Source organism: Phoenix dactylifera, chromosome 18 (assembly GCF_009389715.1).
Source record: "Phoenix dactylifera cultivar Barhee BC4 chromosome 18, palm_55x_up_171113_PBpolish2nd_filt_p, whole genome shotgun sequence".
Lineage (NCBI taxonomy): Eukaryota > Viridiplantae > Streptophyta > Magnoliopsida > Arecales > Arecaceae > Phoenix > Phoenix dactylifera.
This window is the reverse complement of record NC_052409.1, coordinates 7578377-7721801: the sequence shown is the minus strand read 5'-3', so window position 1 is coordinate 7721801 and position 143425 is coordinate 7578377. Positions and strand designations below refer to the sequence as shown.

General features: G+C 40.7%; 10 protein-coding genes across 14 annotated transcripts; 6 read left to right on the top strand and 4 right to left on the bottom strand.

Moving 5' to 3' along the window:
- The first annotated feature begins 15676 nt into the window (after positions 1 to 15676).
- Positions 15677 to 28818, top strand: LOC103717389 (uncharacterized oxidoreductase SP_1686). 4 transcript variants are annotated; one of them, XR_003387565.2, is made up of 8 exons: positions 15677 to 15892; positions 17784 to 17954; positions 20167 to 20331; positions 20454 to 20618; positions 24293 to 24427; positions 24839 to 24936; positions 25256 to 25376; positions 28419 to 28818. XR_003387565.2 is itself a non-coding variant. In XM_026808553.2 (7 exons), exons 2-7 carry the CDS (start codon positions 17853 to 17855, stop codon positions 28609 to 28611), a joined length of 858 nt encoding a protein of 285 aa, XP_026664354.2. In that variant the 5' UTR covers positions 15677 to 15892; positions 17794 to 17852; the 3' UTR covers positions 28612 to 28818. The 4 variants fall into 4 exon arrangements, 3 of the variants coding, with proteins under 3 accessions (XP_026664354.2, XP_026664353.2, XP_008803977.3); XM_026808553.2 differs by lacking the exon at positions 25256 to 25376 and having other exon boundaries at positions 17794 to 17954; XM_026808552.2 differs by lacking the exon at positions 25256 to 25376 and having other exon boundaries at positions 24330 to 24427; positions 24883 to 24936.
- Positions 28819 to 30563: 1745 nt separating this feature from the next.
- Positions 30564 to 35801, top strand: LOC103717414. The gene is made up of 4 exons (XM_039115584.1): positions 30564 to 30922; positions 32691 to 32955; positions 33482 to 33575; positions 35386 to 35801. The coding sequence occupies exons 1-4, from the start codon at positions 30645 to 30647 to the stop codon at positions 35637 to 35639; spliced, it is 891 nt and encodes a 296-aa protein (XP_038971512.1). The 5' UTR covers positions 30564 to 30644; the 3' UTR covers positions 35640 to 35801.
- A 13112-nt stretch (positions 35802 to 48913) lies between these two features.
- Positions 48914 to 70740, bottom strand: LOC120104428 (peroxisomal acyl-coenzyme A oxidase 1-like). The gene is made up of 14 exons (XM_039115583.1): positions 70499 to 70740; positions 69752 to 69860; positions 65325 to 65386; positions 63091 to 63300; positions 62751 to 62838; positions 62506 to 62668; positions 61076 to 61274; positions 57686 to 57883; positions 54017 to 54148; positions 50995 to 51115; positions 50676 to 50786; positions 50151 to 50220; positions 49490 to 49673; positions 48914 to 49397 (listed from the first exon to the last, which is right to left on the bottom strand). Exons 1-14 carry the CDS (start codon positions 70634 to 70636, stop codon positions 49188 to 49190), a joined length of 1995 nt encoding a protein of 664 aa, XP_038971511.1. The 5' UTR covers positions 70637 to 70740; the 3' UTR covers positions 48914 to 49187.
- A 5564-nt stretch (positions 70741 to 76304) lies between these two features.
- On the bottom strand, positions 76305 to 78049 carry LOC120104427 (trihelix transcription factor GT-3b-like). Its single transcript, XM_039115582.1, has 2 exons — positions 77630 to 78049; positions 76305 to 77116 (listed from the first exon to the last, which is right to left on the bottom strand). The coding sequence occupies exons 1-2, from the start codon at positions 77957 to 77959 to the stop codon at positions 76538 to 76540; spliced, it is 909 nt and encodes a 302-aa protein (XP_038971510.1). The 5' UTR covers positions 77960 to 78049; the 3' UTR covers positions 76305 to 76537.
- A 5978-nt stretch (positions 78050 to 84027) lies between these two features.
- LOC120104426 lies at positions 84028 to 85401 on the top strand. The gene has a single exon (XM_039115581.1). It carries the CDS (start codon positions 84323 to 84325, stop codon positions 85067 to 85069), a length of 747 nt encoding a protein of 248 aa, XP_038971509.1. The 5' UTR covers positions 84028 to 84322; the 3' UTR covers positions 85070 to 85401.
- Positions 85402 to 85415: 14 nt separating this feature from the next.
- LOC103717385 lies at positions 85416 to 90677 on the bottom strand. The gene is made up of 4 exons (XM_039115675.1): positions 90668 to 90677; positions 90304 to 90541; positions 88879 to 89011; positions 85416 to 86014 (listed from the first exon to the last, which is right to left on the bottom strand). The coding sequence occupies exons 1-4, from the start codon at positions 90675 to 90677 to the stop codon at positions 85925 to 85927; spliced, it is 471 nt and encodes a 156-aa protein (XP_038971603.1). The 3' UTR covers positions 85416 to 85924.
- Positions 90678 to 94784: 4107 nt separating this feature from the next.
- On the top strand, positions 94785 to 111525 carry LOC103707460 (beta-amylase 8-like). 2 transcript variants are annotated; one of them, XM_039115579.1, is made up of 9 exons: positions 94787 to 95395; positions 96411 to 96635; positions 97260 to 97334; positions 107836 to 108030; positions 108467 to 108631; positions 109568 to 109828; positions 110335 to 110547; positions 110670 to 110892; positions 111195 to 111525. In XM_039115579.1, exons 1-9 carry the CDS (start codon positions 94970 to 94972, stop codon positions 111221 to 111223), a joined length of 1812 nt encoding a protein of 603 aa, XP_038971507.1. In that variant the 5' UTR covers positions 94787 to 94969; the 3' UTR covers positions 111224 to 111525. The 2 variants fall into 2 exon arrangements, with proteins under 2 accessions (XP_038971508.1, XP_038971507.1); XM_039115580.1 differs by lacking the exon at positions 96411 to 96635 and having other exon boundaries at positions 94785 to 95395.
- Positions 111526 to 112043: 518 nt separating this feature from the next.
- On the top strand, positions 112044 to 113981 carry LOC103699757 (benzyl alcohol O-benzoyltransferase-like). The gene is made up of 2 exons (XM_008781762.3): positions 112044 to 112554; positions 112784 to 113981. Exons 1-2 carry the CDS (start codon positions 112117 to 112119, stop codon positions 113726 to 113728), a joined length of 1383 nt encoding a protein of 460 aa, XP_008779984.2. The 5' UTR covers positions 112044 to 112116; the 3' UTR covers positions 113729 to 113981.
- Positions 113982 to 122706: 8725 nt separating this feature from the next.
- On the top strand, positions 122707 to 124603 carry LOC120104448 (benzyl alcohol O-benzoyltransferase-like). Its single transcript, XM_039115644.1, has 2 exons — positions 122707 to 123217; positions 123447 to 124603. The coding sequence occupies exons 1-2, from the start codon at positions 122780 to 122782 to the stop codon at positions 124389 to 124391; spliced, it is 1383 nt and encodes a 460-aa protein (XP_038971572.1). The 5' UTR covers positions 122707 to 122779; the 3' UTR covers positions 124392 to 124603.
- A 7935-nt stretch (positions 124604 to 132538) lies between these two features.
- On the bottom strand, positions 132539 to 142078 carry LOC103707412 (transcription factor MYBS3-like). Its single transcript, XM_008791888.4, has 3 exons — positions 141646 to 142078; positions 133417 to 133625; positions 132539 to 133108 (listed from the first exon to the last, which is right to left on the bottom strand). Exons 1-3 carry the CDS (start codon positions 141932 to 141934, stop codon positions 132620 to 132622), a joined length of 987 nt encoding a protein of 328 aa, XP_008790110.2. The 5' UTR covers positions 141935 to 142078; the 3' UTR covers positions 132539 to 132619.
- Positions 142079 to 143425: the final 1347 nt, after the last annotated feature.

The window sequence follows — 143425 nt, the reverse complement described above, 5'->3', positions numbered from 1 at the left end:
GGACTAACGGTATTGAAATGGGGCTCTTGCGTGCTGGGGTGACAGCACATTAACGAGTGGACGGAGAAGAGCAGGGAGGGAGGATCATGCCGGGAGTGACGGAAAAAGTAATGACCAAACGGTGGAAAAGGGAAAGTCGTTATGGCCGCTTCCGCCGGATGGTGGGGTACGTTATGATTGCGGAACAGCCTCGCTTTCCTCCCTGCCGGGCCCGCTTTTGCTTTAAGCCTTTAACCGGAGGTGGGCCCCGCGGCCGGTCTCCCCCAGCCCCGTCCACCAACCGCGACGCCTTCCATAACGCCACTCAAGTGGTTCCGTAGGCTCATCGCACCCCCACCTAGGGTAGGGTCACGTTTTCTCCTCCTAGTTTTTTTTTTTTTTTGGGTGTTATCCGGAGCAACGTTGGTGCACGTGTGAGGAGGCCAGTGGCGGGCCGTGCCATTAGGCGTGAAGGAGAGAGGGTCCCACAGGCGTGATCGGCGTGTCACACGCGTGGTGATGACGTGAACACGCGCCTGCAGGTTATGGACCCATGCGGTTGCCGAAGTACTTGGACAAATTTCCATGAAGGCATTTGTAAATATCAAGCAATATCAAGTTTTCTCATTAACAATTTCGTCGATGCTCGATGACGGTACGTAGGGTGGTGTAGACTTTGTTATATGAAGCCCGCATTTCATGATGGTGGCAGCAGATGGCTGCTAGCTGTTTGACACGTCGGTTCCGATAGCAGAGCTGCGAGCTGCCTGGGCGGGTCTGCATCATGCGCGGATGGTGCTGTAGGCCAGTTCGATTATTCTGAAGGGCGACTCGGCCACGGTTATCGGATGGATTCAGATGGGGTCGAGGGGTGACGGCACAGACTACCCCTTGATCTGTAATATAGGGATGATGATGAGAGATGGAAGGACCTTCCAGGCCAAGCATGTATTCAGAGAAGCCAATGGGGCGGCCGACTGGGTGGCTGCCTATGCGGCCCACCACTCAGAGTACATCTTTTGGTCAGGGAAGGAAGAGCTGCCATTAGTACTGTTGGCGACCGACCGCACCGGAACCCACTCACACCGGCACTGCCCACCAACGTTGGAAAACAAAGAGAGAATAACTCTCTCGCTCCCTCGACACCGGACTCAAGGATCACCGCTTCGCTTATCCCTACGAAGGGCAAAAGATTACCCCGTGATATCAATAGGGTAAAACACTTGAGCACCGCAGCGGATTATCAAACCAAAGGAAGAAGAAATAGGAAGAAGATAGCAAAGCAAACACAAAGATGTAACGAGGTTCGGCTACAAATAGCCTACGTCCTCCACCGCTCCAAATCTCAACTAGGATGAATAGATTACAGAGATGGCACACACCCGAACGATCACACGAGATCGCTCTACAAGAGATTCACACAGAATTCCCTTTGCACAAGAAGTAGGATCCCAATCCTCTTCTTCTCTAGAACCCTAGCCTCACAAACAAGAGTCTCTCTCAAATATACGGCCAATCGCTATACCCTAGGGCTCTCATGAGTCCTATATATAGTCTCAAGACCTTCAGATGATCATAGCCGTCGAAACGCCAACAAAACACCAAAAGAAAACTCATCCGTATGATTTCCGCGAGCTCGAGTCGACTCGGCTTTAGTTCGAGTCGACTCGGGCACGTCTGGACAACTTCCAGTATGACTGGCACGATCTCGAGTCGACTCGACTGTGGCTCGAGTCGACTCGACGATGCTTCGAGTCGACTCGACTGTAGCTCGAGTCGACTCTGACAGTCCAGACAGAAACATGGTTTTTCGGCCTTTCTTCTCCCGGGTCGACTCGATGGACCTCGAGTCGACTCGACTGTTCCCGAGTCGACTCGACTGAAGCTCGAGTCGACTCCGACAGTCCGCCAGACAGAAAACTATGCAGAATTGATTTTTCTTCAATTCTCTTCATCACCAAAGGTCTCCACATACCCCAACAATCTCCCACTTGGAGACCTTGGGTATATCCTCTTGTTACTTGGCTCTCCTCTGTGCTCCCACTGAAACTGAATCATCCTAGTGAAATAGGTACGATGCCTCCTCAACGTCTTCAAGCATGAAGACCAGCAGAAGCTGAACAACTCCTCAGCTTCTCCACCGTGACGACCTTTGTCAGCATATCTGCAGGATTCTGACTTGTATGAATCTTCTCCAACTTGACGAGTCCCTGCTCGAGCAATGACCTCACGAAGTGGTACCGTATGTCAATATGCTTCGTCCTCGAATGGAAAGCTGAATTCTTCGCCAGATGAATTGCACTTTGACTATCTGAATATAACATGCAATCCTTCTGCTCCTTCCCAAGCTCCTTCATCAAGCCTTGAAGCCATATTAGTTCCTTGCACGCCTCTGTGGCTGCCACATACTCCGCCTCCGTAGTCGACAATGCAACAACTGGTTGCAACCTGGAAATCCAACTGACGGCTCCACTGCCCAAGGTGAACAAGTACCCTGTCGTGCTTCTCCTGCCGTCCAAGTCCCCTGCCATGTCTGAGTCCACAAAGCCCTGTAACTGGATCTCAGAACCTCCATAGCACAATGACATGTGCTCCGTGCCCTTCAGATACCTCAGTATCCATTTGACCGCGCGCCAATGCTTCAAGCCTGGGCAGCTCATAAAGCGACTCACAACTCCCACTGCTTGAGCAATGTCTGGTCTTGTACACACCATAGCGTACATCAAGCTCCCCACCGCCGATGCATACGGGAATTTTTGACATATTGAGCTCCTCCACCCGCGTCTTTGGACTTTGCCCTTTGGAAAGCTTTAAGTGGGCACCCAGCGGTGTGCCAACAGGTTTGGCACCCTCCATGCAGAATCTCCTGAGTACTCGGCTGATGTACTCCGCCTGAGATAGTCTGAGGATATGTTTAGACCTATCTCTGCTGATCCGCATTCCAAGGATCTGTTTCGCTGCTCCTAGATCCTTCATTGCAAATTTTCTTGACAGCTTCAGCTTCAATTTTGCAATCTCATGCATGCTAGCTCCTGCAACTAACATGTCATCAACATACAATAGCAAGATAATGTAAGATGTACCGAAGTCCCGGAAGTAGCAACAGTGATCCTCCTGACATCTCCTGTATCCTATCTTAAGCATGTAGCTATCGAACTTGAGATACCATTGCCTGGGCGCTTGTTTCAAACCATAGAGGCTTTTCTTTAATTTGCAAACCAAGTCACCCGTGCCAGCTGCAATGTATTCCTCCGGCTGCTGCATATATATCTCCTCATCGAGATCTCCGTGGAGAAAAGCCGTCTTCACATCAAGCTGCTCTAAGTGAAGATCCTCTTCTGCCACCATGCTCAGCACCGCCCGAATAGAACTCATCTTGACTACAGGAGAAAAGATCTCCGTGAAGTCGATACCTGCTCTCTGCTGAAACCCTTTTACAACCAGCCTGGCCTTGTATCGCTTCTTCCCATTCTGCTCTTCCTTCAGCCTGTAAACCCATTTGTTTGATAGTGCTTTCTTCCCCTTGGGCAGATCCACCAAATCCCACGTTTGATTCTGCTCCAATGACTTCATCTCATCATCCATGGCCAACTCCCACTCCTTCCTGGTATCAACCTCCAATGCCTCCGTGAAGCATTCAGGTTCGCCATTATCTGTGAGCAGCAAATAACTAAGAGTCCCATCATACCTTTGAGGAGGCTTTCCATAAGTACTACGAGTGGACTTTCTTAGTTGTGGAGGGGGTGCCAATACTTCAGGTTCTTGCTCTGACTGAGTCTTCTGACCAGAATTTGTAGACTCCTCTTCAGGATCCACAAAACACGGCTCAACAGGTTTTGTTTCTGATTCAGTGCTCTGCTGCATTTTCTCATTGAATACCACATCATTACTACGAATGATCTTCCTGTGTTCGGGATCCCAAAACCGATACCCAAACTGTTGACCTCCGTATCCAACGAAAATGCACTTCTTTGATTTGGCGTCTAGTTTGCTTCTTTGACTGGAATCAACATGGACATAACTGGTACAACCGAATACTCGTAAGTGCGCCAAATCAATCTTCTTTGCTGTCCATGCTTCCTCAGGAATCCCAAATTCAAGTTTCTTTGATGGCCCTCTGTTGATCAAATAGGCAGCAGTGTTAACTGCTTTCGCCCAAAACTGCTGTAGCAATCCAGCATGTATTCTCATACTTCTGGCACGCTCATTAATTGTTCTATTCATCCTTTCAGCAACTCCATTTTGTTGTGGTGTCCCTGGAACTGTCCTCTGCCTGACGATCCCAGCCTCTGCACAGTAGTCCTCAAACTCCCTGCTACAATACTCACCACCGTTGTCTGATCTCAGGCATTTTAACCTCCTTCCTGTCTCGAGTTCTACCATTGCCTGCCATCTCCTGAAGACCCCAAATACCTCTGACTTGTGCTTCAAGAAGAACACCCAAAGCTTCCTGGTAGCATCATCAATAAAAGTAACATAGTACTGAGATCCACCAATGGAAGAAACCGGTGCAGGCCCCCACACGTCCGTGTGCACGAGATCTAGCTTTTCTTGCTTTCGAGGTTTACCTTCTTTGTTGAATGAAACACGCTTCTGCTTTCCGAGAATACAATCCTCACAGAAGTCCATCTCAACACTCCTGAGATCCTGCAGCTTTCCCAACTGGTGCATCACCTCCAGTCCCTGATAACTCATGTGCCCAAGTCTGCAATGCCATAACTTGGCGTCCACATCTGCTGCAGCAACTCCAATAGAGTTTTCTGTGCCATTGGCGACATAAAGTGTCCCAATCTTCTTGCCACTAGCCACCGTCAACGAACCTCTGGATACCTTCCACTGATCAGCTGTGAAAGTAGTCTTGTACCCTTTGCTCACCAACTGTCCAACAGAGATCAGATTTCTCTGCAGTTGAGGCACGTGCCGTACGTCTTCAAGCTCAAGTGAAGATCCAGAAATCAACTTCACTTCCGCGCTTCCCCTTCCTTGTATAGTGCAAGGCTCTCCATCCCCTAGGTAGACTTTGCCGAAGTCTCCCTTCTCATATCCTCCAAGAAGCTTCCGTTGGGATGTAGCATGGAAGGACGCGCCCGAGTCTATCACCCAAGACTCGTCACCGGTAGATAAAGATAGAACGAGGGCATCCATGTCACCGTCTTCAGCAAGATTTGCCAGATCCTTGCTGACTCCTTCGGTGTGGTCGCCTTGCTTCCCTTTAGGAGATTTGCAGTCCCTCCTAAAGTGCCCCATCTTCCTACAGTTCCAGCACTTCGCTCCCTTGTTCTGAGGTGCTCGAGACCTGCTGGATCTCGACTTCGAGTCGCTTCAAAATCGACCGTCCTTCTTTTGTCTTCCCCGGTCAGAGGTGTTTAGTGCACTTCCAGACGACTCCGCAGCTCCAGAAAATTTCCTTCTTGCTTCTTCACTCAGAAGCACTCCCACAACGTCATCAAAGATCAACTTCCCCGTTGCCGAAGAGTTGCTCACCGCCATCACCAGGCCCTCCCAGTTATCAGGTAATCCGGAGAGAATTAGCAATGCCCGAATCTCATCGTCAAAACTAATCTCCACTGACTCCAACTGGGCCGTGAGTCCATTGAACTCGTTGAGGTATTCTGCTACGCTGCCGCCATTTTTCATACGAAGATTAAACAACCTCTTCATGAGAAATACCTTGTTTGATGCTGAGGGTTTCTCGTACATCCGCGACAATGTTGCCATCAACTCCATCGTCGTCTTCTCGTTTTTGATGTTGAATGCCACTTGGGATGCAAGTGACAATCTTATGGTGCCGAGCGTCTTCCGATCGAGGACCTCCCAGTCTTCATCGGACATCTTCTCTGGTTTCTTCGCTCTACCTCCAAGAGGTAAATAGAGATCCTTCTGGTAAAGGTAATCCTCTATTTGCATCTTCCAAAACCCGAAGTTCGTTCCATTGAACTTCTCAATTCGCAACTTCCCTTCATCCGCCATTGCAGAAAACCAATAGCTCTGATACCAATTGTTGGCGACCGACCGCACCGGAACCCACTCACACCGGCACTGCCCACCAACGTCGGAAAACAAAGAGAGAATAACTCTCTCGCTCCCTCGACACCGGACTCAAGGATCACCGCTTCGCTTATCCCTACGAAGGGCAAAAGATTACCCCGTGATATCAATAGGGTAAAACACTTGAGCACCGCAGCGGATTATCAAACCAAAGGAAGAAGAAATAGGAAGAAGATAGCAAAGCAAACACAAAGATGTAACGAGGTTCGGCTACAAATAGCCTATGTCCTCCACCGCTCCAAATCTCAACTAGGATGAATAGATTACAGAGATGGCACACACCCGAACGATCACACGAGATCGCTCTACAAGAGATTCACACAGAATTCCCTTTGCACAAGAAGTAGGATCCCAATCCTCTTCTTCTCTAGAACCCTAGCCTCACAAACAAGAGTCTCTCTCAAATATACGGCCAATCGCTATACCCTAGGGCTCTCATGAGTCCTATATATAGTCTCAAGACCTTCAGATGATCATAGCCGTCGAAACGCCAACAAAACACCAAAAGAAAACTCATCCGTATGATTTCCGCGAGCTCGAGTCGACTCGGCTTTAGTTCGAGTCGACTCGGGCACGTCTGGACAACTTCCAGTATGACTGGCACGATCTCGAGTCGACTCGACTGTGGCTCGAGTCGACTCGACGATGCTTCGAGTCGACTCGACTGTAGCTCGAGTCGACTCTGACAGTCCAGACAGAAACATGGTTTTTCGGCCTTTCTTCTCCCGGGTCGACTCGATGGACCTCGAGTCGACTCGACTGTTCCCGAGTCGACTCGACTGAAGCTCGAGTCGACTCCGACAGTCCGCCAGACAGAAAACTATGCAGAATTGATTTTTCTTCAATTCTCTTCATCACCAAAGGTCTCCACATACCCCAACAAGTACTTCGCGAGCTGTTGTATTTTGACTTTTTTGGATGTATTCGTACACGCATTGTACCAAGCACTCGCTTTAAGCAAAAAAAAAAAAAAAAAAAAAACACCAACCACATAAATGTGGCATTGTGTGATCTATCTAATTACAAAGTAGGCGCGCGTGTAAAGTATTGTTCATTTACACGAGTAATTAGAAACGGGGAATGCTAAATATTTTAATTTTTATTTGAAGTTAGAAATATTTATTTTATTTATTAGCAAAAGCAGAGCTTATGATTAAGAGTTCGCTCGTATGACATAGTCGACACTGTAGTGGGAATAGTTTTTTAGTCTCTCATCCTCTTCCCCTTCTTTGCTCTACTTCTTTCTTCTCACTTGTACAGGAGGCATGTGTGCAACCCTAGTTTTGTCGAATGGATGAGCATGCCAATCGTCTATTTGTATGCATGTGAGCAAAAGCTTAGACAAATATTTGGGTTTTTTTTTTCCTTCTTCAACTTGTCTTGCTGCATGCCTTCTCTATATGATAACCATTGAATGTCTAACGATGGTTATCTGAATGAGAAATTAGTTTTACACATAGCACAAGATTGTCGGCCATGTATGATGTACATGAGATGTTGCTCATCAATCCAATAAGATAATGAAAAGGTTTTGTTTTAAAAAATAAAGCTTCATAGTATTTTATGATTATAGGGTTTTCAAGATCGATCAACTGCTATTTTTTCGTCTATTGTTTCTAACCGGAAAAGTACTTTAGATATCACAAAATAGTATAGTTCCTGTTGGGGGAATAAGATTTTTCTCCCCAAGTGACACAAATGCCCCCAAGAAGCCGCACAATCGCCGACCCTGAACAGCCGAAGTCGGCGTCCGACCTCGGAACGCCCGACCTCAAGACATCCGACCTCGAGACCTCCGACCTAGGAAAATCCTGATGCTCAAGGTCTACCCTTGTCAGCCATCTACTAAGGCCGTATTCCTCTGAGGTCCAACTAAGGACCATACCCTGCCACTGCTTCAGCATTTATTGCGCATGGCCGCTGTAACCCTCCGGTTCACTCTACAATTAATGCGGATCTCCAGCTTACTCCACCATTAATGCGGATCTCCGGCTTACTCTACAATTAATGTGGATCTCCGGCTTACTCCACCATTAATGCGCATGGCTCCTGACATCTACGGATCCTCGGCTCTCCACGGCAAGTTAGCCCAGCAGAGTCTGGTCAACCATGATAAGTCTCTGATCTCGGCCATACCTCCGACACCAATGCAATGATTCGCCTGATAGCGTACTGGTTCGGGTCGTACGACGCCCTCACCGCCGACATCAGTACAATGATTCGCCTGACCGTGCGCTGACCTGAGCCACATGCCGAGCCGTACTATGGCCTCGCCCTGTTACATCACAGGTAAACCGACCCCCACCTATAAAAGGGAGCCTTGGCCTCTCAGGAGGGGGTTGGGAAATTCCGCGCCTTACAAGCACTGTTCATCTCCTCCTTACACTATCTGCCCCCTCCCTGACTTGAGCGTCGGAGGGCCGGCGCCGGAAAATCCGGCCACCGGTTTGTCTGCAGGCACCCAGACGGAGGACGCCGCCCGCTGACGGATTGCTGCCCCGCCGTGAGGACCCCCAGCTCCCTCTCTCCGGCCACCCCAGACGGAGGACGCCGCCCGCCGACTGGTCGCCGCCCCGCCGTGGTGACCCGCAGCTCCCTCTCCCTCGACCGAAGATTGCCCCCGGGTCCAATTTCCAGCAACAATTGCAACCACTTGTGAATGTGTGTAGTAATTCAACACGCGCACACGTACGCACAAAATTTCTGATGGATCTTCATGCATTAGGATATGTAAATATACAAGCCTACGCATGATTGATCTAATAGACAAATACATGTAGTTGATAAATGTGCCATAAAGAGTCGTTAACTCCATTTGCTTCCTATTTTCAAGCGAAAATACACTAATAGACACGCTTTATAGTGGCAAATCCAAATTTTAGAAAAAAGAGGTGGATTTTTTAAAGACTCTACATAGTAGTTTGTCATCATGGATCCTATTCTAGTGCTGTCAGTGCTTCATCCGTTATCATCGATGATGAAAGATGAAAGCAGATGTTTTTTGGATGATTTTTTTATTAAAAAAAACATGTGTATGAGAAGGGAAGAAATAAGGAACTTAATCTTTTCTCGCCATCATCGGTATCAAAGTGCGGGTATCAAATCGGCGGTGCTGAACATAGATGATGGTATTTACATACAAAAAGAGATGTGATACAATAAAAAAAAAAAAAATAGACCCTCACCAAATATGAGCACAGATCCTCTCTAGTGCATGAGCGGCGTGTTGTGCAGCTATAGATGGCAATCATCAAAAGATAGGCGGTCATTAAACATGACACATACAAAGTCATACGCAATACATATTATTTGATGGCCGTCCATTTTCCGATGGTAGCTATCTAGAGATGCATGGTATTCTACGGTGCAGTCTCGTGCACCCTCGAACATCTTGGTTGGCTAAATATTCTCATTGTTGATGATGGCAATGCAACCTGGGCGGTGTGATGAACGGCTCCGAGATATACCTAACTTATGCTTTTCCTTGACATTCTTATCATTTAATTCAAGTATAAAATACATTGTGCTTTGACATATAGAACGTGAAGATCTGCCCCTTGTTAACACCTAATTAATAAAAGCGTTCGGCTCCTAATCGTCTAGCACCATGGAAATATTTTGGATTCCATGATCATTACCTCACATTATTTTTCTTGTTGTCAATACTAATTTGATTGTCAGTTTTGCTGAATTACATGTAAAATCTAAACTTTGGTGAATACTATAAACACTTATGCTCCAATTCTTATAATTCTGATTGATATACTGTTAGGTGTATGGATTGATGGTACAAGTGTCTTCACTCTCCAAACTCAATCCACTTGGACTTGCCCCGGCCAACCTTTAATTAGGAAACACAGCGAGAGATCTTCATCGACTAGTTTTATAATCATTTTCCTAACCACTACTTCGTTTTTCCTGCTTGCATACTGTTTGCTGCATATTCCTTTGCAGTGGCAACCATGGGAGCTTGTACTCATTCCCATGCCAGATAGCCACTAATTTTGAAGGCCGACCACCGTAACTAGCTTTTTTTCTAACCCAAAAAACTGGAACCTGGAAAGGGAATTATGCAATGTTTCAGTATTAGTACTATGAAGAATTACAACAATGGTAGGACCTATAAGGTATATTTCATGATCGGCTAACCATTTTAAAATGCCTGGTTTTTGGGACGTCCTGAGCCGTATCGGCGGCGGACTGAGTTGGTTCCAACAATGAAACCGAGACCGGCGATAGAGAGGAGAGGAGAAGAAAAAAGGGAAATAGAGAGAGAGAGAAAGCGGGGGAGGAAGGAAGAGAGAGACCAACCTCGCCCTACCGACGGAGACCGAGGAGCCGCCACACAGAGGAGATAGAGGCAAGAGAGCTGTGGAGGAGGGGCTCCGCTTCTGGTCCCATGTTTCGTTCGAAACAAGGTCCCAAAAGATGCCCATTTTAGTTTTTTTACGAATTTTAAGTAAAAGTTGGCGAACCCCAGAGGCGGAGCCCCTCCTCTGCGGCTCTTCGACCTCCACCTCCTCCGCGCGGTGTCTTTCTGGTCCTTTGTTGGCTCTCCGCCAACCTTCCTCGGCATCCTTCTTCTCTCTCTCTTTTTCTCTCTCATGTTCTCCCTCTCTTTCGCCGCTTCTATTGTGTCTATACAAGGCCAGCACAGCACGACATGAGGCCGTACCAACCCATGCTGTCGAGCAATCGGTTTGGAGTCTAGTATCGGCACAGCATATATTGGCATATTTGATTCATTGCACGCCATCATTTTTGGTTTTTCATCACCTAATTCACAAGCAAACCTTGGCATTATTATATATTGAGCTCTTCCATCAAACTTTCTCATATTGGATAGGATACCCTTGGAAAGTAAACATGCTAATGATGCACCATGCTCATCTTTTCCTCTTTTTGTCACCACGCTGGTAATTGGAGCCTCCTCTCACGTCAAGGTCATGGAGAACAACTCATGGCTCATAAACCCACGCATGGTTCAAATGATAGACAGTCATTGTGGCTGGAAAATTACAGTCCACTTTCTTCCTTTTGGTCTCCTCTCCGCCCTCCCTCGAATAGTAGGAACATGATTTGGTGCACTTCAAGCGTGTCCATCTTTATCCATGTGCAAATGAAAAGCCGAGCAAGTGTTGTTTTGTCCTGCGGCATTAAACTTTTTTGTTACTCATCTAGGGTAACTTTTTTGTTACTCATCTAGGGTAAATTATATCCTGTGCACACCAATATAGCCGTGCACCATGCCAGGCAGCTCATCTCTTTTCTGTGGTTCAATCACTGAGATGAGTACACGATGAATGAAGACTATGAAAAGAAGATGAGACAATTGGCATGGTGCATGACCTCGTGGTACACGCGGTGTAGGATATAATTTATTTTCATCTAACCGGGATTCAAAGAAGCATATTTCCAAGTGGGGCGAGGCTGTAGCTAAACTAAATGCGTCTGATGTGGCACAAGGGGATTGGTGGGATAATTGTGGGGTCAGTCTAATTTGAAGTGTTATGAAAAGGTTTGTATTGGTTAGGCTGGGTCCTTTGTGTAATTCTGAGCTGAGGTTTAATTATAATAATGTCTCCGCTAGGGTCCCAATTTTGGACCCGGACCCGACCCGGTTGAAGATCGGGTTGGGTCGGGTCGGGTCCGTGTCGGGTTCGGGTCGGGTCCGGGTCTGATTCGGGTCGGGTCCGGGTCCGATCGGGTCCAATTTTTTTGTGCTTTTGGGAAAAAATTTGGACAAATCTAATTTGGTCATACCATAATTATGAGGTGCTGGGTGACCCATGACTTGAAAGACTTTGCAATTGAGCTCCAGTCAAAACAGATGACCCATGACTCACTAACTAAGTCGGTCTACAAGCCAAATTTCATATCACACTATTTTTTATCTATATGACTGATTGGACGGAACTCGGTGTCTCCCAGCTCCCCTCTCACGAGGACAAAAAAAAATCCCAGACCTTCTTCCAAAATCCAATTCCATTACAGAAAACTGGCACATGACCCATATTCAGTTGCAGTGTTCCCTCACTTTCTCCCTTCAAAAGTTAAAAGAAACAAAAACCAAAAAACAGAAGGAAAAAAAAAAAAAAGGCAGCTACACAAGGTCTCCAGTTAATAATCGAAAAATCTGACGACGTTCCTTATTCTGTGAACTATGGTTGCTAACTTGCTATCTACATGACAAATAAAACAAAAAAAAAAAAAAAAAAAAAAAAAAAAAGATTTTTTGCTTTTCTCTTCTCTCTTCGGGTCGTTTGATAAGACCGATGTTCTATTTTAAGATCGAGCTTTTCTTGTCTACGGGTCTTCTACTGACATTTATTACCTATTACATTTGTTTCAAGTTCTCTTTACATTATTTTAAATGGCTTCTATTATCTAGCAGCAAGTACATTGTAGTGGCCATTGCATGCAAAATTTTTTGATAATGACCATAATTTAACATGTTAACTATTATTAAAATGTGTTTTTCTAATTTTTTTTCCATGAATACTCTTCTAAATATCAAATTTTATATAAATACCCTTTCAAAATTGATATTTGTATGTATACCTTCATAAAATACTTGTTTTGTTATTCTAACTTTTTTTTATCTTTATTTTTGCGCATATACCCATGCCTAATGCCGTTAAAAAATTAACGGTTTCAAATTAAAATGACGAAAATATTCTTAATAGATATATGTGCAAAAAAAAAAAATATTTATAAGACGAACACGATGAAAATAAAAAATAATTTCAAATTTTTTTATTAAAATAAATATGGTTTTTATTAACGGTATTAGAAGAACTGCTGTATTAGGGACATTTGTATAAAAATAATATTTTATTAGGGTACATAAATAGATATAAAGTTTAAAAGGGTATTCACGCAAATTTAAATTTTTAGAAGAATATTTATACAAAGAATTCTTTCTAAAATTGAAATCCCCAGCTAGCTTTTAAAAACATCTTCTCTATTCAGCAAACAATAAGGCAGAAAAAATATTAAATAATGATTCGATATTAGTGTATCCCTATCCTTACCCCAAAAAATAGTATATATAAAAATAATAATCGGGTGCTAATATTTATCAATATTTTTTTCTAGATGATTACAAATATGAATAAAAAATTTAGTGATGTACTGAAAATTATTTGAAATAATATAATACAAACTGTTAGTGAAAGATTGATGCAGGATTTGCTGCCCAACATGAGGGGTGGTTCATTATGGAGTTGCTAAATCTGTAGTTACGGGCTCAATAAACATTTTGTTCATGTATTGGGTATCCTGGAGTATTTTCCTACTAATAAATATTTATAGTTGTTTGAAATGCATATATGAATATTTAGGAAAAATGAGACATATGGTTTATTAATGCAATCTATGGAAAGGAACATGCGTAAATATTATTCAATATATTTTGAGGCTAAGTGAATAATAATTCGAGCAGAAAAGCTGTTATCTCTCTGTTATTATCCACTGTAATGACTCTTACTTTATCCCCAGGTAAGATCAGTTTAGAGTCCAGAGATTAAACTGGACAAATAACAGTTGATCGATTAATGAGGATATCGTCGTGGCTATCAGAAACTCTCTCCTGGCTGCATTGATTCAAGCAGAGGTGGCTGGATTGTTTCTTTCTTTCTTTCTTTTTTTATTTTTGGTGAAGAAGGAATGAAATCAGTTCCGTACACATACAATGCCCATATCATCAGCCAATATAAGATTTGAAAACTTAGCAGATAGTTTCCAAACCAAATTAAGTCATGCTCATCTGACATTCTCCAAATGCCCTGGAAAATCGGATGGTAGGAGACTTGCCCTCTAGAAAAACTGTCATTGAATCCAGGAAATATAGTGCGGAAGTCTCCTTCCAACCAAACTCTAGGAGCTTGGAAGCATTGTCAAGAGATCATTACACTGGTTAAGGTCTGCCTTAGAACATGATAAGCAATCATCAGCATAAAAAAAGTGTGGCGAAGCAGGGCTATCAGGTCCTAAACTCATTCCGCCCTTTGACATCTTTGTGTGACGGACTTGTGAAAGAATATCTGACCCATAATGGACAAGTATGGAGATAAAGGACAACCTCGACGAAGTCCAAGCTATCTATTAACAAGGACCTTGAAAATTAGGGCTGGATGTGCATCGGATGACCCATGATATCCATTGTGGATGGAACCCTAAGATGAGTAGACACTTCAAACAAAATCCCTCTTCATGCGGTCATAGGCACGTGCCATGTCTAACTTAATCACTATCTGAGCCTCAAATGCAGGGGCTTTACGAAGAAGCTGAGTGAATGAGCTCATGAGAAAGCCAAATATTGTTCCATATTGATCTAGAGGAAAGAACCTAGCCTGGTCTTGAGCAATAATTAATCTTAAATAAAAGAGACTCGAGCCTATTCACAAATTCTTCTAAGAGTTTCTGTATAGCGTGGTGTAAAGACTGATGAGTTGAAAATTTGCAGATCTTCACTATAGTTTGCAACCGTTGAAATCTAGCAAATGAGTGGGGTCTTGCAAGAGATGGCATACACCCAGGGTCAAAGAAGTGAAGGATAGGCTTACATATATTATCCTTGATTATGCTCCAATTAGTAGTGACAAAACCAGTTGGGAATGCATGTAATCCAATTAGTTTGCTTTTGCTATCAAAGATAATTCCACAAGCCACCTCTCCAGACATAGAGAGAGAATCAACATCACCTAAATCCTTCTTCCATATGATAACAATTCCACCAAACAAACCGATGGCAGGAATCGACAACATATTCCAACTTGACCGGCCATCCTAGTTTCCGAGAAACAACATGAAGAAGCCTTTTAGCATTATTCGTAAAAGTGGGCTTACCGCTCCTCGACAGTTCCATGAAATGACAATCATTAAGCTCGGAGGTGGCCAGCTCCATTAACACATTCTCATCAGGCAGCAATTAAGAAGAAAAAAACTCCTAGATATGCCACCCCCTCACTTCATCAAACACTACCATGTAGCACAACATTAACCTGAACTTAACCTCCATGTCAGGTTAGACCCTTTTTTTTTTTTTTTTTTTTTTTTTTTTTTTTGGGGGGGGGGGGTATAACAGCAGTTTACATCCTGCAGGTGTGGATGCGGCCAACAAAATTAGAAAACAACAAATCAGATAAAGAACTCGGCACTCTGTCACGCTCTATCCATACAAAGCCTCCGAAGTGGTGGGCTGCATAGGAGGCAATCCAATCAGTTGCACCATTCGCTTCTCTATAGATGCGTGTGGCCTAATGGGCGCCACACTCCTGCAGTAATATGCAAATATCGAGAAGTAGCGGACTATCCTCGCCCACACGACTTCTACCCCAGACCCAATCGATCACCGTGGCCGAGTCGCCCTCGAAGATGAGCCGGTCTGCATCTAGTATTTGTCAGGCAAAGGAGATGCTCTTTCAGGTGACTCTGAGCTCAGCACATACCATCGAGGCATCGAAAATTTGTTGACATCTGCCGCCACTAATGTAGACTCATGATCTCTGATGACAGAGCCTATGCCACCTTTTGAGCCCCAAGCCAAGCTCAACGTCAGAGGCCAGTCCCAGCCCATTCAAGTCGCCTTAATTACATCGTGTCATCAGATTAGACATCTGAGCCCCATCTTCTTCTATCCGAGAGAGAGAGAGAGAGAGAGAGAGAGAGAGGCATGATGATGGGGAAGGAAGAGATTCGGTACGGAATTGTAGGGGCGGGGATGATGGGGAGGGAGCACATGGTGAACCTCTCCCACATCCGCGGCGACGGCGCCGCCCTCACGTGCGTCGCCGACCCACACCCTCCCTCCCTCGACCTCGCCCTCGACCTCGCCCGTTCCCTCCATTTGCCCCCCCTCACGGTATGCCAACTTCTTGCTCTCTTACATGCATATCAACCTTGTGTCCGCTCTATCCATATTATTCCACTGAGTTGGAGAATTGGGAATAGTTGTACAAGTTATCCTGGAATTGCTTGCCCGGTGCATGCGATTTATTCCAGGCGGAGCACTTTGATCGGATAAATTCTCTCCCCAGTTTACTTTTATACACCATTTGATAGTTTTCCAGTTTGAGACCTTATGGTGAGGGTATGTTCTGTAGTTGGAGTGTACTTATAATGGGATTCAAGGACTAGTTGCTATTAGCTTTTTATAATGGGAATTTCATTTTTGAATTTTTTGAATTAATATGGGAATTTCATCTCACAGACTTGATCAAAGATAAAAGCTTTGCCATGTATTTGCAAGTGTTATTTGAATTGGATGAATCACAAACTTTTGCATGAGCATTATTGGTAAATGTTTCCTAAGCTGGGTCTAACTCGTACTCGTAAAAGAGTATTTGATCAAATTTGAGTCCCTAAAAGTTGGTTAGTTATTACTAGTGATAAGCAAATCCTTTCACGTTTTTTCAAATGGGATATTACTAGAATATTGTATCACAAGGAGTCCTTGTTGCATATATTTATATATGTATATACTCCAATTATGTTGATGTCACATGTGAACTATAGGAATTCCATTTTAAGCTTCATGGTGTGATCTTTGCAGCTTAAGAGTTGAACTTGGGCAGTAGGACTTGGTCCATTAGCAAATTGATTGATATTAGATCTCCTTCAACCCTCTAAATCCATCCTATCTGCAAAGTTGCATCCCCTACAGAGGCTGCATTCTGACCTTGAGGTGGGCAAAGAGGGCAGGAGGGGGTCTCATGGACATGGGCATATTGCGGCTCGATTTCTTGGTGTTCATGATCTTGTTTGGTCTCTCCTAAGATATTTCTGCATCCTTAAAAAGTTATTAGCCCCAAGCTTGTAGTTAATTGCCTTGGATTTCGTGAATTAGCATGTCAAGAAGATGGTACCTTGTTTTTTTAAAGGAAAACTTGGTTCCATCAGTGCATGCCAAACTTCATGCAGCATGACAAAACAGGCTAATTTTAAGAGCATGCTGCATATGGCACTTTGCTATACATAATCATGCTCGTGCCTGCCTACCCCAAAATTTTGAACTGATACAGAGAACTGGAGATGGTGACTTTGGAGGTTATCCACAAGAGTAAGAAGATATTCTTGCTTCATGGCGCATGAACATATGCTTAATGGGTTTTTTAAGAGCCTCATCATGGTTGAAGAGTTTTTCAGTTATGGCCTACAAATCTGCTAACCAATTCTAACTTTTAGTTACCTTGCAGCAACTTGTTGTCAGACCATGTTGATGTGTTTGGCCCATGAGTTGTCAGAGTTTTCTTCTCATTATTAAACTACCATATACTGTAATTATTTCATTCATAAGGGGCTTTTCAGGTTGTTGGGATGGATGGAAAATCATGCAGCACTAATACTCCTATATTTATCTATGTTTTAGCACCTCTAGTCCCATTTTCAATTATGAGACTTTGTATTAGTTTGATCTCTTGAACTTGATGGTTAGTGCTGTCACCATGCAATTTTGTTAGATTGTTTTTTGAATCTAAGTAGTAAGTATATATATATGAAGTCGAGTAAATTGTATTTGTGACTAAGCATGGGCTTCTATTATAAAATAACAGTGTTCCCCTTGTGCGATGCATATGTATGGAGACGTGCACACTCCTGAAAAAAGCCTCATGCACCACTTGAGAGTTTGCTTTTAATAATAGAATAGATTTTAGGGTCATCACATGCCAAGGGAAATCTGTGATGCTGGAATTTTTCTTACAAGATTGTTATTTTTGATTTGCAATTTTTAATAATTTTAGAAACCAATATAGACATTCTCAGGACACCGTGAGCTGCTAGACAGTGGACTCTGTGATGTGGTGGTTGTGTCATCTCCAAACATGACTCACTTTGAGATTCTCATGGATATAATTAGCCATCCCAGACCTCATCACGTACTTGTGGAAAAGCCTCTTTGTACTACCATTCAGGACTGCAGAAAGGTCAGCTATAAATTTTATGTCTATGAATTGCTTACATTATACACATAATGTTGGCAGCCCTTTCTATGTTGTTTGTTGTTCATATTGCCTTAAATTTTCCACTGGTGTATATTTTAGCTTATAATATATTTAATTCAGGGATCTCTTTCTATGTTACTCCTTAGGTCATTGTTTAGACATGTTGCCTGATTGTTGGGTCTGTTGCGCAAAGATATGAAGTAAATTAGTAGATTGAAGGATGCATCATGTTGTTCAGCATTAACTAAGAGTCTTGAAGCCACTGAGCTTTATGTTTATATCAATTTGTTGGAATCAACAGAAGCATAATCATAAAATAATAATTTTCATAAAGTTCCTGAAAACTAATTCTGTGCTTTTTTCTTTGAAAAGATATAAGGCCCCCTGTCTCATGTTTTTTCATGAATTTTAGAAGTTTAAAAATATTTGGAATACTATTAAGAAAATTGATATTGATCTATTCAAAAAGCAATCTTCATCAGAAAAATAATACTGACTCCGGAAGACTTTTTTGAAGTAAAAATCCCCACCTACTCAAATATCATGCTCTGCAGGAAAATTTATATGGTGTCTTACAGTCTGTGCAACTTTATGTTGAGAGAGTTTTCAACTCTTGTACCATGTAATATAAATACTATAATCTGTGATAAATCTGGACATTAGTTGAGGCTGTAGAAATGTTCATACCAGAAGTGTAAATATTCTAGTTTTGTAGTTTTATCATGGGGGGAATGCTTTAAAAGGATGCATCCAGCTCTTAGCAGCAGGGAAGTTTAATCCATAATACCGCATCCATTTTGGGATTTCTCAGGGAATTCACTTTGGCACCTGCTTCCTTAGAGCTTCCTTTTTTCCTTTTTTCGGAGAGATCTTCTTCTCCTTACACTGGCACCTTAACTTGCCCTGCATATGCTCATACTTCAGGTAACTAAGATCCAGCTTATGATAAAATTTCTTTTACTGAAGAGATATCACGAAAATGAAGAACACAGTGAGTTTGGTGCACAGTAAAAGAATAGAAAATGATGGCTCTTTTTTATATCATATGTAATCATATGCAATCCTATATCCATATGTCACATGTTTTCTCAGTTTATATACACTATGCATCAGGATGGAGATGCTACATGTGATATGTCTCTGCATGATTAGGTCAAAACCCTGAAACATGGAAATTATTCATATATCCATAAAAGGACTATGCTAGATTCAACGTGTATACCATAATTAGTTTTGAAGGAGGACGAATGTGATGTGATGAACAACCACTTATAGCCTTCTTAGACTGCAAACTCTGCTGTAGTCAATTCACAATCCTCAAAGCATTACTGTCTTCACACCTGTGTTTCTCTTGTTCTTACCTCTATTTATTACTAATGCACATAAGGAGAAAAAGGGATTGGACAAATGATGGTGATAATCTGGCCTTGTGGCTTGGCAATACTTAATAGAGAGGAGGGTGTGTCATTGTCAGCTTGAGACTCCTAGAAGGATGTACCCTTACTGGTCAGAACTTAGATATGGAAAATTGATCATAAAAGACACCCCATGTTCTCTTTTTATCTAGTCCACTGGAAAAAGAAGTTCTTTAAAGAGCTCCTTTATGCTCGACATTTTAGCTTTCCATTATAACTTTATCCATAAATTGTCCACGAGATAATTTAATGACATGAACTGACATCCGTAAACTTAAACCATGAGAAATCAATTTCATGAATCATATATATAAACATATATACCCGTGGATCCAAGCTCTCATGAAAAACAGTTAAAACTTTTTGATCCAAGATTTTACATCTGATTTTGACAGGATAACATAGAAAAGTGTCATTGATGGCTTTCTTACTGGTAATCCTACTTCCACTTAAAGCTAAACACTGGGTGTGCTCCATCAGTTGTACTTCAAGCATTATGGAGGTTGGCCCTAAAGTGAGTAGACTAGAACAAAAATACATAGTAGCTTCCTCAAGTTAAAAGACCACAAATAAAATCACTCATGGAAAATCAGCACTTATCTTTTGATAATGTTGTTTTGTGATGTGTATTCTCAGTGTTGATCATCATTATTGTTAAATACTATGGCATTTACATGTATATACTCCATATTTTGTTTGCTTATATTTGTCCTCGTGTTCTATGAACAAGAAATTTTTTTGGGCTACTACTGATAATGTCCTCGTGTTGATCATCATAGGTCGTAGATGCAGCTAAACAGAGACCTGAGATACTGGTGCATGTTGGGCTGGAGTACAGGTATATGCCTCCTGTGGCTAAATTAATTGAGATAGTTAAAAGTGGAACACTTGGGCAAGTTAGGATGGTGGCAATCCGTGAACATCGTTTTCCTTTTCTGGTTAAGGTACGATAAGGTTGTTTGTATGTGTTAATCTGTGCTTGGCTAATTCTGAGAAAAGAAATGGTGTCTTCAGTACATCTTGTTTTCTTAAAAATCTAAATACTCTAACAGCTATATTCATATAGGTCAACAACTGGAATCGGTTTAATGTTAATTCTGGGGGGACTCTGGTTGAGAAGTGCTGCCACTTTTTTGATTTAATGAGGCTGATTGCAGCTGCAAATCCAGTTCGTGTGATGGCTTCTGGGTCTATGGATGTTAACCATAAGGATGAAATCTATGATGGAAAGGTCAGCTTTGTTTTTAAATATTTTCCTGTGGTTGACTATTGTTCCAATAATTCGCTTAGTTTGACAAGTATTTGATTTATGTATATACAGAATATATATATATATTTCACTTAGAGAACATTTGACATTGATTAAGAGTTTTGTAAAGAAGCATTTGATGTATTGTATAGATTAAATAATGCTGCATACAAGCATACTAGGTCAATGACATGTATGCAGTTACTCCTTTTTTCTCATAAAAAAGGTAAGATAAAGAGGGAGGGTTGATTTCTGTATCTCTTTTCTCAATCTTTATTTCAATCCTTTTAGTTCCTCTCACCTTCACTAATGAAATAGGAACATTGTTGGAGATCAGAAATTCGTCTGTCTTGTTATTATCTATCCTGAATACAGAGCTTGGGGATCTAATAGGTTGTCTGAGATATGTTCTTGATTTCTGGATCAATCGAGGAATTGGTAGTGATCTAGCTAATTGTAGGCATCGATTGCATTGGGCATTATTACATCAAATCCTTAGGTCAAATTATTTCAATTAAGTATGTGTTGTTGATTGATTCCATGTTCTTTAGTCAAGAGAAACATCATTATTTACATCCTCTTTAGTGAAGAGAAACATCATTATTCATAGTTTATACTAGATATCAATGAATATTTTCATTAATGATTTTCGTAACTTTCCCCCTGATGTACATCTTGTGTGTAAAATGTTATCGGTAGTAGTAGTGATCATACATCTGGAATAAGCTTCTTGTATGGTCATATTGGTGCCTCGCACAGGTTCCTCAAATAAAACGTTGCAGACAAGGAGTGGAAATTGAAGTATGTTTCTTAAAGAATAAAAAGTGCCTAAATTGAACTGATTTCTTTATAAGGTTGCATGTAGTCTACCTCTAATTAGTTTGGATCTTTTCTATCACTTTACATTGGTTGCTTGCGGGGCTAGGTTGAGGATGATTATATGAAGAGTATGGCTGCTCTCATAAGTGTACTTAGCTTCACTAGACTACATACCCAAGATTGTTGTTGGAAGACCAAATACGAGGAGTAAGAAAAGTAAGTTGGAGGAGCAATTGAGTACTCAGAACTTTATTAGTCAAAGATTACAAGGGGCTAAGTTGGAGACAGTTTACGCATTATATACTTACTAGGTTATAGTTGGTAAACTCTCTGAAGGAATTTCACCTTGTCAGAAAACTTTTGTGCACAAATAAAAATTTAAAATTAAAGTTTGAGATTTTTGTAAAATAGTATGGAGGGAGCTCCTCTCTTTCTAGCTTTTCTAGAGAGAGAAGCTCTGGGAAAAGGGGTGGTTTCTTTTGTGCCCAAGGAAGGGAACTAAATCCCTACGCAGCTATTCCCTTTTGGCTGGCCAGTCATCTATGGACCTTTCACCTCTCTCCTCTCCTCGCATATTTCCTTTTTCTTGACCTCTCTTTCTGTTTTACTTGGATTTTCAAATGGGTTTAGTTTGGGTTTTAGCAACGGAGCGGGGTTGTGCTTCATGCAGCAGCATCGGTGATGGTAGAAGCCATGGCGTTTGGAGTGGCTCTGGTAGGAGCAACCATCCTGACCTTCCTCTTCCCATAGTCTCGATCATCAATCTTCGTTCCTGATCCACTTCATTTGATACTCTCAATGATATTGATGGTCACAATATCCTTCCCTTAGACTGATCTCACTAGTGGTATGGATGCTGGTGCCTGGCGGCACTAAGTGCAGTGGGGTGTGCTTGCGGAAGGAGCCACAATTGACGTTGGTACTGGAAATAATCATTAGGAAGTGGGTGGCAGTGACACCAGCGGTGATGTAGGGGAAGGGGCAGATGATGATGCCTATAGACTTGGTATGGTGTTGTTTGGGGAGGGATTACATCTCTATAGAATACTTTAGTTGATCTTAGGAGGATCTCTACTTGAAGTTGATGGCATGTATCTCTAGAAATCCTGAAGGCCTATGAGAGTTCTTAGGAATCTAATTCGTTGTTGTTGCAGTCAGCACACAAGGGGCACAATTGTGTGTGCAGCTTGAGAAGTTCTTCGTTGAGTTGGAATTTTGAATGTTTGAGCTTGGCCCATGTTGTTGCTGATGAGTGTTGTGTCGATGTCTCAAGTTGCTGTGGAGCCTAGCCAACTTGTTTTCCATGTTGGGGCCTGGCTGTGTGGTTGCCCATTGTGTTGTAGCCTATTGTGGCATCTAGTTTGGGACCAACCCATGTTGTTGCCCTTCATGGCATGGATGTTCTAGTTGAATCCTTGTTGTTAGGTGCCCACTATTTTACAGCCCTTTGCGGCATCTGAGTTTTGGCTTGGCCCTTGTTGTGCCCTCCTATGGCTTGGGTGTCTGAGTCAGTCACGTGTTTGTGTTGTTGTGTTGTTGTCTGCTATGTTGTTGCCCTCCATGGCTTTCTGATCCATCCGAACTAGATGCTCAACCTTTAATTGAGATGGTGCTGGGTTGGTCGTCCTCTTTTGAGGTTTTGGGCTCAGTTCTTATATTTCATTTTGACAGAGTAGAAGGCTTCATCCATTTTTCTTAAGAAAAGAAAAAAGTTTTTGACATATCTGTATGTTTATATACATTAAGGTTTTTCCTAATGAAAATATCATGAATTGTAAGCAAGATCTACATAGTTTGTATGTATTTTGAACCCATAAAGCATGATTAGACATATGTGATGGTCACTACTAGCAATTGCTGCCAGTTAGGAGCAATTTTATCAACTTGACCGCTCAGAGTGCATCAAATTTGCATGTGTATTTAGACATCAAGTGTGCTCGATCAAATTATCGAGGTGGAAGCCTTTGTTTTTAATAAAATGTAAGATCTATACAGAACTAATGTTCTTTGGTATTTCTAAATAAATGAACCCCAAGAAGGCAAGTACAAAATGAAGATTAGGGTTTTCTAATCCAGGAAATCAAATCTGTACTTAGGCTTGGCGGAATCATTGTTGTAAGAGTTTGCACCCTTTGTCTTTGACTCGCTAACTCAAATCTTCTTAGGGTTTAACACTGATGATTCCTGAGAGTTGCTGGATTACCACCTCCAATCAGAACCAAATTCCTTTCTTGCGGTCATAGAGTTGGTACCTTTAGGTTTATAGAGTGAGCATCGTATGAGAAGAATCACTAAAGAATAAACTTAAAAATAATTCTTATTCATCAAATCATAGGCTGTAATCCTAGGTTTCGAAGGCTTACACTACCCCTAGGACTAGGATTTCTATTGGTGCATTAGGAATCCACATGACACTCCGAGTAGATTTAAATAATGAAAGCTGCGAATTGGCAAGGAACTGATATGCTAGTCCTCTGCAGGCGGTAAAGTTGTCACATATGATTGGATATGCTTGATATTTCACAGAATTCTTTTTTCCTTTTCATGCGTGGAATTCTTTTGACTGCAGGAATAACATCAAAGAATCTCTAAATGTAATTCTGAAGCAAAAGAAATTATCAGTTTAATACTGGAGACTTCCTATGTGCAGGGTCTTAGTGGTTTACTACTCTTTCAGGACCACTCTTTGATATTTACTATTTCATAGAAACATGCCTGCTTCATAATGCAGTATGTTCGGCAACCTTTTTTTCTCCTGCTCACAATCTAACATGTTCAAAATGATATTTCTTTATCCTCAGGCATCATTATATCTTACAATTCAACTCTTCAAATAGGTACCAGATATCATTGATAATGCATATGTGATTGTAGAATTTGATAATGGCTCTCGGGGCATGCTTGACCTTTGCATGTTTGCTGAAGGCAGTAAAAATGAGCAAGAAATTTCTGTTGTTGGTGACATTGGAAAGGTAATTTTACTCAAAAGACTTTAAGATATTGATCTTGAATTTTCATAAGAATCCTTTAGCACATATTCTTATCAGCTGCCAATTTATGCACTAGTTGAGTGGTCTTAGTTTGGTCACAGCATTTAGTTGATAAACTAGTTCCCTTTGTCCTGGCATTGCATTTTTAATCCTCAATGTAATGATGTTTGATAATCCAGTTCCCCTTTTTGATTTTCTTTTATTTTTCCTTCCCAGTGTTTTTTTCTTCTTGTTTCTCTCCTTTTCTATCCATTTCATTTCTCATGGAATGTGTGCTGGTATTTCCTACCATTTCTCTCAAACACACAAAAAAAACGATACGCATAAAAAAGAGTGGGATTTGTACTATTATATATTGCTTCTACTGAGGAGCAACTCAGAATTTGCTTACAGGGTGAGGCCTTTGTTCCTGAGAGTGTTGTGCGTGTTGGCAACAGAGCAGCAGGGAGGGCTGGAGTCATGACAATAAAAGCAGAGGATGAACGAATCAAGTATGTATTATCATTTATTATTATATACATAAATTATGCTCACATTTTCTGTTTGATTTGTAAATTTGTTTGAAGTGCAATAGTATTTTTTTCTCGATAGTTCTGCATGTTGAGAAGTTAAAATTTGGCTCGATAGCAAGCGAACCATTAGAATAAGGCTTAATAATGATGTAAATTAGCCTCTTAAAGTATATATAAAGGAGAATCCATACCACAGAATCAATGGTTTGATTCATCTGGAAAGTCTAATCTAGCTGGTCACAGTCTAGAGCCAATAAATTTCTAATATAAGTTTGTAAGTACTTTATTTTGCTTTTAGGTAACGTTTTAATTGCATATTCAAATCAAAGAAGGAGCCCTTCATTTGGTTGACAAGGTGGCCGCACACTAGTGGCAATACAGCAAAGTCTAGTGCAGTAAACTTACTGGCTGCTCAGCAGGTTTGTTCACGCTGGTTATTATGTAGGCTTATGCTAGCTGTTTTCTTAGGTGCCCCATTTGGACCTTCATGCTATTATTCTTATCCAAAGAAGGGCCTCTATATGTAAGTGCGGCTAACTAAGTCCAATTATACTTTACAACAGAACCCAGCTAACTTTTCTTTATCTTTTCTTGGGCTATTACTTCAGCTTTTCCCCCTATCTGCATTGTCGTAGTCAAATGGGTAGTCAAGTGGTATATCAGTGGATTGATTTGTACAACTGCAGAATTAGGGAAAGTAAGAAACCGATATATTGTTTTTCTCCATGATTGTGGGAGAAGCAGTGAATCGTTGTAACAGAGTTGTTCTCTTACCTTCATAATCTTGTGAGAGGGACTGAAAATTGAGACTTGTGTGTGTCGATGGCTTAAGACCTTCCTCTACAGCAAGATGATTTGCTTAACAAGGATTCGCACGTTCGAGATGGATGCTTACAGCCCATACTCTAAAGAGGGTTCAGATTGAGGGACACCTTGATGTGGTGGTGCTGCTGTCATCCTTTTTCTTTCTTTCTTTCTTTCGTTTTTTTCTTACCGAGCACATGAAAATTTCCAGAAATTAACAAAATTCGTCACTGTCAATTTCAAGAAATATTATTTTATATGACGGGAGCAATTGTGAATGGAGCAGATGTTGAAAGGAAGCGGGATTTGTTTGTGGCACTAAGAAGTGCATGTGATAGAGTAATTAGAGAGGTACTTTGGCAGGCATTAAAGAAGAAGGTATTTTGAAATTGTTAGAGGCATATTTTGGGGTGTCAACAACCATTAGGAGTAATTTTGGTGAGACTAGTAAATTTTCAGTTAGTTATGCTTTATGGGGACTTACACGGGGTCCATATTTCTTACACTAATCATAGGTGGATTTGCTGCTGCTGCTTAGGAAGATGTGGATGTTAGTTTTAGATGATAGAGTGCTGATTGATGAGAAGAGGATTATTTATTTCTCAAATTTATGATGTCAAACCATTGTAAGATAGTAACCCAAGAACATAACATGATATCTTATGTGGAGCTTCATGCGCTGTCATGTTTACTAAGAAAATGAAACACAAAAGAGGGGGATGGGGGCCTGGAATTAGTTGTTAACTGGACAGAGCTATGCAGCCCAACTGATCAAGAGATCCAGGCCAAAATTTGTTATAATCTAAGTACTTGGTATATAATTGGTGATATGTTTTCTTTTCATGGTATAATATTTTGGCCTGTCCATGAGGCTGCCTCATGATTTGTGATGGGTAATGGTGAAGACTATCTGGTAACCAGAAAAATTGATGGATGGGCTGTCAAACCTTTATAGTTCTTTTTGATATACTAGGTTGCCATGAGTGTGGTGTATTTAGTAGAACAGCGCAAGATAAAGACTGGTCAAAGGTTGTAACTGTAAACAAGGAAGAAGTAGGGATCAGTAAACAACTCTAGTGCATATTGAGTGATGTGGCCTAAATCTAATCCACCCATCACAGGTCGACATATAGCGAGCATTTTGAAAAAAATTGGATTTCAAATCTTTTCGAATCCTTGGCGGGGTCCACAGATAAGAAAGGAAGATACAATAATCTATTGATTTTTGTTCCCAAATCATGACGGATCCATGCTCCCTCCTCTTTATAAACAAAGCCAGAGGGAGGAGCATAGGGAGGGAGAAAGGGGGAGAAAACGAGCAGCCAGAGGCTTCCAAGCACAAGTTCTCAATGAGAGGCTCTCAAGGTCTCATGGCGACAAGCTCTCATGGTGACAAGCTCTTGTAGCTATCTCTGCACCCAGCTCCTCTTCCATAGCCATTCTTGCACACTATCTCCTCTGTAGACGGGATGCACGTCTCTATAGACCGGGATGTGACTCTTTGGAGGTTTCCCAGTCCGCGCACCCTTGTTGATCAGGATGCGAGTCCCTAGGACCGGGACTCGCGACATTCGACCAGAGCCATGGGAGCTTCCAAGCAGAGCTCCCAGTCTGCACTTGTAATCCGCGTATCCTTGGTGATCAGGATGCGAGTCTCTGGAGACCGGGACCTGCGGCATCTGACTAGAGCCAGGCCGAGCTCTCAGGCTGTGCTCTAATGCTGAGCACTCCAGGCCGAGCTCCCATTACGAGCTCCTAGGATGCACTCCAATGCTGAGCTCCCATGCTGAGCACTCCGGGCCAAGTACTCCAGGTTATATACTCAAGGCCTAACGATCTAGGAAGATCACTATACTCTGATAGTTTTTATTCTCTTGCTATTTCACGTTGTTGTTACAAAGCATTGCTTGACTTAAGCATCGGAGGAGGCTCGGCCGGAGCCACCCCAGCGGACCTTTCTCTTCTCTTTGTGTGCACACCCGCGACACTCCACAGTAGTTGGTGTTCCGTCTTCTACCACCATGGACCGAGCGGGTTGATCTTTGTCATCCACGCCTCCAGATCATTAGAGCATGGTTAGGCAGGATTTGATCATCAACATTGAGAAAAGTTTAGGGGATCAGCTGAATGGTTATGATATCAAGACGTGTTACATGAGATTTCAGGCAGATATTGATTTGTATCATATGCTAGATCTTCAGGTAGATGGATGAGAATCTGGGAACATGTAAGAAAGAACCAGTGGCACCGGGTGTTGCTTTTAAAGTTCTTCCCTGTAGGATGATGTGGATCTCAAGCTTTTCTGCAATAAGAGTTGTTAAAGCCAGTAACAATAGCAGTTGTTGCACTGCAGATGTGGAGGTTAACTATTGATATTGATAGAACACCCACTTGCAATATAAAATTATCTTTGAACCAGGTGAAAGCACACTCATGCCAGCTATATCAGACTAAATTTATAAAATTTAAACATGTCAAGATGTAAAAAATTTATAAGATTCATTGCCTTCCATTCTGCAACAACCTATCATTCTCATATCCTAACATGACTTTGATTCTGAATGGCTTGATGTGGTTCATTTATTCTTATTTTTTTTTCTCTTCTTTTCCTTTTTTTTTTATAGCCTCCAATGATTTAAATAGTTTGTGTTCTCCAGATATGACGGACTGCATCATGGATCGAGCTATTTAGAACACCTAAACTTCCTGTCTGCAGTCAAAGCTCAAGGTGGTGGTGCCCCTGCTGTTGACTTGAATGACGGGTTTCTCGCAGTTGCCATTGGTGTTGCAGGTCAACTTTCAATTGAGAAAGGCCGTTTTGTTACCATGGAAGAGGTCTTGTCAATCTAGTTAACATTCAAAATCTGTCTCTCACTATTCTCTCCAACAGAAAGGGAACAGTTGTCCCAAATGATGATGCTTTCATGTATTTTGTTCTCGAGGGTAGTCCGGTTATGCTGCTTCTTCCACTCTATGACATATAAATGTGTCTTTCTTTTCCAGATTCCAGTTCATCACTTCAACTAAGCGTATCAACTTTAAGGATATTTTTCATCACCTGGTTTTCTTTCACTGTATCAGGATATCAGTGCATGTAATTCAAACATCAATCCTTATAGCTGCGAGTAAACATCCATGCAAAAGTATACCTTTTAAGATATATGGCTAGGGAATATGGTATAAAGTCTCGCAGAGCCATGATAGCAAGGATGATTTGCTGTTAAAAGGTTGGAAATGGTGAGGCTGGCTTCAGCCACAGAAAGTTGCAGGCTTTGATGCTTCAACAGGGATTTATATGGCATAAAACAACCAGAGCAGAATATAGGAGATGCAAATGGTTGCACATGTATCTGAGGATGCTCGAGGATCTGGAGGAGTGTTATTAGATGTTAAATTTTGCAGAGCTCAGTGTGGGCCATGCTTTGGTAGTAAATGTAAATATTAAATTTATTATGGGATCATTTGCTCACTGAATTATCATACAACTAGAGAGGATTCAATCTTGGAGTAAAGTCGTTTGTTGATAATATGATGGTAGATACTTCAGATGATAGAATGATGAACTGTCTCCAAAGATGCAAGTTAACTAGATCTTCGAATTCTAGATAACAGATAATCCTCTAGTAAATGATCCTAAGGAAACCCACCATCAGACTGGCTCTAGGATTGTTAAATACTGTCAGCATAACTAACCCTCAAGAACATCAATAAGACTGAGTTTTAAATATCCCAAATTTGAAATCCATACAGAATAGCATCCATAACTATAACATGTATGAACATTATGGAATTTCCAGCCCCTGACTGTGGTTGTTTTCTTCCTAAGAACAAGCAACATCTTGTAAAGCGCCGGATTATCATCGCAAATTCTGAGCTCGGAATGAAGAGGCTTCAACCTACAAAAATGATACCGTCAAATCCCTTCTCAGGCTTAGCACAACAAGTGCACAAGCATAGGAACAAGAAAACTCATAGCAGGATGGCAAAATAAAAGTCTTGGACCATCAATGGTGTAAAGATATTGTTATTTGGGTCGCTTTTCCTCCCAACCTCAATAGACCCAGTATGAGTTCAGAACCCTCAGACCTCCCAACTTCCATCCTGCTCTCTCCTCAGCTACAGACCTCTTGTTTGCTTGGAACTTGAGTTGAGTGATACACGAACACGATAGATGACATATCCTTATATTAGAAGCAAAAATGAATGATTCGAAACTTGCCAAAAGTGTATACTTACAAAAAGGGTGCAGAAAGAAGAATCAGTGAGTAAACTTTCGAGACAGGCCAGAGAGCCATAAACTAATCATAAATTCCACGATCAACCTTTATGAAGGTAATTAAAAGTTAAACCAATTACCTTCTTAGTAGCAGCTTGCCTATCAGTTCACATGTGTGAAACTGGAGGCTTAACATATCTCTGAATAACAATTTTATCACAATTGAGAATAGCATGCAGCACTGCATACCATATCTGCTGATAAAGGAATCACTTCCCCCCCCCCACCCCCCCCTGCATAATAGCCTCCCAACAGAAATTTAAAAAATAGCTCCAAAAGTCACAATCTAAACAATCTAGTTTCAAACAGATTCACTAATCAAATTGATGTGTTGTGTTTGCATGATCAAAGTTTCTGAATTTGGTCTGGAACACAACTCTGGATTTGGCTGAGAAGCGAGGAATGATGGGCTGTATTTGTTCCTCAAAGTTTTGAGTACTATGGGCCTTATTTGTTCAACTTAGAGCTCAAAGGCTTTGGGCTACGCCACTGTTTTGCGCTATTAAATCAGCAGAAGGAAGCCTCCTATCCACAAACCCCATCCAAAACCATGTCAAGATAAATCGAACCACCGTGGAGTAACGCAGGGAGAGGGACGAGACCCGGAATGGGCGGAGGCAGCGCGCTCCGTCCCATGGGCCGCGCGGTCGGGGTGGGCGCCGCAAAGGGCGTGCTCTCGGCCGCGGCCGGCGCCGCGACGCCCGCCACGCCCGCGCGCATCCTCCCCATCTCCTCCGCCTCTCCTCCTCCCCCCTCCGTCGCCACCTCCTCGTCGGCGGCGAGCTGGCACTCCCACCCTCGGGAGCTGGCCGTCGCCGGGCACCTTGTCTTCGAGCCGGCTCCATCCAGGGAGGAGGCCGAGGCGGCCGTCTCTGCTCTCAATCAGTAGACTCTTCTTCTTTTTGTCCCCCCCCCTCTTCACGCTCTATTTGGATATGCAGATAGTTCGTTTTTGATGTTCGAATTCTGTTATCTGTGACGATCGTTTAATGATTGCTGGAACCATTTTTTGTTGTTAATTGGCGCTGTTATAATTTGTCACAGCATGTCTGTCCCGATGGTTACATACTCTAACTTCTATCATAGATACAATATTCTCCGAATTTTTAAAAAAATTCTCAAGCTATTCTCAGTTTTCTTCTTGGCTTAGCGATTCTCTGAAGTATCTCCGAAAAGGAACCAATCTACAACTGAATTATTATAGGATTATACATGAATTTTATGATTTATTCACGAGTGATTTAAGAGGCTCTTATGTGTTACAAACTAGTGATACCATAAAGTGTTGGTAGGCGGGGATGTTTTTGCTATCATTTGTTATTCTTGTCTCTCCTATACTCTCCTATACTTATTTTTAAGCAAGTAAATATAGAAATGTTTTAGCAAACTTAATTGTGTTAGTTTTATTATTTTATGTCTAAGTTTGGTTTTCCGAACTGTTTCCCAACTTCTGGCAAAATTTGCTAGATTTTTTTTCTCTGAATTCGGAATCATTATGTCACACCAAATTGTTCCCGAATAAAAACTCTTGTGACTATGATTTTTGCATCGATCACTACTTACAAAATGTTTTGCAAATGTTTATGGTGGGGCTTGATATGATAATTTGGAGGACTAAACAAGGTATGGTAGTTACATAAGGTTGATTAGCCCCAAGTAACTACAGGAATATTTCGACAAATGTCTTCTGCATATAAATAGAATTTAGGAGCAACTTGCTGCATTTCTTAACAGAGCTGACTCCTCAAAGCTGCCTACAGATGACCATTAAACTTAAATATATTGGATATCACAAGTATTTGGTTTGATTTCTTTATCTGATTAATGATTGGGCTGTTATGCTAAGTTGAGAAAATTGACATGTCAGACTGTCAGTGGCACAACTGCAACATGGTCACGCTTCAGTCGTTATGATAAGTCGACGAAGATTGTTGCTTTAGTTACCATACGTCCTTTCATTTACATCATCTTTATGCCTGTCTTTTTTTTCTTTCTTGTAATGCTCATGTTTAGATGAATCTAATGGAGCATGTTTTAAGTCTATTTGCAGTTAGAGTTTGTGATCCTTGATTGCTGCCTTGATGGTTAATTCCCTCAAGTTTCTTTACTCTTTGGCATTGAACTCCCATTTTAGTCATCTTTAGATCTTAGGTACAGAATCCAATCTAAAGGGACTTAACATGTGTGCCAAAAACTAAGCATATGTTGTAATTTATCAATTTATTCAGGTAATTACATGCAGTAAATGGGCAAGTTTTAACAGATAATGACAACTGCTGTTAATAAACATGCATGAAATGTACAAATGGATGAGGACAGTATCTGAGAAGTCATTTAGATGGAGGAGTGCCATCTTGTCTGTATCTTACCACTTCTTACTACGATAGAATTAAACTACAGAATGATTCGGTTATTTTTATGGAAAATAAACAGCAGATCTCACTATAGCTCATCACATGCATGGTTCATTTCAAATGAGAATAGAACTGGATAATTTTCTCTTACATATTTGGTCATTTGTTTGAAGATTTCTTATGCTAGCGTAACTACCTCATACTGATCCGCGAATCATTACCTATCAAAATTTTTTGCATGCTGATGACTTCTGTTATTCTACAATAGCTATATTTGTGGAATAATTTGTTTCTTGTAGGTTATTTGTTCAAGCCACACATTGCCATACTTTTAAAGATGGAATTTGTTGTTGTCTGGAGGATGCTGTTGGTGAAATGCCTATTTCATCTGACATAATGCAGAAAGATTGTTCAGCTGAACCAGAATCAGTGAGGATTGAGCAAGCACCACATCTTCATATGGAGCATGCGCTGCATTTTAATAGCTTAAAAGCTTTTAAATCTCAAGGAGGAGAAAAAATTATCAATGCATTTGACCTATTGCAGTCAAATCCATCTGTTCAGGTAACACTAGGAGTTCATACTCTTTTCTTTTCATTTTCTCTCTTTATGGTAGTGTTTGGATGCTTTTTTTTTGCCATTCATGCTTGTCTTCCCTTTTCTTTAGTTATCCTGCAGAATATTATTATATTTTTATGTTAGAGCTTATTCTTTATAATACATCATCTATAGTTGCGCCTTCAAATTCTTCAATTAAATTACATCATCTGAAACGTATTAATATATCAAATGTAATGCAGTTCTTCATACTGTTAGAGAGAAAATCATTTATTTGTATAGTTTCTGCTCTTTTACATCATTCTATGTCAAGTTACCATAAATTACCGTAATTCTATGCAAAACATAGTTATTAGTGTCTTGTGTACTACTCAATATTATAACTGCTGCAAATGGTGAATTAAATTTGCCAAGCTTACCCTGAAGCATGAGTGAAGATTTTTGTCTAGGATAACATTTTTTTATTTACTTCTTGAGTTATGCAGTTGTATGCATGAATTAGTTTCATTCTCTGGTTTCTTTTTCTTTACAGAGGATGGTTGTTTCTTTGTCATCTGATAAAGCTGTGTGGGATGCAGTTATGAGAAATAGGGCTGTACAAGAACTCAAGAAATCATTCTCTGCAGGTTTGTGGAAGCACTTTCTTATTAGCTAGTATAGTTAACTTGCCAGATCATGCTGCATAACAATGATATTCTATACTGAAATTTTTTCATTTCTACTTTCCATAACAAGAAAGCAAAAGATCATGTGTTCTTTTTTTGCCAATTTTTCTATGTTTAGATAAAATGGCATTTGTCAAGAATACCTATTGAGTTTAATTTATCACGAGTTCCATAACTTCATTAAGATAATGCCAAAGAACTAAATCGTGTTTATTCTTTCACTAATTAATTTCTCAACTTTTTTCTTGACTTACTTTCCAGTACTAGGTTTCCTTCTCTCTTTTATTCTGGAATGGTTGGGGGTGGGATCTCAGTATTAACGACTATTTGCCAAGCAATATTAGTACTTTCTTCACAGTATCTCCCTTTGACTAATAACTGCTTGGCTTATATGTCATGTTTTCTCTGAGAAAATTCTTATGCATTGTCATAGCCAATTCAGTTTTTACATGTTGAGATAGGTGAAAGAATTGATGTTTGTCTCGAAAGAAGTAAATTAAAGAAACTGCCTAATTAAATGGAGAGAAGTGAATGTCTTCTTTAAAATAGCAGGTCTGGACTTTGTAGAAATCACCCAGTAGATGGAATCAGAACTGCAACAAAGTCACGAAAAAATATAAGATGCCTTCTTTGCTATCCCTAATTAATATTTCACTAAAATCTGTTTCTGGAGTTTTATGGTCTGTGATATGTAGTCCTCAATCAGTTCTCTTTGAGGTTCAAATGTGATGTGCGCTTATACTGGCATTATAGTTATGCATTTTAAATTGAATCATCAACATCGGATACATGAATGTAAGAAGAAAATATCCTGTCAATTTCTGGGATGACTGAGTCAGTATTATTCTTTCTTGCTGTGAGTTCTCTTGGAATGCTTTGAAGGCAAAGGCCCAGGTACTTTAACATGGGCTGAACCAGGTGGCAATGGTTAGCAGAAAGAGATCCTAGGACAAGGGTTAAACGTAATGGGAATTGAACTCGATCAAAGATCAGTTCTTCATTTATTAATGATAACATGACATATTTGGACTCCCATATTTACAGTTACAGGATTATTAAGTGACTTTACAAATTTAATATAACCTAATGAAATGCTACATATTTAGTTAACTTGCAATTTCACACCTAGAAAATCTATTTAATTACATAGGAAGGAAAATCATATTCACTTTAATTGCGGAGTTGCAAGTTTTCCTGCACATAGTAAGGACTTGTGATGCATATTTCTTTTGAAGTCTAGTACTACTTAGACAGAGCAGTTCCTGTGCTCAGATAATGGCATTATGCAATTAACTAGTTGACATAAAATTGTGCATTAATATTGATCTCTAAAGCTATGATCTTGATTATATCGTAGGTTTTCATTTTACCATGTTTCATGATATGCTCCTGGGAATTGGTTCTTCTCTGGGTTTAGGTGTTCGGTCGGATGCACATCTGGTGCAGTATGCAAGGGAGCATTCTGCACTGGTGTCGTAATAAATTCGAAATTTAAGATTCAAACCTACTGCATTACACTGTTGATTTTGTAGCTTGGTGAGTCATGTATTCTTCTCTTTCAAAGAGCTTTCAAAGACTCGATTTTTCACCACTGTTGCTACATTGCATGATAGAGGTATATTGCACTTAATTTTAGTAAGTACAACACAAATATGTTGGCCACCTTCTTGTTAGTCTTCTACTTGTGAGTATATATATATATATATATATATATATATATATATATATATATATATATAGCAAAATTTTAAACATGGGTTTTGATATGCAGTTGGAAGCACTGAACCGCAGAGCTCTAGTGGAGGCCCTGACATTAATACCAGAATTCTAAGGTGGATCTTGGAGAATACCATGATCAAGATAATGGAATGCATCGACAAGATCACAATGCTGGTGAATGAGCTCTTTCACCCAGGAGAAAGAGAAAAAGATATGGGTGTTTTTGACGATTTGCTAAGATCCTCATTTATGCTATCTGTCATGGTGTTAATTGTTGTTGTCGCGACACGACTCCAGAGAACCTGATTGTCCATTGAGTTGATGCTTGAACTCTAGTCTGTACTTATGTTTATAAGAATGTATCAGAACCCTTTGTCTGTGTGTGTATTGCTTTTGTAGCCTTCAAAACAACCAGTGTTCTTGTTCAAAGTCTGAAATAAAAAATACATATTTTGTTGAGGGTGTCAACCAATGCAATTCTGGGTTGGTATTGAAAATATCATCCTGGTTTCAGCTGATATTTCTCCCATCCTAGTTCAGAAAAAAGAGTATTGATTTTGCCCATGAAAGCCAAGAATGTTCTCAACTTGCAATGGATTCATAACGGGGCACTCGGTTAACATCAGTAATTATCTGTGGGATACATGGGTGGATTGTCAAAAAAAAAAAAAAAATTGTCCAAGTTTTGTATTTTGGTGATTTCTCTTTGAAGAACTAGTAAAGTCATCAAATTTTTTTAGTTATTTCGGTTATGTGGAGACATGTTTAAATTTACAATTATAACAGGAACTATGCTTTGGTCAACATGTAGTCAGGATCTGGTGGCTATTCATCAGATCCGGGATATGATAAAGTTTTAAAGGATGAACTAGATATGGACAGTTCTAATAAAATTTTATTCTCGAAAAAAAAGATTACATTGAAACAGCTATGAATTGGATATTAGATCATTTACTGCAAGAAATATGGGAGCATATTTTCATTTGATTCTCCCAGCTTCCTCGTGTATATAGTATTGATCAAAATGAAATACCTCCATCCAAACATGAGTTGCATAACAATGATGCTCCATTGTTCTGCAGACGGGTTGCAGAATGACATGTTATGCAGCTCTTCTTTATAATTTTGCCTCTGTTTACCGCTTAAATAAAGATGTCATAAAGATAGATAAATGAAATCTGAATATGGGAATATGCTTAATTTACTTGGATAGGGAGACAGATGGTGTGAATTTTCAGAAGAGTGAGTGTAAACATAAAGCCCACTCATTATAAAGCCAAAATTAAGATCTTCGAGATGTAAATGAATGGAAAATGGATGACATTTTCCTAGAGCAAGGAGTGACAGTTGACAAGAATGAGATAATGCAACTCATGAAGTATTGTTAATAAAGAAGGCGCAATTTCTTAAATATATTTTGCAAAAATAGCTATTTTTTTTGTTTTGTAAGAAGGTCATTTTGATTTTTTTTGACCACAATACCACTGGCCATGTTATCGCAATTAATGGTAGAATAGACAGGGAATGGGATGAAAATAAACAACATAAATGAAATAAAATATGGGGAAAAATAATGGTGGTTTAAGAGAAAAGAAAGGGAAAGAAAATCCTTTTCTCTCTTAATATTTACCACTACCTGCCACGACCCGCCACCTAGAGTTGGGCAACGGGCCGTGCCGGGCCGGCTCGGCCCAGGCCCCCCGGGCCCAAATTCTAAGCGGGCCGTGCCTGGCACGGCCCGCTTATGAAGCGGGCCGTGCCTGGCACGGCCCGTGAGGCACGGAAGGCCAGCCCGGCCCGGCCCCCGGCCCCTCTATTGGTGGGCCGGGCCGGGCACGGCACGGCACGGGCCGTGCCAGGCACGGCCCGTAACGGGCGCAAACGGGCCGTGCCAGGCACGGCCCGCAACGTCTCTAAACGGGCCGTGCCTGGCACGGCCCGTCTGGAGAGGGGGAGGGAAAATAGCCGTTTCCAACGGCTATTTTCGGGAAAAAGTCGATTTTACCCTTCCCAACAGTCCAATAACGGCTGAATGGAGGGGTATTTTGGGGAAAAAAAATTTTGGGCTTCTATAAATAGCCGGGTAGTTCTATATACACCCCCCTATTGCTCAGGACACCCCCCAAAAACCAAAAAAAAAATACCCAAACTAACCTTTAGTGTAATTACCATATTGCCCTTGAAATTTTCTCATACACCCCCCTTCCTCCTCCTCCGTTTCGTTTTGAAAAGAAAAAAAAAAACACCCCTCAAACCCCCCTTAAACCCCTCCTCCCCCGTTCCCCCTTCTCCCTCTCGTCGCCGGCATTCTCCCGATCTCCGACCACCTCGCCGGCTTCTCCTGGAACCACCTCGCCGGCTTCTCCCGAATTTTTTTTTTTCACGGTTCGTGCTCCGTTCGGCACTGGATCGCCGAACAAAAGGCTTCTGTTCGGCTGAACAGTGCCGAACAGAAGCTTTCTGTTCGGCAACCCTCAACCGAACAGATCTGTTCGGCTGCACAGTGCCGAACAGAAGGCTTCTGTCCGGCACTGTTCAGCCGAACAGAAGCCTTTTGTTCGGCGATCCAGTGCCGAACGGAGCACGAACCGTGAAAAAAAAAATTTCGGGAGAAGCCGGCGAGGTGGTTCCGGGAGAAGCCGGCGAGGTGGTCGGAGATCGGGAGAATGCCGGCGACGAGAGGGAGAAGGGGGAACGGGGGGGTTTTGGGCGTTGGCGAGGTGTTTTGGAGGGGAAGAGCGGGGTGGGGGGGGGTTTGGGGGGTGTAGAGAGCAATTTAGGTGAGGGGGTGGGGAGGGTGGGGGGTAATTTAGGAATTTTTAATTTTTTAGGGGTGTCCTTAGCAAATGGGGGGTGTAGAGAGTATTTAATTTTTTTTTTAATTTTTGGGGGGTGTCCTGAGCAATAGGGGGGGTGTATATAGAACCACCCTAAATAGCCCATTCCTCCCTCATTCTCACCACACCAAACCTCTCATTCTCTCCTTCTCTACTGCTATTATTTCTCTCCTCTAAAGTGCTCTTCTAGCAATTTAATTTTTAGTTTGTTCAAGTGCTACACAAGAGGAGGTTCCTGTTGAGAAGAGAAGGTCGCTTCTGTTGAGAGCACAAGAGGAAGCTCGGAATCTCAGCTCTGCCTCTGCCCTCCGACCCTCTACTCAATTCCTCCTTGCGGTTAGTTTTTATTTTTTGAATTAATCATAGATATGTCATCTTTTGAGGAAAGTCAGTTTGGCATTCCTGTTTCTGAGGGAGAAGAAACTAATCCCCAACCCCCTGTTCCTAGTTCCTCTAGAACTGGTGAACCGAGTGAAGGTCAAACCTCTTCTCGTAAGAGGACTAGTACTGTATGGAATGAATTTGATAGAGTTATGGTTGAGGGAGTCTGGAAAGCTAAATGTAAAAAATGTGCCAAACTTTATAGTTGTAGTAGTAGTGGGGGAACAGGGCATTTAAAAAGACATCAAGAGAGTCATAGGATGCATGATTCTCATGCTCAAACTCAAAGTAGCCTTAATATACAAGGGGGATTACTTGTAGGTAATTTTGCATATAATCATGAAAATCAAAGAAAAGCACTTGTAAAATGGATAGTTAAGGATGAATTACCTTTTAGTTTATGTGAATCTTTTTAATTTTGAAGAATATGTTCAATTAAACCTACAACCTGCTTACAAAAGAACTAGTAGGCGTACATTTAGAAGAGTAGCTATGACCAATTTTTTAGCAATGAAACAAAATTTAATTGAAACACTTTCTACTTTAAATGTAAAAATTTCATTAACTTCTGATATTTGGTCAGCATCTGTAGGTAGTAATTGTTTTATTGCCATTACTGCTCATTATATTGATAATGATTGGCAATTAAATAAACGTATTCTTGCTTTTCGTGCTTTTGATTTTCCACATTCTGGGCAACAAATTTCAAATATAATTTATCAAACTGCATGTTCATATAATATTAATGATAAAATTATGTCTATTACTTTTGATAATGCATCTAATAATAATTCTGCTGTTGTATTATTAAAAGACTCATTGCATCCCATATTAGATGGAAATTTACTGCATATTAGATGTGCATGTCATATCTTAAATCTTTCTGTTCAAGCTGGCATGGGCATGATTCAAGATGTGATTTCAAAAATTAGAAATGCAGTTTCTTTTATTCATGCTTCTAGATCAAGACTTCAAGAATTTAAGAAATTATGCATAAATCATGGTAAACGTTTTAAAAAATTTAAACTTGATGTAATTACTCGTTGGAACTCCACATATAGCATGATACATGATGCATACCCATAAAAAAATTTATTAAGTGCATATATTAATGATCGTGGATTAGGATTTACATTGACTGAAACTAATTGGAATAAAGAAAAAATTTTGGAAGATTTTTTGCTTAGTTTTTATAATGCTACCAATGTTCTTTCTGGTATTTATTACCCTACTTCATGTTCATTTTTACAACAAGCATATATAATTAGTCAAAAATTTGCAGAACATAGATATGATGATGTTTTAATGCCTATTATTCACCTAATGGAATCTAAATGGAATGAGTATTGGGACAGGATATGTCCTATGCATAACTTAGCTGCTGTATTTGATCCTAGAGTTAAATTAAATGGCGTGCTAATTTTACTTGATGCATACGCTGAAAATATGAATCAAGATGCTGAATCTGCTAAAGATGAGGTAAGACAACTTCTTTATGATATTTATGCTATATATGATGAAAAAATTCGTGGATCTAGAACATAAATACAAACCTCTATTTCTCCTTCTAGTAGTTCTCGTTCGTCATCTATTTTTTCATTCATTGCACAGAGAAGACACACACATGCTTCAAGTTCCTCTTCATCTTCTTCATCTTTAAGTAGTGAACTAGAATTTTATTTACGAAATGATCTTCAGTCTGCATATGATGAAAATCAAATAGAGAATCTAGATGTATTATCTTGGTGGAAGAGTGTTAGAAATCAATATCCTGTTATGTCTGCAATTGCACGCGATATTTTAGCTGTGCCGATGTCCACGGTAGCATCGGAATCCGCTTTTAGTGCAGGTCGGCGTGTTCTTGACGAAAAGAGAAGTAGGATGACGGGCGAAACGGTGGAGATGCTTTTCTGCTTCAAGGATTGGCTGGATGCTGAGGCAAGACTTCAAGATAAAGGTGGACATAATACAATATCCTCTGATGATGATGATACAAACACTACTGAAGACTGAAGACTGAAGACTGAAGACTGAAGACTGAAGAGTGAATACTGATTCACTGAATCACTGATGATTAGTAAGAATTCTTAATTTTTTATAATTGTACATTTTTATTGTATTCTGGAGGTCAGACCAAGGTCCAAACCTCGGCCCTTTCTTAGTTTCTTATTGTATTCTAGAATCTAGAGGTCAGACCAAGGTCCAAACCTCCCTTCATGTACCATTTTGATTTAAATTAATAAACTGGTAGGGGTCTATGCCAAACCCCCCACCATTAAGGTGGCTTTATATTCATAAATCAAGATTTCTTAGTGTTCAATATTTATTAATTTATTAAAAAAATTTTATCGGGCCGAGCCGGGCCCAGGCCCGGACCGTGCCAGGCTCGCGTGCTAGCCCGGCCCAGGTCCTTATGGGCCGTGCCGTGCTGGCCCGCGGGCCGTGCCGTGCTTGGCCCGCGGGCCTAGACCGGGCCGTGCCGGCCCAGGCCCGAAGCGGGCCGTGCCTGGCACGGCCCGCTGGCCAGGAACCTCTAGCCCAACACGGCCCTATCAAAGGGGCCGTGCCAGGCACGGCCCGGCACTGTAGCTGGCGGGCCGTGCCAGGAACGGCCCGCTTCATGCCGTGCCGTGCCGGGCCGTGGGCGGCCCGGCCCAGTGCCCATCTCTACCGCCACCTCACCACCATTGTCTACCACTACTAGTGATCCTCATCATTGGTGATCAACATAGTTGTCCACATTATTATTGTTCTCCACTACCGCTCACCACCGCTCTTATTTTGACCATCATTCACCATCTCTGATAATCTCCATCACTATCCATGACTATTAATGATCTCTTCCACGATCTACTTCCATCGACGACCTTTACCATCAACTATCATCGCCGAAGATCTCCACTACTACCTATTATTACCGATGATTTCTACTACCATCGATGATCTTTACAGCCACCTACTGCTAATGATCTCCATCACCATCCACTATTATGTACAGTCTTCATCACTACCATCACCATCAACAATCTTTACCACTGCTTATTATCATTGTCTATGATCTCCACCACCATTGCTCACCACCTACAACGATCTCTACCATTCCATAAGGCTATTAATGACGAGTGGTGGATATTACTAACGCACATATATATTTAAAAATAATGCATGTATTATGAACTATGGATGCACACATACAAAACTGAAAAACTTTTTTAAAGATTCATTTTAATAAGATATCTTGGCACGATGACATTTTGATACTAGAAATAAAAAAAATCTAAAAAATAAAAAAATGGATTATATGGATGTGAAAAGTAGACTGTTATCACAGCAGTAATGAGTCAATCTTGTATTTATTGTGAATCTCAATTTGGAACGACTGATCTACATTCAACTTTGCAATTAGATTTATTATTATGATTAGAATTTTGCAAGTGACCTTGTTCCTATTAAAATGTATGCATGGTAATTGAGTAGTTTGTAAGAAATGCATTGCTTTTCTAAAAGGTGAAGCATTACTTTCATGTGCATCAATTATCGTTCCACTTATTTTTAAAAAATGATGCATGTATCATAAATTACTAATGCGTATATGTTGGACTGAAAATCTTTTTATGGACATTTATTTTTTTCTGAAAAAATAGATAAGATATCCAAATACAGTGGCATTTCATATTGCTAGAAATGAAAAGGAGTCAAATAAAAAAAAGAAAACTTGTATATGATGGATGTGAAGTGAACCAACGCTCTCTTTATTCCTACACTAGTTATGTGTTGCAATTCAGTCTCCCATTATTTCTGTCTTTGCCTGACCATAGAGAACATATGCACTGTCATCCTCTAAGTCATGCTATATCATGACCAATTAATTAGGACTCCAATGTCAAATACATTTAGGTTAAACTATTAGCATAGAACCTTTTCCAGAATAATTGATTACTAAATGTAATGATTTTGACAAGAAAAGTTAATTAGTTTTTAAAATTATAAACAACTGTTTGGGCTCCAAGTCTTCTGAATTTGAACATGTCTATCCTGATATAAAGCTAATTGCAATGGAATGATTTTCTTATTGGACAACATGACCCTCCACTTACATCTGAGACAGATAAGCTTGTGTGCTCCATGTCAAGGACATGATGTAAGGTATCATGGTCGATGCACAGGTTTCATCTCAAATTTACTGATTCTCAAAATACAACAAAGTGCCTTATTTTTTGGATCAAGGGATCCTTCATAGTAATTTTTGAGGTGAATTGTTAATATTGACTGTTTAATGTAATTGCATACTTGAGCGTAAGTGCAAGAGCATCACCTTGGCAAAGGAGAAATTCCATGTAGTTACTATACACTTCAACATTCAGGGGGTGCAGCATACAAAGTTCGAACTCAACCCCTAGTTGCTAAGAAAAAAAGGTAATGACCATTGAGGTAATCCCAGTTCATCCTTTTACGTTATTTTAAGGGTGGTTGTTGCAGTTAATTTTAACATTTTAAACTGTGAGGACCCGTGCGGACATATGTTTAGTCCTATATCGGTTATTCGCTGGATAGATCTTGGATACTTATATAAGATCAATGAACCCAAATAATACCTTCTGGCTAGTCATTTTAGGTAAAGTCTTGAGTTATTACAAATGGTATCAGAGCGGACCCAACCCATAACCTATGTAGACTAGAAGATACTGCAGTATGGATCCATTGGAGGGACACTGCAGCACAAATCTATTGGGGCTGACCACGAGTTGATCGTGATATTTGTGATTAGATTTGAACGGATTTGAATCCTTAGCCTGACGAAGACGTCAGAGCTTAAATGGAGGAAGTATGTGAGAACCCGTGCGGGAGTGTGTTTACTCCCACATCGGTTATTCATTGAGTAGATCTTGGGTATTTATATAGGATTAAGGAACCTAAATAATATCTTCCAGCTAGTCATTTTGGGTGAGGTCCTAAGTTGTTACAAATACCAATGCATTATTTAACAGTATAGCAAACTGGAGCATTTCATAGACAACATATCCACAACATGTCATAAAGCAATGCATGTCCAATCATGCAAGTTCATAAATATGGATGTGCATCATAAAACGTTGCATTATTCTAAGCTTTGAAAACTGTACTCTTGGATTGTAGTACAACTATGGTTACTATTATTATCCATGACAGGGCCATATGCTGAGCTATTATAACCTACTAACGAGGGTCATTTGCCGAGCTATTATAATCCGCTGGTGAGGGTCGTATGCTGAGCTACTATAACCCTGGCGAGGGTCGTACGTCGAGCTACTATAACCCGCTGGCGAGGATCGTATGCCGAGCTACTATAACTCGCTGGCGAGGGCCGCATGCGGTGCTACTATAACCCGCTGGAGAGGAAGAGGGTCGTATGCCGAGCTACTATAATCCGCTGGAGAGGAAGAGGGTCGTATGCCGAGCTACTATAATCCGCTGACGAGGGTCGTACATGGCAATCTCAGAGTTCATAAACCTGATGTGGGGTCGGAACCCCGACACCAGCCCGCACACCGGGCGAGCAGGGAAAGCATCTGTGTCCTCCCCGAGGTATTGTCCGCTCTGGGATTGCCGCTTCGGGTCTGCGGGAGGTCGCCCAGGGCCGTGGCCCAATGACAGTCCCGAGCCCTGATGGCGCGGGGGTCCGCGGAGGTTGCCCCCTACCCTCACGATTTTGTCCCAAAAGGCGCCTCGATGAGAAGAGGTGTTTGCACCCCCCATTTAAGGCACAGACCTTTCCGCTGATTACCCGATGTGGGACTAAACTGGGAACCCCATCCCACAACACAGCCCCCCCAGCGGGAAGGTCTGTGCGTGGCCGGGGCCCTTCCTCTAGCGCCATCTGATGTGGGGTCGGAACCCCGACACCAGCCCGCACACCGGGCGAGCAGGGAAAGCATCTGCGTCCTCCCCGAGGTATTGTCCGCTCTTGGATTGCCGCTTCGGGTCTGCGGGAGGTCGCCCAGGGCCGTGGCCCAATGACAGTCCCGAGCCCTGACGGCGCGGGGGTCCGCGGAGGTTGCCCCCTACCCTCACGGTTTTGTCCCAAAAGGCGCCTCGATGAGAAGAGGTGTTTGCACCCCCCATTTAAGGCACAGACCTTTCCGCTGATTACCCGATGTGGGACTAAACTGGGAACCCCATCCCACAACACAGCCCCCCCAGCGGGAAGGTCTGTGCATGGCCGGGGCCCTTCCTCTAGCGCCATCTGATGTGGGGTCGGAACCCCGACACCAGCCCGCACACCGGGCGAGCAGGGAAAGCATCTGCGTCCTCCCCGAGGTATTATCCGCTCTGGGATTGGCTGGCGGCAAAATTACCAGCAAATTGTCTGCCGAGCTGCTCAAAAGAGGAGACAGTGCTCGGCTTCAGCCCGGTAAACCAAAGCCGGGCTGGTCCTCGGAGTGTCGCTGGGAAAGCCTTGCACATCATGGCCTCCGAGGCTCCTTGTAGGGCCATTAAGACCCGATAACTTTCCAGGTGGTGAAGTGGATCAGCCTTGCCGTTGTAAGGCTCCACCTGGGGCATCTTGAACCGTAGTGGAACCGGTTCATCTTCAATCTCCGGGGAGAAGGGCGACTTCGTGGTGAACTCGAAGTCGCCATCGCATCCCGATTTCCTCCCGTGGAGTGCCTGGATTTGGCGCTCCAGTTTCTCGACCTTTTTGTCGAGTTCATCATTCTGGAGGATCGCTGCAGCGGTTCGCTCGGGTGCAGGTTGCCCTGGAACCGACTCAGCTTCTGAAGGTTGTGGCCATCTTCCATGGCCCCTGACTGGATGCTCTCTCCAGAGGGAGGCCTGGACTTGAGAGTCCTGACCTCGAAAGGAAAGTCCGCTTGTAGGGGGCTCCGGTTGAACTGGAGCCGGAGGAGGCGGTGCCGTTGGGATGCCCCTGGGTTGCAAGCTTTGGACAGCGGTAGCCAAGGCTTGCACCTATTGCACCAGGGCATCAAACTGCTCCGGCCGAACTTGAGGTGTTGACTCGGCCGGAGGCGGCGAGTTTCGGACAGAATGTTCGGGACTAGGTGGAGGACGTCGAGAGGCATTGGAAGCCCCTTTACTTCTTAGTTTCATGGCAGCAACTCGGGCCCTTCCTCTAGCGCCAACTGTGTTGTGGGATGGGGTTCCCAGTTTAGTCCCACATCGGGTAATCAGCAGAAAGGTCTGTGCCTTAAATGGGGGGTGCAAACACCTCTTCTCATCGAGGCGCCTTTTGGGACAAAACCGTGAGGGTAGGGGGCAACCTCCGCGGACCTCCGCGCCGTCAGGGCTCGGGACTGTCATTGGGCCACGGCCCTGGGCGACCTCCCGCAGACCCGAAGCGGCAATCCCAGAGCGGACAATACCTCGGGGAGGACGCAGATGCTTTTCCTACTCGCCCGGTGTGCGGGCTGGTGTCGGGGTTCCGACCCCACATCAGATGGCGCTAGAGAAAGGGCCCCGGCCACGCACAGACCTTCCCGCTGGGGGGGCTGTGTTGTGGGATGGGGTTCCCAGTTTAGTCCCACATCGGGTAATCAGCGGAAAGGTCTGTGCCTTAAATGGGGGGTGCAAACACCTCTTCTCATCGAGGCGCCTTTTGGGACAAAACCGTGAGGGTAGGGGGCAACCTCCGCGGACCCCCACGCTCAGGGTTCGGGACTGTCATTGGGCCACGGCCCTGGGCGACCTCCCGCAGACCCGAAGCGGCAATCCCAGAGCGGACAATACCTCGAGGAGGACGCAGATGCTTTCCCTGCTCGCCCGGTGTGCGGGCTGGTGTCGGGGTTCCGACCCCACATCAGATGGCGCTAGAGGAAGGGCCCCGGCCATGCACAGACCTTCCCGCTGGGGGGGCTGTGTTGTGGGATGGGGTTCCCAGTTTAGTCCCACATCGGGTAATCAGCGGAAAGGTCTGTGCCTTAAATGGGGGGTGCAAACACCTCTTCTCATCGAGGCACCTTTTGGGACAAAACCGTGAGGGTAGGGGGCAACCTCCGCGGACCCCCGCGCCGTCAGGGCTCGGGACTGCCATTGGGCCACGACCCTGGGCGACCTCCCGCAGACCCGAAGCGGCAATCCCAGAGCGGACAATACCTCGGGGAGGACGCAGATGCTTTCCCTGCTCGCCCGGTGTGCGGGCTGGTGTCGGGGTTCCGACCCCACATCACATATCATGCTTTTCATAAATCTTCCTTCATAAATAGATTGAAAGATGAATAATAGCATCATAATGTATAAGTTCATGATCATGCTACAAACTTCATTTTCTTTTATGGAACATTCTATATCATCATAAATCGAGTGTACATAATATAGTAAACATGATGAATGTCATTTAGTCAAAATCATGTATCACTTGCTACATATGCTTGATCCTAATTTTTGAGAAACATAATTAGTAATATACAACTTCGTATTCAAATAGTTCATGTATTTGAAAGTAATAAGCTTGTGTCAGGATCACTTACCTCAGTTTGCTCACCAATTTCTAGGTTTAGATGATAATTCTTTAACATCAAGCAATATCATAAACAATCATATTATTTGTTACTTGCTCATTCAATTTTTTATTAATTTATTAACCTTTATTCTTCTTTTTTCTACTATTTTTCCACTTCTAATTATTATATCTTATTTCTATATAATCACCCCCTTTCCTTAATTCAAATTCTTTAATATTCTTTTAATTTTTCATCTTACAACCCATTCAAAGTCATATTTCATTGTCAGGCCCATGGCCCAACTAATCATGGCCTGGTTAAATTTTTGATTAGTTACTGGGCTTATTTTTATTCAGGCCCATGGCTTGATTTAATTGCTGGATCAAGCCCATGGCCCAATATAGTTTCTAAAAATAGTTTTGCCTATGTTTTGTTCTAATCTACAAGGCCCTACTTAGTTTCGAAAAGACCTTAGCTCCGCCCATGCACAGTTACATAGTTAATTATTATTTTATTTTATTTATATTTATTTATTATCTTATTTATTTATATATTTTTTTCTTCTTTTTCTTTTTCTTTTTTTCCTTTTCTTTCTTTCCTTCTTTCCTTCTTCTTCTTTTCTTTCTATCTCCGATCTTCCCTTCACCGAGGCCCTTTGCCCCACCGAAGAGAAAGAAGGGGACAGGACTTTGGCCTGACTGCAGCCCCCGTCCGAGAGCTGGCAGCGGCTGCGGCCGAGAGCCGTGGAGTCCCTCCGTTGTTTCATTTCAGAAACAGGGAAGAGGAAAGTAGGAAAAATAACATGATCAAGGGCTTACCTAGCTCCGGAGAAGCTGCGAGCACCATCTCCGGCGACACCAACGTGGGTTCAGGAAACCCTAACCCTGAAGGAAGAAGGGGAAAGAGAAACCGTGAGGGGAGGGGTCCCGGACTGGTGATCCTTTCGGGTTCTTTCTTTCTTTTTTTAAATTAATAATAGGCGGTCTTTGAATTGGCCGTGGCTCGCTCACCATCGTAATGCTCGCGACGGTTGAGCGGGATCGGAGGCCATTCAAGAGGCCGCGGCGTCTCTGCCTCCGTAACGCACGAGCAGAGATCACGATCCTCTGTTCTATATTTTATTTTATTTTATTTTATTTTTTGGAAGAGAGGGGGGGGGGGGAGTTGAGGCCGGCAGGACTAGTCCGGCCGGCTTCAGCTTTTTTTGGGGCCTGTTCTCACATAAACAACCTTTCTTGCTTGTGATAAAAAGCTTAAGAGCTTCTCTCAGTAGTTAACATAATGCTGAAAAGTTAAATTTCAGAGACTCCTCTGCATGAACAGACAATTCCCACTTGTAGCATTCTACCAAGATTGACAGCAGATTATCCAGACTTACAGAAGAACGAGTCATTAAGTTTGCCATCATGAACAAGACTCACAGTGAAAAACATCCTTGATCTTACTTTCCCCTCTTATTTGCTCATAGGAACAAACTTTCTGATTCTATTCATTTGAAAGAACCTTCAATGAACTCCGTCATTACCATTTAAATTGCAGGATTCACAAAAAGTGAAGATGTTGACCTCAACTTATTGTTCTAGCTTTGGAACCTAACTAGGCAATTTTAGAGATGAACAAGTATTGCCTACAATTCTTAACGTTCTTATGACGAGACTTCCAACCATCCAGTCATTTAATGGAATGACCACGTATCAACATAAGCATCAAACAGAAAATATCACAAGCCACAAGAGCACTGCTTAGGGTGGTCGTGCTGATGATACTGGTATGCAATAATAGACTACCGGGAAGCTTAAAGTTGACTCATTTTAGATTTCCTTCCTGACAATAATAGTAGTCAGCGACATCGCATTCAAACTATGCCTCATTTAGACTACAGTTGAAGATGAACCAGAAGCATCTAATATGATGCACGAGGAACTGATCTCATAAAAAACTTGCTAATCCAATGAAAATTTCGACTTACCTAACCAACCACAAACCTCCTGTAATTTGTAATGAAAATGGTTCAACCAATGTGTGCCATCATGGCTCCAAACAGATATCATATCAATACCAATATCAGCTATATTTTCATCCAAGGACTCATTCCTGAACTTTATTGATTTCCCAAGTTGGCCACCAGGAGTATTTATAATTAGTCACTATTGCTGACTCTTAGACATGACAAACTTCAGTTGATTGAGAATGCACCTTCACAGCCTTGATGCCCTAAACTTTTGCTTAAGCACAGGCTGAATGTATTCACGGTATCCATCAGGCACAACTGAGTCATTGAGCGGGTCCTTCCAAGCCTCTTCATAGAGGTTCGGATACACATTCCCATCATAGCGACCAAGAACAGACCCCAAGTAGTGATTGGTGTAGTTGAATGCATCAACAAGTGCAACAGCATTAGGCCGGATCTGCAAGGCACCATGACTTGGTATTTAATATATTTCTCAAGGAAAAATTCCAAGAACAATTTGGAAAACTTTTGCAAAATTACTAAGCTGACCTGGGAATAAAGAGACCGGAGCTGATCATTGGCCAGGGAAGCTTGCTTGGATGTGATGCACCCAGTTGCAAGGAAATCACCGAGATGCTTGTGAAGCACAGAGAGTGCATAGATGTTGCAGAGAATCTGTAGTTGTCCTTTGACTCCATGTCCTGGTATGTCTTGTTGGACCTTCTCAATGAACCTGAAATAGATATATAGCCATGAAATAACAGGCATTATGACCTGATGATTACAGCAAGATAGAAGAACCAGTAGAGGCACAGTTTTCTTTAATGCTTAAGGTACGAGTTTGGCGGTGCTTGCTAACACTATGTATAGCATTAAGCCCAAGCCACTCAATTATTGGGGCTTTTGAAGGCCCTTATTACCAAATCATGCCCATCTTGATCTTGTCGAAAAAAGATTTCCACACTATATCTATACTATTTGTATTAAGCAAGGCTCGCCATACTGGTAAATACTGACCTGCATCGGGCATACTATACCATACTGGTACCGAACCAAGACTTGCTATAGGGGATATACTGAGTCTCCGTATGTTGAACTAACCGTTGTACCGAACATACTGATGCTGTATCAGCATGGTACCGATATGGGGTTTGGTATTGAGATTGTGAATTTTGGTATTAGGTCCTTAGAAAGGTAGAGGAACACTTACTTTGATACAATAATCAATTGGCAGTGTGCAACCGCAGCTTCCAATAAATCAGCAGAGAGTTCAGAAAAACCTGCATATATTAATGATGTCAATAAAAGAATGTGAAATTGTAGCATGGACAAGTTGAAAAAGAAGAGCCATGGAACTATTGCATGTGCTCATATTTGGGATTTTCTTTTGTAGATGTTAGTTGAGACACTGGGGAAAGAAGCAACATTCGACACAGAAGTAGGAAACTAGCTATTTATTTCTCCAGTGGAGAAAATGATATAAGGGAAATTTTTAAATTCTAGTTATCCCTGTCTTTCTAGATTCTGCTACCCTGCATCAAGCAACTTCACCAAAAATGCTGGGAACACCACATGCATCTGCAATAAACAAAATCCAATATCTTGTACTGTTTTTTGACACCATTATTCATTATTAATTCTAGGACCTATGTGATGGCATAAAATATTAAAGAAAGAAAACTGACTGAAACGTAGATTTGACCAGAAAATTCAAAAGCATAGAGAATGTAAAGACCTTCTTCTGGGCTTGCTGCCTTGCTTATATTTTGGGCACAATTTACAGCAAGCCTAACAGCTCTAGCTTCAAATGCTTCCAGTATGACGGAAGGCTTCAGCCAGTCCTCAGCTGCACAACAAGACAGCAAAATTAAAGGTTAAAAGTGCTACTAGGTGTAACTTATAAAATCTGGACATAAAGTAGTCATCTACAATGTAAAAGTAAGCTAAGTTTCACAAGCAATCGACATCTCAAACTCCCAATGCACTTATATTTACCAATAAATTTCTGAGTTTTAAGTATATCAGAATATGTTAAATTTTGCAGTAAGATCTACCTCCACGAACATCACACTTGCACTGCATTAAGTGCTGTGCTCTCCCCATATATGCTGTGGTTCCGACAGGCTGTGTTCCTGACCCAAGCTGAGAAACAGTCTTCATAAGAAACCTTGCAACCTGCAAATCATCAAAAGGATCAGTTTGGATTGTATTGGCTGACAGCTAAGGAGAAAACATGAATTGTAAACCAACAAAGTGTTTGTAGCTCAGAAGCTCTGAGAGAGAAAGAGGGATCACTAAACATCCATAATTTTCTAAGGACTTGATTGTGCATCATTTTTATAAAGGAGGTAGCCCACTTGTGCAGTCATTTGCAAATGTGGGGCATGCTGTTATTAAATTCATATGATTCATGATATGAATCTTACCATCTGCAACAAAATGGCCATAGACTAGCTGGATCTCATCCTTTGATCAGGACCTGTTACTATCATGAGGTCTAGATTTGTATTATAATTTGTGCAATCCTTTGGGTCATAAGATCCAACTAATGCTCATGTTATTTAAGTATTAAACCACACAGAAATCCATTTTTTATACTTGACTGCATGGCTTTGGAGTTACTTATTTATCACTAATAAGCCTCAAACTTAAGCATGTAAAATTAGCAAGTCCATTAGAGTTTTAACTTTTAAAAAGTAAAGTAATTTTTGAGTTCATCGAGCAAAAAAAAAGGCAAATTTTCTTAGTTTTATGTCATTGTGTTAGTTTTTTTAATTAAAAGTTCCACCTAAAATATAACTGAATAGATAGGTTGTTGAAAATATCTTGAATAACATATGTGATGTTTATTTCATAAGATATGATAGATATGGGCTTGTGATGGTGGAAACAAAATTTTTATATGTATGCCCTTTATTCTTAATTCACATTTCTTTTTTATTCCAAAAAATTTTCAAAAGAAATCAGATAATATCTTATGATCCGTAATTCAACCTATCTAAACCTCTTTATGATTTATGATTTCAACCCTAATTTTGACAACATAATGAGGCACTCCTTGTGTAAATTCAACTGATTGGTGGTAGACCAAAATTTTCTACAGAGAACACCATATAAATGTTCCAATAACATTTGACTAAAAAATTACATGAAGAATATATCTTATATGGATGATCTGATCCATAAGGACCATGACTGGAAATTGTTTGATTGCCTTTCTCCTAGGAAGAAACGAAATATAAACAACTTGAATTTGGGACAGCTATTCGAAATCTTAGGAAAAAACTTGATTCACTATCTCACATCTGCTTTTTGTGAAAAAAGGCCAATTGAAGGGGAGGTTTTCTTTAAACTAGGAGCTGAGGCAACCATTCAATCAAATGATATTAAGCATGTTTCCCATCTCCTCTCAAGAAACAAGTAGGGCGGTTCTTTGCAAAACTATGCTCAATTTCATATGTGGCAGTCCCTCTAAGATCTCTTCATTAGTTGGGGGTAGAATCAGCATGGATTGCATTTTTTAAGGAATGTATCAAGATGGAAATTTGATCTGGTCAAATAATGTGTGGTGCGTAAACAAGGATCAGTTTTTTTAGCAACGTACGGAATGTATTGTTAAATATTCCACAACATTTATTTTCATTCAAATAAGGGATTCTGGCCAATTGAAAGGATCTTCTGATCATAGACTAAGTTAGTATGGAGTTTGTTTATTAGCAAATATGTTGCAACAAGAATATAGGTCTCAAGGATGGGCAAAATTTTAGTTTCTTTTTTTCTGTGTGCTCGTGTGTGTTTAAGTCTTCAACACTACAAAAATATACATTTCTAGAGTGGCTACAAGAATATGCATGCATATTAAAGTTAAGGATTTGAGAAAGCTGCTGATCGCAAGGGATATGGTTCTTGAAAAGACATCAATCAAAACATATTTTTCATGTGAGCCTTCAATCGATGGGAAAAGGCATTGATGTCAATGAAAACAAGACCTCAACAATTTTTAGGTAACTGTCCCACATCATATTTTCATAGGTGAAAATAAATGCAAATGCTATACTGGTCATCAAGTATGAGTAGATAAATGATGTAATTTAAGTTGAAAAAACAAGAAGAACATATGTAATCCCAGAAAATCAAAGTCAGTCTTGTTTGATTAATTGAAAATGAGCCATAATCACCTTGGTTATCAGCCAAGAAGATTAATTTTCATCTACATCATCTAGGAATAGTATTTCATAAATTAACGCGTTCTTCACTATCATCTACCTAGCTAACAACAATCCTCCGCCTTTAATCAGGCTTATGACTAGCATTGACAATGAAGTTGGGTTTTGTCGAAACAATAGGCAAAGACAAGTTTTGACTTGCCAGTTGAAGGGTCATGATTATTTTGAAAAATATACGGAATCAAAGTATCATCAATGAAACAATTTATGTTACTTAAAAACTTAGTAACCCTATCACAATATCTTCTATCCTTTTTTTGCTAAGTCAGTTGCACTCAACAATAAAAGATCAACTTCTCCTAGTGCATAATATTGTGATAACAAGGTTTCAAGTATTGGTGCTGGTGGGAGTGTCGGTCACTGGTCAACATGGCACATGTCGAGCCATTCCACTACACAACGAATATTAAAGACTCAAAAATTTAAAAAATCCTTTTTAACTTAGAATAAAAAAATAAAGGGTGTCATGCCAACCCTGCATTAATGCCAATATTGGTCTGGCATATTATGTGCTGGCCAGCACCAGACCAGCACAGTCCACTACTTGAAGACGTGATCATGGTCATTTGATAAGATAGTCACATAATTGGACTATTATCTATAAAATAAACATCAGTACCAAGATTGCAAAGGATCAACTCTTTATGTAGCATAAAATTAAGAAGGTTGATCTTTACCCCTTTTATGTCTCAGAGAAAGCAAAAAATCAGAAAGTTTAGGGTAGAGAATCTTAGCTGACTACTATCTTATAAAAATCATGTAACCTTTTAAAACAGAGTAAAGAAATCACACCAAGTATATGAATTGTTCAAATATGAAAACTCTAAAAAAAAGGAAATAATACCCTGACCTGCAAAAGTAAAACAACATTATCTCCTTCATACGTGCAGGCAGGAACATATACTGCAAACAACTCAGGAAGCCCACTGCTACACAAATAACCATGACCACCACATAGTTTTCGGCATTCTTCGATGCCATCCTGCAATAAAAATAAAAAGGTTAAGATACATATCTAGGGCCAAGAAAATACATAAAACCAGAGAGAAATTAAGCAGATAAATACAGCACAGAGAGCAGAGGATGAATGAGAATAAGCAAAGAGGTTCTAACTTCATCAAGTGTGCATATAACAATACTCTGATAGAAGATGTAACAATGGTAATTGCTGTTTTACTTTGGTTTTTTAGCTTGGAGAAAATAAAGTTTCTATATGCAACTTGACTTTTTTCCTCTTCATTAAATCTCTTTCCAACTCTAAAGGAACCATGTAGTAGAACTTGCTCCCCTCTTGTGTGAGCAACTCAGGCCCTTTTGTTAAAATAGATTGACAACAATATGTGTTTTATGTCTCATGACAAGCTCCTCTTGTTCAATGCTGCCTTGGTCAAGAATGCAATACCATTTGATAGTCTTGATATCAAGTTGACCGATTGTAAAAAAGAAATCTGAAACTCTAATGGCACATATCTTTAACCAGAGTTGAACCCTCTATATTCAGAGTGATTAGTGGGACCCCTAAATTTTAACAAACCACTTTAGACTAACATGCATGCCACCATTGTCCTTCACCAGTCTGTGGTTGTTCCTATATCTTATTTTTTAGTATTTGAATATAAAATTTATGTAGATCATCTTCACTGATGAACTTGCTCCATGTATGCAGTACAACCATCATTGATGCAATGAAACATCATTTAATCTGCACATACACACAAGAGACCCATGACAGGAGACAATTGTAACCTCCCATTTCGCGGTCCTTGCAGAATGTTCATAGGAAAGCTATATACTTGTTCTTCCTTGTAATTGAATGTCAATGAGCTTACTACCTGTGTAACTATTGTCTTGTAACACATATATATTTCATTCTTAACACACAAATCCACAAGACAAGACAGTAGTAAGCTCATTGACAAAGTGATAATATATATATTATCAGTGTTGTGGTTTTGCATTCGATGGTGGACATCTTTCTATGGCATCTATTATGCATCAGATAGCAAGAATCAGTGAACTGGAGCTTTTGTATCCAAAGCAGGTACTGTGGAGATTATGGAATTCTGTGTAACTGTGTTGGAGGTCAGTTTGTTAGGACTTTAGTGTACAGCATACTATATGTTCAGCACATGGTGGTGGTCACATTACGCTTCAAGATTTCACCAGTATCAAATTTTTCATATTTTTTAAAATGTTAACATGCAGCAAGCTTTGTAGACTACTTTTATAAAAAGGACAAACACAGTGTTGCATGGCATGAATATAAGAATCGAATCTGGATATTTATCCATGAACATACATACATATATACATATAAATATATATATATAGATAAAAACATATATACACAGACATACATACATACACCGTATATATATATGTAGATACATATAAAAGTATATATATACGTATATATATACACATATATAGATACATATACATATATATATATATGTGTGTGTGTGTGTGCATATGTATATATATACATATATATGTATATATATAAATCCACATTTTGATTTATTTCATCTATTGCATGACTGGAACAAAGGGGGATACACACTACACAACTATATATATGTGTGTGTGTGTGTGTGTGTGTGTGTGTGGCTACAAAAGAGCTCAACTTTCTTGCAATCTTTAAATGTGGCTACAAAAGAACTTCATAAGTATCCAAGTGTCCAATATGTATCCAACTGATTGCGTATTCGACAGAGAATTTTGTAGCTGGATGCAGGTGTCAAAGTAACACAAGACAAAACACATTTTCCTATTTACTTGTTCATGTTATTGAGAAAACAATCTAACCATAGATCTGAGCACAATATAATTTTAGTTGGAAACATCTTTAATAAGAAAAAATGAAAGGCCTAAAAAGCTAAAAGAAAAAGAGAAAATTTGAAGCATGACAGTTTAACCATGTTCTCATCCATCATAACCTGATACCAAATATTTTTATGCCTCAGAATTCAAATCCCATTATAGGCCCTTGATTTTGTGGACTATCTAAAAGTGTAAATTGCTTCAAGCATCACCATATGGATTATAATTAATCTCATCCATTAGAGACTTCATGGCACATTCAGTTTGCATGTAAGAGGCCCTCATATTTTTGTTGAGTTTTTGAAGACAAAGGCGAAGCGATATGTTTTTTCCCCACTTCAACCATCTAGGTGAATACACTGGTAAATTGAGTAGAAATTAATTATGGGGCCGAGGGTTGAGAAAGTAAAACTTATAATCAAGATTCCGACATATAACGAACCTGAATTAAACAATCAATATCACAGTGGGACTATTGAAACAAGTTGCAGGATTTAGTAGAAAACTAATTAAGGAGATCAGGTCAACACTTTCTATCATGACAAGTAACAAGATATACCTAATCTGAGTCAAGGTTCTATGCTTATAAACCTAGAGCAGTCTAATGAAGAAGCAAGATGATTCGAAATTTTGAATGGATAACCAATTAAGTAACTCATGGCCAAACACGTTGCTGATAGCTCCCTCCCCAGCCCCAACACCAGCGTAGGGCCAAAGATGTCATCAAGGAATTATATATTTCTTGCAAACAACAAATAATTCAATAAATTAACAGTTTTTCCATCACATTGAGGAATTATATATTAATAATAGATTTCTTGCAAAAAAAATGTAACAGTTGTTATTCAAAAAGGGTTGATTTTTCTACCAAAAAAAAAGGGCTGATTTTTACCTCATATGTTCGAAAACCTGCACCCTCTTAAAAATTTAAGTTTTACCATAGCAATTATCAACTCCATTCAATTCCATGATAACAACTAACAATGCCATCATAGTATTGACTTCTACATTTTACAGCTTCTAGAGCAAAACATAAAGCCTTTCAAAAGTCATGAAGTTTTCTGGTCTTCAAATAATTTTGTTCTTTGCACAGCTGGAAATGTTAACCAACAGCAGGCAATAAGACCGAACTCATGAAAAAAGCTTATATGATTGCTGGAAGATTCGATGGACTTCACAACATTTAAATACTAGGGAAATAAAGCTGATTCAGGCTGCTCAATTAGTAAAACACGCCAAGAATAACCCTCAGAGTTCAGACTAAAAATGATGGACCATCGGATGCATTTTATTGACCTAGATAGACTAGTATAAAGCTATACCCTTTTGCTAGATTGCTAAGGGTAAAGGATAAATGAATTTATCTCTTCATAAAAAAGAAAATATCTTGTTGATCTTCATAAGTTATTTAAATATATGAAGAAATATATCTAATCAACTATTCCACAAACCTTAAGGCTAGCCAGTCAAAAGAACCATATGCAAAGGGTTGTACATTTCCCAACAAACTAAATGTTCTTAAATTTTTTAAAACAAGATCAGAAACCCATAGATTAACTAATGGTGTAAATTATAAATAATCTCTGGCAAATCTTGAAAGGGTTTGAGACTGAAACCGCAAAAGAGGTGGGAATCAAAAGCAGCTTGAATCAAAGCAGCCTGAATGTTAGCTACATATAGTAAATGAGTTACGCACAGCTGTAGCAGAGGTCGTTAAGGATTTCAAACCAGCAGTGCATGCATGCGCCTCGGGCAATGTTGAAAAATCATTAGCTTGTAGTCTCTGAGTGACATCTGCATATAGCCATTTCAACCACTCACCCACAAATCTAAAAGCATAAGCTGAAGCCAGCAATGGGAAGAGCCTGCTTTGCTGAGTTTTGTAATCAATGACCTGTGATAAAGAAAGTCTCGATATAAAAGCCAAATAATATGATGCTTGTACTAGAAAGTTAATGCAGATTACCAACAACAACATCAAGTGCCATCTCTTAGTAGCTCAAAATGTAAAATGGAAAAGAAAAGTACCAATCAGCAACAAGAATCTAACAAGAATTAAATAGATTAGGTCCAAATTTTCCTTTCTTTGCCTTTTGGATTATAGTTACTTGGCATTCATCTAGTTGGTCCTCTCTCTTATAATTTGTCTACTGAAAACCAATGAGTATTTACATAAATTACACCCAACATTTATGATTAAGTACCTTATATCACCTCATACTTACCAATTTACTTAAAGCAAAGATTTATATTCATAAAGATTATAATTGTTTATTCTAAATTGAAGTAACTTCAAGACCATTGTTTTCTTTTCATCGGCATCATTTCATAACTCAGGGAGGAAGAGCTTGTACTAGTGCATTCAAGCTCACGTGCCAGAGCTTATTATATAACTAAACCAGGCATCTGGCTTTGATTTAGGTTGTTTTATGCTCTAGAGAGGCCCATGACTTTGAAGACAAAGCCAGTCATTTTCTGTCCAAACATGCTTTAGAAGATGAAGTGCCCTCAACATGCTACATGCATACAAGGGTGTACATAATGAATAAAAGGAGAACATAAATGATTTCAGTTCACTTCTCTCAATACCTTTCTCCCTTCTAGTTCTTTTACTTCTATTAAAGCCTGATGTACATCTTTAGTAGAGATCCCGAACCATGATCAATCCTACTTACCCCCACCCCCTCCCTCATCATATGCCGTACCGGGCCGAACCAGACGGTACGGAACATACCGTACCGGTTCGGTAGCGGTATTCGGTACGGATGGCGTACTGACACACGGTATGCTAAAAAAATTCTGTACCGTACCGACACTGTGCTAGTGTGGCACTGGTACAGAGTGCGGTACTGAGATGGCGTACCTTGCCCTCCCCCTGTATGTTCTTGTTCCTTTATGTAATGAATCCACCTCTATTCTGTTTTCTTGGTATTAATATTAGTTTTGAAACATTATTTAGCAATTAAATACTCTTCTACATCAGATTTGTTAACAGATATGAACCTAAACTTAATTGTTTCTAGCAGGACTAGTAAGAAACCTCTCATCCATTTCTTAAATTAGATCTTCTTATAATTCTCAAGAAATTCTAACTAAGTTAGAAATCTTCAGATCCTTCTCTTTTCTCTTTTCAGGGAGAAAAAAAATCAGTGACTATCTACAAATAAAATAAAAAAATCTGCACGAAACATGGCCCAGAAACCATGTCTCTAACTTATAGCCTACAATCCTTGAATATCCCCGGATCTCCTTTCAAAGCCTTCTGCAACCAAAGATACTATGTGATAGGTCCTAAATGGGAAAATCTTTTGTGAGAAACAATTTTTCTCCTTACACTCTTTTTATTTCTGCTTTGTCCTTGAAAACCCAGCCTAAGTAATCAACTCATCATGTCATGAGACACTGGTGCTAAAGACAGCAAGAAAACACAAATAATATAAAACATCTACAAGTTTAAGAAAGCAAGAAAACACAAATAATATAAAGCACCTAAAAGTTCGATATATGGTGAATCTGGAAATCTTATTGGCAGAGAACAGCCTCAGGCTGCTAGCTTAGATTTTTGAAAGATGAGGGCCTTTTGAGTTTTCTTATAAGTAGTTACAGCCATTTTCATAATTCTATGAAATCAATTTAATGTTGCAAGGTGGTCGAGTTACCGGTCATGAAGATTAGACGGCAGTTAGATGGTTCTAGGCTTCTAGCCTTCTAGGTCAAGAAATTCACCTCATGCCCTAAGAAAGAGAAGGTACCTGAAGTCTGAACATTTTGCCTCAGTTTAGGTTATGGACTTAATTCAACTTGAACGAGCTGGCTACTGTAGATTTTGATTTATAAAATTCTGAAGCCCGCTCTAAGCTCTAGTGTAGGGTTTACTTTTGCAGATCATGTACGGCATATGGAGGCCGAGTGCACAAGCCTTCTGCCATTGTGGGGTCCAAGGAGAGTCAGATGTGCGGCGCCTTACCCCCGTATGCAGAGAGGCTCTTTTTGTGTTTTGCAACTATGACCTCCAGATCACAATGGTGAGCAAACTTACTGTCCCGCAAAGGCTCACCCTTGCAGATCATGTAAGAGATGATGTCGCTACAAATAAAAGAAAATTACTCTTCATGAAACCCCATGCAAAGTGTAACTTAATATCTACAACCAGTTATAGTTCAAATAGAAATTTGATTGGAGATAGCTGTAGTTTAGAATTCAGGACATGTTGAAAGATACAGTGGTCTGATGTGGCTACAGTTTCCATTTTTCTTTATAATTCAGTATGTTCTATCTGCCAATCATTGAACAGTAACATAATCCACAGAAAACAATGGCAGATGACTTACTAGACCAACTGCAAATCAATGAGAAGCAATGGGACAGTGTTTGCTGTTTATGGTTATTATGTGGTACTTTTACATAGCTTAGCCTCGTGCATGTGATAACCTACGAGTCTTTCCTTTACAATAAGGGTTTCTAGGTAATTCTATCATAAAGAGTATTACATGTATAATCAAAATGTAATTAAGATAAACTCTGGTTCTATTTGTAACTAAAAGAATGCTCCCTTTAATGCACACCTTCCTACACTTGATGCTCCTCTTCCAGGCATTTTTTTTCTACTATTTGTTTCTATCTTTGGCATAATTACGAGGGTTTTGTAACTAAACATTTCTTTAGAGTTTTACAATTTTGTAAGTCATGTCTCCTGAAAAGCAGGATTTGAAAGTTACTGCCAGAGCTTTCCAGCAAAAATCTTCCATGCAATTCAAAAAATATCATTTTCAGTAAAAAAAATATGTTAGAAACTTTTGAAGAAACAAAGAATCAGATTCTAAGGGATTCCATGATCCATCAGGCACGCAATAAAGGCCTAGTCAAGGCAAAAAAAATGTATGAGACACAAGGTTTTATCTAGAAAATTTCGAAGGAGAGGAGAACAGCAATTCATTTCCTAGGAAATATACAAATAAAGAGTAGTGCATGAAGTTCAAAAGGACAATGTCAAAGGTCAAATTAGATTCATATAACTAAGTGCATAAACTTCATTACATTCTTGATAAAGCATTAACTTGTATGGAAACTTCCAGGGAGCTAATACCTGAGTCTCTGGACCACCATCCTGTGAGCCAAATTGTCTGCGGACAGCACTATACCTGACAGCAATACAAGCAGCTCGAGACAGCGCTTTAGAAGCATCTGACACAATGGTTTGACGCACATAGACCATCGTCCCATAAAGTAGTTGCCATGGAACATCAGAGCGCAAATACTTTCCCTCCCTTGTAACCTGTGAAACCCTGCAGCATTTGTTGAAAATGTAAACCCAGCTTTCCTTCTTTTTTTTTTAAAGTCGAGTAGCGAGCTATTGCATCTGCAATTTTAGGGCACTCGGACAGCTGTAGCTCAGTAAAGAACTAAAGGAGCCATGGAGAAGATTTACAAGAGGCTGCTTGTTGGCCTCCAAACAGTATTCAAATTACAATAATGCCAATGAAAACCTTCTACAGGACAATGCTTACAAGATAGGTACAGTACCAAGTTACCAACTGTTCGGTGCACTTCACAGTACATGTGCAGCTTACAATAAATTCAGATGCAATGATATAAAAACATCTTAAATTTCAAATTACGGCATAATAGGAGATTCCGCATTTTCAATCTTAGCAGTCTTAGTAAATAAAGATGGATATAGTAATGACCATTGATCCAAGGTTTTGCCTGTATCTTTTCTGGCTGACTTATAACTCATGTCTCTGTATGATCTCTATTTATAGTCTGGTCAACGTCCATAATCTATTCAGTCTCCATGGATGGTTTATCTTAACACCAAGGTTACCAAGCCTGGCTATTAATGAGTGACGTCAGTGGAGAGAAGAGCACAGGAATGTCGAAGCATAATATCATTGTGGTAGGAACATTGCCTAGAGCAAAAGGTATGAGTAGCAACTCACACTGGCATTCCTTAGTTTGTTCCTAGACCAAAAGGTATGAGTAGCAACTCACACTGGCATTCCTTAGTAGTGAATGTTGTCTTCTTCTCCTTGCCTAGTGTAAGTGTTATGGGAATTTGATGATAAGATGCTAACAACTCTTTTGGCTTCATAATAACTAGTGGGACAATTATAAACATATTACATGCCTATAATGTTTCTACAGCTTCTTCAATTTCCATTTATACAAATCAAACTTTCCAAAACACCTAAGATCACTTTAATTAGATCTCAGGCAGCAGAAGAGGCCAGAACGCCAAGCAGCAGTCAGTACTGAAATTATTCAGAAAGCCAAATGTCTACAAAGAAATGTCAATCTTTCCCTCCAATTAGTCATACTTTTACATGGATATTCTTCCCACTTTTTCAAATGCTGAGTTTACAATTGGATAAAAGAGTACACGCATATAGGATTGAAGAAACTCGGATTTCGAGTCCAACTTACAAAATCATGACTATGTTACAACACCAAAAACATAAAAGAAAAGGATATAGATATATCAAAAGGCAAAACAAGAAAAGAAGAGGCTAAACAAACCTCATCAACATTTGATTTCTTGGTATGCGCACATGATCAAATTGTAGAACACCATTATCCATTGTGTTGTATGCACCATTTCCAAATTTTGTTCCAATATCACCGATGGTGATCCCAGGAAGGGGTGAGTGATCATCCAAACTTCGTAACTGGACTATGAAACCTGGGCAGTAAAGATTTTTCAGACGATGAATAAAGAAAACCAACTTGAACATTATCTAACAAACAAGATGTGAGCAAAATACCATGTATGCCATGGTCCTTTCCATCTGTGATCAAACGAGCATAAACAGCTGCATGTGTAGAAACTTTTCCCAAACCACCAGGCCACCACTGCTCATGCAATGATATATATGAACATCAGAAGGCATAGCAAGAATGTTCATTTAATGAGCAGCATAAGGTCATTATCATGGACTAGCATAAACATATCCTTTTCCAAAACCAATTGGAAAACAAGCAGAGATAAGTATTGGGGCAAGAAATCCTTTAGGCACCATTAAAGTAGATCAAGAGGAAACAAACATTGAACTCCTAGGAAGATCAGTATAAGACCAAAAAGGTCTTATTACAACTATCACTCACCTTACTTGAAGTTAGAGTAGGACTGTGAATGATAAATTCATCAGATTTGGGATCAAATGTTGCAGTTGTTTCAAGGCCTTGGACATTGGAACCATGACCAAGTTCAGTCTGTGCATAGCAGCCAATTATCTGCATTTTATAGGCCAGCGGTAACCACTTCTTCTGCTGCTCGTCAGTTCCTTGTCCTTTTATAGCTGGAACAAACATGCCCTGTAAAGAAATTCACAAAAATGTAAGTCGGCTCAAAAAAAGTACAGAGAATTAACAGCAGGATTTATGTGCCTGCTTGTGGGAATCACCAAGATTCTCTATGTAAAGACAACGACAAATACAAATGAACCAAAGGGTAACATATAAGTTGACCTCCAACAAAATATATTTGAGCAATTCTAACAAAATATAGAGGCTTGTCAAACAGTATGTAACAGCATGACATTTCTCATTAATTAAGATCATTATGCATAAGTGAAGCCGTTGAATTTTTATTTTTATTCTTTTTCTTTTTTAATTATTCCTCATAAAAGGTTCTGTGGAAGTATCCTAACCCTCTAAGTACAGAAGTCTTGGGACTCTCAAAGAACATCAGCAGGTGGCAGCCAGGTTTTATGAGAAATAATATTTATTATCTTTTCTCCTTCCATCTATTTTCTTAGATTTTCCTTCAAGTAGGTTGAGGACTCACCTGTTATGGTTCACCAGAAGAAACCTATGGATTAACAATAAATCTAGAACCTACATTCATCCATTTGGCCCAAATTATGATACGATAAGATCTACCATGGAGAAGACCTCGTGCCTAAATCAGATTACATAATAGTCCAATGACCCCTAAAAGGCTAAAACCAAGCAAAAGAACAAAAGACCAAGTAAAAATTAATCACCCCAGAAAAAGAGATCCCAGTGATAAACAGATATGTTTGGACACATGGACCAACATGTGACCAGCAGATAGGGGTGAAAGTAAAACCTCAACAAAGAGAGGACACATCAAATAAATCCAAATCTTTCTAACAACAAGCACCTAGAGAGACATGGCTGCCAACAATTTAATACTCCAAAAGATTCCACATGTTTTTTTCTGATTAACTCTGCAATAACCTATAATCTTTATCCAATCTAGATAGAGTCAAGCTTATGAATCAATGCATGGTTTATCAAAGTGGGAACAATCTGCAACCAGTTCTCAACCAGACCAACCCTCTGAATTGTTAGTAAAGTTCTGGCAAAAGTAACTTTAAGAAAGAGGATTTGTCATGAAAACCTAGAAGGCGGATTGCAAAATTAAGATGCATGCCTAATTGGTTTCACAAGCTCACACAACAGAGCAGCCTTCCAAAATTCACCTACACTTAGATCGAAGAATCAAGAAATTGCAGCTCCTGATGATACTTGATGGCATAGAAAGGGCTCAATGTCAGATTGCTTATTATGGCATATACAAGCATTTCTTTTGTCTCCATAAAGCTCATGATATATTGTTAAGTTGCAATTTTGTCAGATCTGCCCCTGATTCAAGGAACATTACAGGAGCAACTATTAATAAGATCCACCATAGACATCAAGCATAACGCAAAGAGCTCAAGAGAGGATATTCAACTGCCTATGATTAAAGCCAAAAAGAAGAATAAACCAACAAACATTTTGAAGAACTTCACAATATCTCATAGTAGTGGTATTTCACTTTCCTTATCTTGTTGTAGCCTAAGGGTTAAAACAATCATGAGTGCTCTCTTAATTTTAAGAATACATTACCCAAATTTCTTCATTAAAGAAGGGGGGACGTGAGTTGCTAAGAAGCACAACAAGAAAGTAAAGTCACTCATTGTCATCTTGCTTACTCAAAACCTAGAGATTCTCCTGGTTCATCACCATTACTTGCATTGTGATGCAATGAACATCTCCAAATTGTATCATGTATGGAAAGATGGCACATGTCTCATAAACTCAAAGTCGTTGGACAGAGTATAATATCTAATTCCAGTGTAAAGTGGTTGGTTTTAAAGCATACTAATTATCTAACCAAGTATCCTAAAAATAGCAGACAATTTTAAATGGCTATAACATCAACAACTTTCAGTAATTTAACTATTGTAAGAAAATGTCTAGCTGTAATAGCATCAAAATGAGTCATCTGTCTGTATATGTATGTATGTGTATATATATATATATATATATCAACATAAGTCTTTGGCAGTATTATCCACAACAGTGTTATAAGGCACAGAGGTCCATACCCAATGCAGATCCACATAAGAAGGTTCATCCACAAATAATCTTAACATTGATGCCTCTTCCTCTGTTACAACAAAACAATGCACCATTACTATATAAAATAAGGGAAGATATGTGCAGAAAAAGAGGATTGATGTCACATGTGACAATAGTTAGACAGCAAAAATGTTTGCAATTAATGTTAAAAAGTAAACTTCCTGGGAAAATTGGATGTCCTGTAACAAAAAACTTGATCAATATCATGAGCCATTGAAATAGACGGCTTTACTACCTCCATTCCAGAAACATAGAAGTTCTAAATGACACAAGAACTATCACAGAGAAGTTACTAGAAATGCAATGGTATAAATACATATACACAAATAGAAGAAAACAATATAAGAATCTTAGTGAACTGGACGAAAAAACATGAAAGCAACTCAGATTTTGACAATTGTGCATTGTCTTAGAAGAAATATAATTGGACTAAATGTGCAGCTACAGGAACTGCCATGAAGTGCTTTAATGATGGTAGTCAAGATGGTTGACCAGTGGTCAAACACTATCCCGTCCTTAAGCAATTAAACAGTTTTGTATGATTAAATGGACTATTAGATAACCTAGTTAACTTGTATCTTAATTGACACAATTACAAATATATCAAATAATCCAACTAAAAGCTATTGTAAGTTATCGTTATTGCTCGTGAAGAAGATGGTGGTGATTATGATGAAATTGAAGGAAAAGAAGAGGGAAAAATCAGTCATGCACTATTCAAAAGAATGCAATATAATAAAATAATAATAGAGTATTATGTTTTAATCATTAGTAAGACGACCAACTAAATGGTTAAGCTGATTGAAAAAACAACCACTTAGATGCTAAACCAGATGCTTAAATGACTAAATAGGACAAATGACCACTTAATTTAAACTAGCACTAGTTAAATGTTTAAGCACCGTATAACTATTTAAACGGTCACTTTAAAGTTTAGGAGATGGTTTTTGATAGCCTTTGTGAGATACGGGCTGAAGTCGGCAGCCCCGGCCGACTTCAGCCCCGTCTTCCTCTTTTGGAAGGGGCCAGAGCAGGGGATCGGAGATGCGATCCCCTCCGGCTTCTTCGGGTGCAGCGAGGGCGGGGCGCCGCAGGCGTTAAGCGGCAGCCCCGCGGTCATTCCGCGGCCACCCCACGGCCGCACGAGCGGCCGTGGATTTCGCCCCACCGCCGCGATTTTCGCGGCGGAGAACCGTTACGATGGGGCTATAAAGCCCCATCTACTCCTTCCCCTAGGGCATCCCGAGCTTCTCCTCCTCCTCTTCTTCCTTCCCTCCTCCTCTTCTCCGACCGGTGTACCCTCCCGACCGAGCGCCGCCCGGATCCCCCTCGCGGCCACCCCCTGTTCTGAGACCCATCTCCTTGGGTTCAAGCGTCGCCGCCGCCGCCTGACACCGGACCGAGCCTCCCTCGGCCGAGATCCCTCCGCCGCCTCTGCCACCGCCGGTAAGCCCTCTTCCTCCATCTGTTTTGGCCCCATCAACCGAGAGCATTCTCGGTTGATCTCGACCCAGCCACCGCAACGACCGCCGGCCGCCACTGTGGCCGGCTGGCCGTCGACTGAGGGGTGGCCTCCGGCCACCCCGCCGCCGCTGCTGCCGCCCCTTCCTCTTCCGCTCTCCCTCTCGGTCTTCCCCTGCCATGGGGGGGAATGGGGGAGGAAGATGACCCTACGGGCCGAACAAGGCCAAACATGGGCCCTGTTCACAGTGGGCCCGATCTGGGCCCGGTTCACTGTGGGCCCAACATGGGCCCGGTTTAAAAAAAAAAAAATCCAAACCCAAAACCCAGATCAAACCCGAGAATCCGAACCCGAACCTGAACCCGAACCTGAACCTGAACCTGAACTGAAATCCGAACCCGAACCCGAAACCCAAACCCATTAGACCAGTAAACAGATTATTTGCAGTTAAGCCCTTGGCAGTATGCTATTTCAGAAATAAGATCTTCAGTAATTTGTATTTGATCCCTATAGGAAAGACTTATTACATAAAGGTCCCCAACAATAGTTATTTAGTCCTCTCACTCAAGTCTTATTATAGAACATTACCCTGTAATTAAATATTAGTCCCTGCAATAAATTTTATTGCAGAAATGAACCAATTAGAAGCCAACCATGGGGGCCCTATTTAGCCGAGTCTATGCGGGCCCATTGGGCCGAGTCCGATATGGGCCCTATCAGGCCATGCCCATTATGGGCCAACTTTGGGCTCTGTTGGGCCATATCCAATAATATTATTTTTGAATTTTGCTTAGTCTGAAATTAACAAGAAATTAATTAAACTTTAACAGGTGAACCTGATCCGTCTTCCTGAAGTAGGAATCAAGCGAGAAGAGGTAAGTAACTTAATACTTCAAGTGTGATTTCTGAATTATTTAATAAACTGATTTTGTTTTGATATATGTTTTGCATTCAGTAAAATGGGTCAGACATGTTAAATTTTATTTGAAAATCATGTTATATGCTCTGAAATCCATGAAATATATTTTTATATATATATATGCATTCTCAGCATGGCTATGATCTGTTCTGTTCTGGCCCCGCCAATGGGGATTATACGTTGGACCTGTCGACTTGTAATCTGTGAGGAACCGGTTTCGACACCGTACCACCGGTGACTAGAATAGTGGTATTTGGACACCGTACCACCGGTGCATAATAATAGTGGTGTTTGGCACCTTGTGCAACCCATGCCACTGGGTTACGTGGCCGTAGCCTATTATGTTGAGATTCTGGTATCAGAGTTTTTGGAAAAATGATAATAAGTTTTGAAAATAGTAAAACAATGTTATTTATGATTTATTTTATTATCCTGTATTTGATCTGATAATGCTCTGACCCCACTTTGGGGTATTTTGTTGCTTACTGGGCTAGTGTAGCTCATTATTTTATTTTCTCTATTTTTCAGATCCAGAGGCTTGATCGCACGGGATTGGGGAGTGCGTTAGATTTTCGGATGATTCTTCAGTTATTGGCATTTTAGTTAGTTTAGTTTGGACATTTGAATTATGTTGGCATATGTTATTTTGAAATTTTGTAAGTTCGCTTTTGAACAATTTAAATAATTATGTCATCTTTGAATAGCTGTATCTGCTTTGATATGATCTGCTGCCTTGCACGCCTGTGCGGCCCGCCGTGTGGGTGTGCGGCGTCTGCCGCGCTTCGGGCTCGGGGCGTGACAGCCTTCTCTTCCATCTTCAACACCCTAGATGATTATCGACATACATATTCATAACAAACCACACGTGGGTTATTTTTTTAAAATTTAATTACATATAATCAACTGTACTGGAGAATTATTTACCAAAAAGGAAGGAGAGAAAAGGAAATGTTACTGGAGCATTCAAAGATCTCAACAAAATATTTAACCTTTTACATGATATTAGTGAGCCTCTTGCACATAATCATATTTATAAATTTCATAAAAGAAAATCTTCAAAATGTCTGTCTGGTGGACATTTCCAAGAAGCATCTGAACTAATATAAGCAAAATAAGAAATTCACAATCCACTGAATATTACACAAAAAGGTACCAGTTAAAAAGGATATTAAGCATTGAATTGATCAAGTCAGGCAACACAAATTCACTGCAGATGGTAGTCTCCCAAGAATGGCTTTCAATTTGAAGGGTGAATTGCCAATGAAGTCTGCTGATTTTGTATTATTTGAAGTTCTGAACTATTCTGATTGATGTAATCTGTTTTTGGTCACTCCCTAAACGTCTTGTTACTTTAAGTGTAAAAAGTCTCATACCTTTGAAACATCATCTTGCGATCATTTGTTTTATTGTTTTCCTCCCATTATCCATTTTGCAAACAGAACATACAAATATTTACTCTTTCTTAGCAAAATAACTCATACTCAACCTTATTGTGCTGTTTTAGCATTTCATATCGCTTGCCAAAAAAGAAATATTTGCAAGAGAACATGTCTAGTCCCCCTTTCTGCCAACTCCAAATTCATCTTGATCAATGGATTAACTACAAGAGCAGGAAGGTTGTCTTAAACATAGGACATCCAGAAAATGAAGGATAAAGAACAAGCTAGATTTGCCCAATCTTCTGCAACTCAACAGACACTAGAAAAAAAAAAAATCCTGTTCGAGCTAATAAAACTGCCTACTGTTGAAAAAATAATTGAACAGAAATAGACATTGATCAAACCACAAATTACAAATATGTATCATGATAACTATATATATTAACAATCTCCCATCCTTAACGCATAGAAAACAATGTAGAAGGGGGACCCATGTAACAAGCTAGGCTGATGATCATTTCAGAGAGACATCCTAAGATTTTTTGAAAATGTTCAATGTGAGTTACTAGTGTTATAAGGAAAAGAAAAGTGGCGTGCTGTCAAAATGCTGAAACCAGGGGGGAAAATATATACCAGTAAGATGGAGCTCGTTGATGCGCTTCCATGCGTGGGCAGCTTTTCTCAGGGTGTTTTTAAACAACTCCTTCCGCCCAAGCATCGTTCTGTTATCCTTACGAAATACCTGGATATCCAAAATAGCATCACTTGAGCAAGATCTCACAAAAGACCAGGCCCTTAAATTCCAATTCAAAACTAGAATAAAAATCTAATAATTTTTCACAGTTTGCAGCCCATCAAAAAGAAACAAAAATCTCCTATAAAATCTCATATGAGTGTTTAAAAAACACTTAAAAGGAGCAAACCGAAGAATATAATTCGAGTTTTTTTTTTTTTTTTGTGTGTGTGTGTACACTACAATATACAAAACAATCACATCTACAATCCTTGATCTTTTGAAATAATACTAAAAGAAGAACACAACCAGAAGTAACGAGACCCATCCAATGCCCAATTCGAATTTGACACAGAGAAAGACGAAAAAAACACGGATTTTTTTTCAGAAAATCAAAGAATCAATCGTATTTCACCAAACAAAAGGCTACATTTAAATTTGCCCAATTGACCCTAAAAGGCCAAATAAAACATTATAATTCACCAACGAAAAAACACCGAGATCAAAAAAAAAAAAAAAAAAAAAAAATTCAAGATCGATCAGAATATCGAATAAAAAAAAGACCGATGCGGATAAATTAAATCACCCCGAAAACCCAGAAAACACAAAATTCACCAAAAAAAGAAAAAGGCGATGGAGAGGCTCACGGGATCGCTGGCCACGAGGCGGGCCATCCGATCGGCGACGTCGAGGGCGTGCTTGGAGCCGGCCCAGACGACCTTCATGGCGTCCACATCGAACTGCGCCTTGCTCCTCTCGTGCGCCAGGTGATCCACCTCCTCCATCGTTCCCAACTCTCCTCTCCCAATCTCTCTCAGACCGAGAAAAATCCAATCTTTCTTGACAACACAAAGCCCAACAATAGCCGGCTTCCCCCAATGTCAGCTTCGATCCGTATTTATACACACACGGAATATACCAATAAAGGAGCTCTGACGAACGGCTGCCGGTCAAAGTCCCACTGGGTCCATGTTGGTACCAAAAGTAATCTTCGTCGCAACGAAGTCGCGCGGTGATCAAGTGGTTACAACAACTGAGGAATATTCCGATCATGCGGTTCCAATTATAAAGTGGTAATTCTGTTTTGATCCATTTTGATCGTAGAAGAGTTGATAACTCTCTTCCAATCCAGTATATTAGATTTTATCTAATTCAAATATTTGAAATATAGAAGTTGGATAGATTAGAACGATGGATTGCCATATGAGAATAAAAATTAACTAAAAAAAAAAAGTCAAAAGTCAAATGGAGACAAAACTCCTCTCGTCAACTAAGTCTATTGATCCCATAATTTTAAAAAAAATTAAAAAAATTACACGTGCCAAGAAAGGACGTCCATAAGGAAAGATGGTTTCATATTTTTTTTTCCTCATCAAGTCTCTCCATCTATCATTTTTCTTATTAAGCCGTCTATCCCATTCGTAAGGTTTTTCTTCTTCTCCTAAATTTTTTTTTCTCTTCCTCCTCCAAACCTCCCTTTAATTTCTAGGATTTTTGCACCTAAAAGTTCATAAAATCTAAAAAATGATATATATATATATATATATATATTTCTTATGTTAGATAAAGTTAGAAAACTATGTACCAGTGCTAATGAACATTATGTTCTGAAAACTATGTATTGATTTATCTAAAAATGTATATTGACTTGCTAGATTACTAATTTACTTAGTGTATATCATCTAGCTATATAGTGTATACTGATAAAAAGTAAATTCTGAAATTGTGTATCGATTTACCTGAAGATATATAATACATCACTTCTGGATGTGTATCAAAAAAGCTTATAGTATATATTAGGAAGTCAACGAGTGTGTTTTATTAATCATATAATGTGGATTGGTGAATACAATATCTTAAAAATTATGTATTAATTTACTTAGAAATGTATATTAGGTTGCATGCGTTTATGGTGAGGCAGCTGGTCAACATCGCTCACAGTTTAGAATTCACTGATCCAATGGGCAGGGTGGTTGCGGTCTAATAAAGCCACCTACTTTTCGGTAGTTTGACCAATAATTGAGGGCTCAACCATCGTACCAACATTCAATAATTTTCCTAGCAGGACAAAGGATGAGGCACAAGAAGTTTCGTGCAATTTAAACGTTGTTAAATAATCACACTTTTATCCCACCTTGCAACCTCGCTGAGGGAACGTGTTTGATGACATGGTTCGGCCTTGCATTATTTTTCTTTTTCCATTGGTTCTGCCATTTTTTAAAATTCACGGTTGCAAGAATGTTGAAAAAAAAGGTTTCAATCTCATATTCTCAGTGTCATTACTATTTGAAAAGTATTCTTAAAACATGTGAAAAGAAGCATGAAGTTTTATGATTATCCAAATATTGGTATTAATTTTTATTTGATACGTGAAGTATATAAATTTTGGCACTTCTAACTAGTGCTTTTTTTTCATTCCTCTATATCAAAAGGAACTAATTATATATTTATTTTACTATAGTTGGAAGTGATCATATTGTAGTGGGATGAGGAAAAAAAAAAGTAGAACTTTTGTCCGTGTCTTATATGGGTGGTTCTATATACACCCCCCCTATTGCTCAGGACACCCCCCAAAAATTAAAAAAAAATTAAATACTCTCTACACCCCCCCATTTGCTAAGGACACCCCTAAAAAATTAAAAATTCCTAAATTACCCCCCACCCTTCCCACCCCCTCACCTAAATTGCTCTCTACACCCCCCAAACCCCCCCACCCCGCTCTTCCCCTCCAAAACACCCGCCGGCTTCTCCCTTCCGCCCAAAAAACCTCGCCTCAAGCACCTCCCCGGCCATCTCCCGAGCAACGAGCACCTCGCCGGCGGAGGAGGAGGAGGGAGGCGGAGGAGGAGGACGGGGAGGTGGGGGATGGGGAGGAGGAGGAAGGAGGACGGGGAGGTGGGGGAAGAGGAGTGAGAGGAGGTGGCGGAGGAGGAGGGGGGAGGCGGAGGAGGAGGACGGGGAGGTGGAGGGGGAGGACGGGGAGGAGGTGGGGGATGGGGAGGAGGAGGAAGGAGGACGGGGAGGTGGGGGATGGGGAGGAGGAGGAAGGAGGACGGGGAGGTGGGGGAAGAGGAGTGAGAGGAGGTGGCGGAGGAGGAGGGGGGAGGTGGCGGAGGAGGACGGGGAGGTGGAGGGGGAGGACGGGGAGGTGGAGGGGAGGAGGGGGGGAGGTGGGGGATGGGGAGGAGGAGGAAGGGGAGGTGTACTGAGAAAATTTCAAGGGCAATATGGTAATTACACTAAAGGTTAGTTTGGGTATTTTTTTTTTTGGTTTTTGGGGGGTGTCCTGAGCAATAGGGGGGGTGTATATAGAACTTCCCGTCTTATATTTAGCCCTCAGCACGAGGTTTCTTAGGCAAAGTCATTCGTGTTTAATAATAGGGTACGTGGGAAAACTTTTAGAAGAACAAGGCCATTTAAATATTGCATGGGTCTGAGCTGAGGTCTGCTAAGCTTAGCCCATGGCTGAAACCCCAAGGGCCCAACTCATACCCAACCAAAAGTAGACCACTTGTACCTAGTCCCAATCTGACTCGTTAGATGAACGACCGAGCCAGGCTTAGAATGGGTGAAGTGAAAAAAAAAAAAAAATCAAATCAAATCATATCTTGGCTCATTGGCCTACTTTATGATATATACTAGTATCCAAGTGTATCAGTCTCCACTGAGAAAAACCCCTATCAGTCTCTATGGTAGGATTTTTTGAAAATATTAACAGAAGTTTTAGTTTTCTTATTATATCGGTTTGCTTTACAAAGCTTACATAGACATTTGCTTTATGCTAGATAGAGCATAATGACTGAAAGACTTCAAAACTAAGGGATTTGGATTCTCGGAGTCCAGTATCCGCACCATAGTTCCTAAGCTAAGATTTTTCTTGTTTTTTTTTTTCCCTAAGGTCTCTTGTTTATCCCCTGGAGCTTGCACCAATATGTTGCATTTTCTAGGAGTGTTCAGGAAAAAGACTCTACAAATCATTCGCATGTATTATCAATATGTGGCTATAGCTCTGGCGAGAAGAGTTTGATATCACTTCTAAGGCATGGTCATGGAGCTTCGACTGCAATCAGCTTAGACTGTCATCATGTTGCAACCGTGCACGAACTCGATGCTCCGCAAATAATGCACTTGCTTCAGACCTCTTGTATCCATTAAGATCATACATAGAATGGCTGGAATCAGCCAAAATATGCTTGATGTAGTACACAGTCCACGAACAAATATGGCCATCAAGAGATCAAAGCTTTCATAGAGAGTTTTGATCAAACGTGTAATATTGCCATTAGGTAAGCAACGGATTCCACTTGCCCTATGCTACTCGGGTCAAAGTGTAAGCTAGTGATGCCTTTGGCAGCTGGACTTTCGCCATCTAAGGTGTAGCATTCCACCGCCAAACCAAGATTTGCTTTATTAGGTATCAGACGGGAATAAATAGAACACCTTTCAATAATATCAATACAGTCATATGGATCATAAATGCATGAATGCGATGGACCAAAAAATCTGCGGTTCTTAATGGAATAGGTAACCAAGCTACTTTGCCATGAAGAATTGAATAAAGGGCTCGCTTTGACCGTTAGAAGTAGGTGACCCATTCTATCTTCTTTTATGGTGGGGTGCATCTTGGATGGCCTAAATCCCGAATCGAGATGGCCTAACCTAGTAAAGGCATAACTCGAAACCATGCTTAGCCTTTTTCACTAAACTGACTGGAGGAAAAAGTCTACCTATTACTGGATGATCACTATCAATTCACTAGCATATCATGTAGTTTGCATGGAAGGGGTGCACTGAATGGACAATCTAGGATGAAGAAGTAGTTCCATGGGTTTGCAGTTGATAAAATGCTGTGGGGATTGCAATCACGAAAGAAATGCCAAAGCCCCTTTGGCCTTATATGATTGTAAGTGGTCTGAAAATATGTTTCGCATCATATGTTGGTCCACCATAAGTCCTGAGGTTTGCATGGAACCTTAGATTTGTCAACAACCTTGTAAGCAGGATTAGTAGCAGGCTCATCAATACAGCCAAATGCCATTGGCCCAAGTGTCAGTTGGCCGAGCAAGTTCAGATCGATTAAAATGGAAACAATTTTGATTCACATCCTAATTGAATGTGCCCTAGTGTGTGATGCTAGAAATGAGCTTTTGTTTTTTTAGAGATTCTTCAAGAATAAAGGTATGTTTAATGACTTTGCAAAATACTATTTTTTTGTATTTTTTTAGAATAACTTGGAAGTTTGGACGAGAAACATGTATGTTGAAATGCCTTTACAAATAATCTTGACTAATATTTTATTTGATAAAAAAATATATTTTAGTTAATTTTTTTTCCTATTTCTTTGTATCTCTATTTTTCCTCTTTTGCTGAATTAGACACTTGGATACATGTCTAAATTAGATTCTCATGTTAGACACTTGAGCCAAGTATCTGCAAACTTGTGCAGCATGGAACCTAAACGAATTGAATAGTTGCCTTTCAAATTATAAAGACCTAGCACACAACTTATCAACTTTTTCTACAGAGTGCAAGCACAAATGATATGCTATGAAACAGAGTAGTTCAAGGTCCACAGATGAATGCATCTTGTGTTTGTTCAACCGAAAAAAAGAAGAAGCATATTTATGTTCATCTTTCCCCTGCAAATTCTTTGATGTACGCATAACTAAGAATGTACCTAAAATCTTCCATGACTGTATGGCTCAATTTTAACTTTTGTTTGCCTCTCGTATCTCTCCTTTTGATTTGTCTTAAGCAGAACCAGAAACAATTCGATACTTGCGTCAATAGTAACTCACCATGCAGGAGGTACGCACCTACAAAGTTAGATACAAAACACACCTAAACTGAAAATTGTAAATACTTTACTGAAATTCTTAAGAGTTGCAAAAGTATACAGTGTGTTGTATATGTTGGCAGGATCGTATAGAGTCCATCTTGGAGAGTCTCTTAAGGGGAGTGGTTGATTCCATTGTTAGATGGCAGAAAAGATACAGGTTCACAGGTTCACAGAAGGATGGAGATTAGAAAGGGATGATGCCAAGTTAGACATTTGGCTGGCTTTGTTAAGGTGGAACATTAAGACTGATATTTCATGAATATAGGATAGTGAAATGCCATATCAATGACTAATGGATGAAATCAGAAACTCACTCTTCCTGAAAGAAGTTTGGATTCTTTGATATACTTGGATCACAAGTAGATAACATTGCAAGTCATTTGTTGGAGCAGTGGTTGTTATGTTTTCTCCTTTTCTTTCTTCTTGGTTCACAAGGGGAAGTCCCAGGTATCAAGATTATCAAAAACTACCAAAGAGTTTTTAAGTCAGCAGGGATCAAGGAATCCCAAAATATTCTACAGGCAGTTTAAAACCCCAAATTGGAGATTCATAACCAGGATTTTATGCAAATTCTGTGTTAGATCCACATAAACTGACATGCAAGTCCAGAAGAATGACACAAGACAAGAGGCTATTACATGTAAAATCAATTCATTTCCAATCAAAAGTATTCGAAAACAAGAAAAAAATAAACTTCCCACCTATGCTATGCTATGTGTATAAGCATAAAAATCCATACAAATGATCCTGTGCACAAGCCTGAACTTCCTCAAGAACAACTTGTGAAACTCCAAGCCCCAGACAAATACAGAGACCAAGCAAACAGTACCAACAATCCCAGCCACCCTCAGAAGTCATCCTGGATGAGCTTGTTCAGCAGGGTGGTAAGGAGTGCATCCCTCTTCTCGGCCCGGCTCTCTTCCCTCATCCTCCTCTGCTCCTCCCTCTCCCGCCGTGCCTGCTCCAGCATCAGCCTCTCTTTCTCCAGCTTCTCCATCGACTGCCGCCACTCCTGCTCGAAGGCCCGGCGCTCCTGGGCCCTCCTCTCCATCACCTCCCTCCACTGGATCTCGACGCGCTGCTGCTGCTGCAGGAACTCCTGCAGCAGCTCATGGATGCTGCTCGATGCCTTTGTCCGCTGCTGCTGCTGCTGCTGCTGCTGTGCCCCTTTATCAGCCTTCTTCTTTCTGCTCTTCGAGGGGTGCTCGCCATCGCTGTCCTCATCATCCTCATCATCATCCTCAGAGAATTCACCGGAGGATCGGTCTGCGCCGAGCCTCTTCAGTTTCTTCTTCGAGGGGGAGGCGCTGGATTCAGACTCCAGGAGGAGGCGCTGCATGTTTCTTGCCCGCTCCATGAATACGGCATGAAGCTCTTCGAAGAATGGGCATTGCCTGCCATTTTCTGGATCAGCTGTCTCTGTATCCTGGGGAAGCAAGCCCAGGAACAAGTAAATCCTTTCATATCAGAATTCAAAAGGGAAGAACATCCATCAGTACACAAAAGTTCTACAAAAAGTTCAAGTAAATCCAATAAACTGAGACCAACTCCGAATCCTAAATGAAAAAAAAAATATCTTTTTTTTTGGTAACAATGAGCGTTTTCTTTGCCTAGAGATCATTATTCCTGGAAAGCAGAGTAATCTTTATTCTGGCCCTTTTTCAAAGTCCTGCTCTGAAATCTCAACATTGTAATAGTCAAATTGGAAAAAATATTAAGAAAGTTGTTTGGCGATGCCCCATCGCCTTATTTGCCGATTGCTCCTCCGGTCCAATAATTTACCCTTCCAGAAACTCGATTCTAACCTTCAAGAAGAAGAACATTGCTCGATTTCTATTGGAAGACATTGAAGGAAACCAATCTTAACCTAATAGTCTAATATCCAATGGATGGCAAGCGCATAAACAAATGGAAAATTTTGCAAGAAAGAAAGACAAACCTTGTAGCGATTGACGAGGTTCTTCCACTTGCACTTGCACTGGTCGGGGGTGCGGCGGTAGCCCCTCTCCCTCATCCGGGCGGCCACCGCCTCCCAGAGGGTCTTGTTCCACCGCGCGACCGTCAAATCCCGCTCCAGATCCCCCCTGAAACCGATCAGCTCCCTCGTCTCCTGCTCGCTCCACTGTACCTGCGCCACCCTCTCCTCCTTCCCCATCCTTATCTGCTGCTGCTGCTGCCAAGATCTGTTCATCTGCGGCGGCATCATCGCCATCCGCCCGCCCATGGCATCCCCATCCCCTCCTCCTCCTCCTCCTCCTCCTCCCATCATCTCCCTGCGCCTCCAAAATACCTTGGCCTCGAAGCTTTCTTCTCTCCTATTGCTATCTTCCACTTCTCGTAATTAGGAGAGTTTCAATTGGGACATTGCTTCGACCATGGTTCTCGTATCTATATACCTGAGGAGGACCTGTCGGATTCTAGAAGAAGTAGACGGTCATTGTATAAAATTACAAAAATACCATTACCGTTTCTTGTTATTATAATTTACGGATTATCTAATATGTGTTGTCTCATCTGTTCTTTCAATGAAAAGGACCCTGCAAGGACTTAAAGGAAATAAAAAAAATCATAACCAATTGTGACGTATTAGTTGAAATTTTGGCCGCCTTTTCTGATGCATGTCTCGTCCACCAAGAATGGTGTTTTCATGCTATGGCCTACTGTTGATTTAGGCATGTTTAAAGGCAGGAAGGAGGATGGATTAGTTGAAGCACAATCCAAATTGCTTCTCAATATTCTTATCACTATCATGAATTGAGTTGAATATAAGTAAATTTATGTTTACTGTTTAGGATTCTTACATATCTACAAAAGAGAGATAGTATTTGTTATTATTTTTTTTTCTTTTAATACTTGAACCATTGTCAAATTTGACTAGAAGCTGTTACCAAATGGTCTTCTCTTCTTATCCTTCCTAACAAGTGTGTGGCTCGAATAGTTGATTATCATATTAAACAAACACATAACCATTCTTACACACATGCATTTAAAATAATAATAATAATAATAATAATGGTAAATGTAGCTCTTGCAAGCGCTATTTCTATAGCAAATAAATCATATGGACTTATGTTAAATCTAAATGTACTTCGGAGATTCTTTCATATTTTCTCATATGCTCATATGTATTTCCATTTTACGAAACTAAAATATAATGGTTAGCATGCGGCAAATGTGACAAAGAAAAAGTCTATTTAAGTATAACAATCAAATCTTTGTGTTAATGCGGTTATACATGTACTTCATGAACATAAGCTCATATCAACAAATTAAAAATAAATATATTTATTTTTTTTCTTTCTTTTTTTTTAGAAAATTAACTAGCTTCTATCATTCAATTGAGATTTGAAATAATGAATGTATCAAAAATTGACCTGAAACTCTTTATTTTATCAAACTAGCATGAAAAGCAACCAGGGCAGGTCCAGTTGGTGGAATTAAATAAATCAAACTACAAATCACCCAAAGAAAAACATTATAACAAGCAAAGCTTTTTCTCTCCTTGGGTGGGAGCGGCGGATGAACAAATTTAGCATATTAGTCCGCAAGGAAGTGATAGTTTCACCTAACTGCTTATATCATCAAAAATGACTCCTAGAAAATAATAATAATAATAATAATAAATATAGGGGCATTTTGGGTAGTTTTCTGACAGTTGTATTTTTGCGACTTTTTGTCCGGTTCCACACCAGGGAAACCGCGTCGTCCGAAGCGGTGTGAACGCCCGCTTCCGACGTGGGAATGCGGGTGCGAACACGGAACAAGGTGAGAAGCGGAAGTTTGGAAACGAAGACTCGTATGTTTGGTGCGGAAGGCTCGGTGAAATTGCGGCTTTAAACGCCAGGATTTGAAGGTCGGTAATCTGCCAAAATATAGAGAAGGATTCATTCGACCAAGACTGACCGAGCTCTTTGGTCGCATTTTTATTTGATAAATTGGATAATTTAAATTAAATCAAAAAAAATACATTCGTAGAGTCTGAAAATAAAATATTAGAAAATTATATAGAAAGATCCGTTGAGAAATTGCATAGAGTAAGTTTTGTGTGATTCGTCACGTATGGTACCATCACTATTAACTTCTTTATGAATATACGAAATCTCAATAGATAGTGGTAATCGTACTACTCTTCAGAAAACCTGTAGAAGTAGATGAATTTTGTCAAATTAGAAAGGCATATGATAACTGTCATAGAATTAGTATTTAAATAAATCTGTGAAGTATGTAGTATGTAGATACGCAACTCAGCCATTGAAACCATGGTATCAAATACCCTAACACCACTTGCCATCGTAAAAGTACCACTAGCATTTCGGATGACAAAACCTGCTTCACACGAATCATCTCTTTCTAACATACTGTCATCAAAATTGATCTTGAGGAAGTAGAGGATATTTGTAGCATCTGATTTGGTTTGGATCTTTTACAGTGCATGTATTGTACTGCAACATGCTTGGATAGGTGACACATTGCCCATCCCCCAATCGTCCTAAACTTGGATGGCATGCCAAATAATGCAGGTTCGAAGATGAGCAACATCCATTCGTCTCCAAGATGTCCAACATGTCATCTGTCCAAGTGCAAAACATGCACTATTTAGGATCCCAACTCGCATCTAACCATTCACAGGCTAGTGGTTTCATTCATCATATCGATGGGCTTTTAAGTCAAAAGCAGCTCCCAACTCCAAGCATGTTTTGGGCCAAGCCCCTAGAATGAGTTTCTCCTTTCTTTGTTATTTTTAATTATATGATATGTGTATCTAATTAATTTTGTTAAGTTTCATACATGTATTTATATTGAATGGAGGAAAAAACTAAACAGAGTTTACATGCATATCATAGACCTCCTGCAAATTAATTTACTGCACTTAGCAGTACTTTAGTGATTTTGTTGCAACGGTAAATTTTGTGATGGGAAGGAGAGAATTTTCTAATAACAAGGAGAGTGGATTGATATTATATAACATAGTCTTTTTGTAGATGACTACCTCTTTCCGCATTATTGCTTCACCGTCGTCGCCTACTTCTAAGGATCCAAGATTACAACTAACAAACAACTTCTAAACAACCTTAACTCATGCATCATTATCCCAACTAGCGAACACCTTTAACTTATTGAAACAATCAGATCTCTCTAAGCAAACAACCTTATCTAGGGCTCTTGATGGAAGTAATCAATCATATCAAGACGGTCGATTTTGTGAGAATTCGTACATGTGTTTGTTTAGTCATGCTGCGTTGACAATATATTAGCTAGATGACGGATACCTATAGAACATCAAAGAACTTAAATAATATTTATTATTATTATTATTTTAGAAAAATATAAGGGTGTTACAGATGATCTTAGAATAAGTCTAGTCTATAGCTCATGTAGGCTAGAAAACCATTTGAATTGACTATAAACTAATTATGGTGTTTGTGATTGGATTTAAATGAATTTAGACTTTTGGACTTACAAGAATATCAGGATATATGAGGATGTATGTTTAGTCCTACATCAGTTTTATACTAAGTAGATCTTGGATACTTATATAGGGCCAAAGAACTCAAATATTATCTTTCGACTATTTCTTTGGGTGAAGTCTTCGGTGTTACAAATTTCCTAGGATAATCTCTATTTTTATTTCTATTTCTATATTGAAATCTATCTAAATTATATAATGCAGTATGACATCAACATCTATCTCACCAGGTAAGACTCAGATCTCTCATTCACTTTTTGCTGATAACTGCATGCTATTGGCCCGGGCGACGAGATACTCAGCTCAGGCAATTCGGAGGATTCTAGGAGAGTACTGTGAGACCTCAAGGCAGTAGATCAATCTAATGAATCGGCTGTCTGATTTAGTCCAAAGATCAAGCCATGGGTGAGGACTTCTATTTTGAAGACCTTGGCTGCAGGGGAGCAGGAGGGCGCCCTGATGTACCTGGGGGTGCCAGTCACTGGACGACGACTATGCAGGGAGAGTGTGCCTTGGGAGCAGAACATTAGGCACAGACTGTAGGGATGACAGACGAGCTTTCTATCCATAACAGGCTGGGTGATTCTAGTACAGTCCGTTTTTAGCTCGGTCCCAATATATCTCCTCTCTAATACCATAGTCCTCGTTGCTCTGTTGAGGGCGATGGAGCGTCTCATTCCGAGCTTCCTCTAGAGTCCGCGTGGGGGGGGGGGGAGGCACTTGCTTGCTTGGGATGTGATCTGTCAGCCGACGAGTATTGGGGGCCTCGGGATCTACTCCTTGCTTGAGCAGCACAAGGTACTTACCACCAGACATGCAGCCAAGTTTACTCTAGAGCCAGACAGTCTGTGGGGATCGTTGATGAGGGCCAAGTATAGGGAGCCGATAGGGACTTCTGTCTTTCACGCCAGCCGCTGCAGCTTATTCATTTGGAGGGAGATCTGCACACGGGGCCCGGAGTCTAGAGGCGACCAGTTGGAAGGTTGGTGATGGGCGGCTAGTGGATATCCCTGAGGATAGGTGGTTGGCAGTGATGCCGCTCAGTGAGTGGCCGACCTTCCTCGACTCGGTGCAGCTGGCGAGATGCAGAGTTAGGGATCTCCTTATCCCAGGGGAGTGGAGGTGGGATGCAGATCTCGTGCGAGAGGTTTTTGGAGAGGCACTAGCTAAGCGAGTTCTGGTTGTGTCGATCATTACCGAAGAGAGGGTTGATAGGAGGGTCTGGAGCAGTTTTGGCAGACCAAGGGTGCACGCCCATGACCTTCGAGGGCTTGCAGCAAGGGCCTTGGTACGGCTGATTGAGGGACCTTGGATCTGGCGAGTGCGCATACACCCTCACGTCGCCTTATTCATTTGGAAGGTAGCTTAGGGGTGTCTGCCGATTGATGGTGTGCTGGCAAGTAGGGGATGAGGATCCCCCTATGTGCGGGTCCTGCCCTACAACGGAGGAGACCATTTGCCATGCCCTCTTTTGCTGTTCACGTGTGTCCTAGGTCTGGCGGAGCGCCGGGATCGTCTTTGACGGCGAGCGGGGTAGGTCCCTGGTGGAGGTGTTTCTCTTGCGGCTGCGGGCATCTGTGAGGAGGCATGACATAGTGGAGTGGGGAACCCGATGTGCTTATCTGGCTTACCATACTTGGCTAGATAGAAATGCTCGGATCTTCAAGGATAGGTGGCTACGCCCGAGACTGGTGGCGGCCAGAGCCCTACTCCATGTGTCGGAGTTCACCAACAGTGTTACATCCAATTCCCCTGAGATGGCTAGGGACATCTAGGTCTCCTATCCAGTTGATTCAGCGACCAGATTTGTTTATGTTTCCTAGGAACCCCTACCATTTTGCTTTCTTAAGGTGAATTTTGATGACAATGTTGTTGAGTAAGGTGAGAAGGGGTGTGGGCTTCATCATCAAGGATCACCATTCTAGGTTTGTGGCGGCTGGCGATCGACGGATCTTTGACACCTCTATCACTAGGCGGAGCTACGGGTGGCGTGAGAGGGGATTTTCTTCGCGAGGCGCGCTCTGGGGGCGGAGTATATACACCTGGAGGGCGACTCGATTGCGACAATCGAGGAGATTTGTGGATGACCCTCCAAGTTGGATAGACACTTCCTGCTCTACGATATTGCTCTACGATATTTGGTGGATAGCAGGGGACTGCAGATCCTTCAGGGCACGCATGTGTATCGCAAGGCCAACTCAGCTGCTAACTAGGTGGCATCTTACGCAGTGCAACACACTGAATATTTTATTTGGATGAACCAGATAGATGTTCCTCACCCGCTGGGCTAGCTTCTTTTTTCTAATTTTTTTGGCTGTACTCATCTATATTTGGTGTGAGGAGCCGATGTACCAAAAAAGAAAAAGAACAAACAAACTTTAGGATAAACATGGAGAAGAATGCAAGCAAGAATAAGAAAAAATTATAGCAACATCCCCTCAATTTTAAATGTGTCCTAGAAGCACTTTCCCAACTTTAAAAAGTTCCAAACTTATATCTCAAGTTTTCAAATCATTCTGAAGTAATCCTTCAAATCCTCCACCAAGCCAGCCCTACTAGCCTAATGGCCAAAATATCCTCAACCTCTTCAGACATCTACGAATATTGACTGTATAGATGGAGTTGAGACTTGAGAGTGCTATGAGATCTAGGGTAACTTTTGACTATGGATATAAATGGATGAATGAAAAAATTTAGTTCGCTATGAGACCTGATTAGATTACCTAGATATGCATGACATCGTTGGATATATCCTGAGATATTGTCTTGGTTGATACCTTTCTTACTTTCTTGAAACAAATTTTACAATTAATATCTTCAAATATATTTTTTTAAAAACCTTGGATTAATGATGCTCGATGTGTCAGGATCCTTCTAAACTCCTTGCGGTTCGTCCGTTTAAGCTAAAATCGCACCTACCCTTTCAACCATGAAAAAGGAAAGCCATCCCAAATGCCAACGGTCAAAAGCGCAGCCAATAGAAAGCAGCATGCCGTGGCGATGACAGCGTAGCCGTTTGTTCCTTCCTCCTTTATTCCTCTAAGAAAAAGACGGCATAGCCGTTTGACATAAAGGAAGAACGAACCCAAAACGCTCCTCTGCTGCTGTCCCTTTCCCCAATCCTTCTCCCACCCCAAACCCTACTCCCCTTCCCCACTCTCCCCCATGGCCTCATACCTCTCCCACCTCGCCTCCCCAGAGCGCGACGCCGTCGATGCCATCGTCTCCGAGGCCATCGATCTCTGCACTCTCGAGCAGGTCGCAGCCCTCAACACCTCCCACCTCTCCGACTCCTCTCTCCTCCCCGGCGACCTCGAATCCCGCTTCCGAAAGCTCAAATCTTTCCCGGGAGCCAATCCCCAGCATCCGCAGCAGCAGTCGAGAATCCCTCCTCGACACCTCGATCAAGGGAAGGAGAACATACCCCGAAGCTTGAACCGTTGCGAGAGCGTCCCCAACCCATCAATCGATTCCGGCGAGCCAGAGGAGAAGAAGCCGCCCGAAGAAGCCGAGACCTCTTCTTCTCCTCCCCCGAAACCAGAGGCCGAGAAGGATTCAAAAAAGCCGGAGCCAGCAACTGGGTTTGCCTCGTCGCCTTCGATATCACTCGCTTCTCCGAGAGACTCTCCGTCGCCGCCGCGGGGAAGGTGCTGCTTCGTGTTGTCGCCGAAGAGGGTGCAGCGGAGAAAGGGGAAGAGTGGGGATTGGGGCAGGAGCGACGACCTTCTCTCGGACATGGGCACGTTCTCGATGAAGGAGCAGCGGCGGAAGCTGAAGAAGGCGCTCAAGGAGCAGGAGAAGGCGAGCCGGGAGGCGGAGAAGATGGTGGAGTTGGTCAAGCACGCGTCGGCGAGGATGAATGTGGCCGCCATCGATGAGTTGCTGAGCGACGACGAAGAAGAGCTCAAGTGAATGGGTCCGGCGTCTCATGAGATACCAGCTAGTTTTCCTTCTTTTGGCAGTAGAGAACCTGGGAAAAATGTTCAGTTTCCTTCTATATATAGCATGCGTCCCCTTCTATGTTAGCTTTGTAATACCATAAATACACATATATACTGCAAATTTTTGTTTTCTTAGAGCGAGCAAGGATATGATGAAACATAAATCATCATATTGATGTTCCTGCTATGAGAGTTTTGATAGCATCGAGAGCTTAATTGTATTAAATCTTGGTATTGCTCAAAAGAAGAAGAAGAAAAGATTATCAGATTTTGGTATTGAATATCACCATAGTGATTTTGTTTCATATATCTCTTAATTTTCAGGCTGCTTAATAATTTGACAATTTTCTACCAATTCTTGCAGAGCAAGCACTGAAAAAAATAATATGTGGCATTAAATGTCACCCATATTATCTTTTCCCTTCTTCTATGCTTATATTTCTTTGCAAAATAGTTTATTGAAAACAGATATGCTATATGTTATGAAGTTCTGCCCTGATACAGCTCAATGCAACACATAGAGTTACAACCAGGAATCGAGCATTCTTTTGATGCAAAAAGAGACTTCAGAGAATGAGGACTGCAACAAATTCATAGCAGGGTTTTCATTGATCTCCTGGTCACAATTCTTTCTACTCAGATTTTTCTTCCCTCAATCAGCTCTTATGAATTATGATATGGACTCAGCTGGTTGTGTTATTGGTTTACTGGTGTCATGCAATTGAGCAGCTTTTCCTGCCAGAAAGCATAAGCAGGAGCAGATTTGCTTGCTGGATCTTTTATAGCAAGGGGGATTGTCTGAGCCCCAGGTATTTAACATTTGTTGTTAAATCTTATCCAATTCCCCTTTCGGGTAACTCATCACCAGGGACATCAACATGTATTGAACATGTATCATTCCAGGTGCAAGATCCACCTGCAAAGTGAGAAAACAATGATTGAACAGAGAATGCCTGCATTACTTTCAAAGGCTTGAGACTATAACAGCAAGACTGGTCCAATTTCAAACTCTGTGATGCCATCTAATATCCAGACAAATTTATACCTTCAAAACAAACATGGAATAAAATTTTGAAAGTATTCCATTGACAGCTGAATACAACTGAAACCAAAACCATGTTGGAGTTTAGGTGTTCTCTAGCTATCAAAGAAATTAGCATGATTGTGATTTTGTCATTCTCTCAATATTAGCTTAGCTTGTTTGTCCATTTAGAGGTGCCTTTCTTCTTCAACCACAAAACTACCTTCATTACATGGATTCTCCAAGAAATTCAGGAAATGGTTTTGGTGCAAATTCACTTTTAAAGTTCGCGCAACAAACTCCTGTTACCTGCTGGGTGGTCCAAACCTGCCAAGCCACTTTATATAATAAATATAGAAAACAAGGAATTATGCATCCCTTCATGATTTAATCATGATTTAACTGTGATTTTTGACTGGTCAAGAGTCACAAAGTAGTGCTTTCCAGCCTCATGATCCCATTAGATGAATATTACAGGATATCGATTTCCAATAATAGAGGTCTAATAATTTTCTCCCTTCTAGTTCTTTTCTTGTGAAGATATGATCATTGGAGTTCACCCTGTTCTTTCGCAAAATTTTGCGACTATGTAATTGACATTCAGACCGGAGACTTTGATACAGGTGTGTACTAGAGTCGGTACTTTATATGCAATATTTGAATACTTTTTGCCTATGAAACCATATCAGATGGCATATAAGTTGATGAGGCCGAGGGTATCCCCCGAACCCCAGAGCTCAGTCCCCATCGGGCTCAGACAGCAGAAGCGACTGCTTCTCCTCAGAGATATTGTCCGCTTTAGGAGGGAGGGGGTTTCATAGTCTCTTCCCCACGCATGGTTTTGCGCCATAAAATGCGCCTTTGAAGAGAAAGAGATAGCCCCCCTCCATTTAAGGAACAGACCTCTCCGCTATCTAGTCGATGTGGGACTAAGTTCGGACCCTTTATTTCCACAACATAGCCCCTTCCCCAGCGGAGGGGTCTGTGCCGGGGTCAAGGGCTATCAACGAAAGCACCATTGATGAGGCCGAGGGTATCCTCCAAACCCCAGAGCTCAGTCCCCACCAGGCTCAGACAGCAGAAGCGACTGCTTCTCCTCAGAGGTATTGTCCGCTTTGGGGGGGGGTTATAGTCTCTTCCCCACGCACGGTTTTGCCCCACAAAAGGCGTCTCTGAAGAGAAAGGGGTAGCCCCCCTTCATTTAAGAAATAGAGTTCTCCGCTATCTAGTCGATGTGGGACTAAGTTCAGACCTTTTATTTCCGCAACATAAGTATTCGATGATGTAACATAGGCATCTGCATATGATGGTCCTAAAACGAAAAAAGTCACTATTCCTATGAGCTAAGATTGGAGGGTGTATATTCTGATGAATAATTTACCAGGGATTTTTGTGCACCTCAAAGATTGATAAATATACTAGACATTTAGGATCAGAACATGCAAGTAATATTGGTACATTCATTGATGTACTTTTTTTCAAAAAAAAATTTAAATAATTTATTTAGATATTTAGTCATTTTAGATTTCTTTATTCTATGATTCTTGTTTTAAATGGCTTGTGCACTGAGCAAATTCATTCCAGATTCTGAATCAGCATAATCCTTGGGTTTTTGTCAACCAAGATAAGGATTTGTGCCTGAAGATTCAATCGGCATAGATAACATGAGCAACAGGCTCATCCTTGACTCTGCTATTACAGTCTTGAGAACATATGTGATTAGCATTCTCATCCAGCTAGAAGCACATACAAAATAGAAACATCTTACATTTCTATGTCAGGTATGTCCATATCTACAATACTGCTTTGCATTTAAGAAAATTGAAATTCATGAGTTTCAACGAATGCTTAATAGAAAAAGGCTTCCAACCTACATGTTAGTCAACTTCGTGTCATTTTATGAATTCTCATTAGCCAATTTTTCCTACTGAAGGCTAACTCTGCTTTATGCAATTTCCCAACTTCTTCAACTCCTATGGTACTTTCAGTCTTTCCCTCCTTTTCCAGACAATGACTCAGGTACCTCTCTTTATGGCAGCCTCCTCAAGTTTTTGTTGTACAAGTCCATACTATCTTATCTGCTACTCTATCGATTTGTCCTCAATTCAGGTTAATTTCTGTAATTCCTCTATAATACTCTTTTTTCTCTCTATCCTTTCTAATTTTACCGCATCCATCAGAACATTCTCATTTCTATTACATGCTTCTTGCTTTCTTAAACCCCCTTATTGCTTAACATTGTAAGCCTTACAAATGTTAGTTGACTATGGACAACCAGAATATATAACAACTAATCATATATAAATGTTCTGCTCGTAACGAGGAATCCTTCCAAATAGTTTCATCCCTTCTTCTTTCCTGGACTCCCACCGAGGGATGTGAGGTACTCCTCATCCCCGGTGAAGGCTTCAAAATCCGAGCAAACCAAGCCAACCCACTTCACCTCCAAGCAATCACATTGTGAAATAACCTCAAACTCATAGAGAAGGCTTTTTTTTCCTAGAAAATGTAGACAAGGCTTATGAAATTGGACTCATGCCAAACTGGCTTGATTTCTTGCACCAAAGGAGAGCTCAAGCTCAGCTTGTTAAGCTAACTAAACAAGTTGGCTGGACCAGAAATTTTGGACTTAGTTTGTTTACAAGTGCAGCCTTAACAGCCTGCTCAATTTCAGCTCATTTTCGTTCCGAACAAGCCTATCAATAACAAAAAAAGAAAAAAAAAACAAGAAAAAGGTTCATGCTGATCTAGCTAATTACCTTTGTCTGTGCCAGCTCCAAGGCGATTCTAGCTCCGGTGATGACACCAAACTGGCCTAATCCTCCTAGAGCCGCATAAAACAAATTGGAGTTGAGGTGCTTGGAACAAGTCATTAGCTCCCCTTTCACTGTGCTGCACCCAAAAGAAATACGAAGAGAGAACAGGATTAAGTATTAACTAATTAATAGCCAGTTCCTTGGTTCAAATAGCTAATGATCCCATTGTCACCTCTTCTAGTGAGAATCTACACAATGCTATCATCAAGGAGGAAAAAAAAGGATTCTAAATTTCTGTATATGTATATAATGGCAAATGGATCCATAAAATCATGAATTAGACTATGATTTGAGTCGTTTTTTTATTCTTCCTTACAGAAAAAAAGAAATCTCATTCGTACTCATAACTCAAGTTGGGTAATTCTGACAGAGTTCGAAGGGAAACCCTTAGACATTTATTGAGCCGTCTCTAACCTCTTTTGTTTGTCTCATCTCGAATCTATTTTTATTTCTCATTCTGATTCAATTGTTGAGACAATTGAAAATAGTGTTTACTTGTTCCGGAATCCTTCATCTTTGCTTTGTGACATCATTGGGTTTAGACAAAAAAAAAAACACGAGAATCCGCTGAATGCTTCTCAGGCTTCTACATATAGGCGGCTTCAGAGCAATGCCGGTTCACCATTTTGGATCAGCGCCTGAAATTTTTCAATTTGAATGAATCAAAATAGGAGCAGATGTCAACTCCATTTTAACGAGGCCCTAAGGTTCCTAATTTGAACAAATTTGGAGGGATCGGAAGCAATTCTTTCCCCGGTGACGGAAAGAGAAAAGATGCATCCAGATGACGCGCTCATAGGTTCCCAGATTTCTCAGCATTTCAGCAACAAGAGAGATGGATTCAAGTAATGCAAAGATAGTTGTAGTACAGAAATGAAGTTTCTGTTCCGGAAGTCAAGACTTTCATCTAAGCCCAGCCACACTACAGGAAGCTAAAAGTGGATACTGGATACGAAAGGATGCACCTTTCTCTCCGACGCAAAAAAACAAACATAAAAGGAGCAGCTCCTTCTTCTTTCACCATCTACATAGACAGCAACCTATCGATTCACTGGTTCAGACGCGGCCCTCCCAGAGGCACTCGAGGGCGGCGGAGGAGGAGCACTTGAGCAGGATGGCCTCCACGTCGGGCGAGGGGTTGAGTCCCATGACGGCCGCCCGGTTCCAGCGCTCCGTCCGAGTGAGGCCCAGGCAGGGCCCGTACCTCATGTCCATGTCGAACTCCCGCAGCCTCTCCTCCGCCTCCTTCTCTTGCCCTGCTTTCCCGCCAATCCCAATCACCACCGCCGCCAACAGCATGAACGAATCAAACGCTAACTCGTTGGATGGAAACTGAATGGGATCGCGAGGAGGGAGTGTACTGCTTACCTTGGACATGGGCGGACTTGAGGACAGGAGAGCAGGCCGGATCGGCAGTGGAATACGGCTTGGGGGAGGGCTTGGTCACTCCGCCCTTCTTCTTCTCCCGGTAGAAGCCCCTGATTCCACCGGCCGATGCCATCGTCCCTATTACTCTCTCGCTTGCTCTCGCTCGCTCGCGCAGTTGGAATTGGGGGAAGGAGGGCGATTGGGGGGGGGGGGGGGGGGTGTGGGGGCGAGAGCGGCCCTCCATATGGAGGGGAGGGGGCAGAGTGATGGACGGAAGACGATCAGTGCGGTACCACGTGTCGGCATCTTAGGTCATTCGAGATGATGGATTTATGATCGGCTGAAGGTTTATTTATCTTCGAACCATCAACCATGTCACCATCAACAACATTAATAGCGGAAATCTTCATTAATATTTTTGAAAAAGAAAATTCTTTCTGCATGCATGCCTGCTTGTTCTTTTTTTTATATAAAATATATTATAAATTATATTTTTTAAATATTGCTGTTACAATAGGAGATCCCATCTTAAAAAAAAAAAAAAAAAAAAAAAAAGAAGCAGCAGCTAGCAGGAAGATATTTTTTAAATTTTTTAGTTTGTACCTAAAATTTTTTTAAGCTAAAAATTTAAATTCATTTAAATGTAATCACGAGCACCACAATTAATCTGCGGTAGAGCTGATCAAAATTTGGGCCGAGCCGGGCTCGGGCCGGGCTCTATAGAAGAAATTAGGCCCGATGGCTATGCTCAGGCTCGGCCCGGTCCGACTGTTGGGCTTAAATTTTTGTCCAAGCTCGACCCGACTTTATAAATCTAGTCCTAGGTCCGTCTAGTCCGATCCGACCCGATAGACCCGATCCGACGAGCCCGATTTTTTCTTTATTTGGAATCTAGAAATGGGCCAGAATGGCCCGACCAGGCTCGGCCCGATTTTTTTGGTTGGGCCACTTTTCCTGCCCAGGCCCGACTAATGGGCCTTTTTTTAATGCCCAAGCCTGAAAAATTTCGGGCCGGGCTGGGTGGGCCAGAAAGCCCGTGATCAGCTCTAATCTGGGGTGAGCCTCCATGAACATGTATTATAGTGTCTTTTAGTTTATATAGGCTATCGGCTAAATTTACTTTGATACTATTTATTAAGGTTCAAGATCTTATTTAAAATGATTAGTCAAAAAATATTTTTAAATTTTTTAGTTCTACATAAAAACACGAACTTAAGCCTAGAGTCGCTTGTCTATGTACGTATTCCTGGTTGTTTCTCTTTGGGCCACACATTGGATTGTCGCTTATTATAATAAAATAATCCTCGCTAGGAGATCCAGCAATCCCTTCCAGCCTTGTCCTTATCTAAGAAAGTCTCTCTTCTATTTCACTCTAATAACAAGTTAAAAAAAAAGACAAATAATTACATAAAAAAGAAATATTGTATGTAACCTGAAGGTGGGCTAGCTTCCAAACCTCAAGGTGGCGTCTTTCTTCACGACCTTTTTAATATTTGTTACTAGTATTTGGCGCACAAAGTGCATATGATAAGAAATATGGATATTTGTTTGTGGTGACATTTGGTTCATGCGTAAAGTAGGCATAAGGCTTAAGCCTTATGCTTGCCATAACTTGAGCAGGAGACATAACTAAGGAATACTAATTATGCTGGTCAAACTTAGTTGCGAGAGGTATAACTACACCAAAGGAAAGTTGTCATAAACTATTCCTTAACATAAAAGCTAGGGCATGTTGACCTCGACCCTACTTGATTTTTATGTTATTTCAGAATTGGCTCGGCGACAATTCGTTGAGGCTCAGCTAGGTTATTTGAAAATAAGCAAGCTCAAACAACCTTTAAGAGCTCAAATGGGTGCAAAGATACAAGGAAGCTTAGCTCAGCTTGATAAAAGCTCGGCAATCTAACTTAAGTCAATTGCAGCTTGAGCTCAAGCCAAGCTCAAACATTAACAAGCCAAGCTTGTGGAGCCTGATACTTAGTTCGGCTCATTTGCACCCTAATTGAAAGGTAGGACAAGCAAAAGTTTTAGCAAGGCATGTCAACATGTATAACATAGTCATAATTTCTACTTGAGAACATGACAATTGCATTAGACCAACCACTGAATTTTGAAACTCCTAATAAAGCATTTGTCTTCTAGATAAAACCATTTAAAAGCTAAATAATTTTTAGCTCGGTTATAAAATTTAGCTAGAAGGTATTATTTATATTTTTTGATCCTGCATAAATAACCAAAATCTATCTAGTGTATAGCTGATGTTGAATTAAACACGTCCGCACAGTCCACACACAACCAAAGCCAAATTTTGCTTTGAGTTAAAATCAAAACTATAAATGTGAATGGAGGCTTGCCTAATAGTCACATTGCTTTGCATAGCAATTGAAGAATCTAAGTTCGAGTCCTTCATGGTACATCCTCAAGTATTTGAGCCTGAAATTTATACTGTGGAGAAAGAAGAAGAAGAAGAAGAGGAGCAAATGAACATGAGTATATTTTGGAATTTTAGATGAATACCTTGTTTAAATTAGCATAATAGGTTACTTCTTCAAGAGGCTCAGTTTAAGATCCATGAATTCCTAACAGGTTACTCAAGTGTGAGCAAGAATGTTTCACACACTATGGCCTCTCACATGATATGTCCCAATCCACCATTTTTCCAAGTTGTTACATTCCTTTAGTGGAGTTTACCAAACACAACATTTGGAAATATAGACCCTTTAGCAGTTTATATGGCATTGCTCTTTTAGAATCAAAGTAATGTGAACCAATGAAAAAACCTTGGAGCTAGGCATGAAACCACCTATCAAAGCCAGCACTTGGCAGCAAGAAGCTGACTAAAGAAGCTGCAATAAAAGTTAAAGTTATAGGCCAAGCTTCAAAAGAGATTCACAAGCTTAGATCGGAGATTCATGACATGTTTTTTTTTTTTTAATGTAGAATCTTCTATACCCTGAATTTTCACCCAATTTTGTCCCAAGTCAATCCTTAATGCCTAAAGCCCAAAAGAACATCTCTCTTGATTTCAATGAAAACCACCATGATCGTCTAAGACTTACTCTTGAAGATTCGAGCAATTAGTTCCTTCAAAATTCTCCTGAAGTCCTTATATCATCCGCATGTAGACTTTCAATCATTATAGGAGCTAAAGTAGATGCCCTTTGTCATGAAAATGTGCGAAAAACCAAGAATCTACCAAGAGATGAGTTCAAGGAAACACCAAAAGCACGACGAAAAGTTCAAAGAAATATATGATATAGAGCAAGATAAAAGTTAAAAGGGATGCTAACACAAGGACTTTACAGAAGGCCGCCATCTTACTACTACTCTCATCCAAGCACACTTAACTACAGAGTTTTGATTGGATCCAATGCATTCAATGGATGTGGAGCAAGAAAAATATTTAATGGTTAAGAATCTCATCCATTATTTCTTTTGAGAGAAAGCACATCCGAACATCAAGTGGGCCAAAAAAAAGCTTAAGTTGTTTAATATGATCATCAGCAAAGTCATTGCCTTTAGGATATGATAATAATAAACATCCTAGGAGGAAAGATTAAGACCATAATAGCTAGGCTGATTGGAAACCAATCGAAGGTTCTGAGAACCGTGTTCCATTATCTTTGTTCACCTGTTCAAAGGTTTGGAATCAATCTACTCATATCTATTTTCTAGGTAGTGGTAGTGGAGAATATGTAGGCCTTTGAGGCAATTCTATATTTGTGGTTAACATGGTTGCATTGAATACGAGGAAAAGAAGTAGTAGGAGGGGATAACATAAAATGATTTATAGGTCCCTACGCTAACTATAGATTATTTTAGGATCCAATGCTGTTTAGAACCACCATAGCCGGAAAGCCGAATTTGGTCTAAAAATTTCCGAACATGGCTGAGCTTAGATTGTGTCGAAAAATAAATCGCAGACAAAATAAAACTTTATTCGATATCTAAAATTGAGTCGGGTTTGAGCCAGAGCTCTAACTCTATTATAAACACCCCACTGTACAAGATTTTTAATTTTGAATTTGTAACAAGATTTTTTTTTTTTTTTTTTTACATCAGCAGCTCATACTGGTCTCGCATGAGCACTGCCTTCTAAGTTAAGAGACAAAATACTCCACAGAGATGGAGGAGCAGAAACAAGTTTTCTACTAAGCTTGAAATACTGTAATTGCTGCTACGTTCAATGATACTTTTGTTTTTGTTTTGTTTTGTTTTTTATCCTAGAGTTGGTTTCTTTCTTTTCTTAATAAATCTGGGCTTTGGTCTATTTCATTAAAAAAAAGGAAAAAAAAATCCAAAGCACATGAACCATCCAACAAAATCCCTCTCATACATGACTTACATCGATGATTCATCCCCTTGCTGCTGGTCATCCCCAAGCTGGCCAATTACTCTCAGGCCAAGTGGCAAAGTCGGTTTAATCACACCATTCTCATTACTTTCACCCTCTCATTACCCGCAGCTCTGGTCAGAACGACAAAATGCCATCCCACACAAATATGGAAAGGAAATAAAGAATTATAAAAAGGGCTCCCCTCTTCTGATCCAAAAAACCCTCTCCATCGGTAATAAGAACGGAGAGATGGTGGAGAGGGGAAAGAGGAGGACTTGGACTTGAGATTGGGGAAAGAGGAGGGCTTGGACTTGAGGCGAGCGCCGAGCGATGAACGTGAAGCAGGACGTGGAGCAGCAGCAGCACAGCGACCACAACTCCGACCAGTACGCCCAGCCCCCGCCCCAGCGCCGCCCACGGGGGTTCGCGGCGGCGGCGGCGGCGGCGGCGGCCGCGGCCGCGGGGGGTTCGGGGAAGGGGCGGAAGGAGCGGGAGAAGGAGAAGGAGCGGACGAAGCTCCGGGAGCGGCACCGGCGGGCGATCACCAGCCGCATGCTCGCCGGCCTCCGCCAGTATGGCAACTTCCTCCTCCCCGCCCGCGCCGACATGAACGACGTCCTCGCCGCCCTCGCCCGTGAGGCCGGATGGATTGTCGAGCCCGACGGCACCACCTACCGCCCCTCATCGGTCTCGCCCTCGCCCTCGGTCGCCGTCGCGGCCCCGGCGCCTCATCCTCCGCCCCCCCCTACGCAACTGGTATGCTTTCCCCTCATCCTTCTCTCGCTCTTTCGGTACAATATCACTTATTGAGAATCTCAGCTTCATGTCTTTCTATGTTGTAAAGCGGGGTTTTTACAACATAGGAAGACATGAAACGGAGATTCTCAAAGACTTTTTTTTTTTTTTTTGGTGGGTTGCATTTTCCTTCTCTCAGTCGCCTATTGAGGGACAGGAGGAATTCTTTCCCCTTCTTTTACTTAATCTGGATGTGGATTATATCGTGATGGGTCTGATAGGTTCCTCTGTAAAACTGGCGGGGCATAACTTTGAGTTTATCCTTACAGGATCGTTACAATTTTTTTTTTTTTTGCAAGTTAAAAAAAATTCAAGAATTATATGACTAGATTGATTGTTGGGTTTCAAGGAGAAGCCAACAATCTTTCATTTCTTTTCATCCGAACTAGTAGTAAATGGATACATTTTGGGCTATTCTTGGGAGGAATAAAAACTGTGTATTAATTAAAGATTTGTTTCCTCCAATAAAATGTTTAGAGTCAAAAAACTTGTAGATAGTTAGATGGTCACTTGTTGAATTTGGTGAGATAATGGAAACAGCATGATAAGGTAATCATTTGATGGAGACTGATAGTGAATCTTTGATAAGTTGGAATAGGATGTAAACGGGAAGCTGGCTAGAGATAGTCATTCATAGAAAACAACTTGTGCCACAGTACTTTGACTTTGTGCGATAATTTTTGGCGGAACATTTACAGAAATTACTTGACCCAGAACTTGTTTGTTATTGTCAAAATTATGGAACATACCCTGTGGGATTTGTTTCCATTGCCTTAATAATGTTGCTCATTGAGTGATGTTTGAAGCGTAAAAGAAGTTTCGGGATATGCTACTTCTTTGTGGCTTATCAATGCTAACTATTTTAGTATTACTCGATCAAACAATGTTATTCTGGACAACCTTTTTGGGCTGGATAATGTATACTACTTCATTTTCTGCATGCATGGTTGTTACCGGGTGAATCATCTGTGTGCAGGCACCATTTCCTGTTAGGTCAATTGAAAGCCCCCTCTCCACCAATTCTTTGAAGAACAGTTCCATGAAAGCGTCATTGGACTCTCAGGCATCTCTTCTCAGGATTGATGAGAGTTTATCCCCAGCATCTCTTGATTCAGTGGTTGTTGCAGAAAGAGATGCAAGGGGTGAGAAATGTGCAAATGCCAGCCCTATCAACTCACCAGAGTGTGTGGAAGCTGATCAGGTAGAAGAACATGCAGTTTTGCATCTTCTACTGATATTGGTAGGGCGGAAATAGCTGGAAGTGTTCACAAACATATGCACCAGTCATTCATGTCATCTTAATATTTCAAAATCAGCTGATATGCAAAATTAATATCCTCCATGTACAAGCAAATTTATTGTTTTATGACAATAAGCATATGATGGAAAATATTGCACGTGGAGGCCTCATGAAAGAAAGTTTGAATTGCTCGAGTACCTCGACAGGCCTGATGATGGTTGGCTTTTGGATAACATGCTGATTGTGATCTGTGGTCAATAACATGAAATAGAATTTATGATTCAATGCAATGTTCACAACAACATTAACAACATAAAAGCAAGCTGTATCCAATCATGCAGGCTTTGCCAGAGCCTACAAAATGACTTACTTTAATATGTCTGAAACTTGAACACTGCCCCCGACTTATATCAACAAGATGATTTTTGTTTATTTTTTTTATATGTTGTTAGAAACTACTGCTGACTATTGGAGCCAAACTGCTGTCCTTCTGCCCCAGGCCTTTGATGATGTATGTGGATACTATTACCTAGAATTTGTTTTACATTCTAACATATTTTACTTTTGTTGATGGTTAAACTTCAGTTGATGCGGGATTCTGCAGAGGGTGAAGGTGGTTTTGGTGAAACTCCATATATTCCAGTTTATGCAATGCTTCCTGTAAGTAGCCAGCGCCATCTTCTTTTGATTTTTTTTTTTCCCTGCAACAATGGAATACCATTATGTAGAGTATTTCTTCCAGCATTTATTCTTTCGTCTTTTGTCATGTGAACTTAATGTCCCAAACTTTCATTCCCAAAACTATTCTCATGCATCTCATGTGAACCACGTCATGAATAGCAAATCATATGAAACTGTCCGTTTCCTTGAGCTACAAAATGCACTCGAACAAAGCTATGGAGATGTAACCTATTGTACACTCCGGTGGAGTGATTGGATAGATCCAGCCTGTTGACTTTTCAGAACTGTACATTGTATAGCTATTCTTACACAAGTAAGCAGAAAGAACCTGTAATGGCAAAAATCACCTCCAGAGAAGGTAGGTGAGTAGCATGTGTTGATGACCTTATTTTGCAAATTAAGTGTTTACATTTCCATTAAAATTTGAATCCCCAGGTCTCAAATTCAGATGTCCATATCCATCTCTCTACATATTGCACCATTCTCCTCTCATTGAGCACTCACTTTCATGTCAGATGTGGCTTTGGCCTCTACTTGGGCAGGATGTTCAACTCCAAAACTCAGCATAGGTTCATGAAATTTCAGGTTCATTTTAATGTAGCTCTAGTGATAGGGTTAGTAAGAAGAAAAAAAGAGGAAATTATATATCATTAGAAGTAAAAGAAGAACAGATGAGAATAGAGAGGTGAAATCCACCACAAGAATTTCACTTACAATTTTTTAAAATCTCCCTTGGACCTATACAAGAAGACATCTAATTGACTCAAAATATTGTCTTAATAGAATCAAGATATTAGAATATGTTGCTGGAAATTGGACCCGGGGGCCGCCGCGAAACCAGGGGAGGAGGAGCTCCGCCGCAGGGACGGTGGTCGGCGGTGCGCCGGCTGGTGGCGTCCTCCTGGAGGGTGTAAGTCCTGCAAAAAAGCCGGTGGCCGGGCTTTCCGGCGCCGGCCCTCCGATGCTTAAGTCAGAGGGGGCTAGTATGTGGAGAGAGCAAGGAAGAGATATGTGGAGAAGATGAAGAGAATATTAAGCTCAATTGTGTCTGTGCTGTTTACTTGTGTTTGTTTCGGGTCCCCCCCTCTTTCCTCCCAGGCTCCCTTTTATAGAAGGATTTTATGTTACCTGGGAGGTGACAGGGGAGTTTGTTCTCTTTTGTAATAATTGGGCACGATTTGGCCCATTAATGGCGTAGTGGAGAATAAGGCCGAATCAGGCCGGAGTCAGGGAGTTGTCGCGGTTGATCAGACCCGTTGGAGTGGTTGAACCGTCGGCCGTAGTGGGCCTGGGTTTCGTGGATGGTAAGTGCATTTATTGCCGAGTGAACCGGCGGTCAGGGAGAGCCATACGCTCTGATGGTTCAGTGATTCGGAGATCATCTTGAGCCGTGTTCATTAAATGACTGAGGGCTCTGGAGACTTGAGGAAGTCTCATGCATTAATGATAGGTCGTGCCAAAATACCTGCGGGGATCTTGTGCCTTGACGGCTCAGAGATAGCGGTAGGTGGCAGGTTGTAGTGGAGTTGTGTATCTAGTTGTCAGATCCTTTGGAGGGTTAGGCGGAGATTGGATATTTGGCTAAGGCATGGGCTCGGCGGGGTTGCCTTTCTGGTCGGCGCTCTCTGGTCTCGGCCTTCTGGTCTCGGCTTTCTGGTCTCGGCTCTCTGGTCTCGGCCTTCTGGTCTCGGCCGATGAGCTCGAGAGCGGAAGAGCCCGATCACTCGGATGAGCTTGAGAGCCGAAGAGCCCAATCACTTGGATGAGCTCGAGCTTGCTGACGGATTTGGGTGCTATAATTGCATTTGTGGGGTGGTCCATTTTTCCACCAACACTACCCCCGACTTCCGAGTTCGAGCTGCTTTTTGGCTCGGACGAAGGAAGTAGTCCAGTCGTCGATCGTCCTGTAATATAGCCAAATATGTATAGAGATGTACGTGCCAAGTAGGTTGTACCTCTCATGCAGTTGGAGTTAAAGCGCTCCAGGTTGACTCAGCGGCCTTCTTTGGCCTTGTCTGTTGGCGATCAAGCCGAAATCGAGGCGAGCTCGATGTTTGATGGAGATCGGGCCGAGCTCGATGGTCGATGGAGAACGAGCCGAGCTCGTTGGTCGATGGAGAACGAGCCGAGCTCGTTGGTAATTAACAACCAAGAATGAAAATAATTGAGATTATGTAAAGGCATTAATTGAATGAGTACCTGGTACTGAAGACGCTTTTTCTGCTCGGAGTCCGTTCTTTGGGGGCGTCGGCAGAGAGATCCAAGAATAGGTAAGATAATGTAAAAACATTAAATAAATGGGTACCTTGTACCGTGAGCGTTCCTACGCCGAGGCGACTGAAGACGCTCCTCTGCTCGGGGTCCGTTCTTTGAGGACGTCGGCAGAGAGATCCAAGAATAAGTAAGATAATGTAAAAACATTAAATAAATGGGTACCTTGTACCGTGAGCGTCCTTACGCTGAGGCGACTGAAGACGCTCCTCTGCTCGGGGTCCGTTCTTTGAGGACGTCGGCAGAGAAATCCAGCGATGGAGAACGAGCCGAGCTTATTGGCTGAAGTCGGTGGAGAACGATCCGAGCTTGTCTGGTCAATGAAGACCACATCCCAACGTATCGGGGCATTCCGATGAATCGGGGCATCTCGACGTCTCGAGGCATCCCGGCCGAGGTCGGGGTAGGAGAACGAGCCGAGCTCGTTGGCCGATGGAGCACGAGCCGAGCTCGTCGGTGGAAGTCGATGGAGAACGAGCCGAGCTCGTCTGGTCACTTAAGACCGCATCTCGACGTCTCGAGCCATCCCGACGGATCGGGGCATCCCGACGTCTCGGGGCATCCTGACCGTGGTCAGGGTAGGAGAACGAGCCGAGCTCGTTGGCCGATGGAGCACGAGCCGAGCTCGTCGGTGGAAGTCGATGGAGAACGAGCCGAGCTCGTCTGGTCACTTAAGACCGCATCTCGACGTCTCGAGCCATCCCGACGGATCGGGGCATCCCGACGTCTCGGGGCATCCTGACCGTGGTCAGGGTAGGAGAACGAGCCGAGCTCGTTGGCCGATGGAGCACGAGCCGAGCTCGTCGGTGGAAGTCGATGGAGAACGAGCCGAGCTCGTCTGGTCACTTAAGACCGCATCTCGACGTCTCGAGCCATCCCGACGGATCGGGGCATCCCGACGTCTCGGGGCATCCTGACCGTGGTCAGGGTAGGAGAACGAGCCGAGCTCGTTGGCCGATGGAGCACGAGCCGAGCTCGTCGGTGGAAGTCGATGGAGAACGAGCCGAGCTCGTCTGGTCACTTAAGACCGCATCTCGACGTCTCGAGCCATCCCGACGGATCGGGGCATCCCGACGTCTCGGGGCATCCTGACCATGGTCAGGGTAGGAGAACGAGCCGAGCTCGTTGGCCGATGGAGCACGAGCCGAGCTCGTCGGTGGAAGTCGATGGAGAACGAGCCGAGCTCGTCTGGTCACTTAAGACCGCATCCCGACGTCTCGGGGCATCCCGACGTCTCGGGGCATCCTGACCGTGGTCAGGGTAGGAGAACGAGCCGAGCTCGTTGGCCGATGGAGCACGAGCCGAGCTCGTCGGTGGAAGTCGATGGAGAACGAGCCGAGCTCGTCTGGTCACTTAAGACCGCATCTCGACGTCTCGAGCCATCCCGACGGATCGGGGCATCCCGACGTCTCGGGGCATCTTGACCGTGGTCAGGGTAGGAGAACGAGCCGAGCTCGTTGGCCGATGGAGCACAAGCCGAGCTCGTTAACCTGAAAATAGATAAAATATTAAATTTATTTGAAGCCAAAATGGTGTCCTGTACCTTTTGGAGATATTTTGATGGCTCTCGAGCTTCGAAGTCCCTCAGGACTTGATTCAGCACTGGCCTTCTTTGGCTCGATTTTCTAGGAGGTGTTTTGCGCTCGGGTTTCTGAGCTCGGTCTGCATGAGCTTGGCGGGGGCTTCAGTGATGGCGACGCTCTGAAAGGGGAGCAATGTCGCAGGCGCCGTCCCAAGGAGGGAGTACATGCTGGTTTCTTGCTTGCTGCCGGAAGACAGAAGACTTGGAAGGATAATGGGATTTAATGGGGCTGTACCCTTTGTCACAGAGGCTTACAATCCCATTTTAAAGCTCCATAACTCTCCTTCTCCAGACCTCAGCTTTTATTTCTCCTTCTCCCCAACTCGTTGACGTGAGACTTGGACTACTACTTCTCACTGGTGGCCCCCACATACGTCGTTGCAGCGGGAGCCATGCCTGATTCGAGATGGCTCGGGAGTCGGGAGAAAGTTTCTTCCTCTGCTTAACATGATTCCGTGGAGGCGGCACAGGAGGGGCCTCCACTTGTTGCAGGCTTTGGGCTGCAATGGCTAGCGCTTGGACTTGCTGCACTAGCGCATCGAAGTGCTCGAGTTGGACTTGTGGAACTTGATCTACCGGAGATCTTGGTGGTGAATTCTGGACTGAGCGTTTGGGACTTGGAGCATGATACTCGAAGGGGAAGCCCGCTTGTAGGGGGCTCCGGTTGAACTGGAGCCGGAGGAAGCGGTGCCGTCGGGACGCCCCTGGGTTGCAAGCCTTGAACAGCGGTAGCCAAGGCTTGCACCTGTTGCACCAGGGCATCAAACTGCTCCGGCCGAACTTGAGGGGTTGACTCGGCCGGAGGTGGCGAGTTCTGGACAGAGTGTTCAGGACTAAGTGGAGGACGTCGAGAGGCGTTGGAAGCCCCTTTACTTCTTAGTTTCCCTTCCTCTAGCGCCAACTGTTGCTGGAAATTGGACCCGGGGGCCGCCGCGAAACCAGGGGAGGAGGAGCTCCGCCGCAGGGACGGTGGTCGGCGGTGCGCCGGCTGGTGGCGTCCTCCTGGAGGGTGTGAGTCCTGCAAAAAAGCCGGTGGCCGGGCTTTCCGGCGCCGGCCCTCCGATGCTTAAGTCAGAGGGGGCTAGTATGTGGAGAGAGCAAGGAAGAGATATGTGGAGAAGATGAAGAGAATATTAAGCTCAATTGTGTCTGTGCTGTTTACTTGTGTTTGTTTCGGGTCCCCCTCTCTTTCCTCCCAGGCTCCCTTTTATAGAAGGATTTTATGTTACCTGGGAGGTGACAGAGGAGTTTGTTCTCTTTTGTAATAATTGGGCACGATTTGGCCCATTAATGGCGTAGTGGAGAATAAGGCCGAATCAGGCCGGAGTCAGGGAGTTGTCGCGGTTGATCAGACCCGTTGGAGTGGTTGAACCGTCGGCCGTAGTGGGCCTGGATTTCGTGGATGGTAAGTGCATTTATTGCCGAGTGAACCGGCGGTCAGGGAGAGCCATACGCTCTGATGGTTCAGTGATCCGGAGATCGTCTTGAGCCGTGTTCATTAAATGACTGAGGGCTCTGGAGACTTGAGGAAGTCTCATGCATTAATGATAGGTCGTGCCAAAATACCTGCGGGGATCTTGTGCCTTGACGGCTCAGAGATAGCGGTAGGTGGCAGGTTGTAGTGGAGTTGTGTATCTAGTTGTCAGATCCTTTGGAGGGTTAGGCGGAGATTGGATATTTGGCTAAGGCATGGGCTCGGCGGGGTTGCCTTTCTGGTCGGCGCTCTCTGGTCTCGGCCTTCTGGTCTCGGCTTTTTGGTCTCGGCTCTCTGGTCTCGGCCTTCTGGTCTCGGCTGATGAGCTCGAGAGCGGAAGAGCCCGATCACTCGGATGAGCTTGAGAGCCGAAGAGCCCAATCACTTGGATGAGCTCGAGCTTGCTGACGGATTTGGGTGCTATAATTGCATTTGTGGGGTGGTCCATTTTTCCACCAACAGAATACAATCAATTACCAGACTTGGACTCTTTCTAACGAAATTTATTTTAAATAGGACTCCAAAATGACTAATACATTGTCTTTCCTAATCAAAAGGATTTTCTTACTGTTTAATACTCGAAGTATTGAGAATTTTGAAATCAACTTAGATTAATCATATTACTAATCTTTAGACCTCATGTGAATCTTTAAGTATGTAAGATTGAAAAACCCTAAAATTTGATTAACGCCGCATTCTCTTGCCGTGATACAGCACCAAATGTAGACAACATGTCTTGGATTGAAACTGAAATTTGCTTATTGCAGCAATTGTCTTGGAGGTTGTAGTTTTGCCAACATTTCCTAGTTATCAGAGAATATAACTATTAACCACACTAATGATAGGTTAAATGCTTGTCCAATGAGGCTCGACTTGTAGGTGTGCGAGTGCCAAATATTGTGTGGATCTTTATGTGGCACAATCAATTTGTTTCTAAGTTTGTGATTGCCATCTTGTAAAAGACCTGTTTTCAAAGAAGATTGTAACTCATTCAACTAGTAGGAATTTCTTCTCTATTAATGATATCCAACTTGCAATTAGAGCCTCACAAAAAGACAAGTTGCATGAAACTTGCTTTGATACTAAACTAATCCAGGCAAAGCAGGACTTGACAAAGTAATAGCAACAATGACTCCCAATCATCAGCCAAATTCTTGAATAAAAAAATTTGGGAAAATACATTGAAATATAAATTATTTGTCCAGCACCGAGGCAACAAATCTATGGATATTGCTATCCTTCACTCATGGCAGCGGAGGATTGGATGTGACCGTAAGTTGTCTCCTTAAAGCCCTAATTTGTTCAGTCTTTCTTGCACAAGCAGCAATCCCAAAACCTGAAACTGCAAGGCTACATAAGAAGAATGCGCGCGCGCGCGCGTGTGTGAGAGAGAGAGAGATCCCCTGCATGCCACAAGAATGCTCTTTTTTTGCAAAGTGTATGCTTTTATTTCCATATTGCTACTAACAAGTTATAAACCGAAATACGCGCGCGCGCATGTGTGTGTGTGTGTGTGTGTGTGTGTGTGTGTGTGTGTGTGTGAGAGAGAGAGAGAGAGAGAGAGAGAGAGATCCCCCGCATGCCACAAGAATGCTCTTTTTTCTGCAAAGTGTATGCTTTTATTTCCATATTGCTACTAACAAGTTATAAACGGAAATACTTCTTGAATCCCATCATTTCCCGGCATTCCTTTATCATTCCTTTTTTTCTCCTCTTTATAAATTGCACCATTGACAATTTACTTCCATGATAAAATATTAAATTTGCTTGCCATCTCTAGATTGCATGTAATCAATTCTAGGTTGCAACTTTTGTAGACTAGCATTATCAACAGTTATTGCCATCTAGTGGACCAGAAGCCACGCGACAAGAACTAAAGGCATCTGAAGTCTTTAAATGTTGATGGAGTGGTTGTAGATTGTTGGTGGGGAATTGTGGAAGGCTGGTGTCCACACAAATATGAATGGTCTGGTTACAGAGACCTATTTAATATCATTCGAGAGTTTGAGCTGAAATTGCAGGTCAGACTTCAAAATGCTTGTTATTATTTATGACGTACACCTGTGCAAAATTTCTATTCATATTTTTGCTTTTCATCAGCACTTTTGCTAAAATGTGTTATTATAGGTTTATCTATTAATGCCATCATCAAAAGTCCTTTTGGCACCAAAATTGATAGCTAGCAATTATGTTGTGTGTAAAAGTTTGTATCAGTAAATGTTGGTGTTAGATGATCGGAAGCCTTGTCCTACATAAGTAGCTTCAATAGAAGTATAGAACAATGACTGCTCTATCTGTGAACAATAAAATATTGAACTCTTGATCTACCAATGAAAAGATCTTGATTTGCATGTTTTATGCCATGATGCACTAGATCCACATTGGATGGTTTACTGAATTGCATCTTAACAAACCCCTTTTTTGAAATTTAACATAACATATTGGACAACTTCGTTTGGTGGTGGTTGGGGCATTTCATGAGGAGAATGTTACGAATGCTGGAGCACTCTAAGGTTTGGCAAAATCAAGAATTAGAAAACGTTTAGCCCCACTATTTGAATTTATGTGAATTCACATTGTTTTTAGTTAATTATTATATCTTATCTGTTGTAGACTAAGTGGATGAATAAATTCTTCTACGATGTGGTGACCGAGTCTCTTCTCACCACTCCAGGATAATTTACATGGAAAACAAAATGTAAAATAAGCATTGGTGTTGGGTTTGCATATCCAACATTTACAGGTAGGAAGGACATTTGATGTTTCCAAATGTTTAAAAGAAAGAAGGCTATTCTTTTTTTTTTCTTTTTTTTTTTTTAAATTTTTGGATGGGGGAGTGGAGGAGGAACATAGGGCATGTGAACTTGGACCTTCACACTGCAAGATGGAATTTAAGAGGTTCCTCCTTTGACTTTTTGTTTTGCACATAATACATAGTAAAAGAAGAGCAGCAAGAAATCTCTCGGAAGCATAGAGATGAAGATTTAAAATAGCAAAAACATGTGGCTTCTAGGGCAAACACCCACATCTAACAGCTTATTGAAATATTTTTAGGTCAACACATTAGCACACAAAATGAAGAATCGCAAGCAACCACTCATTGAAGTATCGAGGTGAAGATTTAATGATTGCGGGAAAAACGTGGATCCTAGAACAAACACTCACATCTGTCAGCTAATCGAAACACCTATTCCTCAACATGATGGATGATAGTTTTGGAAAGAGGATCTAGTTGAGAAATATAGTAAATGGCTAAGGCTAACATAGTCAGGAAGCATCCAAAACACAGCAGTCAAAATAAAAAAAATCAATACAACATTTAACCCCATAATGAAAATGTTAAAAGAAAACCTTTAGAAATAAACAGATGATATAATAGTAATGGCAACATTTTGAGAGAAGGTTTTCCCTTGTGAATAAATGGTGATTTAAAGATATACACAAGAAAATGTTATGTTCAACTAATTAAGATATATAAATTAGACAATGTAAAAATTTTAGGTTAGAATGGGATTGAACTGTGTGAGTACTGTCCGTCGAGAAGGACACACCCCTCAATACATGGCATATTTGGTGATCTTCATCGAAGATACATGTGTACAGCTATCCGATGCCTCATTTGGCTTCCTTATGACACGAATATGGAAAAATATGGAACAAAACATTTTTATAGTCACTCTTGGAGAATTTAATAGTTGAAAGTGGAAGGAGAAAAGTATTTTTGAGGATTGGATATTTTTAAGGTGGTCTTTGCAAGTGTTCTAAAATAGTGAAGAAAATTTCTTAGTGGGGAATGGAAAGATGAGGAAAATTGGATACACAAATGTTATTGTGTAGCTATGACTTAAAAGGAGTCTATGACTGTATGTAGGACTTTTCTTCTATAACCCATGTCATATTTCCCATGGGACTCCTATGCCTTGCAATGGACTGGTAAATCAGTCCACTTAAAGAGTCTTTGGACTAGAGCAACTGCACCATCAAAAAGCCAAATTAAATTAAATGATAGAAGAACTAAAATCGGAAGAACAATATAAAAATATTTTTTTGCCACAGTTTACTATTGACAGATTGAGGACAGCAAATTCAAATTAATTTAGTGGTAACAAAGGAGGCTGATGTTTACTAGAAGGATTTCAAATTTCTAGATCAAGCTGCTATGAATTAATTACTGAAAGTGATGCAGGTTAAAAGGGGATCGTAACATTACACTTAGCGAACCTCAGTCCTTCGACTCTTATGACATGTAAAGATAAAAACAGACCCAGAGTTTGAGACAGTAGAAATGGGATATTGGACATGTTCATGTGTGAGTATAGCTAGATCATATAACATTGGAGAAGGTTGTTCTATTAAGAAGCATCATCAATGGTTAAAATAAGGAAAAAAGAAGTAAGTTGTGATGGACTTGAAATTGTTTTCAGAAATCTAGTAACAGAAGAGACCATCAGGTCAAAGACAGACCCACTGTGCTTTATTACTTTAGTCAAAAAGAAACCTGATCGAGTTGATGATTAGGTGAAAAGATTCGCAGAAACTCCATAAAAATGACCCCTCAACTCCCCCTTCCCCCAACCTGCCCACCCCACCTTCTTCAATTTATATGGACTAAAGTGCTTTTAGTGTATTTTTTTCATAAAATTTGTTCTTATAGTACATAATCATCAAAACATTTAGTCTGTGTATTACATCTCTAGTCCATTGTAAAATAAATAATGCAAGTGCAAACCTTTATTTGGATGAACACTAATGAATGCTAATATGTTCTTTTCTCTCACAAAAAAAACCCTGCTAATATGTTTCAAAACCCTTAGTCAATATGACTGATGCTGTTTTCAGCATAAAAATATCTTATTGTTTTGTTCTGTAAGAAATAAATCTGTCTAAAAGAAAAAAAATAAACTTGAGACAAAAATAATGAAAAATTACTTTCTATTAGTCCATAATATTTAGAGCAGAGTGATGTAAGCAAGCATACATTTAAGTGATAGCTAGCTATCTGGTGTAAACACATTCCTATCATTAAATGGATTGTTCTCTACTTTGATGTTTTTTACTGAATCATTTTTAATTTTTCATCTAAAAATCCATAGATGGCATGTTCTGAATATCCTTAAATTGCTTGTAACTTTTCTCTTTCTAAACTTTTGCAGGTTGTAATGGCATTTCATGAGTGCGGAGGAAATGGATCTGGTGAAATGCCAATTTCCCTTCCAAAGTGGGTTCTGGAGATTGGAAAAGATAATCAGGATATATTTTTCACAGATCGTGAAGGGAGGAGGAACACAGAATGTCTTTCTTGGGGTATTGACAAGGAACGTGTATTAAAAGGAAGAACTGGCATTGAGGTATTTGATTACCATTACTGTACTTACGGTTGATATATCTTTTCATGTAGGTTCTATTAATTTTTCTTTTTCTTGGTTGAAATTTGATCCAAGGAAAATGGAAAGAGAAACTTAAACTGATTAATTAAAATATAAGGAGTAGATGTCTGTTATTTGCATTTTTTCATATCTGTGCATGTTCTTTCTGTATTTTTATTTGCTACCACAAACCTGCTTGCATGGACTCCTTTTTATTTCATCTGCCATGGGGCCTCTATAAGAAGCCATCATAATTTTTGCACTCATTGTAGTTCTAAGCTTTATGTTGTACTTGTGCAATTTTTCTTAGCTGGCTATTTTGACGTCTTATTAACATAAAATGACATTGTTTGGGTGTAGATAGGTTGAACACGTTTTGAGTCTTTACATTTGTGCTATTTGAATCTATTTTATGCAGGTTTGCTTTGACTTCATGAGAAGCTTCCGTATGGAATTCAATAAGTTATTCGAAGAGGGTTTCATTACTGCTGTTGAAATTGGACTAGGTGCTTCAGGGGAGTTGAAATACCCATCACATCCAGAAAGAATTGGATGGAGGTACCCTGGTATCGGTGAGTTTCAGGTATCTGTTTTAAGGTTAACCTTCATTTCTATTTCTCCTCTATGTGAATATTTTGATTAGTTATTCCTTAGAATTATTAAATTTTCATAACTTTCTACCAAATGCATGACAAGTGTAAAAAAAAATCCGTGAGAAATCTCCTACTAAAGCTTTCTTGCAAAGACAAATTACAGAATTCAATCCCATTATCATACATTCAAGAATTCTTCACAAAACCAGATATCTAATGACTGTAGATGAATTAGTAATTGGAAAGATCAAAAGATAGCCAATATACACAGTTACAAACTTTATTCTGTAATATTTAGTTCACATTAAAGAGCTAGATCCATCCTCTCTATAATTAGGTTTACCTGCCGGTAGAGAACTCAATCCTATAATGAATCCTAGCCATCCAGGAAACAAGGCCAATGTGACTGTAACTACAACTAGATCTTAGAGCATACTCCAACTCCTGCCACAACATAACTAAGTCAAGTAATCAACAGATAAAAAGAATTTCTTCTTTGAACTCATGGATAAAGTTTGACAGATAGCAAAGGCTAATGCCACATAAAACAACCATATCTTCTTGGTTAGAAACTCGGTTGAGTGTTTATTAGAGCTTTAGGAAGTGGTTCCATTTCTAAAATTCAAATTGTACTTGTAGATGCCTAAGGTATACTAAAGTAAACGGTGGAGTGACCATCTAGATGTCCTCTGAGTCATTTAACATATATAAGCTCTTGTTAGGTGAGTCGTAAAGTATTGAAAAAACAGACACCATCACCTAGAATAAGATTTCAACATATTGTTTTGATTTTAATATTTGGTAAAATTTATTAAAGGATTTAAGTCTTTTTAAGTGGATTGTATTCCATTACAAAAGTATATTGAAGTATTAATCAGAAACTGGAGTTATCTTTATTTTTTTTTCATTGATTTGGTCTTTGGCAGTGCTATGACAAGTACATGCAGCAGAATCTGCGACGAGCAGCAAAGTCGCGTGGACATTCATTCTGGGCCAGGGGGGCTGACAATGCTGGGCATTATAATTCAAGGCCACATGAAACTGGATTTTTCTGTGATAGAGGTGATTATGACGGCTACTATGGACGCTTTTTCCTTCATTGGTATGCACAAACCCTCATAGACCATGCAGATCAAGTATTATCGCTTGCAAACCTTGCATTTGAAGGGACACAAATAATTGTAAAGGTATCTCTAAATTATTCTGGTAATCCTTTTACTAGAGAACTAAGTGTCTCATTTCTCTTACTGGAATTTATCTGGTAAAGCTTGTTTAATTGCTTATTATCTGGATCATTTTGAAGTCGTAGGCATTTGGCTTTGGGATCTATATTTTAATCATCCACAGGTCTTTATTTAAAGCTACTTGCCACATTAATAGTAAATACATCTACAGTAGACTGATAAATGCTACAATGTATTTGATATCTTGATAATATGTTTTAAGGGCGTGAAAATGTTTACACCAACTGATTATTCCTAAATTAATAGAAATTAAGACCTAAAATATATGGATTAATGCTTGTCATATGTGGCACCATTCGCTGTGTGAGTCAATTTTAACCTGAATCCATGGGAAAACAATCTCCTGTATCATATCTCGAAGTTATTCTGTAGAAGCCAACATAAATATTTTGCTGACCACTGTGAAATTTGGTTGTGGAAGCATAATATTAACTATATTACTAATGCAGATTCCAGCTGTTTACTGGTGGTACAAGACTGCCAGCCATGCTGCAGAGCTTACAGCAGGATTCTATAATCCTACAAACCAAGATGGTTATTCTCCTATCTTTGACATGCTCAAGAAACATTCTGCAACTATGAAATTTGTCTGCTATGGGCCACCGCATTCTGCTCAGGAAAGTGATGAAGCATTGGCTGACTTAGAAGGTTTAAGTTGGCAGGTTGCAACCATTTTCTATTCTTTTCTCCTGGATCTCTGCAGCCATTTCATTATTTCTGGGTGCTGTAAGTCCTTTTCTGCTATGAATCAAGGATGGCTTTTAATTTGCATTTAATTTTCTAGGTGATGAATTCTGCGTGGGATCGTGGTTTGGCGGTAGCTGCTCAGAGCACTTTTCCATGTCATGATCGAGAGACATACATTAGAATCATAGAAAATGCAAAACCGAGAAATGATCCAGACCATCGCCACCTCTCTTTCTTCACATACCAACAGCTGACTCCTGTATTCGTGGAAAGAGAAATGTGCTTCTCAGAACTGGACAGTTTCATCAAATGCATGCATGGTATGATCTGATGCCTATCCTGGCTGTGGTTGGAACCCCCTGCATATGATGCTTTTGTAGTCAGAATTATTGAGAAATGGCAAGGGTTATTCGGTTCTCGTCTGTCACCACATTCATTCTCTTCTATGTTTAGGTGGATTTAGTCTAACTTTTAACAGCCAGCTAGCAATAGGCATTTCTAGGCACATGATTTCCCACTCCTAGAATTTTACTAACCTCTGTTATCTCACCTTCGCACTTAAAATGCGCACAAAATTCCCTTTTATTACTTAGAACCTTACTTGATAGCAATTGATCTGCAGGGGAAGTTGTCAGTGACGTCCAAGCTTAATTTCCATGCTGCAATATTTCAGATTGTCTGCGGTTAAAGGAGGGTGATAGACGGAAAGTTAACTGCCAATGTAATGACAGTCGACAGCACCTGCAGGTGTGCAATCCTTGATATTGGTTGGCTGCCCTGAAAAGCTTGTAATTCAATCAACCCAATTATTTCTTGATGCTCTCCGTTCTACCAGCCAAATATTGTCATGATTCCTTGAGGATGCTTAAACATGGAATTATGTTGTACCTTCAAGTTACTCATCTATACTACCAAAAGGAAAATTTCTTTTCCCCGTCCTTGGGATTTTTCTAGAAACGGAGCATGGAATATGCTCTTTATGAGTTATGCTCTTTACATACATACGCGCGTGTATAAAAAGATAGATAGGTAGGGAGATTTCAGTGTCATTACAATAGTTTCTTAAAATTTCTTAATAATTATTGTCCGAAACCCTACTGAAAATTCTTCTCAGCATCTTTTATGTCTTCAAAACCGCGGGCATGTTTCACGTAACGGGACCAATACTACCAACCGTTATGACCGGGCTAAGCCGAAAGGTCGGGCACGCGGGTGGACCATCTTTTTCCCATCCAGTCGGGTCAGAAAAGCAAGTCCGGCATCCCGACCGAGTCGGACGTCGATAATTTGCTAGAATAAAGCAATCAGAACACATTGACGTGGTGCTCTTAGCGCGTATCTTCCATGCAGACGCCCAAGCCATGGTGTCAAAATTACAGTCGAAATAGCCATGGCTCTACCTACCCGACCACGCCAATTCCTCTCCATAAATACAAGCAGTTAGTAGATTCGGAGCACGCATCACCTCCCACCTCCAGGCAATCAAACTTCTCAGCGTCAGCAGTTAAGCCCAAACCCCTCCTAATTAAGGTAGCAACCCCGTTATGGCATCCTCTCTGAGCTTCACGGTGTGCCGGAGGGAGCCCGTGCTCGTTGCACCGGCGAAGTCCACACCGCACGAGTTCAAACCCCTCTCGGACATCGATGACCAGGAAGGCCTGAGGTTCTACAGCTCTGGCATCCATTTCTACCGCAACGATCCCTCCAAGGAGGGCCGGGACCCGGCAACGGTCATAAAGGAGGCCCTTGGGGAGGTCCTCGTGCACTACTATCCCATCGCTGGCCGGCTCCGGGAATGGCCCGGGAGGAAGCTCGTGGTGGAGTGCACCGGGGAAGGGGTGGTGTTCGTGGAGGCCGACGCCGACGTCCGGCTCGAGGACTTCGGCCATGCACCCAGTCCACCCTTTCCTTGCGTAGAGGAGCTGCTCTACGATACGGAGAGCTTCGGAAGCATCCTCGACCGCCCCTTGCTCTTTATTCAGGTACATGATTAAATCTTCGAAGCTCATGCCGAGGTTGATATAAAAAGATTGAACGCACTGGAAGCTCATGCAAGAAGTAATATAAGTATGTACATTAGTGTTAAGTGTGCAGATGACTACAAATTAAATGATAATGATAGGGTGTTGAGTTCCTCCATGATGATGAAACCAATGAGCGAGCTCTAAATAGTCGCTGCTACTCTTCCTGAAATTAATTATGCGTGATCAGGTGACGCGACTCAAATGCGGAGGCTTCATCTTCGGTCTGCGGATCAACCACACGTTCGTGGACGCGCCGGGGGTGGTGCAGTTCCTCACAGGCCTGGGGGAGATGGCACGCGGTGCAGCTGCCCCTACCTTGACGCCGGTGTGGGAGAGAGAGCTGCTCAACGCCCGCAGCCCCCCTCGGATCACCCACGCCCACCCGGAGTACGAGTGCTTGGCCGGCACGGACGTGCTGACGACCTCCCCCCCGGCCGACATGGTGAACCGCTCCTTCTTCTTCGGCCCCAAGGAGATCTCCGCGATGAGGAAGCACGCGCCGCCGCACCTGCGCTCCACCAGCTCCAGGTTCGATCTGATCACCGCGTCCGTCTGGCGGAGCCGCACCGCCGCCCTCGGTTACGACCCCGACGACGAGGTCCGCGTCCTCTTCGTCGTGAACGCCCGCGGGCGGCGCAACCCGCCCCTGCCGTCCGGGTACTACGGGAACGCGCTCGCATTCCCGGTGGCCTCTTCGGCGGCGGGCAGGCTGAGCCGGAGCCCGCTGGGGTACGCACTGGAGCTGGTGAGGAAGGCGAAGGCCAGCGTCACGGACGAGTACATGCAGTCGGTGGCGGACCTGATGGTGCTCCGCGGGAGGCCGCACTTCGCCATGGCTCGGACCTACCTCGTGTCGGACGTGACCCGGGCCGGCTTCGAGGCGGTGGATTTCGGCTGGGGGGAGGGGGTCTACGGCGGCCCCGCCAGTGCTGGGGTCGGGGCCGTCCCCGGTGTGGCCAGCTTCTACACCTGGCACAGGAACAAGGGGGAGGAAGGCATCCTGGTGCCCATGTGTCTGCCGGGACCCGCCATGGAGAGGTTCCAGATGGAGATGGAGAGCTTGACGGAGGAGCCCGCCTTCGATCCTTACCACAACAATACCAATATTAATAATATATTCATCCATTATTAGCCATCCCATGTAACGACGAGACCTTCGCGCGAGGTCTCTCGAATCGGTGTGAGGTTTATTTGTTCGTTGAGTCCACGTATCGATAGAGTTTAATCTGAAAGTTGGATATGTGCAGAATTAGATTTGTTCGACCGTTCCTACCATTTCCAGTGAAAACACAAAACCATTTGTTCTTGGTGTTGTAATATTTTAATGGAGGTTCCCTCCGTAAACTTAGTGATTATTTGACAAGGTAATAGTTAGCAAAAGAGTTGTTCTACACCATCTGTACGTGCTTGCATATTTAAGATTAGGCTTCAACTCGAAATCGGAAAACCTTTGATTTTTTGGGCATGCTCGCATCATAGTAAAAATAAATAAATAATAAATAATATCAAATATAAATAAAATATAAAATAAAACTTAAAATGGGAGATAAATTAAGATTGGAGAGGATGAAGTTGTTAGAAAGGAAAGAAGTCGAGGAGAAATAAGTTTGTCAAAGAGAAATTATACATCTGGGGCATTAATTAGAGAGATCTCATCGGATGTGGAAAGATGCATAACAGAAGATTTAGATTAATTATGTGCATATTTTTGTTTCCAAAAGCACCTATATCATTATCATGATATAACTTAGTTTTGTTTATGAATCAAAGACAAATTTGATGGACCCAGAGGACCATAAAGCTCTTTTTTTGATACAATGTAGATCATCTTTTAGGCATGACGGTTGGATCAGCTTGAGATTATAATTTTACAATATATTAATGGATGAAGACAAGTGAGGGTACGCGTACGACAATTTTTTTAGCATTTTATCTGAGAGAATATTTAACTTACAATACTAATTACTAACAATAATGTCATGCGATTGTTGAATCATACTACAACTTGCTGCAAATGGATAGGAAATAATGATAAAACTCTTTATTCTAAATGTGATGTTGGATAATAAGAAGTACCCTTGAGCATAATATGATCATATCAAAGATGTAAACATCAAAATTGGTAAATTGTCAAAGTAGGGTAGAAGATCTAGATGTAGTTAGAAATATGAATATCGAAATAAAGTTTGGAACCATTGTAACAAGTCAGTATCTCACCATAAAGGTTAGCCAAGAAAACATTATTTAAAAAAATGTTTACACTCTGATTGGCTGCGGGGCTGCCGGCCGAGGACTTATCTCTCTCTTTTTCTGTTTTTTTTTTGGTCAAAACGGCATTTTAATTCCAATAAGCTGAGGACTAATCTTTGCCACCAACTGTGGCCAGACTGAAGGATGGAAGCTATGGATGGAGCAACCCCAGTCGTAATCAACAGTCAATAAATCCATTGGGGGAACAGCGACTGACTTGCGAATGGCATGGTAGTGTTTGGCAAATAAGAAGTGGGCGTTTAGTTGGTCGATCCGTGAAGACCGTCCATGATTCATTCATTCGCAAGAGAAACTATAAACTACGACTAAGAGACTTCATCAAGTCACGTCAACTAAAGATAGCTAAGGATGAAAAGTTGAACTGTGAGAAACTATAAACCACGGCCACAAGACTTCATCAACTCACGTCAACTAAAGAAAGCTATGGATGAAAAGTTGAACCGTAAGAAACTATAATCATCAACTCACATGATTATCACATCGCAGCACGAAGTGATTATAGAACGAAAATGCCCTTGGTATATTATTTATTTGATCGGAGTTCTTTTCTTTTTGGGTTCTTTCATATTTTGTTCCAGCAAGAAGTACAATCAGATCTTCTACCTCCCGACCCTCCCCCAATGCTGCAAAACCCTTTCTCTCTTCTTGTCCATTCCTACCCCGTGATCACCTATTCTCTGGCGAACCCTTCAATCAACAGTACCCTTCTCTAAAATCTCGCCGGCAGAAAAGCACAAATCCTAAAAATCTTACGCTTGATTTGGTGATGGGATTCGGAAAGATGAGCTTGAGCACAGACTCCAAAGTAAGGGTAATGGGATTCAGGAAGACTCGACGCGCATAGGCTGGCGATGGTGATTGGATAGAATTGGAGATGGCATCACCGAGGATGTGGTGGAGGGCATCCTTACAGTAGAGAGGAGGAGGAGCTTCCCCTGCAGGGAGGGAACGTCCGCCTTTTTTGATAGTTTGCAGCGGAATTTCAAATTTTATTCAAAATAATTTTATTTTATTCATATTCATAATATGAAAATTTGGTGGAGTCTAGATCATTATTTCATATACATGGATTCATGTCATAGGACATATCTTAGTGATGATATTACTCACAAAAGACTTCATAAATGTAAAGTCCTCCTAAGTTCACACGCAGGGGCGGCCCAATGTATTCAAAGACCTAAGGCGAACCCACTAAAGAAAGTCTTTTTCTTTAAAAAATAATAATAATAAAAATTAATAAGTCATGAAACCAGACTGAGAGCTTCCATAATATTTCTTCACCTATTTATTAATCTAACCGGACGGTAATCTTTGCATATTCAGATAAAATGTCAATCTTGACATGTTTATTTTTTTGTGCAGCAAGTTATAAATGAAGATGATGAGAAACTTAGAGGGCTAATAGTCTGAATTAAATAAGGACGTCGACAATGACTTCCCAGTTGATAGGTTGGTTTTTCAAGTCTGCTGATGTAAGGTATGGACGATGGATGAAACAACAACTTCTTATAATAAGAACAATAATAAAGAAAAAAATCCACTGCTTGAGACAAAACAATTTTTAACTGATGCTTAAGACAATTCTAACCAAAAAAAGGTAACAAATTGTTTAGCCGAAAAATGGTTCTTGATTCCACAGTTATCTGCTTGAATATGTCCAACTGTTTAATAGGTGCTACTAATTTTACAAAAGACTGATATAGTGAATTAAATGATATGCGAAGCACAAATAAGAACAGTCAAAACAGGCATGACATTGGCGTAGATGGACATTGACTTGACAGAGGCAACTGACTATGTGACTAAGCACAGAAGGCTAAAACAATATCACTCACTGCATGCAACTGATAATAATCACAGAATACAACTACATTCTGAACTCTGAAGTCTTTGGAAAGGAAAGCAAGATCACTCACTGCATGCAGAGTTATGCAGATACTAGATACATGGACAGTAGTTTTAGATTTTAGAAGTCGCTCAAACAGTATATGAGTGTCATTTGTACAGATATGAGTGTCATTTGTACAGATAGAAGTCGCCCAGACTGAGAGCTTCCATAATATTTCTTCACCTATTTATTAATCTAACCAGACTGTAATCTTTGCATATTCAGATAAAATGTCAATCCTGACATGTTTATTTTTTTGTGCAGCGAGTTATAGATGAAGGTGATGAGAAACTTAGAGATTTGAAGAATCAATTAGGTGATGAGAACATCTGAAAGCGTGAGACTTGAATAGATCACTTTGTTATTCCACAAAGGGGAAAGAGGCAACTTAACAAATAGTAATGAAATTTGGTTTGAAAAATAAAAATTTCAAATTGAAGCAGAGTAATATGATCTACTAAACTAGTAAAAATTAAGATTTAAGAGTACTCTGAATTGAAAATGTTTTAACATTTGCAAAGAAAAAAAAAAGATCAAGTGGAGAGGGGCAAGCACCTGAAGCAGGACACGAGCAGGCTTGAAGGGGTCCAAGGGGATTTCGATTTTCGACTTGTTTGGGGTTGGGGGAAGTGTTCTCCCAGACTCCCAGTCCAAGATCTTCTAGCGATGAGGGAGGGGGAAGCAGTACTGGCCACTGGGGAGTAAAGGGGTCCAAGGGGATTTCGATTTGCTTAGGGGAAGTGTTCTCCGAGACTCCCAGTCCAAGATTTTCTGGCTGGTATGAGGGAGGGTGTCACGCCCCCGACCCGAAATCGCGGGCCCGAGGTCGCGGCAACCACCGCACACCCATAGGGAGCTTTTCCAACGAGCATGCAAGGCATCTCAACGTGATATCACAAATATGCAGCGAAATAATTAAATCGATATTATGCTACCTTATTTGATTAACTAACTCAAGTTATAAAGTCTCACAATTCTAAATACGCAGTGAAACGATAAAATACTAACATGTAAAACTTAGTTCTTTAAATAACAAAACCTTGCAATGCCTAACAATCATAATAATTATCCAAGACAACAGTTCAACTTAAACAAATCTCAATCTAAGATAGTTTGTGCCACTATCCTTTTAGTCGCTCTTCCAATTTGAAACCCCGATAGGCTAATTCTCAGAATCTGTAAAATAAGAAAAAATTATATAATGAGCTAACAGCCAAGTAAGTAATGAATACTCTAGCTAGATAAATCAAGTAATAATATGCAGAAATTAAATGCATATGCAGTACTAAGATAGAAATCAACTCTTTTCTTAAATTCTTAGAATTCTTTTCACGAATTCGGATTCTTTCCAATATTCAATTCATCGTGTCGATCCTGAACTATGACCACATGTTACCTGTAGCAGGGTCATCAACACCGACTAATCTTCTTGCGGTGAGTCATTCAGGACAGTCAATTGCCAACTTATCTGCCCCCATTGGTGGGGTCCTTAATATAGCAAAGTCGAAGTTCGATTAGTTCTCTGTTTCATAATTCAGTTCTAAAATCATGCAATATCAAAAGCCAGGTCTTGGAAACAATTTCTCTTCCAATGACCATATTTACCACAATGATGGTAAGCATCATTTGATTTGTCCTTCTTCGCTCGCTTCCTACGTTCATCTTGGACTTTCTTAAGGTCTCTTTTCTTCTTATGTTTGGACTTAGGTTAGAGGACAGTCCTCTTTCATATACCATAACGATTGGTTTGTTTTGTTTCATCAAATCTTCCGCACGTTGTAATATATTACATAGTTCTTGAAGACTCACCACCAAATTATTCATATTGAAATTTAATACAAACTGATTGAACGATTCAGATAGTGAGGATAAAATGGCATCCACCTTAGTTTCATTGTCCATAACAGAACCAAGGGATTCCAATTCATTAATGTATACTATCATCTTCATGACATGATCATGAACTAGTGTTCCTTCCAGCATCTTGGTAGACATAAGTGACTTCATAGCACTTTGCCTTGTAGAACGATTCTGCTGCCCAAATATTTCTTTCAAGCTTTTCATCATTTCTTTAGCTGTTGGCAAAGTTTCAATCTGCTTTTGAAATTTATTTTCAAGTGAAGCAAGAATGTAACACTTTGCCAAAGAATCATATTCTTTTCAATACTCATAAGCATCCAGTGCTTCTTGGGAAGCATTATCTTCGGGTTTTTTGAGTACATCATTAGTCAACACATAACTCAATTTTTCAGAAGTAAGTACAATATTCAGATTTCTTTTCCAATCACTATAGTTTGAACCATTCAAACGATTGTTATCCAACATCTTTGTTAAAGGAGTATAGTTGGACATGATATCTACATCACAATGCAATAAGATAAAAGAAAAATTAACTCTACAACATATACATGCATATAACCATTAAAATTGGGATTTTTATTTTTAATGTTAATGGTGCACTCACTATTTCTTACAACAATAATTCCCTCATATGCATAAAATATTTTTATAAAATATTATTGTGAGTAACATGAACTTCATTCAGAAAACTCAATAACCCATTTTAGGATATATAAATCTCTTACAAGAAGTAGATACTACTTATCTACCAATAACAATTAAAGGACTCATGTTATAATTTGGCCTCCAATCAGAGTTGACCACTATCATTTTAGATTGTCACACTCCCATTGTTCAAGTACAAACTCCTTGTCTAAATATATCATATTACTATTGGTAGCAACCCCATTTTAGTTGCAGCTTACACTAGCCCTGACATATTTATTATCCAATAAAATAAATAGTAACAATGATTCTTTGAAATAAGTCTTATCATTTTAGCATCGACTCATTTCTAAAATCATCACAATTATTTAACAACAATGGAAGACCTTTAGAGAAAATCTTCATAGGATTATATCTCGATCTCCATACTTGATATAATAAAATAAGGGGACATATAATTGTCATACAATTAGATATAGATGTTTAGTTTATCCTATAGACAAATCCATCACCATAAAAAAAAAAAAACTCCAAACTTGTGTAATTCTTAAAATCATATTTTGCAATGCTACACAAGTCAAAAATGTATTCCAAATACATATAAACTATAAGAATTTCTAAATCACAATCTCATTAAATCAAATAAAATAAGATCACATTAGATATACAAAGCAAGGCATGAATTTAACATTCAAAGAAACATATCATATGATAAATGAGTCTAATCTAATTATATCAACAAAAATCAACGAACGAATAATTCAAAAATTATTCACGAATAACCTTGTTCTGATACCATTGATAGTTTGCAGCAGAATTTTGAATCTTGCTCAAAATAATTTTATTTTATCCATATTCATAATATGAGAATTTGGTGGAGTCTAGATCATTGTTTGATGTACATGGATTTATGTGATCATAGGACATACCTTAGTGATGATATTACTCACAAAAGACTTCACAATGCAAAGTCCTCCTAAGTTCACACGCAATGCCTCTTCTACAACTTTTGCTATCCCTTTTAATTCATGAGAAAAATTTCTCGTATATCATCTCTACTTGCTCTCTCTCTTCTTTTTTCTAATAGAGGAAGTATATTGAAATCTCATTCAATGACATTCATTATAATGAAAACTCTCTTATTCATGTCTCTTCATATGCTAGCATTTAGTCTATCATATTCATTCCATTGTAATGAATGAAAAATTAATCAAATTTAGTAACATTCATCTAATGAATAGTAAGATACTATTCATAATAGAAATCTTATTCAATGGCATTCATTATAATGAAACCTCTCTTATTCATGTCTCTTCATATACTAATGTTTAGTCTACCATATTCACTCCATTGTAATGAATGAAAAATTAATCAAATTTAGTAACATTCATCTAATGAATAGTAAGAGATTATTCATAATATGACTCTTCATATTACGACCTTTTGGATGCCAGTTAGTAAGAGGATGAGCATGTTGCGTGGGATCCATTAGGGATATTCTTTTCTCTAGTAAGCCAAAATCTAATTTGGTTTGGCAACTGCAATTATGCCTATTTGCAAACTACAATCTCACCCAAAGAATAAAACATGTAGCGAGTATCTCTTGTCACATTATATTTCCACATAATTTTCTTCACCAACTAATATTCCACATGAACTACTGAATTGATATGGAACCACCACAAGACTGTCTATTAGTAATTCACATGTGTGTTCTTTTATTTAATTTGAATTAGACAATATCTTAAAATTGTACCCGTTGGGTTTCAAATTCAATTCTAAGGAACACAGTCTTGAATATTCTTTCCTTCTTAAGGAATGATGAATTCTCTTTTTGGATGTTCATGACTCTTCGCAAATCTCCATATTTTATTTATGCAACCCAACATGTCCGTATATGTATAATCTTTTACTAGATATCAACGGTTAATAATATCAAAGCTACACAAACTCCACATGAGATTATGTAGCATTCTTGGATCGTTAAGAAATTATGAATATGTGACTAGAACTACTCCTTCATTCTCACAGATTCTATGGTCCAAAAGTGTTCTAATATTTGGTCTTGTTTAGTATTTGTTATCTTACAAATACCCACATATTTACTAAGAATCTCTATTCTGATGATTGAAACACATCATCCTATCACATATAGTAGTATAACATGTGACAACCATAATATAAATATATATGCCCAATATATATTTATTTAGGTTGTGAACTATTTTAGATTACAAGAAAAGTGGAGTATCATATCTCTCTGTATTAATCTCTATTATTACATGATCTCCATACAATGTAATCACGGACAAATTATACCATCATATAATAAAATTTATTTACCTACAATATGCATGTAACATAACTTTATTAATATAATATTAGCTTTGCTGGGTACATTAACTCTTTTGCTTTTAACCTATTTGAATGTCTTGTTGGCCACCTCCGAATTCTAACTGTTCCCTCGGAATTCTCTCCCACCGTCCTCAGCATTCATGGACATTTTGATCAAAAGGGAGTGATGTGAAACATTGAGATGATCATTTTATAGAAATTTGTTGTGTGATGGATTTAATAGGTGTAAACTATATATATATATATATATATATATATATATATATATATATATATATATATATATATATATATATATATATATATATATATATATATATAAAGATAGATAGGTAGACAGATATCAGTGTCATTACAATAGTTTCTTAAAATTTCCTAATAATTATTGTCCGAAACCCTACTGAAAATTCTTCTCAAAATTTTTGCGTCTTTTATGTGTTAGAAATGAATTCACAGCACCTTGGATTGATAGAGGAAGAGAAGAAACAGAGTAAGAGAAGAGAGACGAATGATGGCAATACTTTTCTCTCGAAGGTACTCAGCCAAATAAGAGTGCAGTCACCTCCTCTATTTATATTGAAAAAACTGGTCTACAAGGCTTTTAAAAAAAAAACTAAAAGGATGAAATCTCGGCAGAAGTTTCTGCCAAAGATTGTAACTACGCAACTATCTACCCGTTCAAGCAAAAGATCCGGTAACGGCTTGGATTTGAAATTTAAATTACACCCTACGCTTTATCATTATGTCCTCAAAACGGTGGGCATGTTTCACGTAACGAGACCAATACTACCAACCGTTATGACCGGGCTAAGCCGAAAGGTCGGGCACGCGGGTGGACCATCTTTTTCCCATCCAGTCGGGTCAGAAAAGCAAGTCCGGCATCCCGACCGAGTCGGACGTCGATAATTTGCTAGAATAAAGCAATCAGAACACATTGACGTGGTGCTCTTAGCGCGTATCTTCCATGCAGACGCCCAAGCCATAGTATCAAAATTACAGTCGAAATAGCCATGGCTCTACCTACCCGACCACGCCAATTCCTCTCCATAAATACAAGCAGTTAGTAGATTCGGAGCACGCATCACCTCCCACCTCCAGGCAATCAAACTTCTCAGCGTCAGCAGTTAAGCCCAAACCCCTCCTAATTAAGGTAGCAACCCCGTTATGGCATCCTCTCTGAGCTTCACGGTGTGCCGGAGGGAGCCCGTGCTCGTTGCACCGGCGAAGTCCACACCGCACGAGTTCAAACCCCTCTCGGACATCGACGACCAGGAAGGCCTGAGGTTCTACAGCTCTGGCATCCATTTCTACCGCAACGATCCCTCCAAGGAGGGCCGGGACCCGGCAACGGTCATAAAGGAGGCCCTTGGGGAGGTCCTCGTGCACTACTATCCCATCGCTGGCCGGCTCCGGGAATGGCCCGGGAGGAAGCTCGTGGTGGAGTGCACCGGGGAAGGGGTGGTGTTCGTGGAGGCCGACGCCGACGTCCGGCTCGAGGACTTCGGCCACGCACCCAGTCCACCCTTTCCTTGCGTAGAGGAGCTGCTCTACGATACGGAGAGCTTCGGAAGCATCCTCGACCGCCCCTTGCTCTTTATTCAGGTACATGATTAAATCTTCGAAGCTCATGCCGAGGTTGATATAAAAAGATTGAACGCACTGGAAGCTCATGCAAGAAGTAATATAAGTATGTACATTAGTGTTAAGTGTGCAGATGACTACAAATTAAATGATAATGATAGGGTGTTGAGTTCCTCCATGATGATGAAACCAATGAGCGAGCTCTAAATAGTCGCTGCTACTCTTCCTGAAATTAATTATGCGTGATCAGGTGACGCGACTCAAATGCGGAGGCTTCATCTTCGGTCTGCGGATCAACCACACGTTCGTGGACGCGCCGGGGGTGGTGCAGTTCCTCACAGGCCTGGGGGAGATGGCACGCGGTGCAGCTGCCCCTACCTTGACGCCGGTGTGGGAGAGAGAGCTGCTCAACGCCCGCAGCCCCCCTCGGATCACCCACGCCCACCCGGAGTACGAGTGCTTGGCCGGCACGGACGTGCTGACGACCTCCCCCCCGGCCGACATGGTGAACCGCTCCTTCTTCTTCGGCCCCAAGGAGATCTCCGCGATGAGGAAGCACGCGCCGCCGCACCTGCGCTCCACCAGCTCCAGGTTCGATCTGATCACCGCGTCCGTCTGGCGGAGCCGCACCGCCGCCCTCGGTTACGACCCCGACGACGAGGTCCGCGTCCTCTTCGTCGTGAACGCCCGCGGGCGGCGCAACCCGCCCCTGCCGTCCGGGTACTACGGGAACGCGCTCGCATTCCCGGTGGCCTCTTCGGCGGCGGGCAGGCTGAGCCGCAGCCCGCTGGGGTACGCACTGGAGCTGGTGAGGAAGGCGAAGGCCAGCGTCACGGACGAGTACATGCAGTCGGTGGCGGACCTGATGGTGCTCCGCGGGAGGCCGCACTTCGCCATGGCTCGGACCTACCTCGTGTCGGACGTGACCCGGGCCGGCTTCGAGGCGGTGGATTTCGGCTGGGGGGAGGGGGTCTACGGCGGCCCCGCCAGTGCTGGGGTCGGGGCCGTCCCCGGTGTGGCCAGCTTCTACACCTGGCACAGGAACAAGGGGGAGGAAGGCATCCTGGTGCCCATGTGTCTGCCGGGACCCGCCATGGAGAGGTTCCAGATGGAGATGGAGAGCTTGACGGAGGAGCCCGCCTTCGATCCTTACCACAACAATACCAATATTAATAATATATTCATCCATTATTAGCCATCCCATGTAACGACGAGACCTTCGCGCGAGGTCTCTCGAATCGGTGTGAGGTTTATTTGTTCGTTGAGTCCACGTATCGATAGAGTTTAATCTGAAAGTTGGATATGTGCAGAATTAGATTTGTTCGACCGTTCCTACCATTTCCAGTGAAAACACAAAACCATTTGTTCTTGGTGTTGTAATATTTTAATGGAGGTTCCCTCCGTAAACTTAGTGATTATTTGACAATGTAATAGTTAGCAAAAGAGTTGTTCTACACCATCTGTACGTGCTTGCATATTTAAGATTAGGCTTCAACTCGAAATCGGAAAACCTTTGATTTTTTGGGCATGCTCGCATCATAGTAAAAATAAATAAATAATAAATAATATCAAATATAAATAAGATATAAAATAAAACTTAAAATGGGAGATAAATTAAGATTGGAGAGGATGAAGTTGTTAGAAAGGAAAGAAGTAGAGGAGAAATAAGTTTGTCAAAGAGAAATTATACATCTGGGGCATTAATTAGAGAGATCTCATCGGATGTGGAAAGACGCATAACAGAAGATTTAGATTAATTATGTGCATATTTTTGTTTCCAAAAGCACCTATATCATTATCATGATATAACTTAGTTTTGTTTATGAATTGGAGACAAATTTGATGGACCCAGAGGACCATAAAGCTTTCTTTTTGATACAATGTAGATCATCTTTTAGGCATGATCGTTGGATCAGCTTGAGATTATAATTTTACAATATATTAATAGATGAAGACAAGTCCCCGTCATGTGTGAACTATTTGGAGGTGGTGGAGACTGTCGGTCATGCTCTGTTAGAGTGCCCACGAGCCGCACAGATCTAGAACCGGGCATCATTTCCCCTGCCAAGGTTCATTGAGTCTGCAGAGGATTTACTTCGGCATATGAGGTCTGTCATACGGTCACTGAGTGCTGCTAGATGGGGTGTTGTTGGTGCCTATCTGGCTTATCATATCTGATTAGACATAAACGACAAGGTCTTCGAGGATAGAAGGGCTCCCCTTAGATCAGTGGTGGATAGAGGTATCCGTTAGATCGCTGAAATCACTGAGGCTGCTATGGCTGTTTCATCTGGGATGGCTAAGGATATTTTGGTCTCCCTCTCTGCTGCTACAACGCCCATGTATGTCCTTGCTGTTTGGGAGTCCCCACTTTCTGGCCATTTAAAGGTGAACTTTGATAGTAGTCTGCTCGATGACGTAGGTTGCACTGGAGTTGCATTTGCGATCAAGGATCACGATTCCAGGTTGATTGCAGCGGGGGGCGGCGTACCTTTGAGATATCAGTTCCTAGGGCGAAACTTAGGGTCGCGTGGGAGAAAATCTCTTATGCAAGGGGTGTGTTAGAGGCTGGGAGTATCATCCTTGAGGGAGACTCAACGGAGGTGATTGAGCGAATTCTACAGGAGGGGCTGAGGGAGACAAATCATCTACTTCTAGACGATATCTAGAGGCTACTGAGGGAGTGTAGTGTTTTTCAGGTTGTACTGTCATGCGATCGTTGAATTATGCTAAAACTTGCTGCAAATAGATAGAAAATAGAAAATTTTTATTCTAGATGTAATTTTGGATAATAAGAAGTACCAATGAGCATAATATGATCATATCTAGGGGTGGCAATCGGGTCGGGTCAGGCATAAACAGGTCGGGTCAAATACAGGTCGGGTCAGAAAACTATAAATCTGAACCCGACCTGTTTATTAAACGGGTCAGGAATTACAAACCTGAACCTGACCTGTTTATTAAACAGGTAACCCGACCCGACCCGTTTAACCTGTTTAATAAACAGGTAACCTGTTTACCCAATCCGACCCGACCTGTTTAACCTGTTTGCCCAACCTGACCCGTTTAACCTGTTTAAACCTGTTTAATCTGTCCAATCCAACCTGTTTAACCTGCCCAACCCGACCTGTTTAGACCTGTTTAGACCCGTTTAACCTGTTTAGACCCGTTTAACCAGTTTAACCCGTTTAACCTGTTTAGACCTGTTTAACCTGCCCAACAGTTAAACGGGTTAAACGGTTTAAACGGGTCAGACATCTAAAACCTGTATCCGACCCAATTAATAAACAGGTTAAACGGGTCGACCTGTTTACGACCCGAACCTGTTTAGGCCAAACCCAAACCTGTTTATGGCGGGTCGAACACGGGTCGGGTTGACGGGTCGGGTCATATTTTGCCACCCCTAATCATATCAAAGATATAAACATCAAAATTGGTAAATTGTCAAAGTAGGGTAGAAGATCTAGATGTAGTTAGAAATATGAATATAATATCGAAATTAAGTTTGAGCCGTTTGTAACAAGCCAATATCTCACCAAAAAAATTAGTCAAGAAAATATTATTTTAAAAAATATTTACTCTCTGATTGGCCGCGGGGCTGTTGGCCGACGACTTATCTTTGCCAACCATCTGTGGTCAGACTGAAGGGTGGAAGCCATGGATAGTGCAGCCCCAGTCGTAATCAACAGTCAATAAATCCATTGGGTGCACAGCGACTGACTTGCGAATGGCATGATAGTGTTCGGCCAAAAAGAGGTGGGCATGCAGTTGGTCGATCTGTGAAGACCGTCCATATATGATTCATTCATTCGCAAGAGAAACTATAAACAACGACTAAGAGACTTCATCAAGTCACGTCAACTAAAGAAAGCTAAGGATGAAAAGTTGAACTGTGAGAAACTATAAACTACGGCTAAGAGACTTCATCAACTCACGTCAACTAAACAAAGCTAAGGATAAAAGTTGAACTGTAAGAAACCATAAACTATGACTAAGATACTTCAAGAGGCGTCGAAGCCCCCTCGGCTAGAGAAATCTACAGAAAAGTGAATCCTCCTTTTGTGTATTTATAACGTTATTCAAATATAAATATAAATAGATAATTATTCAATCCATTTCGAATATTAGGTTCTATTTATAACTTTATTATTTTATATGATACTTATATTTTTTTAAAACAAATAAATGATCATATTAACATACTATTAACTTGATTTATCATCCATTTAGTAATATCTTTGATTCTATGGTCATAAAGTTTAATTATTCGATTTACATCCTTATTTATATTTGCATGTTTGGTATCCGATTTCTATCGGTATCCGTTTAAAATATATATGGATATAAATTTTTGCATCCGACTAACATGCGCATCCGTGTTTATAGTCATCATGGATATGGATATGTTAGTATCCGATCCGTATTATTGATGGTTTCTCCCAATAGTAACCATCTTTTCCAGTAATTATCTCTAACGATAATTACCTTTCTAGTGGTAGTTCCAAGCACAACTCTTGGTAGTTGCCTTAGGTTTCACTACGATGGGTAATTTGCCTGTAGAATAAATTTCTCCGTTGCCTTTTGAAAGATGACCCTGCACCACAGATTACTCTATTCCACGACTTTCCTCTATCTCCAATGACAAGTCATAAAATGAGAGCTATTCATCTCCAAAATAGATGATGTGGTAGTTATTCATGCTAGTACAATACTTTGCGGTGCATGAGTTGGCAGAGTTGCATGGTAGGGGATATAATTAACTTTGAAGGCTCTGTTCAGCATGCAATCACTTTGCAGCAGACTAACAAATTAAAACTCATTTGTCAGGCGATTATGCTACCAAATGAACAAAGAACTAGAAATTAACCAGAATGTAAAAACTTTAGTACCTAGGATTTCTCTAGAGATAAATATATATAGGAATGGAGTGAAAATGTAGCCTAATTAGTAATTTAATGGGTCCACCAATTATAGAATTTATTAACCAAATCAGATCTACACCAATCCTCACCATACCACATAGCTAAGATAATAAGGCCCAAACTAACCATACTACAAAAAGAAAGGATATATCCCGGAGCTTTGTTTAGTCTTTACCGACGCTTTTAAGCACCGGTAGGTTTTCTCTTAACGCTCTCAAAAGCGTGCGTAAAGCGTCGGTAAAATTTGGCGCGGGAGCAAAACCTACCGACGCTTTTCTCTAGCGTCGGCTTTCTCTCTTTTACTGTAGGGTCATATATTCATAAATTAATTATGAGATCCTTAAATATTCATTCAGACAACAATTTAACCCTTATTACATAATCAAACAAAATAAAATCACCTCATAATCAATGGAAGCCTATCTTATAAAAAACTAAAACAGTTTATGCACCAAATACGTTGCTACTTTATCTGATTAAATAATAAGGGTAATTGGGAACAGCTGACAGGATTCATTCGTTAATATATGTGCGCCTGAGATTTCAAGGGCTGTTACTATGGCCTTCTCATGCGTTTAAATGCATCACGACCTTCCTTGGTTGTACTCGTGTAGACAAAACCCAAAGATATGAGGCATTAAAGCCCTTTAATATATTTTTTGGTGAAGAACCATGGATATTAATTACTGACCCTTGCTTGTTTGAAACCAATAGCGCTTTTCTATCAACTGGACATGGTAAAACTTTAGTATGAGACTTTATTCATGCAATTGGTCCGAGTAATGCATCTGGAAGAAGTTCATAAAACCCACCGGACGTTCGAGAGCTTACGAGAGGAAAATTGCTTCATATGATCCAAAAATCAATTTTTTATTACATATTTTTAACGATTAAAAAATCGTGATATTTTAGTAATAGCAACCTTTTGTCGATAAATAGTGTTTTTTGCATGTACCCCAGGATCTACCTTTGATTAGTATAAATTAAACATCAATTGTATGATATGTCGACAATATTTGGCTTGCAAGTCGCCATATGAGTAAAGAAAATGTTACGCATTTTGACTTCTCTACTACTAATGAACAGGAGTTCATTTGTATTTCATTGGTAAATTTTAAATCTTACATGAAAAGAAAAGCCAAGAAGATAGATTTGGATTATGGTCCACATGTTCATCACAACTTATTTTATAGTTTAAAAATACTTTTCAAAATCATAGACTGCTTGCATTCAAAATGTTCTAGACGAGGACTTTTCCTAAATCATATGTAAATATATGCATGCATGCATGTATGTAAGTTGCCCAAGATTGTCTATGAATTTATGTGCATGCTATATATTTAGATATGTATGTATGTATGTATATATGTATATGCATGTGTAATTGACAATCTATACTGTCTATCATGATCCACACCACTAAAAAGTTTATAAACCAAAATTTTAAATTTTGCTAGTATTAATCTAATGCATCAAATTAGTGCAAAAATGTATAGCTTTAACACATTTTAGACAAGATACTATAATTAACTATAATCTAAAATAGAATTTGTATACCATTTTCGTATGTCGGGCACCAAGCTGATCCTTTCCATGCTCACATAGGTTGGCTCCAGCCCGTGCCAAACTTTCCTGATGCAGTTCTCAAGGCTGTAAAGAATGAACATTTATCAGGTGATTGCTGAGATGACTGATGGTGGAGTTGATGGAAGCGCTGCATGCACTGGCTACGTAAATGCCATGATATCTTCATTTAAATGTGTTTGTGATGTAACTTCTTTCTCCCTTTACAAGCTTGCATTTTGGACTCCATCCATTAATCTAGGCTCGTATAAGGTAGCAATCTGAAAATGTTGACTGCCTCAGGGTTGGGGTGCCTCACAAAGAAAACCGAGTTCAAAACCCACCCTATGAACTCAACGAGATGACTCATAAGGGAACCCGTTTTGGGAACTGCAAAACCGTGCTCTAACCTTCCTTCAGTTGTTGAGAAGTATATGAACAAGGTAAACAAATTATTCTAACTTGTCTTGCTTAATGTTCTATTGCTTTACTCTGCTAAGTAAAAATGACCAAGTATATTTGCATTCTTTAATGGTGCAGGAGCTAGAATTGGAGAAGTTTATCATCCACAGTGTTCCTTTCTCTGAAATCGACAAGGCCTTTGAGTACATGCTTAAGGGGTAAGGTCTTCGTTTCATCATCCGCAAGGATTAGAGCAGGTCTGCACCTCTGTGAAGTCGCTATGGAGAGAAGCTTATTCCAAATTAAAGCATGCCTTATGCCATGTCAGTGTTAGCCTTGTGTTTAAATAAGGCAACTGAGTTTGTCTGTGAGTTGAGCTCAGTCCTTCTGTTTTCTACTAGTCAGAAAAATTTTTGTGTTACATAATCACATTGTCTGTGATTTGCGTGTCTTTTGTTACTTACATGATGCAAGCCTCTTTTGGTGAGTATGAGAATTGAGAGGTCTGGATATAATTCTCATTTGCGACCTAAGCTTCTTGTAGGCCTTTTTGACATAAAATACAGTGGCACTTGAAGTGCTTAGGGAGGCAGATGCTGGATTATTCTGTTGATACTTATCCAAAATCACTGGTGCCATCATCATGGCAATGATGATGATTAATAGATTTGGTCGACATGCGTTATTTGTCATTGGAGGAGTTCGAATGCTTGTTGCACATGTAATGATCGATGCAGTAATGTCGACGGAGCTCAGAGACGATGGTGGAGTGAGTCGAGCTTTAGACATACATGGTCATGGTTTTGATGTGTGCATCTGATGTTGGTTTTGGGTTGCCTGGGGTTTAAAGTGGGATATTTCATTTAGAGAATAGATCAGTAGGGGCAGAGCAATGTGGTTGAAGTAGGCTTGTTATTTGCCTCTGTTCATGCTTTGCCATCTTGAGGACTTGGGTTCTCCCTTTGTCCTTTTTTAAGGTAGGTATTAATGCAGAATTATGTATCACATTTTAGACTTAGATTACTTTCTTATTTATAATCTAGAATTCATGTCACCAGGTAAATATAAGTTTTCCAATTTAGCAGTTCAAAACTAAAACAGAGCTGAATATTTAGTAATCAGGCAATAGCTTGACCACATTCAAGAAATGTGCATATGTCCCACGGTTGCTATTTCATGTACATTAATCTAATCCGAACTCAATGGACTTGCAACTGAACCAATCATAATTTCTGCTGCAATTAAACTATTATTTGCATCAACTTAAGAATGGCTTACATATTCTCTGGATGAATCTCAACTTGTCCTTGTCAAATGGATATGCGCGGTCTATTTAGCAGTTTTACAATATTTAGGATGCACATTGCTTCACCATGGTGCGAACACCAAATTGTTTTTATTCATAATGTGTTCTTAAGTTACCATTCTTTGAATGCATGTTGTGTATTATACATACATACATATACATACATGGATATACACACACACATACACTTATATATACATATATATATATATACACACACATATATACACACACACACATACACATATATACACATATATATACATATATACATACGTACATATACATACAAATACATAAGTTTGCATGTGTGTATATATGTATATAAACCAAGCCAACATGGGAGAAAAAAAATCATTACCAAAGGCCATAAAATTGCGAAACATAGTTGTCAGGTTGATAATCTGAAGAACATGCAAAAAATCGGGTGCTATTATTAATGTCCAATGTTGATCCAACCTCGCAATCACTAGGTTGAAACTCAAATAGAAGGTTAGAATGAATGGCAGAAAAAAAAAGAAATAGCAGCAGCATTTTATACAGGGGAGAGCTCAGCTATTGCTAACATGCAACAGGCATCAAAGCCAGCAGAGCATTGAAAAAGCCCCCTGCAGAACATTGAACAAGGCCTGAAAAACTGAACCTAGATGAACACCTGGCAAGATATGCACATATTATGTAGTGCCCTTCCCTAGAACCTTGGTTCGGCCAGACTAAAACCTGAAGGAACCGAAGAAGCTTATATAAGATAAGAAAGAATATAGGATGACATAAGCTCAACCACCACTCAGATAATAGCGTTCAGAACTGCCTGCGGACAAAGTTAGCAAATCAAGATAATGTTAAGCTCAGTTAACTACAGAGATAATTAACATTAATATCAGTTCATGAGATGATAAATTTAGCAGAGGTACATGCGTTATTTCATTTTTATGATAGTTATAGAATTTGAAAGAGAAGCAAGCCAAATAATATAAGATCTAATCCCACCGATGGAGCAGAAGGGGGGAAAGAGAGAGAACTCAAAACATAAGTTAAACCATCTTGCATAATAGGATCAGGGACATGACCATACAGAGGCTGAGAAGACATTCCTTAAAAATCTAATACAGACTGCAGTCACTATTAAGAATTCGAAAATAAGTTGAGTTTGCAGTTTATTATTCCTGTATAAACAAGACTTTGTACCAGTGGGCACAGCTCCAGATTTCGAGCCTTTCTGTCAGATTACTAGACTGCATGGATTGGACTGGTATTTGAATCCACCATCGAACCATTTGTGGGGGCTTTAGCATGAAAAGCAGATTGTCTATCTGACCTGCCGACCAGTTTTAATGACAAGGATGAAGACCCTGTCTCACCACTGGATTCTCCTAGGCTCAGTTGTGACATGCCCACAAGCTCATCCACATTGATGGGAACCTTTGAATACATCGCTGTTGGCTTAACAATTTCATGCCTCTTTTCTACAGTATCTACTGCTCCATAACCTGGCCAAAATGGAAAGGGAAATGGAAAGACTGGCGAGAAATAGGTAGGAAAGAAAACTGGATAACTGCATGGCAAACTTTCTGGCTTCGGAACAGGTCCCTCTCCATCATTGGAATTGGAATCCATGGACTCCCATTCCTCATCCTGAGCTGGAGGTGCTGGCAGTGGGTTGTTGCTTTGTGCCTCTGGTTCATGGGAGACCATGGGATAAAGCTGACCATCGGCAGGCTGAGATATAACAACACATAACATTAATTAAGCCAGCAAAAGAACTCATACACAGGCTGGTATATGTGCGCACATACGTGTGCATACATAATGTACATGCACGTACATACATACACGTATACACACACATATGAGAAAGCACACACACATATATGGTAAAGCATACAAATAGAGTGCTGGCCATACTTTGTTCACAAAGAAAAGGAAAACAGGACTAAATATCGTATTACTTTTCCACAATAACACACACACACACACACAGAGAGAGAGAGAGAGAGAGAGAGAGAGAGAGAGAGAGAGAAACTAACTTCATCGGGAACCATATCAAAAAGGCTGGATCTCCTTTTTCTTCTACTGGCATTGGTTTGACGGATAAAATATTTTTGAGCATGGCTGGCAACTTGAGTAGATGTCCTTGTTACTACAAAGTCACGAGATATCCCCCGCCAATCACCTTTGCCACACTTTTGCAGTCCAAGTAAAAACATTCTATGCTCATGTTCAGTCCATGGAACTCCTGAAAATCCAAGATCGTGCAAAAGATATGAAAATGAGCAATTTTGTTCAAATGAATGTACAAATGAGGCTACAGTGAGATGAAAGCATGCTGCAAAACAGATCAACAATTTCTGTAGTTCAATAATTTAAAAATGTTACCCAAGCATAACAAGTGCAATCCAAAAGTTAACGCACTGCTTGTGCACATCACTTATATCATATAACTCATCAAAAGTATGCTTTAATGTGTGTGACAAAGCATTTATTTGACACTTAGTCAACTAATAATGCTCAAAATGTATTCTAAATAAATGATATCAACTTTTTACCAAAAGAATAAATGATATCACCTTAGATAAGATGCATGATATATATATGTATATATATATATATATATATATATATATATATTAAAAATTTTAAAAAGATTGTAAGGTGATTGAAGAAAAAAATGTAATGCATTTGTCTTTGGTGAGAATACTTAATGGGCACCAACATGATAAAAATGTCTCCAACATGGAATTTGCAAAGGTGACCTACATGTAAACCACCTCTAAATGACTCAAACCAAGATTAATACGAAACCATATGCTCAACATACAAACACTCCTCTCGAGGAATTCCCTCCCTTTTCTTTTTAAAAGATATATACATACTCCCCTTCTCATCCGCTAGGAAACTTAAAATGAAATATCCTACTTATTTTTTTTTAACCAAGCAACCATCTTCTATAACACATTCAAAACAGTGTGGGCGAGAGAGGCCAAGGATACTTTGGGGGTTCCACCTCATGTAGAAGATGCTAGCTACTTTCATCTAAAAGGATTACAACCTCCCAAATTGCCTCACGTTTTATGAGATCAATCTCTCATGGGTGGGGGTGGAGAGGTTGCAAATCAATCAAATATATAACAAAATCCCCCAACTCTCCCTCATTCCATCTGCCAACTTATAAAATTGCAAAAGTATTATAAAATAAAGTGTTCATTACATGCCAGTATTGCAATTTAAAATAAAAGAGCAAAAGAGTAAGCATTAAAAAAATTACACATTAATTTCAAGTAATAAATTTCTATTGAAGAGGAAATTTAGTTTTAGTATAGATTAAGACATGTTATGGATGATTAACATGTTCTTTATTTTCAAAGTAACTCAAAGGACAAGTCATTACTGGTTTCAACCTTGTATTTTTTTTTATCCTTAACTTGGTTGGGCTTTCCCTCATTAAGAAGAGAGAATTGCCTACCAAATAGCTATCAGAAACAGTAAACGTAATCATGCTACTGAAGTCTAGTCATTACTTGCTGCATCCTAAAGAAATACAAGACATGGTAATTCTAACGAATTAATAAAATAATATACAATTGAACCAATAAAGTCTAGGTCTCACTTTCACCAAATATGAACAAAACAGTAGATGATGATGAGGGTAGAAACATTAGGAACCAAGTGTTGAAGCAGGGTTTTGCAAAAGGTCCTGGACTAGGTGCACATTATGCAGCGATTTCTACTACCGACAAACAGAATAGGAAGAAAATGAGGAGAAATAGGTGCTGGTGGCAGGTTATCAATAAGAACATCATTTGTGTTAGATCAGCGACTTCTACTGTTTGTGTTAGATCACCTACTTCTAGCAGAAGTTGCTGAAAGCTACAGGTCTAGCTAAGAAATAGAATTTACAAGTACATGGCCTACTCTTACACCTTGTTTGTATTGAGAGTAATGGAGAAAAGAGAGTGAGCAGAGAAATCAAGTTTCTCTCATTTGGTCAGAAAAATAAGGGACGAAGTGAAGAGAAAACAAGACAGAGACAAATAATTTCTCTCCAAACCCACAAATATTTTCCCTCCAACAGCGCAAAGGTTTGGAGGGAAAAGAAACCAGATGCTCAAAATAAGCTTTTTTTTAATTCCTCTTTTTGACCCAAAACTGGACAGTTATTTTCCCCCAAACAAGGGAAGAAAAGGTTATTTTGTTTTGTCTTCTCTCTTCCATTTTCTCTTCTTTTCTCCTCTCCATTGTATCCACACAAAGCATTACAGAAGTGACAAAAAGAGCATTAGTGCAACTCTGAAAAATAGATTGCCATAACAATTATCCTTATTTGCAGAGTCCAATCCTCTACCCTATACCTTGATAGTCTCCATAGTTCATAGTACCAGTTTTGGTACTCATAGCCGGTACCCTATACCCTTACAGAGTATTAGTTCACTACTGGTACGGTATCCTAGTATTGGGTAGCGCGCACTAGTATGGCGGACCATGATAATCTCTCGTTCACAAGCTCCTCCCTGTAAATCTCATTGTCTCACGACACCAACTTCAAAAATTAAGTAATCTAGGAATTTTTCATCTTTCAATTCCAAACTTCCATAACTGCCTAAGCAAACCTTCTAAAAAACTTCCAATGACCATCCAAATAGCACATGTCTTAATGTTCTGCATTTCAATTATTTTGTTGTTTCAAATCCATTTCAAAAAGTTAATGTAATATTAATTATAGTTTCAACAAGTGAAGACTGATTCAAAGAACATAAATGAATATCGATCTTCTATTGTCTTTATAACTGAACAACCTAAATCTTAATTTAAAGCACTAGTTATGATATATGACCATTCCCTATTATAAACAGATACTAGAGAAGAAAAAAAAAAAGATCACAAGGACAAACTAGAATCATTACTAATCATGTTCTACCAATTATACTTCGTTTATTAGCAGAAGATAAGATGGTTGGTAGGCTTGTGGACGAAGGTGGGAGGCATTTGGACCCTCTACCAAAGATGTCACTTTTTGCCTCTTGGTAGATAACTTTGTAAAAATACTTATACCAGAAAAAACCAACTTACATAAATTTACTTATTCCAAGAAGCAGCTTATGCAATACAATGTAAACTTCACAAATCAATATAAGGATTTGTAGCTCATACACCAATATATCTCTTTGCAAATATTAAAATGAATACACAAATATGTATAAAGAATCACGGGAAAAAAGTATAAGGGAAAATGTTAATAATATTAAAAAAATAATATAACAACCCTTCATATTATAAGATGGTATGAAACACGACCAAGAATTAACATGTAAAGAAATAAGCCTAGACTCAACATCCCACAAATGTTTCAGAATCATGGTAATAGAATGCAGATAATATGAGTCACCTCAAAAGAAGAAAAAAAATCAAAATCACACTCAAATAGTAATTGCTCTCAACATATACCATCATTAAGTGCCTACAATAATCTTGTCAACATATTACCCTCCCGTCAAACATTTAGTAATTATTTCTGATACAGTTATCACATAGATAGCAACAAATTTTAGAAATTCCACCCCTTTTACACCATATCCAATTGGATTTGGTTATATTCAAGATATGTAGAAATTGCTAGGTCTATTTCCTTAACAATGCCATGTCCAACATCTCCATAATTATATTCTAATCATCGTAAAAAACCATCCAAGAAAAAACAAAAGTTCTAGTAAACAAAAAACAAGGATGTTCCTGTGCACGAGGCTTGTGCTACTATAGAGTGTAGGGAGGGTCAGGTGTACAAAACCTTACCTCCATATGCAGCTAGGTTGTTTCCATACTTCGAACCTACCACACCCTGGTCACATAGAACAACCTTATCGTTGCACCAAGGCCCACCTCTACCAGTAACCAAAAAGACAAGGAATAATTTTTTTTTTGGTGCAACGGCGGCTCACATACTGCGGGTGTGAATGCGGCCAACAAAATCAGAAAATAAAATACTACGTAATGGTCCTGGAACAGACCCACTCCCAATCCAAACAAAACTACCATAGTGGTGGGCCGCATAGGAGGCTACCCAGTCGGCCGCCCCGTTGGCCTCCCTGAACATGTGTGAAGCCTGGTGGGAGTCGCACTCCTTCATCAACCTGCGAATCTCAAGAATCAGCGGCCGATCCTTAGCAGTGCGTCCCCGTCCCCGAATCCACTCAACCACTGTGGCCGAGTCGCCCTCAAGAATAATACGATCCGCACCCAGTATCCGCCTCGCATAGAAGATGCCCTCCCAGGTTGCTCTGAGCTCGGCACACACTACTGACAAGTTAAAAGTCCGCCGGCCTCCTGCCGCAACTAATCTGGCGTTGTGATCTCGGATAGCGAACCCCACGCCACTGCATCTTCCCTAATTATCCACACTGTCGTTAAAGTTCACCTTGAGAAAACCAAAGGGTGGGGCACCCAGGAGACAAGAACTGTCCTGGACCCTGTGTGAGCAGAATAAGGGCCCCAGATGTTCCTAGCCAACTCAGGTGATACCTCTGCAATGCCGGTGATCTCAGCCGCCTGCATAAGGGCTCTAGCCACTATCACCCTTGGGTGAGGGCTGACTCCCTCGAAGACTCGGGCATTCTTATCCAGCCAACACTGGTAGGCCAGAGGCAGCACATGTCCCCCTCTCAAACACAGATCCCCGTGTTGAGTCCTTCAGGAATCGTAGAAACTCCTCGATAGACAACCACCTCTGCCACTGATCTGGCTGACCCGAAGCATAACACCATATCTATCTGGCCCGCGGGCAGTCTATGAGGGCGTGGAAAATGGTCTCCTCCACCTCCGGACAAGACACATAGTCTACAGGGACTCTCATACCCCGCCTTCCCAACACAATTCTAGTGGGCAAGTATCCCCAAGCCACTTTCCAGATGAATAAGGTGATCCGATGATGAATGCGCAACCTCCAGATCCATCTGCTCTCCATCTGTCGGATCGAGAGACCTGGGACCAGCCCCGAGAGGTCTCGGGACCTCACCATCGACGACCCAGACATGCTCCACACTCTCCTGTCAGTTGTCGCCCTCTCCGAGATGGGCACAGCTAGAACCCGCTCAGCCAACTACTCCCCGAACACGCGCCCAACGAGATCCGTGTCCCACTTGCGCTCTCCTCTGACGATGAGCTCGCATACCCTCCGACCCTCCAACCATCTGTGATCAACTATGGTAGGCCAATCCTGCAGTGTGCCCTCAACTAACCACCTATCCTCCAGAATTCTGACTGTCTGGCCATCCCCGATCTCCCATCTAGTCTCTGATAACACCCTCGGGACATGCGCACAAATCTCCCGCCATATAAAAGATGCTCCTCATCCAGGGCGCATGGCGTCCTGAGCTATTGGGTCACCATACTTCGCCCTCATCAGAGCGCCCCATAAACTCGTCGGCTCCAGAAGAAACCTGACTGCTAGCCTGGTCGATAGTATCTCCCTGCGCTCGATCAGAGAGTGAACACCCAAATTTCAGTAATACTCATATGCCATGACCTTTCACAAAATCACCAACAAAAGAAAATTTGGGTTTCCAAGAAAATCTCAATTTTACACCAGTCGCTGCACCATCAATTGAGAGCCCATTAGTTAAATAACTAACAGAAGGAAAGCTCCACCAATTTCTCTTCTCCAATATTACATCAATAGGCAGGGGTCATTGTGGTTATGAGGAATAGCAAATACCCCAAAATTGGTTCATAATGAAAAGAATTGGACAGCATCATTCTTTTCATACAGAGACTCAAGTACAAGTCTTCCATTTTAAGAACTTCCAATTTTCCTCTATCCTAAGGAGAAACTATGCCAACAAATGTAATGGCAGAAATTCACAATGAATCGCACAAAATTGTTCTTCTCATACACAAACAAACACAAGTCTTCCATGTCAGGTACTCTTGTATCCTGTGGACAAGCTATTCCAACAATGCAACTGCAAAATACCTTGATGAATAATATGCAAAAAAAAGAATTATCTATCATTTATGAATATACAGTCAGGGAAATAGAGGATTCACACTACAGAAACTCAATCATATTAGATATTACTGGACTTCTAGAAATAATAGAAATGAATTATGAGGAAGAATGAACCATATTTGTCTCAATTGTGGGAGAGGGAAAATAGTGGATTGACTAAAAAAGTTATAAATCTTATGGTACCAGAAAAATGGTTCAAACATTAACATAGAATTATGATACCTTTCATGGACTTTATACTTCAAACCCAGATTATTGTACAGAATAGTGAAAACATACCTTCATCTTGATAAATTAGCAATTATCTGGTGATTGGAAGAAAGAGATCTAAAACAATAACTGATACCACATCTAGATAACTCAATATAGTTCGAAGATTGCAGAAGCCAGTTCACTCTTAATTGCTTTACGCAACTGTTTTTTTGAAACTATAAACTACATACACATATGCATATACATATATCGACATGTATATATATATAAAGCAAATAAATTAATCTTCTCTTAACTTCTTCATTCCTTCTTTATTCCTATTAGCATCTAAATAGGTTAAATTAGGAATCTTATCATATAAATGAAATGATCATCACAAAGCTGAAATACTATGAGTACAATAATAACATGGTCTCCAGAATAGAGATGATTTAACATGATAGTCCGCCCCAAAAAAAAGTCTAGCACACATCAAGCATGCAAAAAACTGGTTTAAACTGTTTTCCGTTTACCAACAACAGTAACTTATTAAGTTAAGTCAAATACAGTAATCTAGCAAGTCCAACATACAAAACAGAATGAGTGACATTTTATGCATGTACATGTGTATATAAAATTTGTGTGCTTAAACCTTTATTCATAAATCTTACATTAAAAAAAAATACTTCGTAATTTCATATGATTTTGAACATTTTTATCTACAAATTGAATCACATGTTGTGTCCACAGCTCAATATCCCATGACAGAACATCACCGAAGTTATCGTGTCAAACTCAAATTCAAATCGTATAACCTTCTTCCTGCACTGTGCCAACACCATTCCTACCACTAGCTTACTAATACCCTGTGTCAACACTCCAATGCAACCAAAGTGAAGACACATTAACACAAATGGCAAGATTTTATATTAGAACAAGAGGAGAGGGGGCTCAAGTGAACCATAAACAATATCCAAAATATGAGGGGGTGAAATTTAATATTTAATTTGCTAGTTTAACTTGGAAAGGTAGTCATGCCAAAATGGAGAGAGAAAATTAAAAGCCCTTACTGTGAAGAATGGTTCATCTGCCCAACAAAGGTTTCAATGACAAAGAATTCAGATTAGTATCAAGATGGCTCAGTTATATCAAAATCTTTCAACTAGGTTTCCCCCCTAACTAATTACTTCCTATTACATTTGATATACAAGCAGACTTCCAGGGCAGAGAAAAGGAAATATAACTTCTTTTGTCATTGCAGATTATACAAAACATTAAGACTGATTTTTGAGAACAAGAAGTGACTGACTGTTCGAACTAGACTATTCAATTTGCAGTATACCAGTTAAAGCTCCTTTGAAAATTAAACCCAACTAAAAGAACCTTTAATGATAAACTGCCAATCACTCCAAGTCAACAGCAAATCATCATAGTTCGCCTCCCTGGCTAGTACACTATTCTCCTTACAATCGATCTTTCTTTCGCCATATTACTGTTGTGGTCATGCATGCCTAAAAATTGATTTGAGGAAGAGGATCTACTTGGTCTTAAAGCAAGATCACACCCCTCAATTGAAGACGGATGCTTTCCAAGAAAAGCAACTCCTACTCACATCGACCTGTGCACGAATCGAACAGTAGACCCATCCTAAACTATTTACAACTTGTCAGTGAGTGCGGAAACAGAACTACCAATTACTACCCATACAGACCCTACTTGCATAAGCTGCATACAGTACAGGAACCAACAAGAATAGCACATCCAGAGATCACTACATAAGGACAGTACCGAAGTTCAAACAAACCACAAACGACATGTTGTTTAACTAAAAGATCACTATCTGCCATCATAGCATCTCTTGTCAGCTCAAAAATATTCCCATTCACAATCTTCCAGAGAAATCAAAAACCCCAAAAGCAAAAAGATCAAACATTTCCAAAAATAACCAATACCACGATTAACTCCTACACATCCTCTAGCAAAAAAAAAATCCAATCTTTCTAACAGCTTGAAGAAGTTAAGCAAATACTAACATATAACAAGCGATGAAAGACAAAGGCGTCACCTTTCTTGCGCTCGCGCCCGCCCTGGATGAAATCCTCGGAGGCGTAACCGTCGGCGGCCCCGTGGTCGGCGGGGGGGCCGTCGGCCGGCGACCCGGAGCCGGATCCGGCGTAGTGGGCGAGATTCCCCATGCTGGCGCTTTTCCGGATGGACCCATCGGTGAGGCGCACGCCGAAGAGCTTCACCCCGCGGTTGGGGCACGTCCGCGAGTTGTGCCCGTTGTGGCCGCAGTGCGAGCACCTCCTCGTCATCTCCCGCCCCCTCTCACTCCCCGAGGCTGATCCGACCATGGCCCGGGGGGGAATTTCTAGGGCTAAATTTATCCTGCGAGCCCTAAATTAATCCTCCGGGGTAATTTATACTGCAAGCCCTAAATTTGGGTCGGATTCGGTGAACAAAGGAAGGCGTCCGCAAAATTCGGCGAGGAAGCCATAATTCTTGCTAATATATGCATATTAACGTAAGGGGACTGGGGGAGGGAGGATGGCCAGTCCACGTCGACCGTCCACGTGGCAGCATATACTCAGAGTATATGCAGTCGCGGTTGAGATTATCTTATCCGGATTGGCTGGGGGTGATTATGGAAAGATTTGGTGTGAGAATTTGTGATTTCTATGAATCACAAGGACTTGGGAAAGAAAGGATCGATTGGGTACAAATATGGCAACGTACAGTATGACAAATATCTCAAAGATTGACATTAGTTAGATTAGAATATTATTATTATTATTATTCACATTTAGCTATACTTAGTTCATTATATAGCGTTGTAATGTTGTTTGATATATTTATTGCTTAATATGGTTAATATATATGTCCAATGGTGGATAAGTGGCATGTGGATCCACCTAGAAAGTGATATTTTTCCATTTTAATACGCCAATGAGAGGACAATCCATAGGCTGCATATGTGTAAATACCCTCTAAAAATTTTTGGACCGCCACATTGAAATTTAAATAAATGGCGACATTATTATATGGTTCATATAAATATCCAGCAGTGTGTCAAGTGCACGTGAAATTTGATTAGAACTAGAACTTTACGATATTAACTTGACATGTCGCAAGTGACTTCAACCATTAAGTAGGTTGTGATATTTATTTTTTTTGTGATGGAGAAAAGATTTGAGAAGGTTGTAATGCTTTAAAAAGAAAAATACTACACATGCACGGCTTGCCTTAATTACGTCGTACGTGCTGATGATTTGTTGTGCCATGTGAGTAAAACGATGAAATAAGAGATCAAAAAATTGTACCCTACATTGCATGCACCTTTAGCAGTACACAACCGATCATAGCTGCTTGTTCTTATTTACTCCATTCATCAAACGCTCATCTCGATACACCACTATAAAAATGAATGGTTGTGGTCTACAAGCATAACCATATGGTGTATGCAATGTAGAGTATAATTTCTTATAAGAGATCAGTTCGGATCTCTCTCTGTACTATTCATCTTCTTGTCTTCATTTGCTGTGTTATGTGATTTGCTGCATTAGATATGATCCTTATCACTTCATCGATTTTATAATCTTATATGATGTAATTGTCATTTAATGTGGCTAACACAAAGTGATAAACAATAGATTTTGTGTATGTGCAAGTAAATAATAATGATTGCACACTTGCAATGCTCCAAAAATCTTGGACCACCTTGATGCCTCATTGAGTAACCGGAGCGGAAAGGAAATGCAAAGGAGGCAGGCGCATGGCCGAAGGTGAGGGAGAGGATGAGAGGGGAGACGGAATGCGAATTACTAAGAAAGTAGTTTTAGAGGGGA

What these genes read in the sequence shown, in the direction of transcription:
- LOC103717389 (XM_008805755.3), top strand. Translation starts at nt 15,704, where the DNA reads ATGATGATGGGGAAGGAAGAGATTCGGTACGGAATTGTAGGGGCGGGG. An exon ending in TTGTTGGTGACATTGGAAAG is followed by an intron (nt 24,428 to 24,838) that starts GTAATTTTACTC and finishes ATTTGCTTACAG; the next exon opens with GGTGAGGCCTTTGTTCCTGA. An exon ending in GCAGAGGATGAACGAATCAA is followed by an intron (nt 24,937 to 28,418) that starts GTATGTATTATC and finishes TGTGTTCTCCAG; the next exon opens with ATATGACGGACTGCATCATG.
- LOC103717414 (XM_039115584.1), top strand. Translation starts at nt 30,645, where the DNA reads ATGGGCGGAGGCAGCGCGCTCCGTCCCATGGGCCGCGCGGTCGGGGTG. An exon ending in AGTCAAATCCATCTGTTCAG is followed by an intron (nt 32,956 to 33,481) that starts GTAACACTAGGA and finishes TTTTCTTTACAG; the next exon opens with AGGATGGTTGTTTCTTTGTC. An exon ending in CAAGAAATCATTCTCTGCAG is followed by an intron (nt 33,576 to 35,385) that starts GTTTGTGGAAGC and finishes TTTGATATGCAG; the next exon opens with TTGGAAGCACTGAACCGCAG.
- LOC120104428 (XM_039115583.1), bottom strand. Translation starts at nt 70,636, where the DNA reads ATGGAGGAGGTGGATCACCTGGCGCACGAGAGGAGCAAGGCGCAGTTC. An exon ending in GGCAGCAAGCCCAGAAGAAG is followed by an intron (nt 50,221 to 50,675) that starts GTCTTTACATTC and finishes TAATATATGCAG; the next exon opens with GTTTTTCTGAACTCTCTGCT. An exon ending in TCCGGTCTCTTTATTCCCAG is followed by an intron (nt 49,398 to 49,489) that starts GTCAGCTTAGTA and finishes GGTGCCTTGCAG; the next exon opens with ATCCGGCCTAATGCTGTTGC.
- LOC120104427 (XM_039115582.1), bottom strand. Translation starts at nt 77,959, where the DNA reads ATGATGGGAGGAGGAGGAGGAGGAGGAGGAGGGGATGGGGATGCCATG. An exon ending in ACCTCGTCAATCGCTACAAG is followed by an intron (nt 77,117 to 77,629) that starts GTTTGTCTTTCT and finishes TTGCTTCCCCAG; the next exon opens with GATACAGAGACAGCTGATCC.
- LOC120104426 (XM_039115581.1), top strand. Translation starts at nt 84,323, where the DNA reads ATGGCCTCATACCTCTCCCACCTCGCCTCCCCAGAGCGCGACGCCGTC.
- LOC103717385 (XM_039115675.1), bottom strand. An exon ending in CAAGTCCGCCCATGTCCAAG is followed by an intron (nt 89,012 to 90,303) that starts GTAAGCAGTACA and finishes TTTTGGGTGCAG; the next exon opens with CACAGTGAAAGGGGAGCTAA. An exon ending in TGGAGCTGGCACAGACAAAG is followed by an intron (nt 86,015 to 88,878) that starts GTAATTAGCTAG and finishes CTCACTTTGCAG; the next exon opens with GTGGATCTTGCACCTGGAAT.
- LOC103707460 (XM_039115579.1), top strand. Translation starts at nt 94,970, where the DNA reads ATGAACGTGAAGCAGGACGTGGAGCAGCAGCAGCACAGCGACCACAAC. An exon ending in CAGTTTATGCAATGCTTCCT is followed by an intron (nt 97,335 to 107,835) that starts GTAAGTAGCCAG and finishes AAACTTTTGCAG; the next exon opens with GTTGTAATGGCATTTCATGA. An exon ending in TAGAAGGTTTAAGTTGGCAG is followed by an intron (nt 110,548 to 110,669) that starts GTTGCAACCATT and finishes TTAATTTTCTAG; the next exon opens with GTGATGAATTCTGCGTGGGA.
- LOC103699757 (XM_008781762.3), top strand. Translation starts at nt 112,117, where the DNA reads ATGGCATCCTCTCTGAGCTTCACGGTGTGCCGGAGGGAGCCCGTGCTC. An exon ending in GCCCCTTGCTCTTTATTCAG is followed by an intron (nt 112,555 to 112,783) that starts GTACATGATTAA and finishes ATGCGTGATCAG; the next exon opens with GTGACGCGACTCAAATGCGG.
- LOC120104448 (XM_039115644.1), top strand. Translation starts at nt 122,780, where the DNA reads ATGGCATCCTCTCTGAGCTTCACGGTGTGCCGGAGGGAGCCCGTGCTC. An exon ending in GCCCCTTGCTCTTTATTCAG is followed by an intron (nt 123,218 to 123,446) that starts GTACATGATTAA and finishes ATGCGTGATCAG; the next exon opens with GTGACGCGACTCAAATGCGG.
- LOC103707412 (XM_008791888.4), bottom strand. Translation starts at nt 141,934, where the DNA reads ATGGTCGGATCAGCCTCGGGGAGTGAGAGGGGGCGGGAGATGACGAGG. An exon ending in CGGGCGCGAGCGCAAGAAAG is followed by an intron (nt 133,626 to 141,645) that starts GTGACGCCTTTG and finishes TTGGATTTTCAG; the next exon opens with GAGTTCCATGGACTGAACAT. An exon ending in TTGATATGGTTCCCGATGAA is followed by an intron (nt 133,109 to 133,416) that starts GTTAGTTTCTCT and finishes GTTATATCTCAG; the next exon opens with CCTGCCGATGGTCAGCTTTA.